Source organism: Cyphomyrmex costatus, unplaced genomic scaffold (assembly GCF_001594065.2).
Source record: "Cyphomyrmex costatus isolate MS0001 unplaced genomic scaffold, Ccosl1.0 scaffold106, whole genome shotgun sequence".
NCBI lineage: Eukaryota > Metazoa > Arthropoda > Insecta > Hymenoptera > Formicidae > Cyphomyrmex > Cyphomyrmex costatus.
This window is the reverse complement of record NW_017275019.1, coordinates 507,619-651,797: the sequence shown is the minus strand read 5'-3', so window position 1 is coordinate 651,797 and position 144,179 is coordinate 507,619. Positions and strand designations below refer to the sequence as shown.

At 33.7% G+C, this 144,179-nt stretch overlaps 11 protein-coding genes across 13 annotated transcripts in view; 6 read left to right on the top strand and 5 right to left on the bottom strand.

The window, feature by feature from the left end:
- The window catches only part of Kank (KN motif and ankyrin repeat domain-containing protein 2 kank), an 18,236-nt gene extending 3,774 nt beyond the window's left edge, over positions 1-14,462 (bottom strand). The window contains exons 1-7 of the mRNA XM_018541404.1: positions 14,417-14,462; positions 13,139-13,329; positions 12,293-12,530; positions 2,722-2,837; positions 2,229-2,309; positions 1,363-1,590; positions 1-165 (exon numbers count right to left, since the gene is read on the bottom strand). The exon at positions 1-165 is cut by the window's left edge and continues 1,073 nt beyond it. Of these exons, the coding sequence (XP_018396906.1) occupies positions 1-165; positions 1,363-1,590; positions 2,229-2,309; positions 2,722-2,837; positions 12,293-12,530; positions 13,139-13,329; positions 14,417-14,462 (1,065 nt within the window). The remainder of the gene's footprint in view (positions 166-1,362; positions 1,591-2,228; positions 2,310-2,721; positions 2,838-12,292; positions 12,531-13,138; positions 13,330-14,416) is intronic.
- A 27,871-nt stretch (positions 14,463-42,333) lies between these two features.
- LOC108775188 (ataxin-7-like protein 1) lies at positions 42,334-47,809 on the bottom strand. The gene is made up of 6 exons (XM_018541482.1): positions 47,194-47,809; positions 46,163-46,219; positions 45,929-46,033; positions 44,572-45,392; positions 43,331-43,381; positions 42,334-43,235 (listed from the first exon to the last, which is right to left on the bottom strand). Exons 1-6 carry the CDS (start codon positions 47,276-47,278, stop codon positions 42,426-42,428), a joined length of 1,929 nt encoding a protein of 642 aa, XP_018396984.1. The 5' UTR covers positions 47,279-47,809; the 3' UTR covers positions 42,334-42,425.
- A 1,221-nt stretch (positions 47,810-49,030) lies between these two features.
- Positions 49,031-50,740, bottom strand: LOC108775179 (collagen alpha-2(I) chain). The gene is made up of 2 exons (XM_018541469.1): positions 50,599-50,740; positions 49,031-50,191 (listed from the first exon to the last, which is right to left on the bottom strand). The coding sequence occupies exons 1-2, from the start codon at positions 50,599-50,601 to the stop codon at positions 49,379-49,381; spliced, it is 816 nt and encodes a 271-aa protein (XP_018396971.1). The 5' UTR covers positions 50,602-50,740; the 3' UTR covers positions 49,031-49,378.
- A 9,646-nt stretch (positions 50,741-60,386) lies between these two features.
- Positions 60,387-62,513, top strand: LOC108775134 (uncharacterized). The gene is made up of 3 exons (XM_018541421.1): positions 60,387-60,566; positions 60,964-61,637; positions 61,958-62,513. The coding sequence occupies exons 1-3, from the start codon at positions 60,536-60,538 to the stop codon at positions 62,195-62,197; spliced, it is 945 nt and encodes a 314-aa protein (XP_018396923.1). The 5' UTR covers positions 60,387-60,535; the 3' UTR covers positions 62,198-62,513.
- Positions 62,514-63,340: 827 nt separating this feature from the next.
- LOC108775229 (vitellogenin-3) lies at positions 63,341-67,450 on the top strand. The gene is made up of 3 exons (XM_018541538.1): positions 63,341-63,386; positions 63,606-64,318; positions 67,186-67,450. Exons 1-3 carry the CDS (start codon positions 63,356-63,358, stop codon positions 67,426-67,428), a joined length of 987 nt encoding a protein of 328 aa, XP_018397040.1. The 5' UTR covers positions 63,341-63,355; the 3' UTR covers positions 67,429-67,450.
- Positions 67,451-68,408: 958 nt separating this feature from the next.
- LOC108775153 (uncharacterized) lies at positions 68,409-73,426 on the top strand. Of its 2 annotated transcripts, none has more exons than XM_018541443.1 (3): positions 68,409-68,478; positions 71,605-72,224; positions 73,056-73,426. In XM_018541443.1, the coding sequence occupies exons 1-3, from the start codon at positions 68,448-68,450 to the stop codon at positions 73,290-73,292; spliced, it is 888 nt and encodes a 295-aa protein (XP_018396945.1). In that variant the 5' UTR covers positions 68,409-68,447; the 3' UTR covers positions 73,293-73,426. The 2 variants fall into 2 exon arrangements, with proteins under 2 accessions (XP_018396945.1, XP_018396952.1); XM_018541450.1 differs by having other exon boundaries at positions 68,465-68,482.
- A 1,443-nt stretch (positions 73,427-74,869) lies between these two features.
- Positions 74,870-77,177, top strand: LOC108775203 (uncharacterized). Its single transcript, XM_018541507.1, has 3 exons — positions 74,870-74,917; positions 76,074-76,735; positions 76,915-77,177. The coding sequence occupies exons 1-3, from the start codon at positions 74,884-74,886 to the stop codon at positions 77,137-77,139; spliced, it is 921 nt and encodes a 306-aa protein (XP_018397009.1). The 5' UTR covers positions 74,870-74,883; the 3' UTR covers positions 77,140-77,177.
- Positions 77,178-80,272: 3,095 nt separating this feature from the next.
- On the bottom strand, positions 80,273-110,116 carry Fim (plastin-2 fimbrin). The gene is made up of 4 exons (XM_018541413.1): positions 109,737-110,116; positions 83,048-83,478; positions 81,528-82,740; positions 80,273-80,717 (listed from the first exon to the last, which is right to left on the bottom strand). Exons 1-4 carry the CDS (start codon positions 109,785-109,787, stop codon positions 80,520-80,522), a joined length of 1,893 nt encoding a protein of 630 aa, XP_018396915.1. The 5' UTR covers positions 109,788-110,116; the 3' UTR covers positions 80,273-80,519.
- A 5,300-nt stretch (positions 110,117-115,416) lies between these two features.
- Kdm5 (Lysine demethylase 5) lies at positions 115,417-130,690 on the bottom strand. Its single transcript, XM_018541584.1, has 18 exons — positions 130,460-130,690; positions 125,305-125,521; positions 125,027-125,187; positions 124,479-124,847; positions 124,103-124,381; positions 123,524-124,016; positions 122,818-122,945; positions 122,203-122,397; positions 120,578-121,032; positions 120,110-120,368; positions 119,203-120,031; positions 118,919-119,127; positions 118,621-118,845; positions 118,431-118,512; positions 117,943-118,346; positions 117,532-117,658; positions 117,062-117,204; positions 115,417-116,761 (listed from the first exon to the last, which is right to left on the bottom strand). Exons 1-18 carry the CDS (start codon positions 130,682-130,684, stop codon positions 116,648-116,650), a joined length of 4,914 nt encoding a protein of 1,637 aa, XP_018397086.1. The 5' UTR covers positions 130,685-130,690; the 3' UTR covers positions 115,417-116,647.
- A 3,599-nt stretch (positions 130,691-134,289) lies between these two features.
- Positions 134,290-135,083, top strand: UQCR-Q (Ubiquinol-cytochrome c reductase ubiquinone-binding protein). Of its 2 annotated transcripts, none has more exons than XM_018541518.1 (3): positions 134,290-134,353; positions 134,539-134,704; positions 134,784-135,083. In XM_018541518.1, the coding sequence occupies exons 2-3, from the start codon at positions 134,551-134,553 to the stop codon at positions 134,876-134,878; spliced, it is 249 nt and encodes an 82-aa protein (XP_018397020.1). In that variant the 5' UTR covers positions 134,290-134,353; positions 134,539-134,550; the 3' UTR covers positions 134,879-135,083. The 2 variants fall into 2 exon arrangements, with proteins under 2 accessions (XP_018397020.1, XP_018397028.1); XM_018541526.1 differs by having other exon boundaries at positions 134,350-134,425.
- Positions 135,084-137,336: 2,253 nt separating this feature from the next.
- Positions 137,337-144,179, top strand: part of LOC108775265 (epidermal growth factor receptor kinase substrate 8) — a 24,206-nt gene continuing 17,363 nt past the window's right edge. The window contains exon 1 of the mRNA XM_018541576.1: positions 137,337-137,410. The gene's annotated coding sequence lies outside the window, so the exon portion shown is untranslated. The remainder of the gene's footprint in view (positions 137,411-144,179) is intronic.

The window sequence follows — 144,179 nt, the reverse complement described above, 5'->3', positions numbered from 1 at the left end:
ACGATGGTAGGAATCACAAAGGTTCGAGAGATTTGACGATTCGTCAGCCAATACTGCACTCTGATTCTGGATCTCGGGCACAATCTCTTCGATTCGCAAATGACTTTTCTGTAGCGATGGTTTGATTGGCGTACTTGTTATCATACCAACGTCTCTCGTTCGGACCTGTACGCGAATAATTGTTAATTCTCGATGCAAAGAATTTTAATAAATTCGAATATAATTTGGTAACACAAAATTCGTTGAAATCATTTCACATTTTAAAACATTTCAGTAAAATTGCTAAAAATTTTCTAAAATATCTGAAAATAAAAGTAAATTTTTCAGCTAACATACAGAAAAATCGTTAAGATTAATCTGAACTTCTCTAAAATTTCGTTGAAAATGAATTTTTCAGCTAAAAATCGCTGAAATTAAATTAAATTTTTTCTGAAACGCTTATTTCAAAATATAATTTCAAATAATTTTAACGAAATTGTTCCACATTATTAAAATATATTTTTGTTCGGAATTATATTTATCTCCTTTTAAACATTAATTAGCCTCAATGTAATTGCTACACAATTTTATATAAAATAACATAAATTGATTTTGAATATACATTGTTAATCGCCTTAAATATTACGAACCATTGCATACCGAGCAGATTATATTGCCGATGACATATCTGGGAAGTTTCAGAAAGAAACGCAACATAGTATTAAAAAGCGGATACATATTGTAACTAATATTTTTCTAATCTTTAATCACGACGTAGCTATTTATAAATACGTAATTATTTACGTAAAATATGTACACGCACGCAAAAGTCACTTAACTTCGACGTAAAAAAATGATACGGCAAAATAATATATCGCCATTTAAATTCCGATTTTCACTTCTAATTAAAGAAGCAATCGATGCTCATTTCAGAATATACACATAAACCGACGAGTAATTTAACGAAATATTTTAACTTAGGAAACTAGATATATGTACTTTTTGTATTTCAAATAGCATAGAAAAATTTATTTAAATTAAATCAATAATACCGATTTTCTTTAATCCTAATTTGATTAATTCCTTATTATTTATAGAATTTACATTAAAAATAAATTAATTGAGTTCATGAAATTATAATAGATAAATGAATGTTCTAAAAGTGTCTAGCGAAGTAAAGTTTAATGAAGTCGTTAATAAACTAATGTATCAATATAACAAAAAATATATTATAAATTATAACATACTTTAAAGTACAATATTTAATTAAATAATTTTAATAAAGAGAACATCTAGAATTTTAAGATCTTTTTAGATATTTTTTAGACAGAAATACTTAGATAATTAATATAAATACATATAGCTTGAAAATACAATTCTTACCGGTTGGTGCGATACCCCGACATCTCTTGTCATCACGCCACACATGGTTCCCATGTTCCTGGTAGATACGGTTTCAAAGTTCTTCAGGTTTCGTAGGGTAGTGCATTGTTCCGAAAACGACTGGCTGCGATGCCTGTGTAGGGTGTCGTTGTAGGAATTCGTTTTACTCAGCTCGTCCACTTGCCGTAGAAGATTACGCTTCTCCTCTTTCAATACCGAGACTTGCACCTGCAAGAGGAAAAGAAAGAGATTACGTGAACGGAGTTAGATAAGCCTGGCAATAGTGTAGATTTTTTTATAGAGACTGATAAAATTGCAATGCGTGAGAAAACATGACTTTTATAGTGCTGCCGAAGTAATAAAAATATTACATCAATTGAAGAAATATTAAATAAACTGTAGCAATAGAATAAATTAATATTTTACATGATTATAATTTTCTATCAGGTATCACAATAGAAAGAATAAAGAATAAAATATTCTGTGTTTTTCATATTAAACAAAATGAAATTAATATAAAATTAATTAAAAATAAAATACTAAAAATCTTTGTTTTCTTTAATCTTTTACATCAAGTTTATTATATTACAATTGGTAATAATTATTATATGAATATAAATAGAAATTTACGAAACATTTCTTTAAAAATGTGTGAAAATTTCATATTTTCGCATCGTTTGTGCTCTGAATGTGCAACGAAACGTCGTCATAATAAGAACAACGAGATCATGATAAAGCAGCGGGAATATCTTACACACTATAACGTTTCGCTAGAACGGAAGAGCTCGCCTGGGTGCAAATTACATGCCGGGCGATGAACGTTACGAAAACGTAGGTGGGAGAATAGGAAATTAGTGAGAACTCACCTGCAGCATGGGAATCGCCTTGACCTGTTCCTCCAGCTCTTTCATTCGTTCCAGAGATGCCGCCATTTGTTCTCTGATGTTCTGTAACGTAGAAAAAATATTATTATTATCTCTCTCCGTTTTTATATTTCACAAAGTTGAGCATCAACTTACTTATATTATATATATAAAATTAAAAGCTAAAGGAGAAAAGGAGTTCGATAAAGATTAATTCTTATCATAATTATTATCAAGTCTAAGATTAGTAATATGTAATTAATGATCAATTAAAACTAGAAGTGTAGTAGGAAATAATGTATAAAAATATATATATATTAAGAATCTTTTAAGACAATGGCGAGAATATTATAAAATTATCACCAAATTTTCGTCGTTCGAATTTTAATTATCCACGAAATCTTTTTATTGCAACAAATAAATCATTAGATAATGTATAATCTATCGTAATATGATGTAATAGTTACGAAAATATGATAAAATATAAATTTCATACCTGAAGCGCGCCAGTGCTAAGATTCGAATTGCCACTTCCAACGCTGGCGTTGTCGGAATCTGCCGGCTGGTCTGTCTGAGCCGCATTTTGCACCGGCGCCGTCTCATTTGTGCCATCTAGCGAAAAAAATCAGTCTTGGAAAACTATAAGTTCTCAATCATCCGCGATGCATTCTCTTGCAAAAAATATTTTATTAATTTCCGAGAAAACGTGACTGCGCTGAACGTTGAAACATCCACTTTAATCTCCCCCTTCGATCAACTCTGCCCTCCGGCTTTGTTAACCCTTTAACTAAGGAAGTTAATTTAAACTGATTTCTCCGCGAAGGGGAAAGATTTTCAAAAAAAAATATACTCGTGGAAAATAAAATCCGTCACTGATACTTAATATTCATTTAAGAATAACAAATAATAAAATGATTTTTATGCCTTTTCTTCTTTGTTAAAATTTATATATACAGTAGAATCGCACAAGAATATCTGTCAGAAATATTTAATGTAGCTATTATAATAATGACGTTAAAAGAATCATTTCTTTTAATGATCGTTGATTGTTCTTTCTGACGTATCATTACTCGACAATAGGCATGGAGAAGAACTAAATTCTTTTGCGTTACTATTCTATATCGTCATATTGTGTGTTATTATTGCATATACGTTTATTATTACGCAACATTCACAACAGGCTAAGTTCACCTGTTCTGACGAAATGTTTTTTAATCGGCACTTGAGCAATTGCGTTACAGAGCAGAACGTTATCTCGAAGAGAACAATGAAGAAACGCGACAGACGTTGTGGCAAATTCCTTTGACAATGTCGTGATATGTCTCGTGGGCTTGGTCGCCGCGGTGCAAAATTTTCAGCACGCAATCCGTGACGATGTGTCTGCACGAGATATCTACAATCTTAATTTTAATGATGTATTCTTCGGCAAAATGTCTCTTCAAACTTAATAGAGTGTTATTTTAAGATTTGAACAAAAATTGAAGATATTTGGCCGATTTATTTTTAGAAATGAAAAGTTATGGTAAACGGTAACTTCCTTCGTCTTTTGCCAAGGAAAAAATCGACTCTTAATTGAGGAGAAATTTATCATTAAAATTAAGGTCGCAAGGTTGCAGAATATCCTATATGTATATGCATCATCATTAACGTTGAAGCGTTCGAATCACGCATCACGCGCATTGCGCATGTGGATTAAGCGAAATAAAAAGGCTAAACGCCGATCTCCAGCATCGTGAAAGTTTCACAGCGGAGACGAGCATCACTGCCGCGTGCCTATCATGAGATCGCGATAAATTCGTCGCGAGGAGAAGCGAAAGAAATTAACAAGGCAAACCGTCCGGCTGTTGCGTGCCAAGAGTTACGTGTTCGCATGTCAGATGAAGTTAGCTTTTGTCATAATACCACACTGTTTTATTTAAAGACTTTCAGAAAATTAAATTTTCAACAAAACGATGGATTTATATACGACCGAATTTCTCGGGTAAAAATCCTTTATTCTGAGCGAGTAAAAGTCGCATATTTATATGACATGAATGCATTAATTATGAATTATTATGAGTTATTTATGGATACGTTAATTATGGATGCGATCGCTACGATGAAGTTTCTTCTCCAGCACTCCTAAACTATGTTTCGATCAATCGTTATGATAACCCGAGTAAGACTTTTGCGAACACTGACACTCCGATTTCGCGACGTCCCTGGCACTTCCATTCTTTGCTCGTCCGCGTTTCAGACAGATGCACTTGTCGAATACGGAAAAAGGCATTGCGCGCCGCTCGCGAATAGCGTAACATCGTGATCGGATGTCGGCATATAAAGAAAAAGAGGGAGAGAGCAACCGATCTTTGAGGTCGTTCGATTTCACGCGAGGCAAGATAACGTATTCAACTCTTTTGATAACAAATTCACCTTGTTTACTGTTAGATAAACTATCTGTTAATTGCTTGCGCCGCTGCTAGTGACGCTAATCAGTATGACGATAAACAATGGCAGTCCGGCAATTAGATTACAAAAAAAAAAGAACGTACGTAGCCAAAGTGAACTTTGATGCAATCGCTGATGTATGTACAGCGTCTTAATTCTCTATTAATCTATTCGATATTTTTCTATTTTGGTTTAATTCAAAAATTATTGCGGATATTAATCGACGAAAATCTCACAGGGAGAAATCAAAATCAAATTATAAACGAAAAATACTTTTGTCTCCAACACAAAAGATAGAGATCATTTCGAGACACCAAAGAATATTTATGATATGTATTACTATTTATTGTTTAAAATGTTATATAAATATTTTATATATATTTTATATAAAGAGTTTTATTCTTAATATTATTAAAATATAGGCTAAAAAAACATTTTATGTAATATTTATGATAAATATTTTTAATAAGTACTTTTTACTTGGATTATAATGTCTGATTAAATATTTATATATCTACAATAAATATTTCATAATATTTATAATAAATGTTTGTGATCTGTGCAATCTAAGATCGCAAAAATATTTACAAATTATTTAAGATAAATCTTTTATAAATATTTATGAGATTTCTTTTATATAATATTATATTTTTTAAATATTTTATAAATATTGTGTGCTGTCCGTTAAACTCACGATATTTTCTCTTTGCCTTCTTTATCTTCCAGAAGGGAATCTTCTTCATGATGAAATTCTTCACTCCCATTTTCGCCGTTTGTGGATTTCTTGTGGATCAATTGTACTTATCTGCGCGACTTTTTCAGAAGGAGATGCAATTGTTACAATGAAGCACTCGTTACTTCGTTAATATCCCGTCTAACTGAAGTTGCCGATTACTATTTACTGTTTACTTCACGCCGTCGCGATCGTAGACTTGGGTTCAGTTTTCAATGAAATTTCCTCTCTTCTTTATTTCGAATCCGATTAATAACATTTTTCGAGTAAATTAATTAAAATTAGCACAGCTTTTATTGTTTATAGTTGCCTTATTCTAACGTTTCAAATATATTATATTGTTGTTTTCGATATTTCAGGGACACGATTCGTTCTTCGATGTGCTCGGCGTGCATAAATAATCGTATTTTTCAATTGTAGAACAACTCGCTATCGCTTTGGGTTCAAATTATCAACATTATGTTTTCATTATCTTACAAGGTCACAGAACTATTTTAAAGAATTCGGCAATTCTTTTTTCGAAATGTGGAGTATTTTTCTCCAGCCAATCGCGAGTCAGCATTCAAACGCGCAAAAATTAGATTGGCGAGACGCGTTTTTTACGGCTAACTTCACAGCGTCGCGGATCCATTGTTCGAAAAAGGAAGTGCACTCGCGTCGAACCGCGCCACAAAATCATCGGGGGTCTGTCCGTCTTTCGCCGCACTGCCGCCGATCGCGAAATCGTTCTCGCAATCGTCGACTCGCTCACAATCTCAGCCGATTTCCTTCGATAACGGAGCCGTCGAGGAGTCCAGGAGGTTCGTCGTCGACACGACCGGTCAACTTACGAGGTTCGTATATTATTTTCGTTTATTCCCCATCTTTATCTCGGCGAATTGGGTCGCCCGGCGAACGTTAGCTCGGAGGGCGACTTGAAAGTCGTTCAGAATTTAGCGATATAATTGGCTCGACGAGGCAACGAGAGGCGATTCACATCGTGTTTCGCGGAGGTAGGCAAATTCGTTTCGTTCGTTCGCTCGTTCGTTCACATTCGGCGCCCCAATATATAACCCGGCGATAGCCCGTCGCGGCTGTTCGCCGCTTCGACGACAGTTTGCGTTTGACTACTGTGATGCCGTCGAGCCTCGGCGAGCGCACCAACTGTTCGCGTTAAAGGTGAATGGAGGAGGGGACGAAAGCCTCTCTTTCTTCGTTGGCCTCTTCTTCTTTCGATGCTCTGCCGATTTGCTAATCGCGGGAAAAAAGAGCACCAACGTCTCGCGGTATCCGGGTCTCTCTCTCTCTCTCTCTCTCTCTCTCTCTCTGCTCGTTGTCGTGAAATGTCTCGGTCGCGCAAAGATTCAATCTTCAGATTAAATATTCAATTAATCGATTTCTGTTAAATACATTTACACAATCGATCTTATGAACCCATTCGAAATATACATTACTCGCGTTCTTTTTTATAATTATTCGCGTGAGATATTTTGATACTCCCAAATTACACTTTATTTTTCATTGTTTTCTTTCATGATTTAAAAGTAATAAAAATTGATACACTATTTCACACATCCTTTAGACGGAGAGATGCAAAAAATTTTTTAAATTATAAAGTAGTTATATACTAAATATAATATAACGTATAAATGTTTATATATAATTTAGCGAATTTATAAGGCTGGGGTATTTTGAAGACCACACACAAAAAAAACGAAGGTTTAATTGCAGTAATTGGCAAATTACAGAAAAATGACGAATAAACTTTCGCGAATGAGAAATTCATTCTAATTAACAGAAAAATATGTTAAATATTAATTCAAATGTCAATGAAATATTTGAAAATATTAATAACCACTCTGTACATATTTGTATTATCAGTTGGAAACTTGATGGTTTTTATTTAAGGTGAAATTATTTTATACTAAATAAATTTTGCGCTCTTCCTCGAGAGAGCGAGAAATAATGATTTATATGTGCTCGTCGCGCTTGAAAGAAGACTTTGGGGGAAATAAGTCGAGCGATAGTTAATGGTATGTGGAAAATTGATGATCTATTCAAAAGGATTTGCATCCTACGAATCTTTACAATTTTCGTACACCCTCATGCGCATCATTAATTAATATCGCCTGCTATCATCTACTATGTATAATGTTGGAAATTAATGCTCTTTATCGTTTCTTTAATAAAGACGTACGTATTTGTATTAAAAGGGTATACGCGAAGAATTTTTACGTTTTACAAACGTAATCGTGTAATATTACAGTCGCACAATTAATCATAATTGTGCAATAACGACTAAGATTTATTGAACGTTAACTAACTGAGGTACGTAATTCCTCGAATTAAGCATACGCGTGTTGGTGACGATTAAACGACGATTGTATAACACAAAGTCACCAAACAGGCGGCGAGCAACGCCATTCACGGGCAATTAATTAGGCTATTTGTCGCAATTACTTCGACACACGTTAGATACACGCGAGATTGAATCTGAAACGATAAATGACAAACGATAAATATTGACGATTACGAAACGAAACACTTCGGGTAAGATTTGCTTATATTCGCTAATATTATTTATAACGCGCGACATTCTTTCCGATTACGCGCCGTCATCGAGTTTATGCCGGCGCGATGCTTTAGCGATTTCGCGATCTTATTTTCGTTCGTTCTCGACGCGTGCACGTGCTTCGAAAATAGTTGAACCAGTTGGGTGCGCGCGTGTTTAGCTCGGCAGGTGCAGGCGACCATATGTGACCACCTTGCCCGAGGAAGGTTGCACCGAAATGGCTAGGAACGGTGACGGTGAAGTCACGCTACTCGAAGCAAATCGGTCTGGACTACCAACCATTTTGCATGTTACACGTGAAATTCTGAAATTTAATCGCGTTAATACTCTGCCGTGGGCAGCCCGGTTATTTTAAGCACAGCGAGAGAAAATTTCGACGTCTCGTTTCTGTTTATGACACTCGCAAACACCTCGTTATTACCATTACACGCACCGTTTCGCTTTCTTAATCAGATACGACGGCGATTGGGATTTGCTCCGAAATTTACACGTTATGGAAATCACATTCCATTAATACGAGATGAAAATGCATAAGTACTCTTCTACTTCACTTTATACCAACATTCTCTTTTAATGATATTTTACAAACATATTAAAAATGTATAAATAATTATGTGGTACCCCCTTACAGAAATTCTAGAAATTATTTATTTTACATTGTTGTTATACTTTTAATATTCTGAATAAGTAATTAATAATATCAAATTTAAAAATTTATACAATGTCAATTTCGCTTTGTATGAACAGCAAATGAATTGAATGGAATAAATCCTAACACTGAGAAAAAATATCTTAATTTCAAAAAATATTTTTTAATCGTATTAAAAAGAATTATTTCTTCGAATCAATAAGAATTTCTTTGAAATTAAAAAATCTTTTTACTTCAAAATGTTACTTTCTTAAAGTAAAAAAACACATTTAAATTTTAAAGAAATTTTTATTGATCCAAGAAATAATTCTTTTGAATATACGAGCGAAGAAATTTCTGAAATTAGGATACTTTTTGCGTGATGTATTATATTTTCGTGCATCGCGCCGAATTCACGGTAATGCTTCCCGAAGGGTGTCGTACATCGCGGTCGGACAACGACGATGTAACGGCAATGTAACCGCGGGGTAATACGGTTGCACCTCGTGGAAAACGCGGTGGCGGCAACCGCCACCGGTACAACGACCGGAAGCAGGTGGTTCCAGCCACGCACCGTCGGCTTCGACGCCGCGTTCCGCAGCGCGAGCCTCGCGAACTCGTATGATACGGTATGTACCTCCTCTTTGCGTGCCCGCGCGAGGAGAAACGACCGGCAGCTATCTTCGAATCGTGATTTAATAGCACGTAAAGCCGCAAGAAACTGCCGCGACGCATTTTCACGTGGGATTTAATCGATGGGCGATGCCGGAGAGGCTTGTTTAGCGGTAGATCCGATCTCCGAGAGATGAATCGCGGCGTGGGGTGTTATTATACTTTAAGATCTGTTAATTGGTTTAGAACGCGCGTTTTTGCGGATATTAACCTTATAGCTAGCGATGTATCTCGAACGTATCTTTCCTTTCGTTGTCTAAAAGTGTAATTTATTATTCGTTTCTTTTTTTCACGGAAACAATGGACGTTATTAAAACTTTCTTTCACTTTGAAATATTTTCCGTTATCTGATCCGCGATCTTGATTGATACTTGACTAATTGTTTTTCTTTGTATATTTCATTAGAACATTTAGTTATTTAACGAGAGATAGTTAGAGAAATAATTTCATTTACCATCATACATGTATAAATATTCGCGAATCAACAATATATTTAATGGAAAGATATTTTTATATATCACTGAAATTATTGTTAAAATATTTTCATTACAAAAGTATTTATTTTTAAAGAAACAGGAAGTTTAGTTACATACATTTTACAAATGTCTTGCTAAAATTGATATAAATTTTATAGATTGGCTTTCAAATATTAAAACTAAACAGAGAAGTTTCTCCTGAATTTATTTAAATTTTTAGACATCCTCCTTTTTTGTATCTCTGATGATTGTATAATGCTAATTGCCAGAGTTGATTGGCGAAAGAAGGTACAAACCGTTTCCACTTTACAACACGTTTCCGTTGTCGGAGGGGTGCTGTCGGTCACACGATAAATCGCAAAACAAGCGTAAGAATGAGCCGACTCGTCTCGTCGGAAGAGACAAGAGAACTCTTTTCTCCAACACAGAGAGGCTCTTCTATCGTGAGAAACGGATGCGACCGTCGGCGAGCGAAACATAATCGCCCAGGTAGCAGCTTTGTTAACCGGAAAGAATGAAACGCGTGCGAAGTGGGCGAATGTTCTCGAGATTATCGGAATTTGATGATGGTAAAATAGAAAATTATAATGGTATCAACCGTCTCATTACTTAATCAATCGCGAAAACATCTGACTCAACTACAAGATAAACATTTTTCTCCCAGTGGCTTCCAAACTTTATTTTATTGCATTTATCTTGAAAGGAAAAATTTGTTCTTGTTTAACTATATATCGTATTTCGTATTTTAATATTTAGGACATCCGCGTTTTAACTATCTATACATTTGATAAAACTAGAGAGAGAGAGAGAGAGAGAGAGAGAATAAATCTTTATTATATAATATAATTATTAAATATAATTATATTTTGTTATCAATTATAGATAATTTTATTATATTATAGATTTATAATTTATTATTTATATGAATATTCGTAATATGTTCTTCGTATTACGTTTAATTAAACGAAATTTAATTAAATGTAACATAGATTTGTTGAGCATTCAATAATGTCAGTTATATCATGTTATGTATTTACGTCACTCGATTTAAATTTATTACGAGGGAATACTTTATTAATTACAAAACGAAAAAGAGTTTGGAAATCATTCCATGAACCGTTACGAGATAGTTGGCTTACCAAAACGAGATAAGACATCTTTTTAAGGCGTTTAAAAGAAATAACGGTGACCGGAGCAACACTTTTAAAACATCTGATAAAATTAAGAACCTGCGAAATAAAATGTTTGGCAGTATGACGTTTCTTCGTAATTAAAGACAAGCGGTACCTTTAAAGTAGTTATAAAATTCTCAGTTTATAATATTCTTATGAAAATTCTTTACCGCACACGATGATAAAAGTCACTCATTATAAATTTATATAATAATCTAAAAAAAAAAACTCTAGGTACGCGCGCATATCACTTTGCACACGTTTCTTCCTCAATTTAACTGATTTAACAAATTAACTGAAATTAATAAGGAATTTTAATTATTTCGCGAGAAGTCTCGATCTAAATTGCGCTTGAAACTTTTCTCAAAGGAAATATTAAAAGAGGACTGTTCTAAATTAATTCGAACATTTTAACATAAGATAAGGTAAAAGAACGTGTGTCTTTCATCTCTATTAAAAATTTCTACAAAATAATATTTCAGTGAAGAGAAAATATTCAGCAGCAAATGCATTCGCCACGTGAATTTGCATCGCAGAAGATAACGGAAGACGCTACGAACACATTGGAAAAAAAAAAGAACGTTGCACGTTCGTTACTTTGCTTTCTCGCAATTAATTATAGTCGCGTGCTTTCAATCGGCGAGGTGCTATTCAATTATCACCTCAGACGCAGAAAGCTTACGCACAAGTAATTTCTAACGCGTCGATGATTCCAAACAATACAATTTCCGCGACGATTTATTCCGTACGGGGCGTGAACTCGTGAAATCAACACTGGTGCCTATAATAAGAAGGCAATCGCATAACCAAATAATTAACGTGTTTCGATACCGTGGCGACTTCAAAGACACGGAAGAGGCCGTCCGTTTCTCTCCTCGCACCGCTTGCTCGCTATATAGCAGGTCATTGGGCCATGGAGAATCCTAAGATGGCCGCGAACGGATTTAGCGCGAAGAAATCCAATGTGCGTGAAAAATTATCAGATCTCTTTTATTTACTCCGCTCTTTCACCGCAGCCGTTAATTCATCGTGCGACTCATTGTGTTTCCTCCACGAGTGATCGCGAAAGCGCTTTTTTATTTTTATTTTTTTTTTTTCAAAGTGCGATGTTCCGACTTTTCGTTATAAATTCCGCTCGAGTAATTTTATACCGTTAATTTAAAGATCTATAACTCTTTGTCTTCCGACAGTCGGGAGACAAGGCACTTAACGCGAAATAGAACATAACGTGTTCAAGAATAGTTTCATTAGTAGTTTCTAACAACGGTTATTTCTAAAAGAACGACAAACTGCCAAATTCCTGACGCGATATTTTTTTATAGAGAGATCATAATTATAATTAGAAAATGTTTGCACAATTATTCTATAGTGATTGTTTAGTAATGTGATAAGAGAAGCAATATTTTACCGGTTTCTGTGAAAAATCGACAATCGGAGATTTTCGATGACCTGCAAGATCGCTTGAGGGTTGCTTCGAAGTCACCCACGACATCGCTGAGATCCACAACTGGCGAGGGATGCAAATCTCTCTGCTGTCTTGGCGGCGGATGATTTGATCTCGGCAGAGTAGTCAGCCCGTTCGCGGTCGTACATTCTTGCGGTATTTTCAGCAATTCAGCCTCTATGCCCGCCAGTGCCGGACTTACCTAGAATCAAAAATAAAGGAGACTATCTAACACGAGGACGCTTGTTCGCCACGTCCGATATGAATTACGTTAGTACACTTTGTCGAGTGATTTATCTTGTATCTTCACGATTTCGTCGCCTTGCGACGAGCATGTTTATCTCGTCAAAGTCGGTAAATTTTAGAGGAAACAGAGTACAAACTAGGCGCGATGGTGTAAGGTAATTTGATACAATGGTCTTAAAATTATTGTAATTTTTTTTACCGTAAACACATGAAATTAGAAATGGCGTTTAAATGCAAGTTCTATATCAAGCCATAATACGCGAAATTTTTCAATCACGATTATTATTTCCCATAAACGTATCTTACTAATATAATTACACCAAGAGAGAGTAAACTCTTTTTAATTAGACCTTACTATCGAGATATCATCAAAGCTAAATATTATATTATTCATTATAACAATAAATACCATAAATAATGTAGAAAACATCTAAAGCGTGACAAGTATTACTTATGCATTTAAAATTGAACTATACAGTAACCGCCACGGTTTTATTATACGTTAAGTGCCGTAGAATGGCGCTCTCAGTGCACGTATAATTAGAGATATTGCTAACTAATTACCAGGCCCAGAAGAACCTCCATTGACTGACACTGTCGACGACGTTCTCGCTTCTTACGTCGCTCCATGCAGGGCCTGTCCCCGGCGCTTCCGGCCGCGACGGCCTCGCAATAACGCACGAAGTCCAGATCGATATGATATCCGTAAGGGCAACAAAGGCATTTCGAACCGGAAACGTACGCCTGCGTCCCCGCTACAAGCAAAAACACTTCATCTCAGAAAACTTCGTTTGCCTTTATGTTTATCTGCGATAAGACGAGCATTTTTACTGTGGAGACAACTGGTCAAGGTTACGGCACCAAGATAACACAGATATAATTTCTGCAAGTGTTGTTTATTCGAAAAGTGCATCTTGCATTCTCAAATCTAAATTTGAAATTGAATTGATTATTTATATCTTGATTGATTTATGTACTGGACACATTGAATGAGTAGATATATGATTAATGATATTATTTTATCTAATAATCTCAAGGTTTTTTTTTTACTCAAAAGACATTTTAAATTACAATTGTAATTGGTTATTAATATTAGTCAAAAGTTTAAATTACTAATGGCGACTGATTAAATTAATTGTTACAATAATCGACAATTTGAAACTATATATTTTGTCTACACTTCGATCACAACGATTTAGGAAAGAAGTTTTCGATCTATTAGTTATCTTAATTAGAATTTAAATTTAAATCAATTAGGTGTTATTCATCTTCGTTGAATGACTCTTTAAGTATTCGAGGTTAATGACCGCAGTGCAATGTAAACCAAAATATGTTGTAACTATTGGCAACTATCCAGAGGAACACAGTAATAATAATCTCGCGAAGTTCGTTAGTCGGGTGAATATGGAGATTCTATTTAGTGTCATATATACCGCCCGCTCGTAGTACCACAACATACGTGGCAATGACTTAATGAATTCCGCCTCGACACATCTCGAAGTATTCCGCGTCACACTTTGAATTATGTGCAGTCAGGTGTCTTTGTTCTTATTTACATAATTACGGGAAATGAAAATAACTTTCGACGAAATAATAATAATAATGATAATTTTATAGTATATATGAAATAAAATTAAACGTTTTTTGTAATAAATAAAATTATATAAAAAATGATCAGCTGTAATAATGATTACTGTTATTTTTCTCATACTTTTACTCGAGCGTCATATTGCTTTCAAATGTGAAATAATACTGAGTGCATAGATCGTTGAGTCCACGCTTATGATTTCCGATTCAATTATGGCCAACGATCTCCATGCACTTTTATTAAAAGTGACTCACCGTTTCCATTGAAAACACGGGTCGAGGGAACGACAGTCAGGGCCATGATCCCGGCTGATCGTCAAACGCACTTGCAGATCCGCGTTTCCATAATCCTGAAAGTGCAAATAAAATCGTACGTTAGTCGCGTAAACGTCAGAAGAAGTGAAGAGATTCACACGTTGCAACGCGCGTTTTTTTGTGCTCGCGCATATAAGAAATGTGTAAGGAGGAAGGAATTCCGAGAACGATAGATTTTTTGAGCGAAAGTCGAAACGACTGTCTGCACGCCCTAATTGTAATTATTGCACAACCGCACGGCCGTTGTAGTTTCTCGGAATAATTACATAATTTTCTAATCGTTTCACATACCTTCGTCAAAAATCGCACAATCTAGTCAGCCGCTCCGTCTTTGTTTCTTAAGTCATTTCATTTGAAGGAAAGTTTGCAACAAGATCTTCGTTAACATAATTAGTAAGATGTAGCAATTAGCATTTAATAACGCCGGGCGCGATGCAAAAACATTCTCTTTTTGTACCGCAGGATTGCGAGTTATGAAGAGATTAATTAGTCGCGAATATCTTTTCTCTCTTTTTCGATACTTTCTATAACTCATACACGCGTAATCTCTGCAGTTAACTTGTTTAATCGTGTTACTTGTTTAACAATTTTTTTATTGAATCAGGGTTGGCATTATTTTACCCATCCCAAGAAAATCTCCTGGGGATTTTTTGGATTTTATTAGAATTGTATTAAAGACCATAATCAAACACCAAACTTTCTTTTAACCAAAATTTGTTGAAGCATTAATTTTAAACGTTAAATTATCCAAATAAAAATGTTAAAATAGTTTATAATACGTAGTATTTCTATCTTTTTCTTCACTATAGAAGTGTTTCTTATATTCGAAAAACTCATCATTAGATATAATACTTTTACAAAATTCTTTTAATTAATTTTATTTGGATAATTAAATAATGATAAATAATAATACAACGTAAACTAAATATTACGCGAAAAAATATCAAATAATCAGTTTTATTAAAAAAATGAAACCCCAATAAAACCCAGGGGACTGAGCTTCTTGGAAAAAGCTTTTTAAACAAGGGTTTTTTTCCAATCCTTTGGATTATTTAAGACTTTTGACATTCTATTATTATACGAAGTGTGAAATAAAATAGAGTTAGGCGGTACGCACTTTTTTTTTACTAATTGACAATTATTCGCGTGACTCAGAAATTTGCGACGACGCTGTCGCAATATATCATCCACGTGTTCGTACGTTGAAAGAATTATTATACGCGGATGGTGCAGAGTGCGCTTTTAGGCACCGAACGTTTGTCGCGCTTTAAACCGCAGAAAGGTATAAACCTCCTTAAACATGGTTTTCATGACGCGTCCGCGACGGGCGAGCTAATTCCGTATCCCGGATTTCTGGTCTGACGACAGTGAGTCTTCCCGCGGTTTCTCGTGCGGTCTGTCGTCCCCACGAACTTTTAATTGTTCTGTGGGCGGAAGATATTCGATGCAATATTTCCGGCGAACCGCCTGGATTTTTTTTAAACGCCGCTTTCTCGGTGTGTTACTTGCCGCTCGCTTAAAATTTCACCTTAGATTTTGCAGAATCTTCAATATGTGATTAAATATTAATATTTCTTCCGCTTTTATTGCGATCTAGGCTTTGTATTTATTTGCACATTCATTATCTTCACATCGATATCTTAAAGAGATATCTGTGTGTGAGAACATTATCTTTCGAACGATATAGAAGATGATAGACATATTTATAATAGATATATTTACCGATAAAATAAACGCATTTGCTAATTTTATCACGTATTGTATTTTATAATTAAATTGTTTCAAAATTCAGAAAAAAAAACTTTCGCTCGGCAATCTTCTTTGATTTCAAATAATGATATCACGTTGTATAAACATCATAAATTAATAATTTAACTATATGCCCATACAATAATTATGAAACATGATGTAATGTGAAATTATGCGTGGCTTTCGCTTTTTATTCAAATCATTCAAGTCTCTTACGTCGAACGGTTTTCAATTTATTATACTTGTTATAGTTTTCTCGAATCAAAGTATATTACCTCAAGTTATGAAACGTGCGATTGTACTTACTGATAAAGGAAATTCTTCGGAAATCTTTATTGAGGGTCACGTGAGCGAAACGACTACCAATCAAAACAGCTTTCCTTCGACAAACAGATTAGAGAAAGACAAAACAAATAAGTTCTCGAGTGAGTGAGAAAAATCTCCGCATCGCAGGCGAATCGAGATGAAAGCACGTTCCTCTTCGAGACAGAAAAGGCGAGCTCGAAGGGATCACTTAGAGGCGACTCACGTACAGTGTAGGGAGACCCGGCGGCGGTGTCGTCGTTGAATGGAAAGTAAAGTCAGCGACTTCGCGCGAGCTCAGAAACCATGGCCTAATTTCAGAAAAACGATGAACGCACGTACGTGTCGATAAATCGCGCGAAATTCCGCACCGGAAAGCGCGAACGCGACTTACATCGGAGTACGTCGATCCGACAGTGTTAAACTGGATCGATATACAGTGTTTCTGATAAGCCCGACCGTCTGATAACGAATTATAGTACGCCCATATGCTCGTATAGCAGGAATTGGGGCGACATATTATACGCGCGACGCCTCCGCGAGAATTAATTACTTGGTTGATTACATATATAAAGTGTCTCGAGCTTTCCTATATATTATCTGTTTCATTCAAAAATATATATTTTCTAAAATAATATAGTTTTGTCTCTGAACCGAAAAAGTGATCTTGCAGTTGTAGCGAAAATTATCTAAGTACAAAAAATTAAAATAAGTAGATAAATTTCTAGCAAGTACTATCATATTGAATATATTTTGTATCTAATCATTCAGATGATAGAGATAGAATTTAGATTTCTGCTATAAATTCTATACGCATGATACGTAATCTTTTACCAGAAAAACGACGATAATTCTGAAGCAGTAAACAATTTTTTTGCGCGTTAGAACATAACAAATAAAAGATAAATTATTTATCAAATAATCAAATCAATTTCTGGATCTTTTTATTATTTAATATGAGAAGCTATTGCGTTAATAAATATTATGTTAATAAATATTTTAATGTAGCTCAGATGTCACGTGAGATTTTCTAAAACATATGTTCAAATACATAAAGTTGGCAAGTAGCAAGAAGACGGTAGTGAATAATGATCGCGCTCGTCCTTGCAAGGCTAATGCCCTGGTACAACCACTTTCGTCTTCGATTATCTATTAATGTCTCCAGAAAATTATCTTACGACATCGACATATAAAAAACGCCCATGAATATTGTAATGATATTCAAAGCTCTTACACACGTGTCTCGTTATAATTTGCTTGCAAAATGGAAAATATGTATTTGTGCATTAAAGTGACTTTCAATTTCACCGATAATGCTGCAAGAAGCGGATATTACGTTGTATATCATGAGCTCGATCAAGTCGAGAATTTCAATTATAATATAATAATTATATATAGCTCAACTTTACATTCTTGTTAACTCTTTGTATGAATGAATGATGCAATTATATATAAAATTACGCATTTTATTGCGATGAATATAATCGTGTGTTTAAGTATCAGTTTATTATCTATTCTCACGGTGATCATATGTCTTTTACTTTAGGTAGTTGCCTTTTAAATTTATTTGTTTCTTCAAAACTTAACTTTGTCCTTTATTTTTCAATATTATCTTTTACCGTTCTTTATTATATACAATTTGTTTTTTAATTATATTTCTTATTTTTTTAAATTAAATTTATTCAAACTAGAGTTGTTTTTATTTTTTATTATTTCAAACCTCTTATTATTTTTGATCAAGAATTTGTTTCGGTTAAACCAGTTTCAAACTATCAGAAAACTACACATTATCTTAATTTGATTATAATGTACAATAAAATTTTATAATGCACAGATTTTTAAGAGTTAAAAACTGGTTTGAAAATACATGTTATAGGAACTATAATTTTCTGATTAGTCTTTTATTTTCTTTAAGAAAATATGGCCACCGTACCTCTATTCCATAAGATTTGAAAAATGCCATATTAAAAAGTCTGAAACTTTCGAGAAGTTGATTGAGAAATTTTGATTTCATTCAATTACAACGAAACTTCCATATAAGTAGACAAATGATAAGAACGAGATCGAAGCCTGATTCATCGCCAAGTAGATCTCATACCACCGTAAACGTCGTCATCACTTTCCGGCGAAAGCAAGCTCCGTTTACTTCTTTATAAGACCGTACCATAAAAATCCTCGTCACTTGTCACCTATCGGGAGACCGAAGAAGAACGCTCGCGAGCGCGCCCGAGAGTATCAAACGCGCGTACACTAACTTTCATTTTCACGGTATCTGCCAAAAGCGATTGAAGCGAACAATCGTTCGCCAAGTGAAACGCTGGATTCCATTAACGGAGCGCATAAATAGTCGCCGAGTACGCGCGGTGCAATAAAGCGGAACAATCCCGCGCGGGAAAATCCCGCTTATCTCGCCGACAAAGGGAAAGAGTTGTTTGCACGGCGACGAAACATTTCTCTCGTGTCGGATCAGATAAGACTGCAATGTCGCGCGCCGTGCGCGCACGATGCACACGGAAAGGAACACCGCGACGTGTCGTATTGTCGTCTCTTTGGCCTTTTGGCCCGCGATTATGGACACAATGGCTCGTAAACAATAGAGAAATCGTGCAGGAGACCGGCCATTCGCATATTGCGATCCACCCTTCCATCGTATACGAGCGCGATATTATGATACATTCAGCTGCATTATGAATTATTGTCTCGGCTACCGCGTGTAACGGATGCAATCGTTTGCATCTGTTTGATACAACGTGCTCGTCTCTCTCTGATCTTCATAGATAATATTGAACTTGGCGTGAATTATTATTAGATTTCTTGGAAAGTGTTTAGCCAAATATTTCCGTTGCAATCACGTTTAAAATGGTATCAATTATTCATTATTTTATATATTTTATTATTATTATGATACGATTGCTGTTCAAATATTAAAATAAATGATTAGATGAAATTTAATGAAATACAGTATATATCTTTATTAAAATAATTAATCATTTCGTTCTCTATCATAATAGATATACTAAAAATTTCCCTCATCTTTCAATTTAAATAATTATTTTGAGAATTTAATACATGTATGTGAATAAAGATTGTAATATAACGTTAGATGATAAAGTATATAAATACTCGAAAGTTTTTCCTAATTCAAAGGTATATTCTTATGAATCTTTCAAAGTATACAACTTTAGGAATCTTCGATGTGCGTTGAATAATCGATTACGTTCGCAACCCTTATATTATCAGTATGAGGATGTAATACGATTCAACAGGGACGCATAACAATTATGAGCAACCTGAAGGGTTAGCGGGATACATTAATATCAATTTCCTGTTTTTCCGTTAACTCCTGTCGCCAGTAATTTTTTTCAAAGCACGATATTAACCGTGCGATACTTTATAACGCGGCTCTTCACAGAGTATATAAATAGAGGGAAACTAAGAAAAGAGCGCGAGGAATGAAAGATAAAGAGTCATGTGCATCGTCAAAGTGCAGGCACACTGGGGGAGGGGGGGAGGGGAGGCGAACGAAAAGAATACACCCTGCGTGTTCGATGGAAAAATCAGATCTCGACGATCCGCAGGATCCTCCTCGAGTTACTCTGGGGCATTATCCTTCCGCGATTCGTAACTTATTCCGCGTTCTACGTGCTCGGGAGCTCGTAAAACTCCATCGTCATCTCCAAACGAGATTGTATCACGAAACAACAAGTTACAAAGCTTATGCGTCATGCTTTATGCCCGTCTATTTCACCTAACGCGGCTTTAGAGCCCGATAAAGCACGCATGTAAAGCCCAATATATCACGCGTGTTTCTCAAACACCCTTGAAACGCGCGCGTTTGTCGGCCCTTCTTAGAATCGCTCTGCTCTTTATGTTTTCGACCATTTGTCACTTTCAACGCGCGGAAACGGCAATGACAGCTGTACGACGAATTTTTCTACACTCGCGTATACCTTTTAAAGCAATTTATAATCGTCACTCTTTCCCAATTTCTTGGTACAGCAACGTCCAAACGCGTCGCGTTCTTATCTCGCTGTATATGTAAAATCATTCTAAAGCCCGCGAAGTGTACACGTATACGTTATTGAAAATGGATTAGAATTGAGCAACATTCATAAGCGTATTCATGACCGCGTCCTATAAAAATAACCCGGAAGCGCCACGCATTCGGAGAATTGATTTCTTTACTATATTCGAGCGAGTCTCGGGCGCACCAATGCTCAACTATTCATTTTCCGCTTTCTCGTGAATGGGAAATGACCGGCTTGAATGCCATTATATACGAGGGTCGAGATATTCCGTCTGTTCGACGTCTCTTGCGCACTAAAGAGACAAAGTACATATACTCGACAGATTATTATGACGGGTCTGTGTGCGCCGCGGACACACGCACCGCGTAACGCGTCCGTGAAATGCGCCCACACGCCGTTCGCCCATTAAGGCTTTTCTCAATGAATGTGTGCACGCCGAAAATATCACCGCACCGGATGACGACTAGAGCTATAACGCGTATTTTTGTCATCTTCTCGCCGCGAAGATGCGGCCTCTCTTTCATGACTCTTTTGCGGTGCAACAACAGGAAGTAACGACTCTCTACCACGACGACGCTCCATGGCGAAAATTCACGTGAAACCAAACGCGAATGTTTTGAAAACAAATAGTCGGAAGGGGGAAACATTTCCGAAGAAATTGAACAGCGGAAAACAGTATTGTGTTTAGTGTTGTGACTCTTGTAAATATATTTATACTTACAATCAGTAGACACAAATGCATACTTTATCGAAGAAAAAAAATTAAATTGATCAATTTGTGTCAGTATCGGTTTTTTTTTTCGATATGTAATATGATATTTTATGACATTAATTTCTTAGTAATTAAAATGAAATAAAAGTCGTGAACGTCGATGATTGTAAAAGCGGTGCTTTCGTGCTCGCGACTTTAAACTCCGACTAGCGTTAATTAAGTTCCTACGGCTCTTTGTGCGCTGGCATTTCATTTGTCGTCGTTTGAAACAACAAACGGGAGACATTTGCCTCAAGGATTTCCCAATACAACATGCCGATATCGCAGCACGCGATTTAGTTGAGCGTGAAATTGATCTCTATTCTGTGTTTGCCCGCGACAATGGGACATATAAATAGAAATTAAACTCGAATGTAGATCGCTATCGTCGACGGAATCAGATCGAAACAGTCGGAACACCTACGAGACGTGCCTCTCTTTATCCGCGTGTGCTTTGCAATCGATTTAGTCTTGTACGTTATAGATTATACCACATTTACCGAGGAGAATAAATGTAGACTATCTAACGAGCTCAGAATTGATTTTCCTTTAATGGAAATTTGCAGAACTTCATTAATATTTAAATAGACATATTCCGGAATATTATTACTTAATACTCCAATTGTAGATTACCGGTTAAATCACATCCGAGAATTCGGTGAGAACGGAGGGAAGAAAGTAGTTTGCTATCTAAACTTTGATCTATCTACGTAATAGGTAGATAAAAATTACAAGTCGTCTATTTACCATGAATCTAAAGATAGCGCGAGTCAATCGAAGGACAATCATGCTGCTCTTTGCGTATTGTGTTTAATTTATGATTATCACTGCCCATTATGTTGAATGAAGTGTGAATACCGTTAACTGTGAAGGCCACTAATCATTTAAAAAAGTCGGTAATTGATATTTTATGATAAATATTAATTACTGTTGCACACATAAATTGATTGAATTTTACACAAATTTTAAAAATTAGAGAGAGAGAGAGAGAAATAGAAATACATTAAAACTTCTTATGATTCAAAATAGTATTTTCTTTAGCTTCAGAAATTTCTACAGTTGTAACTGAATTGTTAGTTTAGAAATTAGCAGTTAACTGCGAAGCCGCAGAAAATGATGATATCAGAGGAATTTCAAACACTGAGAAGCGCAGTAGGAATGCGTGAAATCGCTCGTAAAATCATTTTACTGCATTGCTATTTTACAGTAGCGATTTTTAGCAGATATCGGGAAAATGCATGATTAATGTAGAATTGTAGACTATACAATGTTATCGCTGCTCGTCGTTGGGAAAATGTCTTGCATAATAAACTGCATAATGATGCAGTATTGCGTCGCTAACATCCCGCGTTATTAGATTACCGTTACTGGAAAATCCGTTGTTCGACAACTTCGACGATTGTCAACTGACAATTTTATACAGAGAAAACACCGCTTGCGGCAAATTAAAAAAATAATACATAGGCTTTTTTTCTGTCTGTCAGATACTTTTCGGTTTTGTAAAAATAAGAGTGTCTTGTAGGATTTATAGGATTAGAGGCTAAGCTGCATAAATAACTCTTTCACATAACACAATATAGTATAAGTTTTTCGAAATTGTTGTTACATATAGAGAGATTGCCTCTTTTTATTTAACATTTCTCTATTGTGAAAAGGCACACGCATGATAACAGGGTCGCACATTACGTGAGTTAATGAGATTGTTCATACATATAAGCGTTGAAGATAAATTAGATACGCCCGTTTCTAGACATAAAAGGTAAAGGCGCTTATGGTATTGTATACCGCACGCTATAGCCATAATCACAGCTATTAGATCAAAGTTAATAAAGCTACATTCACGCCATTAATTCCAATTTTTACGTATTTTATTAAAAAAAAAAAAAAGAGCTATATTAGGAAAAAAATAATGTTGAAATGATAAAATTGTTAAAATCTTTAGAAGTTCGTTTCATTTCATCGTGTTTCGTCAGATCTTTTTCCAACAAGTGCATCGTGTAGTAATATTGGAGGCGGAATAATAATCGGAAAGAGAGAGAATGTAGAATAATGAGAAGAATATACACTGAATGAAATGTTCGTTCGGAGTGGCAACATGATTGTCAAAGATATTATTTAGATTAATTCAGCCGCATCCTACTTTTGTTTTCTCTGCCATAACGACTTCTATCCCGGATTCTACGACAGTGTGAGTGTTCCTTTATTGGGCCTGCGGTACACGGGGGCCTGTTGCAACGAGGCCTCGCGCGGAGGCGTGCGATGCGTGGGCGTGCACGCAAAGACTTCTCTCGTACACACTACGTGCCGGCGTTATAAGCACATACGAACACGCACGTGTACATAGATGGACAAATGTAAAGGGTGCTTAAAACATTCCGGCACCTGTGCTGCTACAGGACTCCGCGCGGAAGAAGCTATTCATTGATTCGTCATGTCGCGTTAAAGGGAAGCACCGATGCATATCTGCATGCATTATGCAGCCGATGTCGCGCCGCTTCTTTTCATTACTGGAAATCACGTAGACTTCATGTTGATTTTTCTTTTCTCTCGTTTAGAAGTCACTATAAAATGCTGACTTCTAATGTATACAGCTTAGAAAAGAATTTTAGAAAAACTGAGATTAAAGAGGTACAATTTAAATATTCATATTATACCACACCGAAGATAATTTAGCAAAAATGACGAGTTTGGGGTGCTCTTTTCCGAAAAACTGAATTTTATTTTTAAATAAATTAATTTCTAATTGTTTTGACAAATATTAATGGTCTCTCAACGTAACTTACTTTTTTTTCATGCGGTGCATACAGTTTTCATATAAGAATTTCAGTCCTGTGAGTGGGAGAGAGAAAAGAAATATTGACATATGGCACACAGACGCACGACTCTCCAAGTTCAGCTCTCCAAGCTACCTGAAAAATTCTCACGGCCAACACTTAGCTTCACCCGGTACATGGTAACGAACATAAGCGCACCCGTGAGCCCACCTATCAGCCTCTCGTTCGCCCATGCACATTACGCACACGCGTGCGACGTGCGGTGCGACTTGAATAATACGACTCGTGCGGCGTGAGCGTACAGACCTCACTCCTTTAAGAGCGGTTAAAGCTCGAGAGCTGAGAACACACTTTGCGCCAATAATCGCCGCCATGGAAAGCGTCGTTCTTGAATTCCGTTGAATAACTCGTCAATTTTCAGCGATAACGACATCGCTTCGCATAAATCTTTCGGTCGCAATCGCATTTTTCAACTGCAATGCTGCGCTTTTCGATGGTTCGTAAAAAAAATCGTATTTCAGTGAAAGTCGATTTTTGCAAACATTTCTTCATGCTCGATTTCTCGAATTACTCTCGATAGTATTCGAGTACTTATACCGTAATATTTTCATTGAGTATTTCAGTAAAAGGAGTTAAATTTTTGCAAGTGGAAACAGAAAGTCCTTGCGAATTAAAATAATCGTGATATTATCTTTCGTTGTTATAAATTCAAATTTATTGTTGACTATATTGGCAGTATTATCTATTTTTTTAGCCGTTATATTTAGCTGTTAATCGAATATATTTGTTGAAATCGTACTCAGAAACAAATGCGTCTTTTTTTAACGCGAAGCGTAAATAAAATGAGATTCGTGTGAAATCGACTTTTAGATGTGACTGCGATGAATGTTGAACGCATCGTACTTCGCATCGAAAATACTAATGACTTGTTTCAGCGAAGGTCTTACATAGTCAACATCTTGTTTGTGATTTTACCAAATTCATCAGATTATCTTATTTGAATTTGACATGTATTCGAAAGCGATTAGGAAACTATTGCTCAACGATGACATATTTTTTTATAACATTGTGATCGGCAAATAACTCGTGTTGCATTATTCATAACACTTTTTTCTGCTAGGATGAAAATAACGATGATATGTTCATACATATCATGGTCATACCATGATATAGAGATTCTGTATATTAATCTGTTCTCATAACGCATGTATGTTAACTATAAATGAAGCTACTCTTTCTTTTTCCCCCTCCCTGTCTTTGATTGAGGTCTTTGATTACCTTTCCAGTCATTCAATTAGCGCTCCTTTTCATCAAAGCCAGATCGCGTCAATCACAGACATGTTTGGTATGTTTACCAAATATGACGGATTGAGAATTTATTATACTATTTCTACTCGTATATATTTAAATACGATTAAAAATTAATATAATATTAATAGGAAATCATCTTCGCAAAAATTATTCGTATATATGTATAAAAATTATCGTAAATTTTGGTCGCTTTGTCTAAAAGTGAAAACCTAAAAGTTACTTATAATGATTTCAGCAACAAATGTTAGCCTTAAGAATTTGTATATTTTACTTTTAGACTCATAATTATGTACTCAAAAAATTTCAACAGTACGGTAAAATAAATAGAATACGAATCTGAACCTTTTATTGAAACACGATAGAACTTACTCGTGACAGGATAAAAATACTATTCGAATATAACGAAATTTTAAAAAACTGATATCACGATTTTAGTCTCACATTCGAAGTCCCCTATAATTATGCAAATTTAATGCAAATGTATACGAGTTTATGATAAGACCCGATATGTTGAGACGATATTGACAATTCTCAGTGACCCTATTTACATCTAATGTAAATGTCCGGTATCTGTCAGTCGCGCGTGCAATATCCGCTTGGACGATAGTTTATTAACTTGATAAACAGAGCTCATCAATGTGCAAAAAGTCATTCGCCGCAATTTTAAATAAACGTGTAATTTTTAATAAATCACGCGACATTCTCTGTAAGAGAAGTATCTTTTATATATATATATTTTATAGCAGGAGACTTTATTAATTGGACGATTAAATAAAAAAGATGTGATAAAGTAAACGGATCAATGTTAGAAAATTGATTATAACGTATAAATATTTGTTGCAAAGATTTTTAGAAAAATCTTTATTCATTATTTTCAAATTTTAATATCGATATTTATCATGCAATTTTTATAACTCATTAATTATGTAATAATATTTATTTTGAGAATTTTGTTCGAATAACTTTCATTTAATAAGTAGGTGCTGTTATTGTATATTCCTTTCTTTCTTTTTCTCTTTCTCAATCGGAGGCATAAAATAAAAAAAAAATAACATACGTACCTACACACATATACGGTAAAGGATTCATTAACTCGACGACGTGGACGCCGTCGTCGTTTCGCCGCGCGTGATTATCGTCATATGGATAATTACGGGGGCAAGTGCAACGGGAACAAAAACTCGGCCAAGAAAGGTAACTAAGCGAGGAGAGATTTATTTCGTGCTGACCGACTCGCCGAGTGTATTCTACTTGAGCCTCTCATTATTGTATGTACATGTACGGTCGTGTTGCTCGTGGTCGATTTTTCATTTTTCATACGGTGAAGCGATCACACGTCAACGGTATTTGTTTATAGCGCCATTCATGTGCGGGTGAATAGTAGCTCGCGTAAAATAAATTATGACCAAACGCTACATTTCAACAGCGTGTCAAGAATATCAACCACTTCTTTGTCAAAAGAACAGATTGCGTAAAAAAAGGGTACGAGGAATTTGAAATGATCTCGTCGTAATACATAATCCTCGGAATCCGATTATTCCTATAAATACGTGAACGCGAAGATCGAGAGAGAATAAATGATACTATATTATACATATATTAATTCGCTAGGCGATCCATTTTTTAATTTAATCCAATTGAATTAAATGTAAAGACTCTTTTTATGTTTGCATTAGTTACAGTGGATGTAATTGATTAAAATCATATTAATTACATACACATACGAACTGCCGTTCCATATTAATAAACTTAATTAAAGATTCGCACAATTGATTTAATTAAAGTTTAAACATAATATAAAGGATCGCGCATTTTCCTTTTATATTGATTAGCATATTCGCTTCATCAACGACTAATGAAAAATGAATACTCGCAAATAAGAACGTCCGCGAAAGGATTACGTATCCGAGACGCGTAAGCCAACGTGTGATTATGTTTTGCGCGATGACGTCGTCCGCGGTGCCTCAAAGAGATATTTCCATAGTTGTCAAAAGCGTAGCTTGCGATTATTTACGCGACTTAATCGAGCCCAGAAATAATGTCAAGGTCCTGGCATTGCGAATAACGTGTTACTCACTTTTACATTCATAAATGCCTATCACGTACGTTAAAGCAAACGCGAATGTAACATGCAATTCATAAATATATGAGAAACAAGAATATAAGTGTTATTTTCAGGAGAGATTCGGGAGAATTTAAATACTCGAGTAAAATAAAATGCACGGTAAAGTAAATATTACATACATTAATTTACTGCATCTGCGCATAAAAATAAAAATAATATTTACAAAATAAAAGAACTGACACGTCTACGTTTCTATATTTCTATGAATTTTATGTGGATGTATTTTAGAGATTGCTACAGTCTAGGCAGATGGAAGAAATAGCTACTTAATGGTTCGATGAGAAATCTGTTACTTATGTCGACAGCTGCATCCACACGTGAGGTATCATGGGAGTGCACGCGTTTCATCTTAGAAAACTATTAAGAAGAAAATGAAATCGAACCCACGCTTGCATGTCTTAAACGTGCAAATATTATTATAGCATCGATGTTTTCAATTTTTAAATATTTATTATATTGTTTAATAAAATTATCATTTTTCTAATATATCTCTCGGAAAGAAACAAGGGATTTTTTAAATTTTTAGATGCATTGAATATAAATCTATTTTCTACATTTTTTCATCACATTACAGTTTTGAGTATTTACAATTGAAATTGTAAAAAAGAACAAATAAGGGAATTTATCAATTTTAATATTCTTTAAGAGAGTTCAAATAAACATAATTGACAGCTATTTTTTTTCATCAACTTTTTGCAGCTTTAATTATAAATTTCTCAAAATTATGATGTAATAAAACAATTTCGATTCGTTATTGGTCCAAAAAGCTATGAGAAAAAACTAGTCTTGCTTTCTTTTTGTCAAACGGTGTTATTAATATTTTGACAATGAATTCTATATGTATAGTTAAAAAATACTCTGATTGTTTAATCAGAGCGCAACTCGAATAATTTAACGAACAGAATGAATTGAATTTTCTTAAAGGAAGGGAATTTATAATTTCGAAGTATCATTGTATCTGGTTTTTTAAGAACACGGAGCTTCGATGAATGATATTGCAATTTGTGCCGCACATTAACATAGGAATGGCATACGAGTGATTGTGTGCTAAATACTCTCTTTTGTTACAAACCAAATAGACTGGATGTTGCAAGCTGTTATGTAACAGTGCACATGTGCATTGACGCACATGTGGTCACAGATCGACTTCATCAGGCAGGAAAAAAGACGGAGATGAGTTTGTTTGCACCTGCTACTGCATTCTCGAAGCGCTTGCGAGAGTTCGTTATATGGTAATATCTTATTAATGGCCGATAGAGAAAATGACGAGTTGCGACGATGTCATCGACAGTAAAAGCCCACGCAAATTAGACATACGTATTACGTTCGAATTATCGGTTTGGCGTGTAACAGCTCGAAAGTGTATCCGATTACCTATACGCATTATCAGGTTGATATAATTACACGTTTCTATAGTCTTTATTATTAGCAGTTGTACTAGCTCTTCCCACCCACGTGTTGCAAAATAAAACAGTCGCTTTTGATGTTCGTGCTAAACGGATTACGCCGCGTGTTTTGCACGATGTTTCAGCTATTACACATTTATGGCATGAATGTAACATTATGTTAAACTTTCCGACAATTGCGCAAGCCTCGCCGAGTGCAAGAATATTCGTTTCTGCCGTGCCACGAGTGCTAATCGAAATGTAAATGATGATGGCAGGCGAACTATCTTCTCGAATATTCTCACTATCGCTTCGAGGCGCAGCGCGCGTTATCACGGCGAGTAGGTGTATCGCGTCGTAAAGCGTAGTTAAATCACGCTTATTCGTTCCACACGGAAACGGCGTTTACGCTGTCTTCGCTTTAATGGCGAACTAATCCCCGGGCAATTACCGCGGCCTGTGTAATCCAGCCTGCGAGACCATTAATTATGTGAAACAGAAAGAATCGCACACACGCCGGAGGCTGCTGCGCGCCTTCGTTCCTGAAAAAAGATATGAACAAACGGGCGTGGAACACTACAAGATATACGTAGATATACGTATGTTTATTACTATTTTGTTGTAGCGTATTTGGAAGAAGTTGCTAGTGTTTATTACAATCGATGATCTCATCGGCATTACTTTGTTACTTCGATGTTGCAGTTTTTTCTTTGCAAGGAACAGGTAAATTTTCTAGATTTTTCTGAATCTATCTTTTGCTCCATGTTATTAATTCCGATTTTCTTATTTATTAATTCAATTTTCAGAATTATAAATTTCATTTTATATAAGTATTTAATAAATAATCTCTATACAAAAATGTTAAAATTATTAAAATTTTTCTTTCTGCATATATTTAAAATTTCTTTTAATCAATAAGACTAATGCAAATAATTTTCATTGCTGCCTTTACTTCAAATTAAGTTGAATAAAAATAAAAAATCAAAACTTTTGACTTTTTGACATTTCAGGTTTTTATTCTTAGTGGTATTATTACAGTTTACAAAGATTGTTTTTTTTAAGATAAGTTTTTTTTAAAAATAACACATATTTCTTTTTAAGCGTATTATGAATGCTTCAAACATGCTTTAAACACAGTATTATAAAAACATAAACTTAAAACGTGTTAAAAACATCGATAAAGCATGTTTAAAACATGTTTTTTCTACCAATCCTAAAAGTCTTATCAACAGGAGATAACATTTGGTAAATGCCAATCACTTATGCATCGCTCTAATCATTACTAACGTTTCCTATCATTACGCTTGCAGACTTAATCACGTTGCAGTCAATCGTATAATGATCGTGACTCGATGTTTAGCATGCGCGTGCTCTTAAATGAGACGGCGCACGTCCTGAAGCGTCATAGGTTTATAAAAGAAGAGAGAGAAGATTATTAGTATAGTTAACCAACACACAAAAACATGCTCGACGCAATATCTCTTTTAACATATGTATGTTTGTTAAAAATACGCTCGTTTTTTTTTTTTACGATAAAAATATCCGTATACCGTTTGGCATCGAATTAATATAATAAAGCGACTGCGTGCAGAAACGCCTTATCAAGAGATTTACGTTCAAAAATAACATTCGTAATAAAGTAGATATATGATATATAGGCCTATCGTAAGGGTGTCCGATAACATACGTTTGATATACATATAAAGAGATAAGTTGCCATCGAGCATACCTAGAATATAAATAACGATGCAAGCGTTCATAAATAGACGTTCTAACGCTGTAGTGCCAATATGTAAATTAGAAATTGTCGTGGGTGTCCCTGTCTGAGATTGAAATACGATAATCATATATATATCGTGCAAAGTTGATCACATATTGATATCAGTCCCTTTAGGCTAATGCGATCGTCAGATAATAATCGTATTACTGGGAAAGAATTATATTGAACAAATACTTCAAATTCCATAAATAAGAAAAAGGAGAAATCGATAAAAATTACATTTTTTTTATTAAAAAAAAGAAATGTACGTAACGATAATATCTTGAGAACGTTCTCTTGTCTCTATAAGAATATTATACAATATAAATGTATCACATATTACTGCGACATTAATACGTCATTTCTAACAATAAGAGTTTATCGTAAAACAATAACATAATCGACCTCGTATAGCACGGGTTATTGACTCTTTAGACGACGTTCCAGCGATTAACTGATGTGTGCAATAAAGCGCATAGCATGCGTGAAATAATTATTCAATTAAATCAGTAAATGCATTTAATAAGATTCGTGACTCAGGTTATGAAATAATAACGCAGCGCGGCCAAATCGCCGCAATCTATCCCGGATGGCTTATTATAACGTGCTGCAGCGAATAATTTAATTTACAATTATTACTGTCAGGTAGTTAGCTCGTTGCAAGAAGAGGGAGCGCTGAAGATTGGCTCTGGATCTAATTTAAGATTCTAATCGTTTTAGTAGGTTAATCCAAGCCTTCGTAATATAATTATCATTTAGCAAACATTATGCTTGTAACTGAAATATCTCAGTTGAAATATATTAATCTCTCTTTATGTCAACTGTATTTATCTTTACGGAGATGTCAACTATAATATTAATCGATTCAAATTAATCTAACCCACGTTTTAGCTGTGGCTTGAAAATAACTTTTTTCTAATTATACACGCATTATACAATAATTATGACATCTTGTCTTTTCTTTATCGCCTTCACATTAATTATTAAATGAATAATAATTAAATTATTCTTTTTTTGTTATTCATTATATAATTAATCATTTTTATTGCAAACAATTTCATTATCTTTGTTGGAGTACATATACATACTTTCAGAGTATAAACTAAAAGGGGATTATATAAATCCCTGATTAAATAAACATAAACAGCATCTCTCTGTGACCGCAAACCGTCTCGTTTTCCACAATGACTTTTTTTCACCTGAGTTTTCCTCAAATAAATCATTTACAATCCAACCTATTATCTTACTCACACAGGCATGGAAATGATTTACTAACCTGTTAATCCTTTTCATCTTCACTCGCCACCACCCGCATCATCGCGATCGACTTGCGCGCGATCGTACGCTACAACAACGATGACGAGGACGGCGGCGACTTTACGCCGATCGATCGGTCCTGTACGGTCACCGGCGAGATCGCGCGCGACAATTTCCACACACACTGGTCCCCGCACAGTCTCGGAGAGGTGACTGGGAGATTCTGTGGACCGACGGTTCTGGTTCACGACTGGTTCTTCTCCTTCTCCTTCGGCCTCTGGCCCCTTCCATCGGTGCGGCATACACCGTTCGCAGCAAGAGACGCGGAAAAAGAGACGCGGGTAAATGGGCGGCTTATGCGTACCAGAAGGAATCGAAGAGAGAAGGAAGAGGTGGATGAGGATGCTGGGGCTCTCGACAGGTTGCCCCCCGTGTACCGCGCGGAAAAGGGACAAGACGGGGTGGAAATTCTCGGACCCACTACTTGCCGTAGGGATCGGTAGGGTCAGGGACGGATTCGCGCTTTTGATTTCGTTCTTCGCGTTCCTTCCTACTCGCTAGAATATGTATTTCATCTGTATAAATATATCGTTCACTTTTAATTTTCAAGTAATATTTCGCCAATTGAAATTCGATGAGATTTTCAGTATTTTTGAATTTATATTTAATAACTATTTATTTAATATTTATTTAATATATTTAATAATCCAATCTAATAATTGGAATTATATTTCAATTCATTCAATTTTTTGCTTTCACTGTAATTCTAGCGAAATAATAGAAACGCTTTGTTTTTATATGACTGAAAAAATAATGCCAATAAATAAAAAAATATAGAACAATTATGATTTAAAATCAAGAGCAAATACTTGAACGAAATAAAATAGTTTAAAGCCATAAATATGATGTAATTAATTTAAAAAAATGATTTAAAGAGTGTCAAGAACATATCAAGGATGAAATAGGTGACGCTGAAAAAAGAAGCATTTCTCTGGCGAATCTTCGGCCCTGAATAGGGCCGTTCGGAACTTTACACCCCACTACCTGGCACCGACATGACCCGACGAAGTCGGAGAAGGTTCTTAGCTTTGTCCCAGGTAGAAAACCGATAGCGCCGGAGACCGTATTTTAAAATAAAAATCTTTTCTGTAAAGATCCGTCGCTGAAATCTTGCGATAAAACTCTTCACAATTTTTTTCATTAGTTACTACCAACTTTATCTCATCAGGAAAAAGTTTCTTGTCATCACGATGAAAAAGTTATATGGACCAATGTCGATAATTATTATAGTACTATGATTATAATGCGCGGCTATAATAACTTTTTTTTTATAATTAATATATACATTACGTATGTAAATTACGCGTCTCTTAATTAAACGGTAGCCTGAAATGTTTGCGATATGACATAAAACCAATCAGCAACAGGCGGTCTAATGATAATTTGTTTCTCGTCAAGTGCCAAAGTCAACAAAGTCTAATAAAGCAACTGCACGCAGTGGCAATGACCTGGCCGTGTAAGCGTAAATTCAGCAACTCGATTGGCTCCAACTGGTGCACTTAGTAAATGCAAGACACTTATAAATTGATTAACAGACTATCAAATCTAACTAGCATTGATATATGCATAAGAGATAAGAGATTTTAATACAATGTCACAATATCAAATCTATTCTATTTTATTAATAATTTAACGCTTTCTTTTGACGGACTGTTTAGATAATTAAATTTTCTATGCGTAGAACATATTTTTTCGTTTTCCCCTCATTTGCGTGCGGCAAGTCGATTAGGTCCAGCTGGAGCACTCCACCAGCCATACAAATAGATCTTGCTCTCGTACCTCATGGTGATGCTATCTTTGTCCGTTGCATCGCCGCGCCGTTCCGTATTTAAAGAGCGCGGGTCAAGTACCCATGCTAAACATTCAGACATCATATCCGCGTACGATGATGACATCAAGTAATTATACACACGTAACTGTCGCTTCCTTAAATCTGAAAAATCGATTTTGCTGAAGTATCTAAAAATTTGGCTAGATACAGATCGGAAAATAATTTTGTTGGTCTATCAATTATAATGTAGAATACTTAAACATAATAAGCAATGCTGCGAAGTGCTTTGATATTTAAGCAACCAGCTTAAGCATCTTACATAATTATGTATATATTTGATGGTTTAACAAAATTTACTTTTAGATCAGTAAACTAAATTTTTTAATATTTCAGCAAAACGGTTCTTGCAATGTAATCTTTCGCTAGATATTCGCAAAAGACTTTATAAATAAAACAAAAATTGTGATTTTCGTACATTCATATTATTATTTTTATAGTAAAACATTAGTATTTTAATTCGTACACACGCTGTTGTATCAAATAACCGTCTTCAATGAGACGACGCATAGTATAGTTATAAGTTACTTTTAATAAATGCAGTCAGCGCTTTTGGCTTCGATGTATACGCTTCAGTCCGCGATCACTGAATGAAAAAAATCTGGAATTCCTAGTGGGTGGACCAGTTCCCCGTCCCCTAAGATCTGCATGATCGCTGTGTCCTTTCACGATGAACGCATATCACTTCTTCTTACGAGTTTTACGAAGAGCGGCGCGCGTTGCATCGTCATCCTTTTTTTTTTTTTCGTCAAACTCCCTTTTCGGCCGTTACTTTCACTTTAACACGTTTCTTTGAAACTATTCCTTAAATAGACATCCACAACTTCACATTTCCAAAACATTAAAAGCTATTGTGACTTGGAAACAATACGTATTCTTATAAACGCAAGTAGTTCTTATAAACAAACTCATTATATTAACTTTTGTTATACAATTTTTATTAATGTGTACTTTTATGTGTATAAAAAAAACTAAAATAGTGTGGTAAATAGAGGAATTAATAACAAAATGTACGGTCAGATACGATTCAAATCATTTTATTTCCAAAGCTTTTTATGCACATGTAACGATCAACTGCGTAACAATACTGTTCCTGGTGATCATAAAGGAGATTTCTTTTTCTCTTTTAATGCACACCGCAATACATTCGACTCTTCCACGATCGTAATTTCTCTCTCTCCGTCTTTTATTTGTTGCAATAATAAAGTAGTCAAGAATTAAATGATTATTTGTCGTACATTATATAGAGAATATACCTATAGTTCGTTACACACGTAGTTTCTTCTTGTAATCAAACGGCAAGCCGCGCGCGTGAAAATCGCTCGTACAATAAATCGTCGTAATACTGCTCGAATTATCTCGAGTAAAACGTACCGAGAGTATGCGATTGTACTCTGGATATAGAAACGCATGTTATTAACACCCACGAACATTCTCGACGAAAGAAGCCTAACGTCGCAGTGACATTTATATAAGATTAAGTTCGAGTTGCATTAGCAATAAAGATCACTGCATATATCTCGTTTTCTAGCTTAAATTACTACGCTCGACTATGTTGGCAATATAGAATTACTTCAAGAATCACCGAAATCGGATATCAGGAATTGTCTTTCTAACTTCAATATCCTTCCCGCCTCTTAAATATTACAATTTTACATTAAGACTTTTGAATAGTGAACGAGACCGCGCGTAGTGTTACGGGACACGTGAATCTTCTTACGCAATAACGCAAATAGAGAATTCCCATCCTTGTAGGAGTATATATATTTGAAAAGCACTTCCTCCTTTTTTTCCTTGCATCCGTATATCTATGTATTTCTTCTAAGCGCACGACATTCGCTTTAGCTTTTGTGAAGAACATTACGTTCATTCTCTCTATTATATATACTCTATGAAAATCGAAACTACATTCACCTTACGATTTACATATAGAAATAAACGTCATTGAGACAAAAATATTACTCTTTGAAATATGAAGAAGAGATCGTATTTTCTCAAATTTGATGAGACTTGGCCATTTTATTTTGAGTCTGAGAAAATTTGAATTCGCAAAAACTTCTGTGCCCGCAAATCGAGAAATTCTGAAAAGACGTATCGTTTCTTGAATTTGGTGAAATAATAAAAATCGATCGTCTAGACTCTAGAAAATTTATATAATATAAAAATGTAATACAATAAATACTGAAATATGTATACTCATCAATGAGTGGCATGGACTTCTTGACTGCTCGTGAGAGAAATTGATTATCGACGATGGTCGAGGAGACACGGAAAGATGTTTATTGTACAAGCTTTTTCATTGGGGTCCGACTATCTTCGTTAGTAGTGATTACGGGAAGGAGTTACATGATTTACAAACATGTTAAATACCTGAGAAGAACGTGATCACGAGCGCTGGCGAATCAAATCGCGCGCTACCCTATTATATCGTTCGTATATTTCTTTTTCTTAAAATGACACGACTGCCACTACGTTGTTTAATCGAGATATCTATATAAAAATCGAAGACCTATGAAAAGCTATACGATGACAAAAACGTACACGTATGAAAAAGTAAAGCTTCAATGGACACATCGAACACTTTCTCTCGCTACAAATTACATAATATATTCAAATCGATATTCCACATAGTCGCTTAGCATCTTCGAAACATCGCACAAGTATATTACAGAAATCCCTCGAGAATCGTATACGCGATTGTTCCGTTTATTATGCGCGTATAATTAGCAAATAGTCATTCGAATAACAAAAAGATTTTGTTAACATTTCTATACGGCTGTAGATTTAAAGTTACAATTTTTGTATCAACAGTATGTCTATTTGCTAAATATTTGGCCGAAAATTTACATAAGCTCAGCAAGGAAATTTCTTTTACTAATTTTATTTATTTAATAAATTATTTAGTTCAATAGGAATTTCAATTGTACATAATTCTAAAAGTAGAGAACAATTTTTATAGATCTTATAATTTTCTTAAGTATAGTTTTTCGGACAATATCTAATAGAACCGCCGTTTGGAATAAATATTATTTGGTTTTAAAACGAATAACTTGTTTCTGCTATACGTAGAAAATCGTATTTATTACAATAACAAAATATCTCGATGATTAAGATGAAGGTTATAAATAACAAAGAATGTAAAAAGTTTAGTTTCTTGCCGGTGAATGTATTACATAGAATGTAATCTTTCATTTCCTAAAACACATTTTTTATAACTATAGTTGACATTCAATTTTCAAGAACCTTTAAAATATTGCATTTTCTTGGTCAGTCAACTGGTCTTTCCGTCCATTTACGTAACTTTGACGATGAGTAAATGGAGCAATAAAAGTATGCATGTTTCAGTTGGAGGCAACGACCTAGAGTATCCCGAAAATAATGTATGCCGGTAACAGCATTCCAGTCTCGAAAAAATTTTTAGCTAATTATTTAATACGTTGATTTTTATTAAATGAAAATTTTATTCAAGATTCTTATCGTTTATCACTTTCATAAATTTAATTATTATATTTAATGTAAAAATTACATTAAATTTGAGATAAATTTTTATTATAAAAAAGAATGAAGTGCTATACTTATAATAACGAGAAAAATATTGCTGAAATACTTGGTTTTTAGAATTCTTATAGAGCATTCATGAAGTAATTTATTTATAATATTTATATGATGTTAGAATTTTAATGAAAAGATTTTTTTGATGACACGTTATAATAAACGTTACGATATTATATAAATACCACTGATACCTTCAATATAATGAACAATGTCAATAAAATGTACACATCAATAATAGATAGTGAAATTACGAAATGACATGCAATTTCAAATATTTGTTAATTATATATGCCGCGTTAATTATCGAATAATTGTTACAACACATAGATAATACGATATAATAGGAATATACCGCATAATATTTACAATGATATGTGATGATAAGTGATAATACGCAGATAATGTATGCAGATTTTGGATGAGCCTTCTTCGCCATATCTCTACTTCTTAAATGAAAATTTCTCTATCTAGCATATGCGTATGAATAGAAAAAAAAAATATAATAAATCTGCGAATGTGGGTATATAAGGTAAACAAATAAAAAATCAATTTACAAATAAATATAAAACATATATTTAAATTAAATGCCACAAAATATCTTGCTTTGCGATAAACCTAACGTCAGAGTGTCCCTTTTTTTTTAGTTCCTCCACGTGAAATTACAGTGCTAAATAGAAATAAATCAACCGTCCATTATTTTTTTATAACGGTAACGTGCACATGTTTTAACAATATGCTAAAGAAATATATAATACCGATACGTCGGAAATTAAGTGAACGTTATATGCGCTCTACTTGAAGAATCTATAAAAAAAAAATTCACTAAAAGTCACGGCAATCTAATTCGCCGAGTAAGTCCTTCCGATCTCATCGATATATATTCAGTCTTCATCAATTTATCATTCTACCGTGTATCAATCCACCGCACCACAGTTTCACGCGGATTCGTTAGAATTAATTAAAATACTAGTCGTTTCGTTTCGTGCCGCGTGCGCGCTGACGAAGCAAGGGGGAGTCGAGTCGAAGAAAAATACAATTGTCGCTTCTCTCGTTTCTCTCTCTCCTCTTTGTTCCCTTCCCTTTTTTTTTAGGATTAAACCAAATTTTCTTATCCAAATGCGTTTCGTCTCTATAAAAAATAAGTAAATTAAAAGAAACTCACAGAAATCTATTTCGAATTCAAATTAAAATTTGATTTTCTTTCGTTCGTATTTTAACTTTAACTACAGCAGTTAGAATAAACGTATGGAAAAAAGATTTAATTTTTGCTAAATCCAAAATAATTTTAAATTAGAATTTTGTAAAATAAATTTCTATGAATCTCTTTCAATCTCTCCTTTTTTTACATAGTTCAGGAAGATGTAGCAACAGTCATTTTCTATACTTTACCGGTTGTAGGAGCGTAAAAGCTTTTGAAAACGCTTTCTTAATGAATACGTCTCTTATAGTTAACGAAATTATTATTGCTGCTAAATCGATCATGGATCGTATTATTGCTCTACGAGAGCTTGGACAATAACGTGAAAGATCCGTGACTCCTCCAATCGTTTGAGCCACTATTAGCCAAAAAGCAAATTCTTTAATGTTTATTATCGGAATCGTTTCTTCAAACCGCTCGTAATCTATTGATACGACCGTGACGCGCCGAGCAATGAACACTAACTGTGGTACATACAAGTGGCTTTCAGGAAAACAGGAAACCGTATCGTTTCGCGTATGGACGTAGCATTTCGCGACATTTCGTTGATTCGTATTATTTCGCATATATTTGGGCTAATTGTAGCTGTCCGTTTCTCATCTGACGTTAATATCGCGCGACTGAAGATCAGAATTAAAGAATCGCATTCAGTGCTGAACGTCGCCGCGCAATTTTCACGACTCTTGTGTCAAGTAAATGACGCTAGAAGGATCAGGAGGATCACGAACTAAAATTAAATGCGGCATTACGCGCGCGAAATTACGTAGGTGAGACGCCCGTGAAGCGATTAGAGTTTCAATACTTGCGAATTCCAGTGGGTGTCTCTTCCCCCCTTTGCAATGTTTGCACAGATGCATATACACCATATGTAATACGTTCTTATGCAGCTATGCGGCTAATTGATATCCGTAGGTATACGCGAGTAATTATCTGCTTACACGATTTATGTACAAGTTATCACGTTTTCAGGTAGCCGAGAGGATCAGTAACGACGATGTGAGAGGCATCGCTTTATACTGCGCGGTAACGATATTCAGCGCCTGTTTACATTCAAGTAATATAACACACGCGTACACACAAACACACACATACATACATTTCATATTCCTCTGCCCCTTGACGTTTTCCAAACAATTATCGCAAATTGGCCTAATCTTTATCGTTTCTCAATTTTTTTTTTCCGTTTTACTATATTCACCAATAAAGAAATTCGTTTATTAATGCGAGCAACAACTAAGCGGAACAACGCAGATTGTCTCCGCAGGATTAGTAATTTTTCTTCTCTTGACAAGGCGAAACGATGGGAAACGGCACATAAAGCGTCTCTTACGCACAAGATCATTACACCATCAGGAAAAGAATAGAACGCGCTACGTCCTTACCGCCGAACACATAGAGACACATCTACAATTATCTTACTAATCATTAATAGTTAAATATCACAATCTATGATAAGAAATCCGCGTATATGCGTCTTGCCGCATCGCTAGCTACCCGCGCATTCTTCACCCGTCGCCGGAAAATTACAGTGCGCAGAGATGCAAATCAACGAGTACGTACAAAAATAAATAATTGTCTTGGGTGAATACAGCGGGATCGTGTAGCTCACTAATCTGTCTGCTCGGGTCCGCGTGCAAATCTACGTATGGTATACGCCTATACGATTTATTCGGAGCGATCGATCAATCGTCCTAAGAACGAAGCGCTAAAAATAAAGCAGGCCTGAATCCTAAAAAAGAAATTTATCGTTCGATTTTTGAAAATTTCATCTATATACAATATATATCAATTCATTTATGTCATACATTTGACACATGCGTCATAATCCAATAATTATATAGTAATCAAACAGTAACACACCTACACTACTAATATTTAGCATTTAGCTATATACAAGTAATAACAAATTTTGTTCGTTTCGTGTCCTATAACGAAGAATAAAGACCTGACATTTCATCAGCGCCTTAATCAGTGCGATAATCGATCGTGCCAACAATCGTTTGCGTAGATTTATACGGACTTTTACTGAGATGAGCGGAAATGAATATAAATTCACTATTGAAAAGGCAAATCGACGAAATAAATTTATGATTCATAAAAACATTCCATTTAAAGATAAATCATTATTTCCTATATTTATTATATATGAGAGTACGCAAATCTGAAATTTTTTTATTTAAATTTTCATCCATCTGACCTTTTCAATTTATATAAACGAAACGTAATTTACTCGGAAGAGATTATATTCTATTTGTTCCTTTTATATATTGTTTGTATTTACATTATAAATCTCTCGTTTCGCGTGAAATTCAAAGTGATGTAGAATGAAATCAACTTGAAAAATAAATCACTCGGAGCTACAATTTCTCTTGTTCATGGCAAAAACGGTAAAAAAGAAAGAAGCGGAAATATTGTTAAATAATGACGCTTCGTATTTTCAGAGTACATATGTATGTGTATATATATATATATATATATATATATATATATATATGCAAAAGGGATAAGAGATCGTGATCAATAAAAAATATATATATGTACAATTGAGATTGTACAACTACATATATATATACAATCTGTTTATACCATGGAGAAATAAGTCAATGTTTTTTCTATGCAAAAACTATGTTTTTATAGAGGATACTAATATACGTCTTTCTATGTACAACATGGGACAGATAATCTGCGATCTATTTACAAAATTTATGCACAATTCAGTAAAAAATGCACTGTGAAAACAATTGCGTACTTATAATTTTACCGTTCGTAAAATTCTACATGCAATTATTAATTTTTCATTCAATTAAGTTCAATCTAGTTCAAAATGTAAAAATTATAAAGAATATTGCATAAATCATGATATTTTTCTTATCAAAAAAGAAAACATTTTGAATCTTTCAAGAACCCAGCAGATAAACTTTGTATTAAAAATAATTTGTAATATCGTGGCTTAAATTTCAATCCTGATTACGATTATGAAATTGAGATGTACATTAAACAACTTTATAATTATGTTTCTAGTAGAAAGAGATCTAATGAAAGATTTCTCCACAATTAAAGGTTGTTCGATTTATAACAGATATATATCCCTGATACAAAACATAAAGTCTTACCTTGAAAAGCACTTCGAAATCATCTAATTAAAAATTCGTTTCCGCAATCACTGTAAGAGAGTCGTGACACGTGTTGTTAAGAAAACAGGACTGAAGGAATGTTCTGCGACGTGATGAGTCGTATAATAAATCTCTCAATGGTTTGCCGTGAGGATTCTGTGTAAAAATTATATATCGCAATGTGTTGTTATGCATTCATTCATTCACTGTTATCGAGACATGCTCTCAATTATTCTCTCTAACTGTTTATCTCTCTTGATCTCTTTGTATCTATTTTACATTACAAATTCAGCGAATAAACAGAAATAGAGCATCAACCCGTTTCTTCTTTTTATGTAGTTCCGTGAGTTCAGGTACACGTCCACATACGCGATTATCCGTAGGCCATTAATCGAGATTTCTTCCTCGATGCTTCACGGCAATCAGCGCATTCGTGATCTGAGTCTGACAGATTCTATGCTGCACGATATTAGTGAAAGATCACATCGCGCATTTCAGGTTCGACAGGAGTGTCGCCCAAAGTGATACATCGCAATTGATCTCATTGCGCAAAGTAATGATACATCGTGATAACGAAAATAAGAGTCTTCCCCCCTCGACGGGCTGTGGACGTAACATCGACTGTGTAGCGACGATGACTAGGATGATGACGTGGGCGACGGTGAAGAAAAAGGGGGTCGCATGAAGATAAAGAGGTAGACGAACGACGCCCGCGGCACACGGTCCTCAGCCCGGAGTGGGTGGGGTCTTATGTCAGTGAATATTGAAGTTGTATTGTTTGCGGCTGGAAGAGATACGGAGCCACCGACTAACCGCCAATGGTTCCGGATGGCAATTCGACCAGGAGATGTCGCCAAAGTGAGGATATGGCGACGACGTGGTCGTCGCTTCGACCTGGATCGACGCAGACGTTGAAAAATCTTGCGACGATTGGCACAATTGCTCATGTTGTGACTTGTGCCTTTTTTGTTGCCGCGATACCGAGCTCGCATGATTCAGTCTCTTGCCGTTGATTTGACTGATATGCTGTTGCTCCAGCTGCTCCACCGGCTCGAACAAATTCAGACTCGGCAAGGAAACTTGCATTTGCTGATAGTTCCTGACTGACATTGGCGACTGTGACGAATGACTATTTGGCCGTGACTGTATCTGCATTAGTAGCTGAGATTTAGTGTCTTTGGTGGTGTAAATGGGCGAGTACATGGATATGGTCTCGGCATCGATGTCCACAGGAGTCTCGCCTTCGAGCACAGTGGCGACTACAGTGGGTGGTTGTATGCAAGTGGTTGGCAGTGGTGCCGGTACGACTGGCATTGTGGGCGTCGTGGTAGTACTTGGTATCAGGGTAGCTATTCCTGATGACTCTTCACTGTTGGTACACGGTAATGGGGATAGTGATGGTAGCAGTACGGATATCGGTGCCATCATCGAACTTGGTTGTTGTTGTGACGAACCGCTGCTGCTGTTACTACTACTGCTGCCAGCGATGGTAGAATTGACCACCAGCGTAGACTCCAGATTTCGCAGCTCCTCCGAATTGACAAAGTCCTCTTCGAGTTTGGTCTAAAAAAGAAAAACATTGACAATACGTAGAGTAAGAATCACAGGCCCCATAAGAAAAGGTGGCATTTAAGTGTCTAAAAGAAACCATGCCTTACAGGTTTAGTGGAGCCATGCGGGGCCAGACACCGATAAAGCAAATCAACAGCCTGCAATAACAAAAACAGAAAACAAGTATCAACCGACACCCTCTGCGTTTATCTTCATACGCGCTAGCTTGTGGTTGTATCCCGACGCTGACTTGACTGGGTCGATCGATCCACGTTTGTCAGCAGAATCGCATATAATTCTATATTTTTTTTATTTCTACTTTGATTACAAAATATTTCTTACATCAAAGAAAATTACGAAAATTAATAACATTTTTTTTTATCAAACAAAATTTTAAAAAAATGTGCATATGGTAAATTGAAAATGAAAAATATTGTTATATATGTTTACATATTTTTAAAACAGTTTTGTTCTTTTATTTGTTAAAAATAAATTTTATAATAAAGAGAAACACATTTCTAATACAAAAACGTATATATTCAGATAAACTTTGTTCTTCATAAATATTAAAATTATCAATAAAACATAATATTATCCCATTAAATTAAATTTAAAAACATAGTGATAGGAAATATTGGATTTGGTATTTATTTCTGTAAAAGATATGTAAAAATTGCCAAGTTTTTTTTTGATATTATTCGACTCGGATACTCGTCCGGATTCCAATTTTCTGAGAACTATTAAAATTTTTAGAATACACAGCCATTTAAGCTTAACTTGATCAAATTTGAAAAACAGCTGGAAACAAATTTATATTTTGGAAACAAAGTATATTTCTGCATTACCTTCTTCGAGCCAACTTTTCAATATTACTAACACTTATAACAGTATACAGAGAGAAATGAAAGTTCTTTTTAAAACATAATAAAAAAATAAGAACATCATGCACATAATATTTCAAACTTATCGAGACGTACACAATAATTTCGACAAAAGGTACGAAAGCCATATATATTTATCTCCCGTATTTTTCTCAAATGCAAAGTTATAAAAATAATATGTATACACAAAAGAACAATACTTGTACAATTTTATTTCAACTACACACAACCAAACTGAAACTTTCATTTCACCATTGCGCCAGCAATCTTGTTTTCTTTTTTAATACCAGATTGTTCGCGCAAAAGTCTAATCATAATAGTAACAATAGCGTGGCAAATGAAGAAGATTCACACCGAGGATTGTACAGAAATAGGAAAATCGGGGAGAAGGAGACAAAGGAGACGTATACCTATATGAGTATCTTAGATAGAAAATTACGAATACAAAAAAGCAGTGGCTTGCTTACCTTTGGCAGTGGATATGTGTCCGGTAACGATAGTACAGGCGGTGAGCTCGGCGTTTCTGAGTCGGCAATAGGTACTGGAGTGTTAGGAGCAAGAGGATTATTCAGGTTGGATACGGCGGTGGCGGCAGCGGCGGCGGCGGCGGCGGCGGTAACGGCTGAGGATACAGTGACGGTTCCAGAGACCGTCACCTTCGTTGTCTGCCGGCTACCGCCGCTATTCGGCTGCTCCTTCGCGGCACGATGTTCCGCGAGGAGTTTGTCGAAGGTTTTGCTGCGACCGACGACCGTTCGGCGCAGCGAGACAGTGTGCGCTTTGCATGTGAGCGACCTGGTGCAGGGCTTGCCAGTCTCCTCGTTCAACACACCACAGTGCCGATCGGGATCATACTCGCGGTCTTTAAGCAACGACCGATCTGTCTTAAGCCTCTTTCGACGAGGCTGATTGCTACTACTGTTACTGCTGGGACCAGGGCTTTTGCTCGGACTTCCTCCGCTGCTTGTAGATACACTGATAATATTCGAAGAACCAGCTATGTTAGAAGAGGTAGTTTGTACCGTGATCGATTCAAGAGGCGATCGTGGTGACGAGGAGATCGGCAGAGAGCTACCTGCAGACAAGTTCGCCTGATCCGCAGTACGCTTGACGGTCGTGTGGTTCAGCTTCGCGCTACCGATAATGGGAATTGAAGAAGGAACTGAAGGAACTGATGGTTGAGTGCTTCTCTTCAGTTTGGAGACCTTGCAGAAGGGAGTTTTTATGGACGGTTTTGTGACTGGGGTCGTGGGTGGCGGAAAATTTGCCATGCCGGAATGGCGACACTCTGTGATAAAATAGAAGATGTGTTTACATGTTTAATACCTGCAATGCACGTATACACAAGATGCTAATGAGTTGCAAATATTTTGACAATTTAACTAAATCTTAACTGCGAATGGAATTACTGTGTATACACATTTTTTATAATAAATATATAATATATATAATAAACGTATTTTTTTTTTTTTAAGTTAAAATTCAATAACTTTGACTTAAATATATTAAATAAAACTTTAAAGTATATAAATTAATGAGTAGTTCACTCTTTAAAAATACAAAAATTTTGCGTTTTGAATTATATGCTATTGAATCCTCCAAATATAATTTTGAATTAACTAAATAATAAAACCAGAAATCAACTTGCTTTATGTTTATTTCTGCATTTAATAATTAATTAAAATTTCTAATTATATCGTGCCCTATAGTTATTATTAGTAAATCCACATTTCTGTTTATATCAATAGATTGTTTTAACACAAGGCAATTTGATTACATTTCATTACACTACGATATAATAATCAATAAAACATGAATATATACCTATATGTTGAATGAGAGCTTGCGGTTTCACTATGGAATTGCATATTTCACATACTACTCCATAGAAATCATCCCTCTCTGGACAAAAGCCATACAAATCAATATCTGAAAAATGTTTCACCAAATTAATGCTATGGTAAACATGTAAGAGAGAAAGAAAGAAAGAAGTAGAACAATTTATATAACTATATACATGCATTATTATTTTTATATACTGAAAAAATTAGTAATTACCATCTGAAGAAAGACGTGTGACTGAGCTTGATCGCTGGACTTCTGTTTCTTCATCGCCTGAAACATGGAACGTAATTCATACAGTATCATGTACATATCAACCAATGAGATATTTATCTCAGTAAGAAACAATAATTTTTATTCTATATATTATTTAATAAAGCATGAAATATTTTAACTGTATATGTCCATACATATAGTACATTTATTAATAAATCATTAATATATCTATAAAAGATTTATGCTTAGCAATACTACATGTGTTCAAAATATTATTTATATTAAAAAATTAATGCTACATCTACACTCAAAAACATATTAAAATATTATTCATATAAAAAAATTCATTATACATTTAAACTCATATGTGAAGAAAGTAAAAAAAAGAGATTCTACTCCATATTCTCTAATAGAAATATTAAAAATTTCCTCAGCAAGAGTATAATTGAGCCTTTAAATATAAACATGAAATAAAGAACACAGAACTTTATGGATAAGTCAACTTTATTCTTTTTATTTACATCTAGCATACATGCATAATAACAGCTGTTGTACAAAATCCAAGATAGGATGAAATCTAGAGAAGGAAAATATATATGTGATTGACACTCTCTTACTTTCGAAATAACAATGTTTCTCAGAAATATACCATCGATCGATTTAAATCTGCCGATCGTTTAATTGTCGGCGTACAGTCGACAGTGTATATCGATCGAATTACATAATTGTCAGTCCTGAAAATCATTCGCAAAGAGCTTTTTATGGCGACGGGGGCGCACGGGGAGTACACGAGAATTTCGCAGCGTGTTATCGTACCCCCGTGCCGTGTTGATAGATGATACACAACACCCCCTTCGACATTGCCCCCTGCGATGAGGCGCGCGCGCGTGTCGCGCTACCGTCAGCGCTACCGGAGCGGACAAAGGAGCGTTGAAGTGAGGTTAGGTACGCGCGCCTCCGACGCCCGTCGCCGTCGCGGCTGCGGGCGTGCGGCTGCGGCGTCGCGATGGACAGAGATTGAGCGCACTTACTCAGCGGCTTGTCCCGTCCGATTCTTTCGATCCAGCTGGACCAGGGCTGGCCGTGAAAGAATGTTGGGCTGTCACTTCCCGACATTGCCAATGGCGCTCGCGTTCCGAGTGAAACACGGCGCGGTCCTCGCGTGTATATAGCGTGGCGAGATTGTTTTTCGGGGGCCGGGCCGCCGCGTGGACTGTCAGGTGCGGCGCGACACTATACTCCACGCTATATCTACTCTCCCTCACCCCCGCGATCTCCGTCGCTCCCGTCGCGGCGCGTGTGTGTCGCGCCACGGCCAGACGCATTTGCGTCTCCCCCTCCTCCACCACTCTCGGTCTCTCTTTTCCACAGTTCCCCCCTCTGCCCTCTCCCAACCCTGATCCACCGAATCCACTTAATTGTAAGTACGCGTATCGCGCGCGCGGCCAAGTGCCCCTCTCAAACGTGTATCTCGACTAACATATCGCGCCTGACGCGACGCGCGACCAAGATGCTCGCGATGCCTCTCGCTCCGCTCCGTCTGGCTCGTCCAGGTCGTCCTCGCGTTTCCACCGCGTTCCGCGTGGCTTCTCGTCAGCCCACATCGAGTGCACGCACACACTCTCGGGGTACCGCACGCGTACTCGCCGCACGACCGCCACAAATACTGACGAACGTCGCGAATCTGCGAGACGGCATTGGCCGAGGGTACCCTGACGTCACGAGTCTTCGTGAGCACGACAACGTGCGCAGAACGACCAGCCAATCGTGACGAGTCCGAGTCGCGTACGACGTAAACGACGTTGCGCCGACTGTTCTCCGCGGCAGGTGGATCGTGTCGCGCGTTGCCCCGGTGTCATTCACATACATGACTTCATTGATAAATCTGTATTGAATGCAAACCACGCGATACTGAAAACTTTCTTTGTAAAATGATTAATAAGACTGTAAATAGTGCAAATCATATATAGGTACATGTATGTGTTAATGTTTTTCGAAATTGTAATGAAATAGTATATTTTATTGTTTTCCATATACACGAGAACATAACAACAATGAGATGCCCTTTTTACATTCGTACAGTATTCTATAAAGCATTAATTAATGAATTAACAATTAAATAATTGTAATTTATACACAATTATCTACTTTTTGCAATTGCTTCATTGAATTGTTTTCAACAATTACGAATGTAATCACTAATTGAATTAAAAGAATTACATTGTAATTGTAATTGTTATACGACTTTTTGTACAACTCTGAATGTAAACTCTGGAAACAGAAATTTCACTCTTTTTTTGTATAGAAATTCCAAAAAAAAATTTTAAATCGGATTAATGAAGATATCGAAAATTCTATAAAATTAAAAGTCCTATACTTATGAAAAGTTATAGTAATTTATATTGCACTGTATAGAGAGAGATTATACATAGAAAACGTTTATGATTCAGCAGAAATTTTGACTATAAAAAACCACAGCATATAACGTAAAGATATCGCAATGACGCATCCTTGAATTGTTAAGTATATTTATTAGCTAATAAAGTTTTTATTCAAAATGTTAATATTTTATGTAATATTTATGATAAATATTTTTAATAAGTATTTTTTACTTGGATCATTAAAAGTATTTTCATAATATTTATTAGAACATTTCAATAAATATTTCATAGTATTTGTAATAAATGTTTATGATCTGTGTGATCTATGATAAAATATTTACAAAATATTTAAAATAAGTTTTATAAATATTTACAAATACTTTATAAATATTTTATAAATATTGTGTGCTGTCTGAGGCAGTAACGTTTTTTGAAATAAAAGCTTACAATTATTTTTTCGGAAGTATTACAGTTTATTTTGCAGTTGTATTTTTATATAATATCGTCATTTCTGTCTTTTCGTATAAAAATTTGATCCTTAATTCTATTACAAAAGCAAGTCATGCACATTCGCACAGTCACATGACATTTGTTTCGACCGCCTTCGATTCCTCTATCTTCGAGAAACCGGATCGAGATGTAACAATCCTGATTGACGACTCTTCGAGATGTGAAATCAGTATATTTTACCAAAGAGACGGGTTTGACTAGGAATAACCGCTGTCGTCAACGGTATATATAAATATCTACGAATGAGTCCTTATCCTATTGTTAGAAGCAAATGCTTAAATTTACAGTCTTGTTGATTGTTCGATTTACAAATTCATTCGATATCTTAACCCGCGAAAAACGATCTTGAATTCGGTTGCGTCTGGGCTGGTTGGGCGGTATTGTTCACGTCACCACGATGGGCTTGAATCGCCTGCCAATTAATGTACCAAAAGGGTTGCTTGTCTCTCGGCCAGGTCTTGATCCTATTTATCAAATCAATGTCACCATGAGCATCAACTGGTAAATCAGCTGGATTTATCGTCGTGCTCAGGGACGGTGAAGCTGTAAAGCCACCGTCTCCACCACCTATTCGATTTCCAAGCGTGTTATCGATATCAATTTGAGTCCCTTGAGCTCCTTGAGCTCCTTGATACGTTGGAATTCCTTGAGATCCTTGACGCACTGGAATTTCTTGAACTCCTGGGCCTGCTGGAATTCCTTGAGCTCCTTGACCTATTGAGATTCCCTGAGCCCCTTGGCCCAATGGGATTCCCTGAGTTCCTTGGCCCAATGGGATTCCCTGAGTCCCTTGGCCTACTGGAATTCCCTGAGTCCCTTGGCCTACTGGAATTCCCTGAGTCCCTTGACCCACTGGAATTCCCTGAGTCCCTTGACCCGCTGGAATTCCCTGAGCTCCTTGGCCCGCTGGTATTCCCTGAGCCCCTTGGCCCACTGGAATTCCCTGAGTCCCTTGACCCACTGGGATTGTTTGGCCTCCTTGAGCTGCTTGAGCTACTTGAACTGCTTGCTCCGCCGCTATTCGCTCGTCAATATATTGAGGTAGAACCTGGGGCAGACGATTACCGGTACCAGCATGCCATGGTCGTTGTGACTGTACCATGTAGAACACAGTAGTGAAGAGTATAATATATTTCAACTGTAATGGAGAATAATTTCAATTTAAGTGAATGAAGAATAGTGCATTATCAAAAATGTTAAGAATTTCGTTTCTCTATCATTTAACAAATTTGAGTTATTTGGGAAGATTATATATTATCATTAGCTAACATTGATACTGAAATAAAACTCATCGTAAAGTAAAGATATGTATAAACTAATTATTATAAATATTACAGACTGAAGTAAATATAAATTGTCAAACGTTCTCTCTTCTAAATTAGCTTTAATATTAGTAATAAGTATAGCTTATATAACTTTTGAACGAGAAACAATAAGTCCCCATTTTTCTCTCCTTTTATAAACATTTATGAAAATATTTATCTCAAAATGTCAAAATTGGTAGAATAATCACTATACAATAAATGACATGTAAGATCTATTTACCATGATTATAGAATATCTCGAGGCGTTTACTGAATTGAATAAATACACGAGGATTTTTCACCAACGGTATCCAACGGGACCAGGAGATTTAGCGATTCACCGTTCGGAACTGAAGTGCTAGTACAGCAAGCATCCTTCTATATAAATCGCTCGGCTTTACTGTGATCCCCACTACGAAGTCGACGAGTCATGCGTCTGTGGGAAACTTGACTGCAACTTCCCCCGGTTGTCGGATTTGCGATAGTGGACGCAAAAGTCTTCCCGAAGTGATGTATAACAAATCGCTGCTAGATAAGAAAGTATTCCCCGAAAGCGCGTCTACGAGTCAAGTTTTGCAAAGAAAATGCAATTTATCACGACGATAAAGTTATGTTGTCAGTCGCCTTTTTAATTTCGGTTCATTCATGTGCGTAAATTCCAGTGAATCCCCTGTATAAATATAAATTTGTACAAGACTTAAATATTATTTGAATGCAGAAAAAATATGTAGAACTTCTACATTATATTAATTGATACGTAAATTCATATAATTAAGTAAAAGCATTAATTAATATTTTTCAATTATATTCTTATTAATAAAAATTATATTATTGGTAATTAAATCTAATTTTTAATTTATGGTAAATAAAGATAAATTAGATTTATATATAGATAATAAAAGAAATACATTATATGTATACATATTAGCAAAGTTATATATATTTAGTTGTTGATAGTGACAAACATTCGTACAGAAAATGATAAACGTACGTATTTGACAATTCAAAAGTTCAACGACGATATTACGATTTTATTCTTGTAATATCAAGTTAATTGATCAATAATAACTGAGGACGAATAACGGATAGACTCATTTCTTAGGTATGCATTTGAAAGATTATGACAATCTTGGAGAATGACTATATCTAATTTTCTGAATAGCAAACCGTGAAATTGCAATGTCATCAGCAACGCCAATGAATTTCATGCTTTTACAGCTTCGCCAGCACATTACATTTACGCCCATATTTATCGTGGTTTTTGCGGTTTTAACAAGATGTTGAGGCATTTAATCAAGCTGATAAATCCACACTATCGTCATCACGAATCCGTAAATATTGTTCGTGAGAAAAGAGACAGGAGTTGTTTATCCGTATATGAATTCCCTGTGGAAGCAGCAATATATAGGAAAATGATGTCGATGCGATTATTCACGAAAAGTATTCATTAAAAAATTATATCTCAAACGGTGCCGTAATCTTACGAAGACCTTTAGAAATTATTGATTTTTGTAGCACGCGTTTTTAGTATTTCTGGAGCGCGCCATCATTTCTCGTTAATGTTTGAAAGATAACATATGAAAGCAAAAGCAGATTGCAAAAATCATTGCATCGGTCGAACAGTTCATGGCAATCTTTATCATGCGCGTAATGAAAAAAAGTAGGAAGATAAAAATTATCTTCTTATTTATGGCGCGTCTCTGCTAAATTTTCATACGTTACTTTTAACTGAGATTCTCAATTATTACGAGAAAATAAAAGTAATATCAAGAAATGCTGCAAAAATTTCAAGAATGATATATTAATGACGTTTTTCATTATAAATCATACGTTATAAAATGTTCAATATATAGACTTGTAGTTTGACAAATGTATTATTTTTCCAAGTTTATCTGCAACGTTTATCTGTATATCTTAAATGATGTAATTAAGTTCATTTGTAATTTCTATCGATACTTCGCGTGAGCGACAGTAATTACGACGTGTAAATAATGTACGACCCTCAGCGACTGAAACGATGGAAAATTAGTACATTTTCCTCTGAAGATTTTCTTAGAATTCATTTTTCTGTGGTATTTCTCTTATCTTTTAATTTTTATCTCCGCTTGGTTTTCATGGTCAAGATGTGATTTCTTTATCTGCGGTAGTCGGGGGAAACGAGGAACTTTTGTTTTTTTCTTTCTGTGGCGGTGGAATGTACTTTCTTATTGGTGAAAGAGTCATCATTTACACCAAATAATTGGTTCAGATGGAATTCCGGTTTTGCCATTGGCGTGCCGACGGAATTACCAGATCAGTAATCTTCCCTACTCTGCACAGGATGTGTCTTGATAAATATCTTAAGTAGAGTAGACACGAGAAATTTTCGATTGTAATAATCGGCAGGCAGATTACAGAAAATTAAATAAAACTTTTAATTTGTCGAGACATGTGATAGTATCTCGTAATATCAAAAATACATGTTAGTATTATACAATGGAAATATTTATACATATACAATAGAAAATTGACGTTGAAATTGAGTCGGAAGAATATGTATCGTCAGTCATACTTTGAATTATTCTAAATGCCAAATGAGATTTTCTCCGAAGTGATTAGATGAGGTATACGGTGCCTCTTTATGAATTACACTGCCTTCGTGCTTGTGCATTTAATCGAAAGCTCTTTTACGATTTTCTGTTCTCGCAAATCGCGGTCACGCGAAACAGAAATACAACCGAAGCAAAATATTTACGGCCGTTCTTTCTCGCCTGGCCGTGACGGAATCAGATTGTGGGGATTAAAGGCCGCTGCTGCTGCGGGCTTATGGAAACGGTGCAGAACCGGGTTTTTCCCACAACTTTGAACCATCAAGCGTGATAAATTTCACCGTGGATTGCTAACGAAAAGTCATAGTTCCCGTTAAAAATGATAAAGCAAAATCCAATTTGCAGCGCAATTTTCATAAACATTGTCGTTGGATCGAATTGTGCAAATGGTAGAACTGCCCGACGAAAGAATTGGCGTCAATTTTTGAAATCATAAGAATATTTAAATGTATTTACGTTATAAAACATTATTAATAATATAATAAATACATATCGATATGGAGGTAAATTAATCGATCTCGGCTCATCTAAAAACTTGCCATGTATGTTTATAACATAAGCAGTCGCCGCATTAAGTTCGGAACCGCCTACGTCATTAGAATAACTACGCGTCAGATACAGAATTACTTGTCCGCGTGATGAAAAACGATGATCTTTGATATGCAAATAAATATAAAATAAGCGAGAATAACGTTATATTCTCGTTAAAACTATTCTCGCGTTTATTCACGAACTGGATGGACACTCGAATTTTGATATATTTATAGAATAAAAACATTAACTGTGAATTTTATATAATATATAGATACATATATAATATATTATAAATAATGTATATACATGTACATATCAACTCTTTATATACAATATAAATATATGTATTTATATATTTATGAAATTCGCCAATATATTATATCATTTATGAAATTTGATCATTAATATTGTTATCATTTGACTTTATTTCTATATATACGTATATATAAATTATAATATTTAAATATTCAATCTTATAGGATCGTACATATATGTGAGAAACACAACGAAAAGGAAAATACCGGTCGAGCTTGGATCTTATAAATTATAAGTATAGATATAATTATAGAGATTATATATAATTATAGATCTTTGTTACAGTCGAATTAGTGACATAGGAAACAATGATTATATTTAAAAATCTTAGATAATAAATTATACATTATCGTATTATCGTGATGATATAAAATTTGAATTACGAAGATTTTATTATAAAAATACAGTAATTGTTCATGTGATATGTATTTTCCTTTGTTACTGAACAAAAATACGGCGCAGAATCATCGATAAGGAGATGTGTTGGAAACCAGTTTAAGCGTAATGTCTTTATAGCTAAGTATGCTAATCTATTACCTGATATAATAAAAATTCATTCATTTTTACATTAAGATTGAATTTATTTATAAGAATATATCCAGAGCTGGATATATTTAAAATACTTTTGTTTAAAGCATAGTTTTTGCAATAAAAGTAGATTTTATGTTTTATATTTCAGCGGTGTACATAAAAGTATTACGTATTTTGTAAAATTGAAAGGTTGAAAGCTTTATGCATTTCATAATTTAAATAATAACATTAATCGTCAATTTTAGTATTTAAAAAATACAAAATACTTTAAATCTTTTATTATTAATACTGAAAAACAAAATATAAAATTTTATATTGTATATTTCCATAAAATATAAAATGCAGAATATTTTCATGGACTCCTGAAATACAGAATACATGATATAATTGTTTTACAAATACCGTTTTCAAATAAAAGAATTTTAAGTACATGCCAGCCCTGCAGAATATATGTGAAGCATTCATGTAAACGATATGTAATTATAATTTCTATAATTTTAGGTAAATATATTTCCTAATATTATAACAAATTTTGTGTGCGTGCGTGCGTGTATGTGTGTACACGTGAATATAAAGTATTGTTTTTGTTCAATTGAACATCTTTCTGTTTCAAAAAGATTTATTAAATGATTATATTTTAAATATATCTCAAGATTCTTGTAATGTACAACCGTTTTTTAAAAGATTAGAAGATAACTATTTTGAGAGACTTGATAGAATAAACATACGCCATTCTTAAATCGATAAATATACAGAAATAGGAAGGAAAGTATGTTATAATGCAACAATTCGATTTCCTGGTGTGCCAGGATGGTACGAAACTAATCGTGATAATGTTACATAAGAGTCATTATTTCAGAGTTATTTGTTTATCCTAATCTCTAATCAAGTTTCTTTAAACCTTTAATAATCTTTTACATTCGGAATCTACATATATAATGAATAATTTATATCTATCGTATTGATTTAAATAATTATTATATTTAACTTATAACAATGTAGTCATTAATTTATGATGTATATTATTATACACAATACATATTTAAATCATTAAATCAACTAAAGTAATTAAAGTAATTAAAGATGTATTATATATATTTAAAAATGACAAGAAAATTATGAAAGCATTTTACAGATTATTTCAGATTGCATTTAAACATACAATAAAAAAATTTCATTAAAAAGCAGGATTTTTTATTTGTCATAGAAATGTATCGATTGAAATTATAAAATAATAACAAAAAACTTAATTTTTTAAAATAAATACTTTAAGAATTTAAAATGATTTGTGTATTTGTGTAAAGTTTACATTGCGATGTAAAAATTAGATATCCTATAAATAAACAAAATATTTATTTGTTTTGTATCTTTATAATTAATCCGAATCTTGTAATATGAAACTTAAATCATTTTAAATACTTCATGCATTTATTATATACAAACATTTAAATTTTGTTATTATCTTTTATACTTTAGTTTACAGTGTAATAAAAATAGTAAGTGAAATATATGAACTATAAAAATGTGTAGTCCAATAAAAATAGAATGTTAGAAACACAACTTTTATATGTATTATACATAGTTCGTTTAAAAATACTAATATACACATAGATATATGTGTGTGTTATTTATGTACATCCATCATACTTAGACCGGTATTCATAGTCGGTTCTTATTTCAAGACTGTCTTAAGTATTGTCTTAAGATGCTAAAGCAGCCCTCTAATTGGTTCGTAACTCTTCAAAACTGAACTTAAGACGGTCTTGAATATTAAGAACTGATTATGAATACCGGCCTTAATCATTCTTAATCTCATTAATTGAGTATTTTATATGCATGTGTATACTATTTTGCATATGATTATACATATATGTATATATACCATATATGATGCGTATATATATATATACATACATGTATGTATATATATATATATATATACATGATTATACATATATACATACCATACATATTCATACAGAATAGGGTAACATAATTACCGACTGAGGAAAAATATATCCTTCTATAATTGCAGAGTTAACTAGTAGATGGCCATATTAGTTCTATTTGTTGTAATATTTGTTATTAATACAAAAAAATTATTACAATTGTTACAAACTTGAACCACATTTTGCTATTTAGAAGTAATACTTACATAAATTAATTATACGTATATACTTATATAATAATACAAATAATTAAAAAAATTAAGTTATATTTTAAATTTATCTCAATTTAATTTAAATTGCGTTTGATTTATAATATATAATAATAATTATATATAAAATGAGTAAAGAGAGTATATAAAATGAATCGCAAATTTACTAAAATATAAGAAAATCTATTTTGGAGGACATTAAACTAAAAAGTTTAATTTAAACTTAACATGTATATCAGCTAACTAATATACCTATAAACATATATATATCACATTTTATCAGTCATCTTACCTACTGTAATCGCAAATTGTCTTATCCACGTGTTAATGGCAGAATTATGTCACTTGATCTGCCTCCATGTTTGAGTATTAGCCATAAGATTGTTCCACAAAATACATTTTTGTTTAAATTTTCTAATAGCGAAAATTTTTTCTTAAATTTACGCTCGTATCTTTCCGCTCGATTTATTATAACGTTTTTGCAAATAATTTGTTGAGATACACTTTTAATTCAAGAACTTGCGAAGAAAGAGATGCGTTGCATTCAGAACTATGTTAGCGCACAGGATTGCTATATCAACGTTTGCTTTTGCTAAATCGCCCATAGACCGCGCATGTCGAGCGTACTTCGTCGCTTATGAAATCATTACAATGACCTTGGGTCAATAAACGCACTCCGTTGTATCGGCCGTTCAAATATTTTATGCCTCAATTATGACGCGGCCACACGGATCGAGTCTTACGACATACGCTATGGGGCACGCGTACTTCATTTCGACAATAAGAGTTTACGATCTCAATTTTGTTGATGTATTACTTATTCACACACGCATTCTAAATGATTTTATTCTTTATACCATTTTTAGCACATAAATAAAACACGTTTATTAAGCTTTAATTCTATTGATGATACGGTAACCAAATCGTTCAACAAAACGACGAAAGAAATTTATAGCTGCAAACAAAATGCTATTCCATTTATATCCGTTTCTACCAATGTAACTTTAATCTCGGTTCAACTATTCTTCATTTTTTTTTAATTTTTAGAATTCCAAAAAAAATAAAGAACTAGTTGAACCGAGATCAAAATTAAACTACCTTGGTAGAAACGGTCATTAATTATCGCTTCTTGTTATCTGATAACGATAATGATGCACGATGCATCACAATGCGTTATATAGACGTATATTTTAACACTTGCTTCTATTATATAATAATATTTATACTTGACACTGTATATATAATATAAATGAGATTTCTTCGGGGGAGAAAAAACCAGTTTTGTTCACCGACAGTAGAGATTGCCGCGATAAATTTCGTTCATAATGCCGTTTCTCCTAGGTCAGTTAAGTCTACTCGATTATTTGATTAAGACTCATCACTGCCTATTGTCAGTGTCAGCGATCATTCACGAAGGGCAGATTAAAATCTAACTCGGGAAATCTTAGCGCACCATCTTTTCCTCTAACGTATACTTGTAGTATTTATTATAAGCGTACTTTTGTCGAAGCTATACATGAAGATTGTTTCTTAATTCATAATATAGTAAAACACTCAATTTGTGGTAAGAAGTTTTTTCTAACGTTTCACTTTCTCTTTATTAGATATTAGCTAAGAAAAATTAATTTAAATAGTTAATAGTAAAAAATTAATTTGTAGTCTAATTGGTTAGGACACTTGCGCGTAAAGCAAGCGATCCGGGTTTGATTCCCGGTCGAGGTAATATTTTTCGCAATATATTTAAATTATTTACAGATAATGTCATTCAACGTATTATTAAGATTCAAGATGCAACGAGCATTAAAAATTGTTAATTTAATTTGCGACAGTACTGCGGTAGTTCATTAGTTTGCGTTGAAGTCTGAAAAAATTTTGGCGCGCATTTAGGATCTACATACGTAGTATATAAATTCACACGAAAATTATAAAAGAAGCATTCAATATCCAGCTTGACCTTAAATGGCTTATTCTCATCAATATAAGAAATTAATTTTCTTGTTTTTTTTTTTGTTGAGACACATTACCGTTTTATCTGCGATGCTATTCGCAAATCCTTCAAGCAATGCGAGTGCGGATAGGTCGCTGCAGTAGATGAAGATCGCGTACTTCAAGCGGAGATGCATGCGTGCGCTGAGCAGTCAAAGCGACTTTTTTGAAGCAATCACTTCAGCAGGATTTGCTCTGTACGGTTCTGGAATAAACAATTTATAGTGCGTGTAAAACTTCCAGTGTGTGTACAACTGTTCTCGTAGTGCAAAGTGAACCTTTGAATCCGTTTTTTTTTCGAAACGAATGCTGTGGTTTTTAAAACGCGTGACTGTATCTTGAAAATGGCTCGACTAATCGACTTGCAATTTTATACACTTTTTCTAGACACTAAAAACTATTTTTTAACATAAAATTTTTACGTTACAATATTTTATTTTTTTCTAGTCAGAACGAAATAAAAAATAAGTAAGAGTTTTTTTTATGAAAAAATTATTATCTTGATATTAATTAGATTCTATTTTGTTTAAACGCAATATTTCGAAAAACAATCTCAACAATTCTGTTGAAATGTCCTAAAATATGAAAAAATTTTGCTGAAATTATTTCGTATTTTAGGATATTTTAACGGAATTGTTGAAAATTTGCTGAAATTTCATTGAAAGTGAATTTTTCAACTAACATACATAAATTTAATTAAAATTTCTTTGAAATTTCTCTGCAATTTTTACTGAAATTTCTTTAAAATTTTGCTGAAAATGAATTTTTCAACTAAAAATCGCTGAAATTAAAATAAAATTTTACTGAAAAGTGTCCCAAAATATGGATTAATTATATAAATAGCGAAATTTTCCCAGATGTAATTACATTAAAAGTAGATTTATGTTTTTACTTTATGAAGTTTATGTCATTCCGCTTTATAATTATATTTCATAAAATATTTAATATGTATTTTAATAATATTTCAAATAAAGTTTTATATAAAACACGTATAAAACATTTATATAACATTTAAAAGATAAATAGTAATACATATTTATCATAAATATTCTGTGGTGTCTGAGTAAATGTGTCCCCAGCTTATACAAATTAAAGTAGTATACATACAATATGTATATAATTATATATATAAAGACTTTTCTTATGTCTACATATATCGGATATTTCAGACCATACGTGTACTTTATTTAAAAATGAGGGAAGTGGTTATTTTGAAAAATGTTTCAGAGAAAAGTTGTTAGAGATCAAGAAATGCATTACAAGGACATATGCGATTGACCTTAGGTGGCATCGTTAAAGTCATGTCAAGGTCGAGTTGACTTTTTTAAATGGGAACTCATTTACACTTCTTTGGGGTGCTTGATTAAAGTGAGGCGTAAATCCAATTGTGCAACCTTCACGTAGCACATTTTAAGTAATACTAACGCCGACGGTACTGAAGCTTTGAAGTCTCATAATTTATGAATATCTCAATTAAAAAAGGTTTTTATGAACAGTATTTCGAAAATATCTTGACCTTCAGCTATAAGAATATACAATAAAAATATATATAATTATATAAAAAATTTATATATAAAAAAATATATATATAAGTTTTTATTTAAAAAATTCGAGTCGATTAACATGACTTTAACGACGTCACCCAAGGTTAATCGCGTCCTTGTAATGCATTCTTAATCGTCAACAACTTTTGTCTGAAACATTTTTTAAAATAATCACTTTCCTCATTTTTAAATAGGAAGTACATGTGGTTTGAAACACCCGGTAGATGTATGAGCTCGAAAATAGTGTTTATTCAATTACGTTGATAAATAGCTAAATCTGCAAAACGCAATCTTTTCATTATATATTTCTTATTTGAATTGCTATTGAGTCATTGTTCGATCTTTAATTTGTTATTCTAACGCAGACGCTTTATTTTCCCGTGACAAACAGAGAACGGGTTTGGATAAATTGGAGCTCGCTAATCGTAAGAAGAGGTCAGTAGTGCAGTTTAGCCGCTCGTATAAGAGCAGCTCGAACATCAGTAACTCCATTAAAGTAGATCAACGTAGCACGGTGTCACCATGAACGTGGTAGTGATACCGTTCTTTTTAGGTGAGAATTCGGAATAATTATCGTGACACGTAGCGAGTCAAAATTGATTCAACTTGAATCGCATCTATTGTTTTCAATACTATGTGATTAAATTTTATTTTGCCGAAGGGCGTCGTATTTGTAAATACTGATAGCTAGAATGATATGTGTCCAAGTCGGCGTGTCGCAAATCGAACGACGAATCGCGTTACCGAACTATTCGGAAATACGAAAAACGCTAGGTAATCGAGATATTTAACCATAGACATCGGTCTGCTTGACGTCATCACTGCCTTAATCTAGGTTCATTCAAGCTTAACCGGCCCATTCAATCTGGCGGTCGAATAATACGTCGCCTATTATCAGCTGCCATAACTTGTCTAGTGTGCGCAATAATGTAATGACCTTTTTTCCTCAGCCGCGCATCTCACTGTGGATGAGCCATGGGAACATGGGCCGGAATACACGTTCCAGGTCCAGGTGAATTGCACGGCGATTCCAGAGGAAGGTATATATGGCAGCGTACGGCTGAACTTGGTATCAAAGCTGATCTGCCAACCAAAAGGCAATCACTTGTTGAGCTGTCACTTCGAAGACTCCAAGGCAAATAGCTTCGTTGTGGATAGTCTGGACCCATCGGAATCAGTAGTACCAGCCGGCTTGGTGAACCGGCAGCCGGCTTACGAGATCAATGAGGATCAGTTCGAGATCAAGTTCAACAAGAGGGGGCTGGATAGTCTGATGGTGAATGAAAACATCCAACCACGCGAGCTTGACATGATCCGCATGATTGTGGGCCAACTAAGCGTAGGTGCCGCCCTTGATGGCGTTGGAAACGACATTATCTTCGACGCGATGGAGAATTTCACCCAAGGCGAGTGTTACACGACATTCAAGATCGATAAGAAGCTCGTGGGACGTCCGTTGTACACGAAACCCAGCTACGCGCTCAAGCCAGTCTTTGGCCTAAAAGATGGCAAACTGGCGCAGATACGGAAGATCCGGAATCTGCATATGTGCTCGCATAAGGTGCCATATTTCTTCGGCAACGCTGAAAGCTTTAGAGAAGAGAGCGACATTATGTCTGACATTGTAAGCACACTTCTGTCACTTATAAGTATATTTATTTTTACATTGATCTTTGCAAATTCCTTCATGTTAATTTACATGAATATTACTGTACGATTGTTAATTCTGACAGATATATTAACATGATAAATATAAAATAAACATTAATAAATTATTTAGTACTTTTTAAATTGATTCCAGCTTAATAGAAAATTTTAATTCAATTTTAGTTTAATTAAAACAATATATGTATATATACATACACACAAAGTAATATTTAACATAATATTACTCTCTTAAATGCTGCGTTAATTAAATTCATCTTCTTTTCTTCTTATTACTAGAGCTTATCGGATGGTCATATCATTATAACATCAACAGAATTCATATCAGGTACTTCAAACGTGATAACAACGAGCAAAATAACTGAGACCGTGATAACAACCCTTTACGAAAACGTAAGGGTCAGGCTCGAGACGATTCAAGCTGCGAAAAGCGAACCACCAGCTGTAAAAGAAGCTGAACCCGCTAGTGTCTTCATAGGCAGGTGGATAATCAACGATTCGTCTGAGGAAGATAATTAAATGGTTTTAGTGCTATGTTTGGTGGTGTACAAACAGACGTTTGATATATATAAGATATGAAAGGCAAAAGAGAAATTCACTTGTCGCAAAGTGACTTATACCAATTTGATTGATTCTTCCTTCTATTATATAAATTTCAAGCGTAGTTACGGAATCGTGCAACATTGCCTACGTTGTGAGTGTGAATGACATTTGGGAAAATTATAAATTAAATGATATAATCATAATAATTAATAACACAACAATCGTAGCAGAAGCATTGAATTTTCACATATGAGAATGAAGCTTTATTTACTTGTATGATATTGTAAGAACGGCAAGAAATAAAAGTTAAATTTACGTTGATTATTTTTGTATATTTTTTATCAAAATTTGCTCTTAATCAATATCCAATTCATCAGACTTTTAATTATAAAAATTACAATTTATATTGTTGAATGTTATTTATATATATACAAATCAAATTGTTTAATGTCTAAAACAATTCCTTGTAAAATATATAAAGCAATCACATTGTCTTTTGCCGTTTTATTCGCTATCATTATTGGCTTATTCTATTTTCTATGTTATTTTTAATTTTTTATTTAGAAGTTAATTGAATAAAATTTCGTATATCGTATCATATATTTTTTCTTATATATAAAGAATAATTATATTTATTTATATTTAATAGAGAATTAAAAATACTTTTTATAACGCAAATTATAATTGTAATTGTTATTGTATTATATATATATATAATATATATCAGTAGATATTAATAAATTATACTTACTTAATTTTACAATAATTATAAATTAATTGTAACATAATTTTGGACGTTTTTTATTAAAACAAAATCACAAAAAGATATATTTTCTGTAATAAGTTATGCATATATAAAGATATATACGAACAGTGATTAACAAACGCAGATAAATTTAGCAATTACATTTAAATCTCGAACTTACAATGCGTGCCATTACTAAAGCAATTCTAAGTACGAAGGCAATGTTCTAATCGCATCCAATACGGAAGATATCTGCAGAATTTAAGCGGAAATGATACTCCACGAAATTATTTTCAAGGCGATGACTATAAATTAAGACATTAAGATCTTTCCTATAAAGAGGAGACAGATGACAAGCAGAAGCATCAGTCAAAGTGAGGATATCAGCAATGTTAGTGACGATTCTGCCATTTTTCCTAGGTACGTTCTAAAAATTTGTTTTGTCGGAATTATTAATACAAACTTTATATTTCCACTTAATTCGTATCTCACAATCACATTTTTACAACATTATTTTTATTTATATCGATTTCGCTTAGTTGTCAAAATATTTTCATCTGATAAATAACAATTATTTTCAATTTTTTCTTTAACATTTGCGTAATGTTACATCTCTAGCTATCTTTTCGTATTATATAGTTGCAAATGTTACTGTCAATCGGCAATATGAACAAACCGATTGGGCGAGCTACATTTCGGAATGCACGTACGACGTTCTCGTGAACACATCTCTGGCTAACATTGTTCAGGAGAATGACAATTTCTGCGCTATGATTGCCACCGAACTCAAGTGCCGACCTAAGGGAGACGACAGTCTTAGCTGCCACTTCCAGAACTCTTCCATCAAACGTCCCGACCCGAAAGACAATAGATGCTCGAACGCGAAGGATTTTGTGCCTACGAGATATAAATTCGTAGGCGATGAACCCTTCGAAATCAGATTCAATTCGAAGGGTATTGAAAATCTGGTGGTTCACAGATCGATTCCTAGATGGAAGCTTGACATGATCAAGAGTATAGTCAGCCAATTGAATGTTGGTTTCGAGATGCAGGAACGTCGCGACAGATTTACAATTATGGAAAATTCAACAGTGGGTCACTGCGAAGTTGATGTTAAGATCATTCGTAAAAATCTGGATTCCCAGGAAAATGACGATGATTCTATTGAGGAGAGTGAGAAATTCGAGATCGGATTTATGCCGTCGAGCGTAGAACTCGCGCGTCCTTTAGTCATAAAAAGGCTCCAGGTAGAAAAAAACAGACAACCGAAAAGATGCCCACGAAGAATAATATACTTCTTTGGAAATGATGAGGATTATAGTCGCGGTGACAAGCAACTTTACATGGACATGGTACGATAAAGAAACTGTTTAAAAATATTCACTTTGATAAACAAAAAAGATAACAAACTCTTAATAATTTTCTAATGAAAACAAGTATTAATATATTTAAAACTTGATATAAAGGTATTGAAACTATATATGTATATATATAAATTTCTTATCTTGGAACATAAAAATTTTTTTACAGTAAATTAAATTAATATAACGATCAATAATCCAGCAATTTTTGGATTTAAAATAATACAATAGTTTCTATATTTAATAAGACATAAGTAATAAAAAGTTTCTGCTTACAGAGCCTTATATTCAGTTTGATTAACATAAATTATAAATATCTTTATCGTTATTCTATGATATTGGATTTCAAACAATTATCCAGATATTCATCCTTTTTCAGATTGTAAGACAATTTCTTGATACACCAATAATAAAATTTCATACGTCAAATTTCTAAATTTTATGTAATAAACTCTTCGTTTAACGGCGATATTCTCGTTAAATCATTAATGTTCCAATGCGGTCAGAAAAGTGAATTATCAATGTAATTAAACTCTCTTTAATCAGTAAAACTATACGTAATAAAAGAAGTAAATAAAATTGTGACATTTCTTATATGAAAGAAACTTATATAAGAAACCATGGTGTAAAACACGTTCTTTACATTTTAACATTAGAACAAAACAACAAAACTCACCAGTAACCAAGTTAAATCGTACTAAACTTCAGAATTAAAACTCTAATAATATAACACACGCAATTTCCAAGGATAACTGACAATGAGATGACATTGATATTTATACTTATTATATAAAAAAAGCTATAGTATATGCTGCAAAGCGTTTGCTATTGCTTATGTTGTGCAATTTCATGTATTAGGTTGACGCAAAAATAATGTCTATTTATTACTTTTCTGATTCCATTATTATGACAAACAGTTATTGATTGATCATAAATTGTTAATTGATTAATTCCTGTGCAATCTCTTGAGTGATTTTTAATAGATTCGCTTCAATAATTATCTTCAAAGTCATCGTCAATGACTGCAGACCATCTCTAACCCTTTTCATCTTCAAGACTGTCATCTCTGTTACGAAATTTTTGAAGCCATCAGTATACTGTCCGTTCGTTCGTAGTTTCCTAGCCGAATGTTTCATTAATTCTTCGACCCATTTTTGGTATTTTAAAACTTAGTTTGAGTTTATATTCAAAATATTCGGAATCGCTTCTCTTTTATACTTAATGATAATGATAATTGGTTGAAACGAAGTTAACATTATATTAAAAACAAAATTATACTAGCACATTTAACAAAGCGGAATCTGCGCTTTAAAATGATACAACATGACCCGATCGAATTCTTATTATAGAATAAAGCCTCCAAAGTTTAAAGTATTAAAAATTGACATTATTTTTACATCAACATAATAATATATCAAAATAAGATCCATCTAAAAATTCTATATCTTTTTTACAAGTTAGCCTCATTTTCTTATATAAATCATCACTTTAATTAATCTTTTATTGTAATTATTATATATTCAATGTCTAATATTTTCACCCTTTCCTAATTAAAAGTGTGATTTGTCTCCAGAATATGTTGTGTAATGACAGAATGGTTTGATGGATCTAATATAAATGGATCAAAATTAAAAAACATTTCAGAAAAAGAGTAAGTTTTTACACAATAAATTTTATATGATAAAAAATTCGATATCTTTATGAAAAATTATCGTACACATTTTTTTTGAAAAATGTTTAAAGCTTAGGATGCCTATTTTCAAATATTTTCGTATTAAATTTTGTTTGTTGATGTTTCATTAAACTGTAAGGCCATAATTCTACATTGTGCTTTTTAATTGTTTCCTGTTTCTTGCTGTTTGTCTCTGTTTGTCTCTTGTCTTCTTGATCAAAAAGGCAAGAGACAAATAGAGACAAACAGCAAGAAACAGGAAACAAAAAGCACATTGTAGAATTAGCCTAATGCCTTAAATTAAAACAAAAATATTGCAAAGATATCATTTTTTATTTTTATATATTATAACTTAGCTCAGAAACAGAATATCGTATACAAAAGATTCAAATGTACATTTAAAGCACTATCTTTACGCTTTAAAGTTTAAAATGCGTGGTCGAAAATCCGTGAGATTTTAATTTTTCGTAAAATGTAAGAAAATTATGAGTGCCTAATACTTTTGCACATGGCTGTATTATATCAAATTTCGTAATATAACCAGTAGCGGACACTTTGTATATACTGTAACTTTCCTTATATAAGTGTCCTTATATAAGAGGAATATCAGTGTCATCTCAGTTATCCTTGGGAATCGTCTGTTATTAGAGCTCTGTGCTCTGTTTCATTATCAAAATATGTTAAAATATAAAAAACGGGTTATACCATGGATTTAAGATTCTTTCATAAAAATGTTCCAATTTATTAATATTTTTATATAATTTTACTGATTAGTTTGATTACATTGATATATAATTCATTTTTTTAACCATATTGGAACACTAATTATTTAATCTCGCCGTTAAACAAAAAGTTTGTTATATATAAAAAAATTTAGAAATGTAACGTATAAAATTTCACTATTATATATATAATATAAACATGGTGTATCAAAAAACTCACAATATGAAAGAGGATGAATATCAATTGAACGCTAATATTGTGGAATAACAATAAAGGTTTATAATTTATTCTCAAACTGAGGAATGTCTTAAATATCGAAACAATTGTATTACTATATATCCAAAAGATGCTCGATTATTATTGTCATATTAATTTGATTTGCTGTGCAAACAATTGTTTTACACACAATTGCTGGCTTAAACAATATTTTTAAATCAAAATCTGTCTTTTTCTTTTCTTTCAGACTACTTCTATCAGTCATATCACGATCTCAAAAAATCAATTTGTATCCTACACAATATCGGAGGGTATAATGAAAACAGCAAATAAATCACGAATTATGTATCCTTATCAAAAAATAAGCTTAAAGTTGAAGCGAATAGATCTCATTGAAAGTTCGAAAATTTCATTGCCAGAGATCCAAAATCCAGCCTCGACAAGTCTATTTGCTTTTTTAAATTTGCAAACTGTTTCGAAAGACGAATAATTTGAAATATTGTTGTGTTGACGAAAAGCTAAGAAACTGTTTCACAGATTTATGTACAAAAATCAATTATAAAAATAATATTCTATAATCTATTATTAAATATTTCATTTCGTAGAACTTTTGTTTGTAAAATTTAACATTATTTAATTAAAAATACCAAAAAAAAACACACACATATACATATATATATATAATCTAAAATAAAATAATATAATTTTATTTATAGTACATAAGTTGTTAAACGCAATTGTAATAAAAAATTAGAATTGTTTAAGGTGAGAATAATGCAGCTACTAAAATTGACATTAATTCTTTGAATATCTTCTTGCTAAGTGTTCGCGCTGTATTGTCAGTGATTGTTCTCGCTACAATTCACATTCAAAGTGGACTAATTTGACTTCGTTTAAAGCTCGTGTGTAAAGATACTTCTGCAGCTTTTAACACAAATCTGTTTAAGAAATATTTACTGCTATAAAATATAATGCACTTTCAATGGATATGGTTATACTTACTTTTTGCCTAACAAAATATATTTGTCGTTACAATAAAAAATGATATAATATTACCTTACAATTATAATTACAAGATTAAAGTAAGAAAAACGCCTAATTTAATTTAAAGAATAAAATAAACATCTTCGAAATTAGTTTAAAATCTATTTGACACAATGTCATAAATAAACGCATTAGAATGAAATAAAAATTTTTCATTTCCACAGAATTAATTACAGTAATAATATTAACTTTATGTATAAAAAGTTTGGAGTTAATACGGTCTGTATGTTATATTATTTATATTATTATCTCATTATTTATGATCATATATGTATATGAACGTGCATACGTCATATGCGGTCATAATATACGGCATCCTGGGGTTCACTATGGACGCAAGCGCTGTTGAATATTATGCTGTTAAATTGTGAGTACGTTCTGATATAAAGGAGCGTACGAGTGTAAGAGGAGTAGTATCAACGTACGTGTAGAGTTGTAGGGTGTAGCAAGGCGCATTGTCGCGAGATGTACACCAGCGTGATCCCGTACTTCCTAGGTCGGTAAGCCATTAACAAGTATAACTACTTGAATCCACGTGCCTACCATTCAATGTTGCATTTGTGTTTATCTAAAGTTCTAAAAAAAAAAATAAAACTAAATAAAAATAACTTATCAAGGAAATTAAAATATAATTACATATCTAGATATTTATCGGCCACTAATTTGCTTTAAAGCTGTATGTTTTTTTAATATATGTATACAAACTTAATTTAAGCCTATACATCAATTTTTGAATAGTTTTGTTGAGAGAAGTTTAAAAAAAAATTCTTAAAATTTGGTTCAAATTCTGGATGCAAAAAGATTAGAAAAAAAAGAAAAAGAGTATATTATATATACATAATAATTAATGCAATAATATTGTATTATTAATATTAAGAAGTCCATATTTTATTATTATTGCTTAATTATTCATTATTAACATAATTAATGATTTCCCTCAGATAGCACAGAATATTTATATAATAAATATTTATAAATATTTATTATTATTCATTTTTTGAAATATTATATAAATATTTTAACAATTTTCTTGATCTTGATTAAAGATTTTAATAAGGCTTGTATAAATATTTTATACATATTTTATATATGCTTTATTCGAAAAAAGAAAACGTTATTAAAATATAAACTAAATGTTTTATATAATTATTTATGATAATCATAGATAAAGATATTTTTAGTAAATATTTTTTACTTAGATTATATGTCTTATTAAGCATTTTCATAGCATTTACTGTAATATATTAGATAGTAAACTTAGTTTCCGTGGATTTTTGCTTAAAAAAACACATTTATCTCGATATCAAAAGTAAAATATACATGAATCAAAGTATTTGCCCTCGCTATAAGTTATATATTTTTCCCATCTTTCGGGCAATAAGTGGATTCCGCAACGATAGAACAATTGATCTTTTGAAATAATCCATTTGTTGATCCATTTTCGCACATCCTCGTAATTTCTGAAGAGTGTATCCACCGAGCCGTGCTGCATCGATCGGAACAAGTAATAATAGTCTGAAGGAGCTAAGTCTGGTGAATACGCTGGGTGCGGGAGAACTTCCCACTCGAGCTGCATCAGTGTTTCCTTGTCAGCTTTTGCAACGTGTGGTCGAGCGTTGTCGTGCAAAAGCATAATTTAGCGTCGATTGCTGGCTACTGCCGCTGGCCTTTCTTCAAACAATGCTTCATTCAGACAGTTCAATTGTAATTGATATCAATCTTCCGTTTCTGATACTTTCGTTCGGTTTGAGTAGTTCATAGTCAGTGTTCGATCTTATCTGGATAAAATTATCTAGATGATCATCTAGATGAAATTTTGATGCCATCTCATCTTTATCTAGATAATAAAAATATTAATTATCTTTATCTGCATTTTAGATGAAAAAAAGTATCATCTTTATCTAGAATAATGTTTAGATACTTTGGTTCATATTTTACATTGCTAAAAATGTGAAAATATTATAATTTTTTCTTCTATGCAGTTAATGTTTACAGAAAAATTTTCAGCCTCAGGAAGAGAGTGAGTGCATCTAATATAGCATATATAATCATTCACATTGCTCTCAAATGATCTTTATTTATTCCTGCACTAGGACACTTAATTCTGATTGATTAACCCAGAGCTGCCCAAAGTCGGTGTTTTTTTTGCTCGTCTTCATTTTATATTTTAGTTTCAATTAACTAATTGCTATTTGTTACATATATATTTAATTCGAAGAAAATATATACAATAATTACATTTCGTTCAGTACTTAATTACCTTCCACATGTACGCTTGAAATGATTATATTGAAACTATGGATTAAAACTTAAAAACTCGATTTAAAAAAAAGTGCTCACTCTTCGATTTTAATATTTATTGCAAAATGGTCCTGAAATGTTCCAAAACCAATTCCAGAAGGAAAATCAGAGGTGCAGGAAAGTCAGGGTTGAATTCAATCGAGGACCACCGTGATTTTTTAATTATTTTGAGAAAAAACTGATTCTTAATTTATAAATAGTCTTAAAAATAAAAAATTATCTGGAATTTTTTAGATGAATTGTCAGATAAATTTATCTATATTATCTAGATTAATTTAAATGTAATCATCTTTATCTTATCTAAGATAAATTTCCAAATTTTCATCTTATCTTTATCTAGCTAATTTTAAAATCATCTATGCACAACACTGTTCATAGTAAACGACGCCTTGCATGTCCCACAAATGCAGAGCATTGATTTGTGACCATGGATATTTCGCTTTGGTGTAGATGTTGATGGTTGGCCGGGATCCACCCATGACTTTTGCGTTTGGGATTGTTAAAATGTATCCACTTTTCATCGCCAGTCACAATGCGCCACAAAAAACTTTCTTTCTTTTCTGTCTGGCGAGCAGAGAAATAGAGATGTTTAAAGCAATTCGCAATGGCAATTCGGTTAAGTCGTGTGGTACCCATTTTTCTTCCTTTTGAATCTTTCCCATTGTATGTAGACGTTTGGAAACAGCCATCGGAGTAACGTTTGATGTTGCAGACAATTGTTTGAGCTAAGTTTTCGTCTTCAAACTTTTTCGGTTAATCTGAGCATTGTTTATCATTTACATTATAACCATCACTTTTAAATCGCTGAAATCATTTTTGGCATATTCTTTACGATGGAGCATAATTACCATAAGCTTTGACAATAAGCGATTTATGAACTGCAGCTGCAGTTTTTTTTCAAATCAAAGCAATGAAGCGACACATGTCGAAAAAACAACTAGTCACGTTCCATGTTTAATAAAACAAAAAGCACTGTTCGAATGTCTAACCTTTAAAATGCAGCCAGTTTCAGATGTCAAAGTAAATTACACCTACAACTAGCATCAGCTAAATTTGAATCGGAAACTACCATAAGTTTAGCATTTAATATATAATAAATGTTTTATAATTCTTACAATAAATATTTATGATCTGTGTAATCTAAGACCACAAAATATTTACAAAGTAAATTAAAAATAAATCTTACAAATATTTTATAAATATTCTATAAATATTGTGTGCTGTCTTGATTAAAAAGTTGCATGTACAAAAATATATTTTTTTAGTAATAAACGACAGTTATTAATATTTAATTCAATTAAATTTTTCATCGTTTACTCAGCGGCCTACATAATCGTCAACGATACGTCGGAATGGACGTTCGGGCCGGAATACTCGTATGATTTCAACATGACTTATATAATAAGACCAGATCGCCACGACCCTCATGTCCATCAGATACAATTAATATCTACAGTAAAATGTCGTCCTAAACTAGCAATAGACACTTTATTCTGTCATTTGTATAATATTACGGAATCGGAAGTATTCGAGAATGAACACATGACGCGGGAAGCAAAAACGGAAGAAATATTTGAGATTAAATTTAACGAACACGGCGTGGAAGGCCTGTTGATCGAGCCACCATCTCGTATGGAAATCGTGAACGTTCTTCGAAAGATTGCCACTCAGTTTAACGTGATTATCGATCGGCAAAAAATTGGCATGCCGCAATATATGGCCAGAGAGAACTCGACAATGGGCGATTGCGCGGCCACGTACAAGATCATGCGTGAAGAATCTGATATTGACACGTTCAAGAAAACAGGTACCAATTTTGAGCTCAAGATATTACCATTGGACGATGCGAAACCTGGGACAACTCTCTTGATCGAGAAATCTCGAATGGGATGTATTAATCCACCGCGATATGTCGATTTTTCAAGAGGACTATTAGAAATGGTATGTATCTATATGTATACATATTATTAATATATAAAATATGCAGCGATACGAACCACTCTCAGATAATCTTGACATATGTTGTGAAGATCATCACTCTGATTACTCTGAGTAATCCTTGAACAAATGTTAGCTGTCATTCGATTGTCATCATTCGTTAAAAATTATTGACCAAATATTATATAATTTTTTGACACCCTATATAAAAAGTTAGAGGGAAGATGGGGTGGATCTGGCTTTGCGTGAAAAGTTTACCATACAAAAAATATGTTGTTGAAATGATAAAATTTGTTTGTCAATGTATGACCAACATTTTATTTTGTTGAGAATTTCAAATAATTTTGTTAACTTGAATTTTGTTATTGTACATTTTGTTGTCGTAATAAACTTGCGATAATAAACCTGCTTCGCGCGTGCATATAATTTAAATTTTGTTGCCATAATAAAATTCATTTGTCAGGATTATACAATAAAATCCAAAAAGTATTTTATACTGTGAACAAAACAAAAGTAACGAATTTTGTTATGATAACGATAGTTTATATTAAAAGAATATAATTTATTAAATATATTAATAAAACGTTTTTGTTTAAAGTTATTAGGACACCTTGTGTGTGTGGGTGTGTGTGTGTGTGTGTGTATAACAGAAATGAGACATTATTTCTTAAACTTTTTAATTAATAACTTTTTAATGAATAACAAGCGATGGCTAAAATCTATTAAAGATTAGTCAAGGTGATGACTTTGACAAAATATGTCAAGATCACCGTCATCGTAGGGTGATCCGTATCCCTGCATAATTAATAATTTTTGGCTTATACTTCTTTGCAGAGGAAATTTATCAGCAAAATACAGGTTAATTCAAACAAATTCGAAACTTCCACTGAATTCGATGGAATAGTAAGATTTCCGACTGAAAGCGAAATTGAAGCGTTATCGTTTACAGAAATAATGCAGATTAATCTAAATAGTATTGAACCTGCGCAAAATGAACTTCCGTCTCTGTCCTACGCCGAACTGATCGATTTAAATTTTAACAATGATATACCAAGCAATTATATAAATTAAAGCGACAATATATATTTAGATATTATCTCTGAAATATATATCTATATGTTACACATTGAAGGCAAGCTATACAATTTTCTGGTATTAAATATCTAATCAAATTAAATCTATCAAACTGTAAACAGAATCAAATAAACAGCATCTTGTATATAAAATAAAATTTTTCTTTTCGTCTCTGTCGATCCCTTATTAACTCTTATTGTCCACACGCGTTATCTTGTTTTCAATTCAAAAGACAAAAATTCGTATTTTTGGAAAATGTCCGCGGTTAAATAATTAAATCCCGGGACATTATTCAAACCCTAATAATAGATATTTCGCTGGATTACGGCAAGTGTACCTTACTAACAGTTTTAGCAAAGTCGTGAGTTATCATCGAACGCCCTGCAGGATTGGATGTAATCCAAAAGTGCGGCCTTTTTCAATGGATCGTAGACAATGCAATCGAGAGATTGAAACTAATACGAGTAGTGCGGTGGAAGAGACAAAACAATTATATCGTTGGATTTGCAAAAATCTAGTCCCTTGATTGATAAGTGGAATTCGTGATTGTCTAACACAAACACAATAGGGTATAGGCGACGGAGGTATGAACGTGGGATTAGAAAAACACACCAAAAATTCGAAAATATGTTCCACGTGATAGAGGATTTTTCGACTCAGTTTAGTCCGCTCTATCTACACAAAAGCGATTGGAAGAAACTCTCGATACACCCTGTATATATAATAGGTTTGAGATAACAAAAATCGCATAACTTTTCCTCTAATCCAATAAAATTCGTCCATTACTTTTTTCAATAGCAAGAAAACATTGTTGATATTGGTTCGATTGAAATTAGTGGTACGCGCTAAACTAGTTTTGCTTCCGGTTTTCGTATAGCCAAGTTCTAATGCCGTTTCAGAAAGCCACTAAACACCGATTAACCTAATCGATCGATTATTGCATTGAAACCAATCGCATTTGCATCAGCAGTCTTGACCAATTATGATTGACACTTGATCGACTGATTTGGTTAATCAGAGTTGGTGATCGGCCCTTAACCAATATTCACTAGCCATACGTTGGTAAAACAATATAGTATACATGAGATGCCATTTACAATATAAATTGGGAACTCATAAAATGTCTTTTTGTCAATCAAAATTTAAATGCCAGCTTAGCCTCGGTCTTCCCTATATTTTCTGAAAAAATCAAGCTTTCAATATTTTCAGAGACAGATTACTGAATAATTCATCCGAGAAAGTATAAACTATCATGTAATTTCGTTATGGATATGTCATGAAAAGATAATACTTCCTGCAACGAATTTTGGATACACTTTCGTATAAAAATTAGAACTTAAGTAATACACAAAATTTTAATTGTAACGCTCAAAAGTTTAGACTAGGAAATATGCAATTAGCAAATCTGTTAGAGGTCAAAAGCAAGTGGATTACATTTCCACGAAGTGTTCTAATATAATTGGCGCTGATGCGCCGGGTGAATTAAAATGAATTACATAATAAGAATGTCCTTAACGATATAAAGACAGTATAAAAGCGCTTTCAAGATTAAGAGTGGTGTCAAACCACGATTTACATATACGGCGATATGATCGTTGCAACATTTATACCATTCTTTTTAGGTAAGTCAACTGTTCATAAATTGGCATATCACATTTTAACTTATACATTTATTTATAAATTATATTCTTTCCCTTTCATGAAATTTAATTTTTAGTACAAGATGATTTTCTGAACCTTTGCTACACATGATGAATCGTTTGTGTCCCGAATTAATTTTCATTCATTTTATACAATGTAAAAATTATCAAGCTCACAAAGAACTCAAAAAATCTAGTAACTTTTCGAAAGTAGAGAGATTTCAAATTCTAAAACCCTTTGTTTAAATTTAAATTTCGTTCATTTTTTACGAAAATGTATATACAATTTTTAACTAGAAAATTGAAACGAGTTTTCCGAAAACACACACAAAACCTAATATATTATTACAAAAGACAATATGAAATTTATTGTATTTGTATTCCTGTGTTGTGCAAATTTGTGAAAAATTCTTTTTTTTAGTCGTTAATTCGTTATTGTGGGAGATTGGTGTTTCAGAGACTTAGCAATTCTTGGTTGGGGCATGAAAGCAAATTTTAGCGTAAAGTGCAAAAGGCATTCCATTCGTAATGTTTCCATATATGTGGCAATTCCTTGTTAGACAAGAAATGTATATAATCAGCGCATGTATATAATCATCGTGTGTTATATTTTAATTTTAAAATTTTTGACTGCGATTCAATCATCAATTAGATATATGTAGATAAATTATTGTACACTAATAAGGACTCTAATCGAGAGTTGAAACGTTTGTCGTTACTGTCTTTATAATAAAAAATTTACTCACACATCAACTTGTAGTAACTTTTATAGGCTATATTTATTTCTATTTAATACAAAAAAATTATTAAGTGTTTCTCACATACAACATACTCCAGAAAACATATTTACAAAGTTGTATATTTAAAAAAAATAGGATAAAAAGATAGAGACCATCATTTAGTTAATGTTTTTAGTTAAAAAAAAAATGCGCAGGACACAAATGATCTAATCGTGTGTATAAAAGGTTAAAAAAGAATTTTTTAATAGTATATTTTTTTTTAAAATCGATAATAAATATGTTATAAATATGTAATGAAATATAAAACCGCGATAAATAATAAGTAAGATTAATAGCCTAGCAATAAGAATGATATTGTTTTACAAAAATTGCTTCATAAAAATTTTAATATTCTTTAGCCGTGCAACTTCCTATCGAGGATGGTGCGTGGCCGTATGGACCCGAGTACATCTTCACTGTTCACATGAATGTGACGGGGATACCACAGTGTCCTCGTCCAGCATGCGGTAATCCGTCCGGTTATCGTATCACCTCTCGGTTGCATTGCATCCCGAAGACGAATGATACTCTGAGCTGCAGCTTTAGGTATGTCGACGGCTTTGATTTTGGTATGATCGGTGAGGAAGACAATGTCGTGAACCGACGCAGAAATATCACTGATGCGCCTATCGAGCTATTTTTCGACGAGAAAGGCATCGAGAATATCATCACAAGCCAGCTGACGCGTATCTATGACCTCAACATCTTAAAGATGGTGGCCGAGCAGCTGCATCCTGGCAACAATTTTAATAATATCGGGGATGGCACATTTGAGGATGAAACTACATCCACCATAGGCAGATGCAACGTCACCTTCGATGTGTATCATCATTCTGGGGCTGAAAATGCGAATAAGACACGATTTCGATTAAAACTATTACCGCCGAAATTGCGTATGACCTCCACAGAGACTCTTGTCATCGATAAACAGACGAATCTTAATAATTGTAGCTGCTACGCAGACAGTTACTTTCGCAGATATGGTGATACGGTTGTTTATCAACGCTTGCAAGCGGATTTAGTAAGTTATCTACTCGACGATAATATACATAATTGTGAATAGTTTGCTTATGTTTTTAATGATCGCTTTTAACAAATTCAATTTGTTTTCAACATTTTGTATCAATTTTTGGCTTCGTGTTCGAAAAGAAGCGTAAGATCAGAAATTATTCTTAATTTATTATATTTGTCATTTTTTAGGACGTTATGATTAGTCATATGGAAATCAGTGAAACGAGTTTTAGTTCGTCTACAACAAGGAAGGGTACATCGGTTTCAAACCACAAGACATACAATATAATTGAAATTACAAAAATAATCTTGGAAGACATTCAGCCTGCCACGAGAGACCCGCCCGCGATCGTGAAACCGGGCGAGACCAAGATTCTTGCTAATCATGACATAAGTAGTATTTCTACTTTTTAATAATAATGATTAAAAATGCTAATGTTATGAAAACAATTATACAAAATAATACATAAAATTTACTACACGCGTATATATTATATGCATAATAAAAAAGTAAAAGCTTATTATGGAAATGTATATATATGTACATAGTGATAAAATAAACAGAAAATAATTTAATTTAATCAACCGTATTTTTTAAATTATTTCTTCAAAAGTTCAATTACATATTATTATTATTAATATTAACAGCAATGTAATAAAACTACTAAATAGTAAATGCACATAGTAAATTTTTTTATTTATATTACGCATACATTAAATTATAACTAGAATGATGGACGCATGTTCACGTACACACACAATATGGAATGTGCGTGTATGTGTGTGTATACGCGCATATGTGTTATGTATGAAAAATGTATACGTATACAATAATCATCATAAATTGAGAATTATTCAATGATTGCGATACTTAATTCTAATTAGTCAAATTGCAAATGGCCCTTGAGAATTTTTGAATCGCATGATCGCACAGAGCTAATGCAAACGTAATTTTGTTTTAATTTAAGTTACATTATAAGTTTTACTTTGGAGCTTTAACTCAATTTTTTTCCATATTTATATGAATGTGTAGTAATAATCCATACGTCCACATGTATTTACTTCGCTCTTGAAATGATAATGCACCTTGACATTAATAAATTTTAATACTTTCAGATAATGAATTTAATAGTCACAAAAATACCAATTTGGAGAATAGAAATAATTTATGCAAATCACGATAACATGCATTGCACTTAATTCATTGTAAATAATTTTTCACATCTTCTAACGTAATTATACACTTGATATCCGTTATAATTAATAGTTGATTCGTCATAATCTAAGTCAACTACACAATTGTAAATGCAAGAAGAATACTAAATTTTTAATAAACCTCATTTAATATCCATCCCTTTAAAATTTAGCGCACAAAAATTAATTACACAATACAAATGAGGGAAGGAGTTCATCCAAAAATATTTCTAAAACATCTTATCAATCTGAGCTGAATTATAATGCTTAAATAATATTTCGATATAAATTTATATACATATTCAGTTTTATATGAATTCATACCAAAATATTATTTATAAAAATGTATTTTCATGTTATTTTCAACGTTGAATTGAATGGTGTAAAAATAAATTATTAATATTTTTCCAGCTCTCAATCCAGTTCGAATCTATAAGGCCTTTTCGTTACTTATTGTGTATTCATATTACGGTCTTATTTTACATTGTTTGTTTCTAAAAGAACTTTAATCCATAACGAATCTTGCAATTGAATCTTCATTTGATTAGAAAAGAAGCGCTAATTTTTTTAAAACAATTATTTTCTCAATCTATACATACATATACTTACGCTATGTGTAACAATAACACATTGTAAAGTTACACAAAACCAAAAGAAATTTGTAATTTTAATTGTTTCATTCGCAGATGACAATATATTGTTTTATTATTGTTTTAGATTCATAAGTATGTTACGATTCAAATCGAATTATATTATGAATCTATTGTAAATATTAAATCATCAAAATCAATTTTAGACTTCAATACTTACAATGGCACAATTACAATTACTTTTGTGCGTTAACATGATAACATAATTATTATTCACTGTCGTCCATTCACGAAATACACAATCAGTCATTAACTATACCTTTCGAATATGCATTATGTCGAATATATGAATAGAAGTTATTGCCACGCTAGTGAGAGAGCAGATTTCATGAGAAAAGTATCGAAAGGCCTTCTTCTTCCTATTACAGGAATTAATTCTTGTTTAAAGCTGGACAAGGTGTATAAAAAGTCATTCTCGATGTTCTCGTATAATACGCATAGAAAGAAATATAAAGTGTATAGTTTGTACAGTCATTGTAAATTACGTTGGATACAAAATTCGTTCATATAATATTAATGTGCAAGAAAAACAGTCAATCAAAAAGTTTTAGACCGTTATGACATATAACCCTCTGATTGAATACTGTGTGTCACCGAGAGTGTATAAAACAATCATTTAAATAGATCACAAATCTCTTACAACTAGATTATCAGATACGTATCTGTGTATTTCGTGTTAAGTATATATTCTATGACTGTACTGTGTAAACTGAGTGTTAAATTATAATATGTAGCACGTATTTTCAAAATAAAATGATTTATCTACATAAAGTGTATACACAGGATGGTACAAAACTTCAATTTCTTTGAAGAGAAAATTCCCGCAAAAATTATTATTTTGCAAAAAATAATAATTTTAAGGGGATCAATGATCTTGTTAACCGAAAAAAATGACCGAAAATTAAAATTTTTCTAAAGAAATCTATTAGGATCTTAAGTTGTGACCAATGTTTGCTTCGACTAGGATAAGAGAATTTCAACATATCAATATTACGATTATTCATAGTTTCTGATAACAGTTCTTATTCTCTGTTGAAATTTTTATTCTCTGTTCCAGTTCTTATTCTTTGTTCCTATTTCTTGATTGTGCGCAATGCGCAGCCCCTTATTTTAAAATGGCCATATTGGTCACAACTTTTAAAATTGATATCGGAATACCCTGTACATTCTGAATCTTTGAGCATGCGCTTTGAATATTTTTCAATGGTTTCTAGCATATTTTCTATACTTGTTTCACTTGAGTACTCGATGTAAATTCGATTTTTACAAACCTGATGTATATGTATAATGTGAAATGATATGATTGCATAAACAATGAAGAAGGAGAATTCCACTTTGCACAGTAAGATACGATAAGCCGCACGTAGTAGAAAAGTGTATAAAATAAATAGTGCCGATTCAAGCGACTTACTCATAATCTATACTCTTCTTATTTTATAAGTAAATACATTTTCTGGCACGAAAAGTATCAGTACTCGATACCGTAAATCTTGAATACTTAGATCAAAATTATTATCGCCGTTTTATAGCCTACTTAAAAATTATTTTAAATTTCGAAATCTTATATCGCATTTAATTGACTATTAATGGACATATTCGTATGCTTTAATCAAAAAATATCCAGACTTTATAGTAATAATATAATTTCTTATACCAAACATGATCTTAACAGTTCTTGTTATGTACTTCGTTCTTTTAACAAACAAACAGAGATCAAATAATACCTCGTCAGGATTCCGAAGGAGTTCTCCTTCTCATTTCATGATTTTTTCCTAGCTGTAGTAATCCCTAATATTCTCTTCAAAAACAAGTTAACTTAATCTACGTATGTACAAATATTACGCTCATGGAAAAAGCGTGATGTGGCGCGATCCGATCAAAAGTTCTTGTATACAAAAGGTAAACGGCACGTGTTAGGCGGAACAACGCGATGATGGACTGATGCCGACATTATTGGCCGTTATTTATGTTGTTCTGTTGATTTTTCACAGAATCCATATTCGGCATGTAGTCCATCGCCATCAGACAGGCAAATACCGTCATCACCATCTTCGGTTTCACCTCGGTAATGTCTTCCGGTAACGCGTAGACACGTGCACCGCACTTTCGCGCCAAAGATATCGCATACTTCGCATTGTCCAGATTCTCCTGCACAATGAAAAAAAACAACAATTGTTGATTAGTCACACTAACAATGAGGCGTCAAGAAGGATTGATTCATCTAGAACGTTCCACATTTTCGCGTAATCGATTGGCTTTCAGCTTTGAACTATCGTGAGTAATATAAGCGGAAAATTTCTAATTTATTGAACATAAATTATGGATATAACTAATATCTATGAGCATAAAAACAAATTTTTGAAGACTAAAGGAAACGATTTGTAAGTATAAATGATTTGAATTGATTGCTGGATAATTGATAGAAATAAGTGTTTTTCTACTAATATATATTGTATGTAATGAGCGTTTGACTTGCTGAGAACTTTATATAATTAAAAATTATTTTTATCGATCAAAACGAAAATCTAAGATCTTGGATTTATTAGATTTCACCAATATTGTATGTTATAAAAGATTAAAAATCTGCCAATGTTTTTAATAGCTTCTAGATGCTTTATGAAGTTTTTGAAATTTTATTTCCTCCTTTCATACTATGAGCAGTACCTCCTTTAAAATTACAAAAAAATCGACAATGTTCAATTCAAATTTATCAAAATTATTTTTGTGCAATTCAAAGTCTTGCAAGATTTAATTAGCTTGCATTATGAATTGAGGCCGGTAAAGTTCAATATTAATAATATACGCTGACGTAAGACAAAGGTAAGCTTAACATAAGCGTGGTAGGATCAATCACTTCTATAGAAATAATTATTATTACGATACAAATCAAATTAACCTTGACATTAACTCAGAATACGAGCTCTAAAAATATGAAGAAGGAAAAAGCGGAATTCTTACATGTTCAGTACCACCCTCCTTAATGAGATTGTAGTTAACCGAGCCCGGCTTGATGGCTTCGATGAGATCGAGAACGACTTTGCCATCCGCTATTGAGTAATCCTGAAATCCCTTGATACTGCTTTTTCCAGCCGCTTGGAGTTTAGAATTCACCCATTTAATAATTTCTTTCTCTACAGCATTTCCTTGGGTTCCAGCCAAAGATGTCAGAATTGACAATGTGTACGATCTCATCAATTGCCATATCAGGGCCAACGTCAAGGTCGCATTTCCATCGTTGATATCCTGTCCGGCGATGCCCACAAGCGAGAAGTTCATCTGCTTACCTAACTCGACAGCGTAATTGCAGTTTTCTAATGTTTCCATAAACTTCCGAAGTTTTGTGAATTTCTTGTGCACTTTATTCCAATTCACAGTGCCTGGCTTGATGATATCATACAACTGAAAAATTACCAGACCATCAGCGAGATCTGAGTAGAGCCAGTTGACATGTGGCGATACGCCCATTGAGTTCATCCAGTTTCTATAGGTTTTTTCTTCTCGCGTCTCCTCTAAAGATTCTAAACCTTCGATGTTGCTTTTTGGCTTATCTAATCCAGGGTAATTGTTAAACATATTGGCGACGAAAGCTAAATTGAGCTTATAAATACCATTCACAACATCGCTAGGCGTCACAAAACTACGACAACCCAATTTTGCAGCTTGTTGAAGCATAATCTCCGCCCTAGACATGTGATTCGGTTCCATCAAGGCTTCTAAGGTAACTCCAGCCGAGTTGGGTGCAATTTGTTTGATGAGATAAGTATAAATCTCAGAATCCGTAATGTCAGATTGGAAGTTGTTGCATCGCCTGGCGATGCCAGCATTCTCCAAGTGATGGTTCACCCATCTGAGAAGAATGGCCTCTGGAGATAACTTCAACAAATCTTCAATTCGTTCACCTTCCTGCAGGAGAGTAGCTAAACCAGGGCAGTTCTCGAGAGTAATCTGGTTAAATAAGCCGATCCGGATGATCTGCCAAAGCAAACCTAACACCAAATGGGGCGAACCTTTGGTGAGATCATGGGCATCGATGTTTATAATGTTGCAGCCAATAGCTTGTGCTGAAGACAGTGCTAGCGTCAAGTTTTCATGTTTCTTGTATAATGTCAGATTTTTCTTGTTGATTGTGCGCTCGTCAATGGTATCCGGGCAAGAATGATTAATTATTTTACTGAAAAATAGATGCAAAATTAATTTTTAATAAGTTAATCAATTTTAGAGTCACTTATCAATCGTAAAATAAATTGATAGAATTTCAATATTATTATATTTAAAAATTAATATCGAAATTTATGGATGCTTGTTAGTTCCAGATATACTTTTTATTGCTTAATAACATTATTTATCAATTTAAATATTAAAAAAAAATACATATATTCCAATAAAATTTTAAAATAAAAAATAAATTTAAAATAAAAATAAACAAAAAGAGATAACAGAAGACTGGATAAGACTGGATAATAATACATTGTACACACCAGAGTAATATGCCATCCTTGACCTTGTCATAGAGTGTTTTTCCTTCGGGATCGATAGGCAGCAGGTGCTTTAAGTCGGGATCGTGCGACAGATTAGTGTTTATCCAATCGCTGAATGCCAGTTGTTCCTCAAGTCTGACAGAATGCGTGGTTCCTTCGCTGGACGCCTCGGAAATTCCACCCAAAGTTTCAAGATTCTCCTTTTTCGACACGACTTGCTTGAACGTGGAGCCAAGTTCGTTGGCTTTGAGCTCTTTGCAGAGCTTTTCGAACTCCTCGAAGGAGAGCCGACCTTTATGCTCTAACCGCTGCTTATCATCGTATTCCTCGATCATCTGACGTACTTTGTAGCCCGGCATTTTGAAGCCGCAAACATCCAAAGCATTTCGCAACTCGGTAACGTTAATGAAACCATCTCCATTCGCATCAATCTATCCGAAAAAGGAAATCATTAGTCTTTTCATCGTACTTTTTTTTGTACAGTCAATAAAAGTTTTTTTATTTAAAATTCGATAAAATTATATTATGAAAGAGATTTAAAAACCATACAAAATATTTATCCTTCTTTTTTAATTTAATTAAAATTTCTTAAAATTTAATTAAGAAGTTTTCTTTGCGTTGAAATCCATTGCATTGATATCAGTGTGATTTACAAGAGAAACAAAACTTTTTCTTTTATCTTCATTTATAATAATTTTTCGTAAAGCTACTGCTAAATGATAATAATGTTAGATAATGTCTGATAAAATCAAACTTACAGTAATATCACTCTTGATAACATTGTGCAATATATGACAGTAGTTTTTCTATAATGCGATTTCCGTCACGCAGAAAGATATATATTTATTACAAAAGAGAAAAGAGAGGATAATTGTGTACATAATAAAATATAATTAATTTAATAATTAAGATTGAACGTAACAAATATCAACAAATTTCATAAAACATCGCGAATAAGAGATAATTATAATAAAATGGATGTGAACATTTACCGATTTCAGAGAGTTTTTTAATGTATTGTAGTAGATATACACATCACACTCATTAATTTTCTTTTACAAGAAGTAACAAAGGAAATGTAAATTTTATATAATTTGTGTAATAATTTAGCAATTATACTCAAGTAATTAACAAGCGAGCACATTTATTCTTTTTTGATGTTTTGTTGTTTAAATTAATTTAAATGTAATTATGATGAATAATACAAAATAAACAATTTGCAAGATTATTTTAATTACTTTTCGCATAATTATACGTCTGCCGTTAAAATCCCATAAGAAATGGATTACACAAGAAATGCATCTACGCAATTCTCGCAAAGTCACAAGGCTTATCGCAAAAGTAATTCAGGTCATGAAAAATTCTGCTAGAAAATCCGCAAACATATCTATGCATCATTCCTAGACATCATTTTCACGCGAGAACAATGAGCATACGGTAAAGACATAAATGTAAGCGGTGTATTTCTGAGAAGATGATGGACTTGCATTGGAATTAGTCGACAGTTCTTTATGGGAAATGCCCCCGAAAAGTATATGTACCGTTAACTAATTTATATTTCATATTCTTCGTAAAATATATAGAAACTCTAAGTCTTTGATGTCGCTTTTTTTCAATTACAAGAGCTTAATCTAACAAAAAAAATGTATATTGAATTGGAGAAAAAGTCTTTTTACATATATACGTAAAAGGACCTTTATTTTACAATATCTTCGTTAAAAATAAACGTAATTTAAATTTAAAGAAAGGGTTTTAAAGATAAAAATCTCTATTTTCAAAAAATTACTGTATTTTTTGAGTTTCTGTGAATTTGGTAATTTTTACATATAAAAAACTACGAGATAAAAAAGATAAAAATTTTTTTTCACTTTGTGAGTCTTTTATGTGCCTAAAAAAAATTTGCGAAAATTTTCGACTATCTATTGTAAAAGCTTGAAACTTTCCCTACAAAATCATTTTTTAAAATGTTTCTACGGTTTTTTGTTCCTTCGAGTTATTCGCGAATTAAGTAAAGAAAGAAACACGCACACATTCTAATGTTGATTGCTCATAACTCCATTAAAAATCATCATACCGCAATTAAAAAAACAGATTCTGAAACTTTGCTCTATCAAACGATACAATTGCAACAAAAATCTCGTAATAAATGATGAATTGGGGACGCAATAAATGGAGAAGGATCCTTTTATATATATATATATATGTATATGTAAAAGAACTTTTTCCCAATCCAAATTTAGAAGAAAAAATTATCATTTTTTCTACCCATTTCTATTCAAACGTTTATCACACGAAATTTATTGGAGATGTGTTGAATCTTAGCTACAGAAATTGAAGAAAATAGAGGCTGAGTGCACTCACTAACTTAAATAGCTCCCGAAAATCCTTAAAGTATTCCAGCACGACGTCCAATCTTTTCATGTCACAAATTTCCATGTTGAGAAAAAAAAGGTTTTGTTCCGTAGAAAAAGGATCAAACTGTTACGACAGACTAGAACATACTGAAACTGTCATCGAGGACTTATCAGTTTTATCGATCGCGTAACGAAGTGGAACATAAGTGAAATATCGAATAGAATATCCACAGAAGCATCACTCGGTTATGATAACACAATAACATTAAAAAATGTTATCATGACTTTATCATAATCACAATCAAGCAATTAGAAATAAAATATATCTCATATATCTCAAAATTAAAAACTTTGATTTATTTAATTAAAAAAAAAACGCGAGAGAGTATTGTGTAAATCATTTTATTTTATACAATCATATTTAACTCTCACATTAGTTCTCCTAATTATATTATTTTTAAATCTGTAAGTTCTATTAATTTTTTATTATTTTGTAACAAAATGTGTATCAAAGTGTATTATAATATTTTCTAATAATTAATTTTAATTATTACATAATAAGACAAAATATATATATTATATATATATAAAACAAATATATATATACATATATAAACAAAATTCTCATTTCGTTTAAAATTAAACGTCATTCGCAGTGTTATCTAGATAAAATTATTTAGATAATCATCTAGATGAAGAAATGGCTTTATTTTATCTATATCTACATCATTAAGAATATAGATTATCTTTGTCTTATCTTAGATAAAAAAAAATGTTATCTTTTTCAATTTATCTAGCAGAAGAGTACTATAAGAAATTTCTATGTAAACAATCAACCTCCAGTAGTAGTAGTTATAAGGACTTTCTTTGTGATATAGACAAAAAAATTGGGATTAGTTCGACACCAGTCATTCAAAGCAACATTGAAGTATTTTCATATTTAGAAAATAAATCAAAAGAATTAGATATTCTGATTTATATCCACACATTAAACACATTTTTTTTTAATAATATAACACGTCATTGCTATCATCAGCGCCAGTAGAACGTCTTTTTAGTTGCGGACAACAAATATTAATTCCACGTAGAAACCGTTTATATATCAGATGATATATTTTGTGTCATTTATCTTATCTATATCTAGATAATTTTATAAACATGGAAATGGCATTGTTTATAATGTTTTTAAAGAAAGAGTCCTTTATTTGTTCTATTTTTGTTTTAGATAATTTTAATTATCTAAGCTCAACACTGGGGTCATTTGTTACAACAGATGGCAGGCAAGTTTCTAGAGGCGAGTTTCACGGCTTTTTGATTAAGCATCTGGTAAATTCATCAGCGCATAACTAATACGTTAGTAACATAATCAAATAACCAAATTTTATCGTGTTTCAACATTAATAGTAGAATAAATACCGAGAAATATTTATAATACATACAGTTGCAGCGTTCAAAAAACATTCAACTTCATACGTAATATATTTGATTTAAATTTGTAGAAATTTTGCAGTACTAAATATACTGCAAAAAGTACGAAAAAATATTTAAACATTTTTTTATGGAATAGCGATAATAATTCTAGTGATATTTTATTTTTATAGCAAAAAGCAGATATGTTATCTTATACTTTCATACTTATCAAAGTACGCAAAACTAGGATAAAAAATGGATTAATCATCTATAATATGTAAGGTATATATGTAAATTTTTTATATTTGATACTGTTTTATGTATATATTATATTATATTAATATTTATTCTGTATGGTTTAACAAAGATTCGAATAACAAAGTTAAGAAACGTGACACATTCCTTCTTATGTCGATACAATAGCCATGTTTTTCATTTTCTCATAAAATTATCTTTCACTTCGTCACGGGAGTATGCAGAATGTAAAACGCAAGAAAGGTACTTCTTCAAAGTTTTTCCGTATACATAACGGACGTGCCATCAACCCGCGAGCGAGAACTCGGCGACGGAAAAGGGAGTAAAAGTCCGCTAACTGAACATTTACTCTGTCGTAACATTTCCTCGTGAAAATACATGCTTCCTGCCGTTCTTTTATTTTCCCGACGAGCTACGATCGCATTGTCACGATGCAACAAAATCGTGCAATTTATGGACGCATCGATCGAGAACGCGGGTCTTTCGCGCGTATCATCGTACATACAGTACTTATAGAATACAAAAAACGAATAGCAAATGAAAATCAATTGACCGTGAATGCGCATTTCGTTTGGAGTAATCTTCTTTTTATTTCTCCTCAACTGTATATCAAATCACAATGACGAGAAAAACGATCAAATAAAAAAACGTGCTATTATCAAATCGTTACTATCACAGCGCGATGAGAAAAACGATCAAGTTAAATATACGCTATTATCGAGATAAATTGAGCAAGCAAGAACAAACAATCTCGAACAAACATTTACGGATAAACATAAATGAGCGAGTTAATAGCGAAGAGAACCAATTTGATAAAATGTAATTTGTGTGTGTGTGTGTATGTGTAGAATAATTCAATATGGATTTAAATCATTTTACTAAAATGTTTGACGTGCGATATTTCGTGATAGCACTTCTTTACTTTTTCCGGCAATCCACGCATACTGCTTTCAGGCAAACATGTGTATACATAGTTTCAAGCAGCTGGCACATATACTTAATGTACACCATATCAAAATGCACACCTGCCATCAATGAAGTACCAAAGTGAACAAGTTTTTACTATGTTCATATAACGACGTTATCTCATAATGTATGAGATGACACTTTTCATTTTTCCCAATGAATTAATATACATAATAATCCTATTGGTTGTTTCGAAAAAAATTTATATTATATTTTAATATAAAAGATTAACAGTGCGAAAACATTTGATAATTCGAAAGAAATATTTTATTTATTTGTTAAATATTTTATTTATATATTATAAACGTGTGTTGTGTGTGAGAAAATCCCCTTCTGATAATAATTCTTTCTTTCGTAAAACGTGAGCACCGTGAACCAATTTACATTGAAAAATAACAAAATGTCAATGCACACTTTTTTTCTTTTGCGTGACGGTTTCTGCAACCATTGGTTGCGTTCAGCAGAGAAAATTAATTCGGATAAAGCACGAAAAAATGTCGTTTACTCCATTATTATCGGACGATAGATTACGAGACGTCCTGTAGAACCGAGAGCACACTCCCCCGGGATCGGACTTCTCTCTCTTCTTTCGCTTTTATTCTAGGAACTGGTTTCGCCCAGGGACATAATGTGCATCGCGTTGCACATTATGTCCCTGTCCCGCGTTTATCCGCGGAAATCACGATTAAATTACCGCATGGAAAGAGAAGAAGAATCAGTATAGCGGCGTGTCGGTACGCGCGATACGTTAATAGACAATCACGAGATTAGGGCGAGTGCCTACGTTCATTATGCGAAAACGAGTTATTGGCCTTAATGTGCTGTAATAACAACAATGTATCCTCCTCGACACGTTACTCATATGATGGCTTTATAGCGCGAGATAAGTGATAAAGACGAAATTCTTTAAATATAATATGTATAATGAAGGCCGGTGAAAAGCGGACGTTAATTATTTAATTAGCTGATGCAATTTTCAACGGTTGTTACTTTTTGCCAACATCGTAAAATTTAAGCAATTATAACTTCGTTAAAATTACAGATAGTTCTGATATTTTCTCGAATAGCTTTGATCGGAAATGATGATCTTTATCTTATCTTCCTTATTTTTGTTACACTTAGTGATGATTATCAACAAAATGATTTGAACGTGCAAAGTGTTATTTATTGATAATCGATTTTTTGTAAGAGAGACAGACAACGTCTTATAAAAAATAATATTATTCGTAAGGTGATAACATAATTAGATACGGTAAAATCCATAAATTTGCATGCGTTACTTCCACCTGGACGTGTCTAAAAATGAACTAAACGACCGTGACAAGTAAATGCAATTCTGCGAACGTCTCACAACTGACTATTCGATTTTCTCGCTTCCAAGGCAATCCTATCGCTACGTCATCTCATGATTCCTCCTACGTGTGCACATTGAATTCGAGAGAAAGATTACTACATTATTCAAGATTAATAGATATAGACAATAAGATTGAACCTCCCAAGACTTCCGTTCAAAAATTCAAACTCTATTATAATATTAAATTAATTTTGCATATAAAAGAATAAATTTTTTCCATTTTTTATAACAAAAATAAAAAATTGATATACATTTATTTCGTAATTAAAATAAGAAATACAATGTGTAAAAAATTATTTTTATCAGGCAATCAATATTAACATGCAGTTATTATCATATATTAATATCAATAACAAAATAAAAAAAATACTGGAGGTGACCTAGACACGCCTTGTTGGAATTTGCATGACCATTGCTGACGGAATTCCAAATCATTGTGGTTAGTCATCGGAAGAATATATGACTAAACGATACCTATTGATCAATAACAATACTAATTTGCCTCTTAAGTGGAATACCATGCGACCACTAAAGCCGTTGAAGTAACAGTTATATACTAAATAACGTGTTATCTCGCACACATAAAAGATAACGATTAAATGTCATTCAAATACATACGCTTAAAGGTTGGCTATTAAATTCTTTTTTTTTAACTGTAAGTCGTGAACTCTGATGATTAAAATTAACGAACAATATAAGTTTCTTGATATTACATTTTCCTCAATTTTTATATTTAAATGAAAAGAAAAGTAAAAGAAAGTGTAAAATAAGGTACTTAAATATTGCGTTTATTAATTATAAATTATTCTGTTTTCCGCGTTTGTTAATTAATAACTTCTCTACTACCTCAAATGTCTCTCTTGCATAATTATATTCCTCTTGAGATTATCTGGTTCTGAGAGGCAAGAGATTGTCTCGCTATATAAGTTCGTGACATTGACCATGATCTCAATACCTTTTCGATAACGTCATCGTTGTCGCAAAGGCTACTCACACGGTCGTCATTGTTATAATAAACTTACACTCTAAAAAATGTCGGCGTGTATTTAACATCCATGAGGCATTTATATAATTTTATAAACTGCATGAGTATTAAATTCACACCAGGGGTGTTAAATCCACGCCAACATTTCTTAGTGTCCATGTTGATGTTAAATTAACATGAGTTGGTGTGGATTTAACACCATGGGTGTGTAGGTTTAAAAATCTATGGTGTTAAATCCATACTATATAGGTGTTAATTTAACACCAATACAAGTGAGAATTATATAAACACCGCATGATGTTAGGTTCATCTTTTTAGAGTGTATGAACACTACTCTTATTATAAAATAAAAGTAATAATAAGGCTCAATATGTATAAAACAGTATAAATATAAAGAGGGCAAAGAGCCAAGTAAAATAACGAACAATTTAATTTAAACAATTATACAAACATATAGAAAACAATTCTTATTGTTTCTTCTGACTAAAAACTATTCTTATGTTTATGTATTGTACATATAATTATCATACCTTATTGATAATAAGTTGCCAATGTATCGTGTAAGTATATGTGACGTAATTATATGCTGAAGGTAACGTAAAAAGATATCGATAAAGAAGCTTTAAAGAAACAATGTATAAAATTACTATTGAATCCTGATATATCCTTGCAGCAAAAAAATATATAAAAAGCACATCGGTGACAATTGTTATGTTGGAATAAGTTATCCTCTTTTAAGGACTTTATAATTTTAATTCATGTATGTTATCAAGATATGTTTGTGATCGTCGGGTCGCGAATAATATCTCACTGGATAAATAACTGAATAGGTAATTACACGACGTTGAAGCTTTATCCGCTTGATGGGCGCCATCAGGGAGTAGTAAAAAGTTTATGCAAGGCGCTTTGATGTTAGTTCAAGTGGCGATAATTGAACGGCTGGGAGGGAAACAGTTCAAAGGATATGTTCTCATAGCTTTTGATAGTCTCTCGCATCGATTTACGTAATATGCATTTACCAAGATATTTACGTACGAAACATTTTAAGAGCGATCTCGCACCGCCATAGTACTATATATGTATAACGAGTTTTACGCGCGATTTAGAATTGTTTTGTTCTATTGTCACGCGCGCGCGCGAATAGGCACTTCAATCAAAATACTTGACGTTCTGACTGAAGACAAATTTATTATAATAATAAAAATATCAAGAAAAAATTTAACGTCAATACGGAAAAGTTCCGTAAAACTGGATGCAATAAAAAATTTGATGACACTGACGTACTTTATATTTAAAAATTTAATCTATGACTGACCATTTTATGTTACAGTAAATGTGTATTGACAGTATAAATATAAAAGGAGAATACATAGGTCAAACCAGAACTAAAAATAAAAATAAATATCTTTATCAAGAGAGTCGAGTGAAAGCAGTTGATTAAAATAAAAAACATTAAGATACATTATACAATTCACGATATAGTATGCGACTTCCGCTGCAGCTTGATTTCTGTTCTGTCGGCGAAAATTCGTGGTGCTTGTATGAAAAAGCAAAGGTCATTAATAAACTCTCAGATTATAAACACAACTCAGCCATGCATAAAGATGTTTTCAAAGCTGTAAAGCTTATTTATGAGGGTATGTTAAGTTAGCACCCTAACTATAGTACTCAGGAGTTCTGATTAGAGTTCCCACTTCCTTTTGACGAGACGAAGAGTTCCCTATTTAATAACAAGAGTTCCGCTCAATAAACATTTCTTTTACATTTTTTAAAAATGGAGTGCTAACTTTTTATCAAATTTCGAGGTGGAATAGTTCTGAACGGCTTAATAGCTTCAATTTGCGATTGCCTAGAGTTCCTGATATGTAAAAAAAATTTTCGAATAATAAAAAAAAAAGTAAAAATCTTTGAAAAATTAATTTTTAGATACAATAGTTCTGATAATAATTCCTGCTTCTTTTTGACAATACGAAGAGTTCTCTATGATTTTTAATGACATATGCGCTTAATAATCATTTTTAAAAAATTTTTAACTTTTTAACGAAATTCAAGGTCGCATAATTCTGATCAGCTTAACAGAACTATTTTGTGAATACCCAGAGTTCTTGATACATAAAAAACATTTTTGAAATATAATAATGTTTAAAAAAAATAATGGAAATCTTTGAAAAATTTTGAAAAAGATTTTTTGAGAGTAGTAGTTCCGAGTAGTTCTGAGTAGCGTTTCTTATAGTACTCGACGAGTTCTATCGAAAACTGTAAGGTGAAAAAGCGATTGGACCAACGGTTTGCAAGATACAGCGACATTTGTCGGAAGATCAACAATTTTTAGAGTGAATATATCTCGGAAACTGTTGGTCCAATCGCTTTGAGCCCTGATACTTTTCGACAGAACTCGCCGAGAACTGTCCAGAACTCCGATCAGAACTACTCGGTACTCCCAAAAAATTTTGTCTTCAAATTTTTTTTTAAGTCCTACGTCGGAAAATTTTTTGATAGTACCGAGTAGTTCTGAGTAGCGTTTCCTATAGTTCTCGACGAGTTCTATCGAAAACTGTAAGGTGAAAAAGCGATTGGACCAACGGTTTGCAAGATACAGCGACATTTGTCGGAAGATCAACAATTTTTAGAGTGAGTATATCTCGGAAACCGTTGGTCCAATCGCTTTGAGCCCTGATACTTTTCGACAGAACTCGTCTAGAACTGTCCAGAACTCCGAACAGAACTACTCGGTACTCCCAAAAAATTTTTGACCAAAAAATTTTTTCTAAGTCTCATGTCAGAAAATTTTTTGGGAGTACCGAGTAGTTCTGTTTGGAGTTCTGGACAGTTCTCGGCGAGTTCTGTCGAAAAGTATCAGGGCTCAAAGCGATTGGACCAACGGTTTCCGAGATATACTCACTCTAAAAATTGTTGATCTTCCGACAAATGTCGCTGTATCTTGCAAACCGTTGGTCCAATCGCTTTTTCACCTTACAGTTTTCGATAGAACTCGTCGAGTACTATAAGAAACGCTACTCAGAACTACTCGGTACTCTTAAAAAAATTTTCAAAGATTTCTACTATTTTTTTTAAACTTTATTATTCTTCAAAAATGTTTTTTATATATCAAGAACTCTAGGTATACACAAAATACTTCTAATAAGCTGATCAGAACTATGCGATCTTGAATTTCGTTAAAAAGTTAGCACCCGATTTTAAAAAAATTATTAAAAAATGATTATTAAGCGCATATGTCATTAAAAATCATAGAGAACTCTTCGTATCGTCAAAAAGAAGCAGAAATTATCATCAGAACTATTGTATCTAAAAATTAATTTTTCAAAAATTTTTAATTTTTTTTTTAATATTCAAAAATGTTTTTTACATATCAGGAACTCTAGGCAATCGCAAATTGAAGCTATTAAGCCGTTCAGAACTATTCCACCTCGAAATTTGATAAAAAGTTAGCACTCCATTTTTAAAAAATGTAAAAAAAATGTTTATTGAGCAGAACTCTTGTTATTAAATAGGGAACTCTTCGTCTCGTCAAAAGGAAGTGGGAATTCTAATCAGAACTCCTGAGTACTATAGTTGGGGTGCTAACTTAACATACCCTATTTATGAAGAACTGAATAGCGATAAATTACCAACAAAATGTATAGGGGCTTTACTCAAAATACTAACAAAAGTTTGGACACAACTGTATGGTCGATGGCTTCAAAATCCGATAAGAGTGGTAAAACAATTTTAGATATAGTAACAGATTTGGTCATTTGCTATTATAATGATGGTTACAGCAGTATAAAGCAAATTATGAAAGTTCTAAACCTTATGGTGGGCCCTACAAGCTATAACGTTTTATCATAAATTTTGACAGAAATACTTCAAATAACGTCAAATGAATGCCCTTAAATGAATTTTCATCGACGAGAAAGTTTAATGCCAAAAATGTTTGAATGAAGTTATGGAAGTTTGTATATATTTTTTGTATAATTTCTGCTTTAAAATATATTTTTTGTTTCACAAACGACTTTCCACATAAAGCGATTCTCATTCCTATCTCTTTCTTGTAAAGGGGCGCACAATTTCCACGCGAAGCGATTTTCATCCCTCCCCTCTGCAAAGGGGCGTACAACTTCCACGTGAAGCGACTCTCACGCCTCCCCTCCCCCTGCAAAGGGGCGAACGATTTCCACGCGAGGCGACTCTCACCCTTGCTCCCCTCATCTCTCCTCCCCCTTGCAAAGAGCCACCCCAAAAAATGGATTAGGTTGGATTAGTTTTTACGATAGTAGAGCCTCCCTGTCTTGTATATGTATATTTTTCTCTGAACTACGTAGACTTTTTGTGAAATGTTGAAAACTCTTTTTGCAATCGGCATTTTTTAAAACAAATTTTTGGGTTAAAAAATGTACTTTTTCTATAAATGGCTATCATTTTGAAAAAATTAATATTTCTAAAATTTCCTACGTACTTCAGAAGCTTATTATAGATAATGGACATTATTGTTGCTTTGTTCATAGGATAAATCATCTCACAGAAAACGTGCACGCAAATGTTCGTGTTTTAAAAAAAAAGCAATTTCACAATAAGGCCATTTTGTGCATAACAAAATTAAATTAAATTGTTAAAAAATGTTGACGCTTTATTAGTCATTTCGAGTAAATTGTATAAAAAGTACACACTAATAAATTGTGTTGGCTCATATTGGGATTTCGTTTATCTCTTTAAATTAAATTGGTTTTAAAAAACTCAATTCCAATTTTTTAAAATTTCAGGTAAAAAAATATAATGTATAAATTTACAACATATTTTATCTATTATATTCCTCTAAAATCTCTTCAAATTAAAAATAAACATTAAAAAAAGATAAAGTGCCAATAAAACAAATTATAGACTTTTATGAACAAACATTTCCATTCATATAATCTGTCAAAATTGATTCCAATGAGTTCTTACGTATAGTATTCTCGTGACGAAATCTTACTTTAAAACGGAAACCAGATATACTGCAGGATGCGATATCGTCAGTCAGTCGCAGTGCTGACACAAGACAACCGCAATGAACAGCTTTGGGAGCAAATGTTCGCCATCGGTGGTGCCATCGCGGTTGGGTGTGCACTTTTGATGTCAATGCACACACACACACACACAAATGTATATAATATATGTATAACTGCAGACTTATCGACGCGTACACCTGCCATTGCATCTCGCAAGTTAACAGGTATCGACTCGGGCGATTCTGTTTTACAACGACATCACATTTTACTCCGGCGCTCTCATGTTACACTGCTTGATCCACAACATGATTCGATTCGCGATTCGCATTTGCAAAAGTGAGACCTGACGCGATATCAAGATTAATGACAGGTGCAAATTATACGAATGGTCTATTCACTTACAAGTAAATTGATTGACATGTGTCGCAGCGTTTACAAACCTCGCACCTATGATCCTTCTCTCCGTATACCATATGTATACTTATATGCGCAAATTAGAAATCACGTTACAAAGATGCATAAGTGTAATCATAAAAAAATATCATAAAGATCATAGATTAACAGATCAATCAATTCTAAACAGAAATCGTAAGACTCATAGCTTATTGTTCTCGTAAAACTTATATAAAAACTTTTAACTGATATTGCAATTCTGTACGTATGTACTATAAGATGTACATCATTCATAAATATTCACGATTTCTCGTAAATCTTTTAGCTAGCAAGAAGTTATCTGTAAAGTTATAGCAAAAAGTTATAAGCACTTTAAGTTCTTACTTTACACTTTAAGTCTTACAAGTATATATTACGAGTCTTACGATTCCGCTTAAAACTGATCCATTAATATAACTCAATAGACATTTAGATTATATTGGTATTATATAGATATATTTATTTTAGATTATAATAGAATAAAATAATTCATAAGGAGTTCAATATATGTAAGCGCTCTATTTAATAATATATCTGTTATTATTATTATTGAATTTTAAATCTCAAAATTTTACATGTTATTATGTAATATTATTTTCACGAATCATGAATCATTGAAATATTCCTTTACATGATTTCATTTTCTAGAATTGATTATCAACGGGAACGATGACCACAATAATCTTCTCAATGACTCAGGATCATACGAGCGAATGTCACTGATTTTCTTTTTCGCGAAACATTACGGATCATTATGGAAACATATACATGTATATCGACGCGACAATTTGTGAATGATGACTCATGAATCTTGGACGAGCAATTTGTTTCTTTGCATGTTTATTCATCCGTATTTAAAGAATTTTTATTGTCACATCCTGACATAATTTTTACTCATGTTGATAAAGGCAATGCGACTGTTGCTCTGGATAGAGATTTTTCCATATGATATTGTATATTTTCGGCGTTTTTCATTAGTGGTTATGTTTTATCTTACACAGCGTATTTTCTTATTGTATATAATTTTTTTTCGTTTTACATCTGAGAAGGGCTCGAATTTGTAGCCGAAACATATAATGTGATTTTATTAAATACTGTCTTAGTCTATTAATAGTTACTTTTATTATTTGATACACACTTCTTAGTTTTATAACGTTTACGTAACCTTTATCTCCTATTTGCCTTGATGTCACACAATTTTATTATTTTCATATATTTAAAAGCGAACAATTACTTATCAGTGGCAGATACAAGAGGAGGCAGAGGGGAAGACCATCTTCCCCACTGAATTTTCCAAACAAATTTTGTATTGAAAAAAGTCGGTTTTAAATAAATTGAGAAAAAAATTATTGAAGATTATTCGAGAAAATCGATTTACAGTATAGCTATATATAAGATCGTGCATGAACGAGAAAAGGACATTAATGATCAAAATTATAAATTTTTTGTACACACATTTCGATATCCACGTGGATATCAAGGATGTTATTGAACGAAAGAAAGAAAGAGAATTTATATTATGTAAATAATAAGTATATATATTTCATCATATCCCCTCCCGAATAATTCTTTGGATCCGCTACTATACTTATCTGATAAAAATAATTCTGCATTTAATTACTCATCGATGCGTTTTGTTTAATCAAGGAAATGTTAACGACACGATCAAAGAAAAGGGAAAGATGACTATCAAAATAAAATAAATATTTTGCACTATCGTGAACATCAGTTATCATTAGAAATAGATTTTAATAATGATCTTCGGCTTCTACGAAAAAAAAGGTGATGAAAAAAAAAATGAAAATGACTTTTAAATTATTTGTTATAAATTTCTTTTTTATAAAATCGAACAGCGCATTAAAGCGATTATTGCGCATACACGGATGCATTATACATATATTGCATAATGGAGAAAACGGATGAAAATAATCAAAGAAGCAACATCAAACGTGATCTTAGGTAAAGCACGTACGTTACGAAAGTCAGGGAAGTGAAATCGGCACGATCGCTTAATGAGTCATCGAATCCAAATGTAATGAGCCAGTGACGTCAAATCAAACATTCGTGAGTACCGTGCAATGACTCATGTCATTCATGAACTCTTAAACAAAATCGACAGCTGAATGTTTTTTCCATAATCGTAAACGGTTTCCGACGCTATCAATTTCAACTTCCCGAATAGTCATCACCCCGACGTGACGGCGCCACGAATACATCGCAAGCATAAAATATTCTATCAATATTACACTAACTGTATATATTTGCTCAGAATCTACCATATAAGGTGTCATTTTGCCATTACTACGTTAAGATAACGATTTATCATTTTTGATTAGTCGAAATATCGATACCTATATGATTCATCGCAGAGCAGATCGCGATGTATTATATATGAATAAAATATTTCAGTAACGTGTATAACTAATTGAACACAATAATTTTATATAACAATGCTAAAAATAATAAATAATTTATCACAATTAATTAAAACCCTACATTTATAATAATGAAAAATTAAAACCATACTTTTATAATAATTGCATAACTAACTATACATATATCGCCTTTAGAGAATGAACATCGTATATTTACATGAAAAAGCAAACATCAATCGCACAGAATTCGAACTCATTAGAAAAGCATCGTCTTTGCGATATAAAGCTGCGACGACATTTTATCAATTTAATATTTTCGCCATATAATACATAACTCTTTCCTTCCTTGCGAGTTGAGCTCTGCACAAAAAGAAAAGCTGGAAAATATGGTCTACGCTGTTCCTTGCGGCATTTGAAGAATTTCCGTACCGCGGTTAGACCGCGACTTCCACTTCTGCGTTAGTTATACTAATAATTGCGCGAGAAAATGACAAAACGACGAACACGATGACGATAACGACAATGACGATGTAGGATAACGGACGGATGGCTGAATGCGTGCAGATAAATTCTCATGTCAGGAGTCTGGCCTATCAAGTCGAATCTAATCTACCTAATAAGTCTAAATGCTAAGAGGATCCGAAATTACGTGCGGGATTCATTCTTTAGTATTCTCTAGTTATCTACTACTGTGAAATTAATTAAATATCAAGTCGCTCGGCTCGAACAATTAGCATACCGCCGCGTACGTTTCGCGTGATTAAATTAAGTAACGGTATTGCACGGAACGGTGAGTGCGCAATTAGAAAAGTAACGTGGGAATTTTATTATTTTCTATCTGCTTTTTGTTTTTTCTTTCTGTAGATATGTAGGAGTGCTTATTCTATGTATATTTGTAATTCGCAGCATTGTTTCATGACAAACAGGTTAATAATGTTTTATTTAAAAAAAAAAAGGGTGTTACAGGCGCGCGACACACGATATTTATGCGGTATTCGTGAATGTTATTTTCACTCCAATGCATGACCCGTTTATCTCTTTTGATGACGCAGAAATAGTGATTGAATTTCAATGAGATGACAAAAGAATAAGCGAGTGAAACGGAGCTGTGCACGATTAAAATATGACGATATAAAATTGACGATGCTCAACATTGTCACGCAGTTAGATCGTTAGCTCGAGCGAACTTATTAGCTACTATGACCCAAGTCCCGCAAGAAGATATATCCGTTGCCTGACTCATCAATTTGTGATATCTCATTTACTCATAAGGGATAATCACCCTGATAATCCGGTCTTTTAGTATCACGAGAGAGAGCAACTATTATATCTACGATTATGTATATATATTTGTTAATCTATTACCTAAAGTTTCTCTGTATAAATAAATAAATTTAAATATATCGTTGACCTGACATATATTAAAGAATAAATTTTATCTTACAATAATAATTTCTGAGAGTCGTAATTTAAATAAAAAGACCAATTACTGCAATTATTCTCTAATGTTATAATTCTTTGGGAAATAATAAGACGGTTTCTTTTAACATAATTAATCGTAATTAATCTTTTTATAAATTTCGAATGGAAATATATAAGTCTACTCGAATGTACAGTGTTCGAGTGAATAATCTAGCTTATGTTCTTACAAAGTTCGGCATGTAAAATAATGATGTTCTCGATGTTCGTTAAAATACATCCGGCATTATAATATATCAAAAGTGAAATCGATGTCAAAGCTGTCACAGTTAAATTCTACGTTAAATTGTAGAAAACGTTGTTGCTCAGAATTCGTGTGTTTAAATAACGTCTCAGTCTCGGTTCTTGAAATCTCGGTTTCAAAGAGGATTTCGTGTACAACTGTAAAAATGCGGCTTGTTCCATCGAATTTCATCTTATCTGAAATACGGAACTTCACCGTGTGCCGAGAAAGGATTAATTATAACTACATGGCGTAATTAAGGATCTAAGCGTGAGAGCCAAACCGACAAAGAATACACGTACTGCGCTCAACAATATAAATACTGTATACGTAGCCGGGTGTTCTTTACGTGAGAATTAGCTCCAAGGCGTGCATTGTACAAAGCTGAGAAAGGAATCAACCACGTTTTTGACATTTTTATACCTTCTTCAGAAGCGATCTTACCGCGAATAAATCGGTGTTTTATTTTGCTCCGCGATACCTTGTAAAGGAAATGACCAACACTGCTACTATTTAGTATTTAATGCCATGTTAAGGCGAAACAATGGCAAAAGCATTTACCATGTAGACATAATTGTTGCCTGGTTAAACTGTATTTGTTTAGTTAAGTATATACAGCGACAAAAAATAAAAGTATAATTACAACAAAATTCTAATTACTCTTATTTTACGTATAAATACGTTATACCTCATAGAAAATGATCTAGTTTCTTCTAATACAAAATGTAATTTATTAATAATTATTCACCAAAATTTTATTTAATCTTTATAGATCTATTTTTTATTTACTAATAATTTTTTAACATTATGTACAAAGTAAATAAAATATATTATTTTTTCATATAACAAATAAAATTTTTTTAAAATAATAATATTATATTATATAATAAATTATACTAATTATATTACTTTTTCAAAGAATAACAACGTTAGAAATATTTTTTAGCCTCGCTGGATATTTGCATAAACATCTGTAACTTCTAATTGGGATTGAAATCTTAAGTTTAAAGTAACACTGCAGTCCGCACGTTCATTTTATTGATAGACTTTATATTGGAACGCGAGCCATTCGCAATATATGATGGAGCATAGATGACGGTCGCCGACAAGGATCGCAGACAGAATTTAAAGATTAATTTTCTCTGACTGGCAAGAAGAGGTTCTCGAGTTATAAGTTTTCCCATCATAACGACCGCATTCATGGTACAGCGTTCTCGTTAGTCGAATCTATCGTGGAATTCTTTGTGGATTCCGACGTGGAGCCAACCCGAACAAGGAAAACATTATGCATTTGCATATGTGATGGTAAGAAAATTAATGGTTAAAAAAATTGAGTACGATTGCATGAAATAGATTAAACATAAATGAAAAACAATACTGCACAAAATCTGATTCGTCAAATATCAAATAGAAAAGCAACAGCGAAAACAATGTTTCTATCGTTTTATCTTTATTATATTTTTTAAATTTCTATTTTTAATTTATACACTTGATTCCTACAGATTTCATAAAATTTTTATGACAATATTACTTTAATAATTATAACAATTTTTATATTATAAATAATTTTTCTGGAGTATCAATAAGTGTTTTACGTACCAAATATATGAAATATTTGCACACAAGTTAACATCAAGATGATAGGAAAACAATAGTCTTTTTTCATTAGATAAATCAAAAATAAACTTTTAATTGCACAATCAAATAAAAGAAACTTTCATAAATAAAAGTGCACATAAAATGGATCAATATCATCTTTAAAATAATTAATCATTGAGAACCACTGACTAGGAAATTACGTGCAACGCGGGCATTATGCGACCTAGGCACAGTTGCGCAACGATCTTACTTTTAAGCAGTCGATCGCAGCCCATTTACTATTCCAGCAGCATGCAATTGCATAACAATCGTAGCACATTGCTATACGTAGTACCTGCAATGTAGTTGAGTAATAACCGAGGTAGAAGGCATTGTCAGCCGTAAATGATAAGAGAGCAGTCTAGTCTTTATGGCAGCCGCGCCTATTTACACGACTCGAACTCACGCAAAAATTCGAAAACGTTTTAGAATAGGCCTACGTATGTAAATATCGTGAGATAATTATTACATTGTTTTTGCATAAATAAATTAATACTTGTTTTAATTTCAAAGTTACGTTAAATAATATATATAGATAATGTCATTATCATTTCGCATTTATAGACATCACAATAATTTATGACCTATATAACATTATTAATATTATTATTTGAAAGAATGCAAAATTTTTAATATAATACTATTATTTCTAAATACAAAATGTACTTTTAATAATAACTTTAAAATAAATTTGTACTTGAAAAAATGTGTGACAAATTTTAAAAATATACAAGTACTATTTTCAATGTAATTTCTCGTCTTGCTTGTCATCCTAATTTAATCAACAATGTGTAAAATATTTCTCATTTACCAATGTCATGCGCACAATTATGCATTAATTTCATGCTCACGAAGCTATGAAATAATTTTGGCTCGAGTACACGGTCTAATCTAACGATATCTCGAGAATTTCTGACGCGTGAAATGTACCTGTTAATAAACTGCACTCTCTTCTATGCAGTTATACAATTATCAATGAACTTACTTTTAATTACTGTTTCAATTAACTTTTATAAAGAGCAATATATCACTGAGTGGAATACAGAAATATTATACAAATACGTATTTAAAAATATATAAAGTAATGTGATTGGCAAATTTAATTTTACTTCATCACACATATAATATCTACATATATTTAGTTTAATAATTTTATCAAAAAACAACTAAATTGAATGAATATATAAGCAGTCATAGAAATTAACTAATAAATTATATTATTTATATCATACTCTTGAAACTAGATTTACGTAAGCAAAGTTAAATTGCCGCGTCAATATTTTTATTCTTATTGTAATCACACGCATATAGAATGAACCAGGTGCTATTTATTCACTGCGGTCGGTCTCCCGCTGTTTTTATGAAAGACCAACGGCGTGGTTTCTGGATAAGAAAAGAACGGCACGTGCCAACGCGGTGACATGCCTTCGGGTGGCCGCTCGAACACGTGTTCCAGAATTCAGTCTGGAATAACCTTTCTGCTTGTATGCACCGCTTATTATAAATCTGACGTAAGTAATATGTATGAAATCACAATACTATGCACGTGTAATATATACACAACTGTGTATATATTTCATAATATACTTCAAAGTGACTCTTTATATTTGATACAATATATGAATATGCAAATAGTCTAAAGTGATTCTTTATATATATATATATATATATATATACACATGTGAGAAATGACAATAGAATCGATATCGAATTGATGTCGATTCGACATCGAAATCATCAAATCGACGTCAGATTGACATCGATTCGATTGACGTCGATTCCATTGTCATTTCTCACTGAATACCATATACACAAACACACACACACAAAATTTCAATTCTCTGTATGCTTTGTATCTTCATATCGATAAAATAATTAAATTTTTGGAATTAATAATTTATTCTTTTGTGTAATATTGGTTTAATTTTCACGAGATGTCATCTCATCAAAATAACTGAATTTTATTTACCTCCCTTTTTGTAATGAATAAAAAGAAATGAAATAAATAAACGATTTTAATTTCGGAGACTCCCTCGGAACATAAAGCTAAAGCAACGTTGATTCTGCTCATATTACTACGTCAAATATAAAATAGTGCAATATGAAAAAATTCGTTATGTCGACATAGTGAACTGCCTTCGGTTGCAAATAAAGCGCAAAATTCCGGAATCAAATAACAGATAGGAAATACGAGCGAAACGCGAGGTCCAAGAGCTCGATTTCGCATTTCGACACGCTTTTGCTTATTCTACGACTCTTTTATTGCGTTGTTATTTTCAATCTACAAAAGTGCTATTTGATATTATAGAAAATCCAAACCTCAGGTGACAATAACAGATTCTTTTATAGTTAATTTTAATACAAATTTAATTACAAAAATATTGAAAACTGAGCTATGCGAAGTAAAACTTCAAAAATGTATGACAGTACAATTTCTGTTAATTTTTTCAATGTTAAATAAATTTTCAATAACAAAATTTCATTTAAAATTTAATTATAAAAAAAATGTGGAAACATTAAACTATATAGGCATTTCCATTTAATCGATGAATCTAATATCAACACAGTAAAAACTGAACATTCCATAAATTTCCTATATTCATGAGAATATTTTGCTGTCAGTATACATATACCTGTCTGATTTCATTAATTTAAGCATCATCAATATATGCTCTTTTATTCATTTACAAAACAATCTAATGTTTGACAAAACAGTATAATGTATGCTAATATATTTTAAAGTCCCTGTTCTAATATGCGAATGCACATTTCACGATTGTGCACTCGCTGACGGAGATTATGCGTAAGGGTTGGGGTCACCCCATCAGGAGAGCGACGATGTTGCAAGAGGGTGATGGACAATCCTTTAGAAAATCACCGACGCGCGTCGTGCATAGAAATGTCTCCCATTTATCTTTTCAATGTTTTGTAAGTTAGCGGAACAAAGTGGGAAGATCAGTTCTAACATTTTTATTTGTTGTTCATTTATTGTTAAAGAGTTATTAAAAAAGTTTGTTGCTCTATCAGTTTTTAAAAAATGATGTTCGGTTAAAGCAAGATTAAATTAGCGGAACAATATATATGTAACAACGAAATTATACTTAAAACTAACGTAGGAACTCATTGCTAATTTGTTACTATTAAAGTATTCAAATTTTGAATGAGTTACTTACAAAACAAATTTAAATATATCGAGAAAACTTCTCAGCGAGTAGGCAGTATAAAGACAAAGTACCAACATAAAATTTGTTGCTCGCATAGCACACCATATAATTTCAAATTGGATCTGTGAAGTTTGTACGACGTTCCGTTAATATAAAAAAATAATGACAGTTCCGCAGCATCGATTTTCATAGTTCTACAATTCCTTATAAAAATAAAAGAGTACTTAAAAAAAAAAAAGAAGACCGTATCAGATACAAAGAATAATAACAGCAAGTGTAAAGTGAAACTAACAGGTATTAATTGTATTAAATAACAAGCGTAACAAGCGCGCGTGTAAGAAACAGTAAAAATAATATAATATTACGATCCATTTGATATTATAGAGTGTTTCCCGCGCAAAAAGAATTATATCTACATCATCCCGCAAACGCAAGCGGTGAGTATTTTATATCAGGACTTTAAAGTGTAGAGTGTGCGATGATTCAGCGTCATGCCATAGCCATAGGGGTTGCCCTTGATGTGCTCTTACTCACAGTTTCGCGACGCGGGATGTAGGAAGGGGTTGCGTCTCTCGTACACCGGTAACGCGATCAATAAGATAATTGAAGACTTTCTCGACGATGTAACTTCTCCGGCGGAAGGGAGTAATTTCGCTATCTCGCTAGTACTAGCGCAAGCCTTTGTTTTCAAGACAATCTTTATTTTACACTTTCGAAATTTTATTGTCCGAGTGGCATGCAAACAGAGAAAAAAGATAAACACACATTATCACATCATCAAAACTAGTCTTTGTCTATATGGACTTTCATTATTATCGTCACGAACTATGTAGTGCAAACGGAAAATAAATACGAACTTTGCAAAAATTGATCGTAAATGATTTGATTTAAAAAACAGTAATTGAACTGTTTCGTGCCTTACTGAATTATTGCTAAAAATGTTGTAAATTGTTAATTAAAATCGGAACTAAATTTTATAGAATTATTTCAAAAAACTAAAATAACTGTGCTTTTGTAGAAATTTGTGCAATTTTATGCGAACGACAAACAAATGTGGAAAATTATTTTAAACTTTGCATATTTTTGCAAGCAAACAAAACTACCGGGGGAAAATACGGGAAAACATTCTGCAAAAGTATTTTCCGCGGCGGAAATACACGTTAAAAAATAATGTATAAAATTTGTAATGCCGCTGCAATATAATGATTTAAAATGTTTCATCATCAATACTTTAATCCTCTCAACAGATAAACAGAAATGTATATTTAAAACATCATTTTATTTAAAATAAATTTATCCCAAAAATAATATATTAATTGTAAATGAATTTAGATCGATAAAATTCGACATAAAATAAGAATCAGTTGTTGCGTGCAAAAACGTATCGAAGTAAAAAGAACAGAATATCTGATATCGGTTTCATTTCCCGATATTGTATTAAACCGCAAAAGATTAACGTGTTATATCGAAAGTCAGGTCACCTTTCGAATGATCGGAGTTACGGAGGCGAGAGAAAAAACGATCTCGGAAACGAGCTGCCGCGCATTCACAGCCGATCGACCAACCGTGAAAAGCCTGTCGCGGAGAGCAAAGTGCAATCGTGCGGCAACGAAGCTGATTCCACTTCCAAAAGCCACGGCAAACAGATCTGTGGTTTATCTAATTTGTCTACGCGTGAGATGAAGCGTAATCAAAACAATCAGAGATTTCAAACCGACGAAGAATAAACACGTGTGAACTGCGATTGAAAAACGTGCGATCTTAATGGATTGCTCCAATTTCACTCTCTAATAAAATAACGAATTTGTTTGAACACATTAATGCGCACTGGACGTTAAAACCGTTATACACTGATCAACACCGATTTAATCTCAATGTAAAAGTGAAATGCAAATATTTTGAAATACAATACATTGTACCTACTCTGTTAAATCTATAGTGTCAATCTGTAATGCGAGTCGCCACTGCCCCTAGTAAATATATCGTTATGTTAGACTAAATCGATAATTGAATTTCACACTATACGGTGTCAAATTGACACTGTTCAATGTCAAATACAACCATTGTTTTAATGTGAAATAACGATATAATGGAGTAGCAGCTGCGGCGACTCACATTAGTTTAAATTTGACATTATAGATTTAACAGTATTATAGTGTAACAGTATAATAAAATGTTGAATAGTTTACGATTTAATCGGTTTTTATGCTTATAATAATTATGTATCTTTACATCAATTTATGTGCAATAGTTTTAATGTGCACTGAGTGCGTCCAATCGAATTCACTATAAGTGTGAACGGATTTAGATTTAGATAAAGTAAGATTATTACACAGTAAATTACAATTCTCGCATATTGTACAGATTAATTCGCAAAGTTACAAAACAAAATGCTGCTTGATTTGTTTGTGAAAGAGATTATTGCTAATTATATATGTACAATATATTCGTGAAATTATTAATCATTGTATGATAATCTTATTATCTCAATATCGATAAAGCAACATTGTTGTTTCGTGTTGTACCAGCATCTCGCATACGCAATCGCTAATAGCGCTCAAAGAATAATATTATTGAATAAGCAAGTAGCGCGTAGGCTGTTATCAATGTTTGGAAATATTTCATCTGTACTATGTATAATTTAGCTTAACTGCATCGTGCCCATTGCAAAGATGCGTGGGTGAGAGAAGTGATGCATCGATCAAACTTCCTCTACAAATCGTTGCGCCAAACTGCTCCAAATGTAAATCAACTCGTAAAGGTACGCGTGACATGTCTGCTTGTAATCGCAATCAACAGTTAATGCCTAATATTCCAAGTAGAATCGTAAGATGACATATATTCTCATGACATATTCTCGTAAGACTTATAAGAACTTTTAAGTGCTTATACCTTTTTTTTTATACAATATCTTTATAGACGCAGCTTCTTACTAGCCATAAAATTTACAAGAAATCGTAGATATTTACTAACAATCGTACGTCTTACGATATATACGCATAAAATTAGAATATTACACTGAAAGGAAAGATTGGTCGCTGCAGTAAATTAAAAATGCTACGCCATATTTTACCATCTAATTTGCTGCAGCAGCAATCTTTTCTTTCAGTATATCACGGGAAAAAAGGATTAGCAATACCAGCTAATGTATAGCTGTGACAGCTAAATTGCGTCTTTAAAATAAGGACAGCTAATGCTGTTGATGCTAAATTTATTAGCTATTTGCACTTATTAGCTATTTGTACTGTAGTAACAAATTTTTTGCTGCTATACTGAAAAAAAAAAAAAGATTGATTGAATATAGCATAGCGTTTTTGATTGGCTGCAACAGTCAATTTTTAGTTGTAGCAGCCATTGCGGATGGTTAACATGACCAAAAATTAGATACTACGGCCAATTAAAAACGCTGTGCCGCATATTTCACCATCTAAATTACTACAGCAGTCAATCTTTTTTTTCAGTGTAGAGATATATATGTATGAAGAAACATTTTCCCGTAATATACGTGCATGGAAGAAATTTAGATTTATGTACACCTAGCATCTTTTAACTACTTGTACTAATAATATTTTTAATTTTAGCTAAGTTTCATGTCACACAGTTTATGTTTTTTCAATCTCTGATAGCTAAAGCTTAGTAATCACACTAAGTAGCTCTTACAGCTACGTTTGATTCAGCTATTAAAATATAGTTGCTGTTATCAAATCATTCTTTTCTGTATCATAAGTTCTTGTAAGTTTTATACGAGAACAAGTTACGAGTCTTACCGATTCTACTTAGAATTGATCCATAAATTTTAATTTTAACTGTTCAATGACACTGTCAAAGTAAATTTGGTGGAAAAATGGAAATTTATATTATATAAATATAATACATCAAGCTTTGAATCGCACGCAGTTGAAGCGCGTATAGAATTGAAGTAATTTATATATTTAACATCAAACAGCCGTTTCTTGCTACACAAACATCCACGATAACGAATGTCGTCAACTTTGGGTTTCCACAGGCATGGCGATCGACGGTAAATACGTAGATACGAGGAAAACACGAGGAGCGTAGCGATATAATGAGTGATGTATGACGTGCTTAATCCGCCGCTCATGTGCACGTGTCCAAGCACACACGGTTACGTTCGGCTACAAAACCGAGAACGACCAGGTCGCACCGCGGCGTGCTCCTGGCGGTCGCGATTACGCACCCGACCGGTTCGCTTAACATTAACTTCCCATTGAACGGTTCTCACATACCACAACAATCGGAGCGATCGGAGGGAGGGCGTTTACCTGTTTCTCGTTTTTGCTCTCCGACTTAAAAGATTACGGTAAAAACTAAAAATAGTAACGGGGCCAATCAAAAATATATCTCCTGGGATATCTGGAGTATCGAACGATATTAAAATTTGTACAACGCACTGCCTAATATAGCGCTTCGTCACATACATATACATTTCAATGATAAATCAAATATCGTATAATCTCGCATAAATTGTGCGTAATTATTGGATATCACTTATCATATATCAATCATTTAATAATACAATTATAATGACCTGAATTGATTACGCGAACATAGTAAAAAGTAAAATGTTAAGAGACACACAAAAATGTTAAAATCAACATTTTACTTTTAACAGGGTGTGAATGTTTTTTCAGTGCTCCAAGGATCTCAAATTATCTGTAATACATATGCTTGTATCAAGAGGAAAAATTCGAGATCTGCGAGCTTCGTTTTGCCTGGAGCGAATATACGATCGAATGACTTTTAAAGGGAATTGAACGATGATCGACGGGGGCAGAATTCAGGCCGCAAGGCAATATTTCCGAGCGCAAGGGGTCTGGCTGCGCAGGAGGTGACAGGGCGGCAACACCCGGCGCGGTGTGCAACGTCGGCTGAAGTCGGCCTTGGCGGCTCCGGCACGAGGGTGGGTTTCCACGATGGATAAAACCGGCGATCGATAAGGAAAACCGTGCGGCATCCCGCCGAATCGCGGAGAACAGGGAGAACATCGTGTCCGCCACCCTCTCGGCGAGAGCCGAATTATGTTAATCGCAACGATCGCGAACACTCACCGCTTGGAATTGCTCCAACAGCTCCTGCCGGTCGTCGATCGCGGTGGCCATGTTGCCCGAATATATAATCCTTCCGCCTTTCCTTTCTCCTCTACGGCACCCAGTCACCGCTTCTCCGTCACTCTTTCTCTCTCTCTCACGCCCTTCGGTTCACTCCTTCTCGCACTCTCTCTCTCTCTCTCTCTTTTCCTCTTTCGATGCGTCCGTCCTTCTCGGACCGATGACGCCGTATACGTCGTGACACGATACGGCGCGCAACGTGCAACGATCACTCTCGACGGAGGCGATTTTCTCACTCGATGTCGTCGCGCCGACACGAGCGCGCGAATACTCGATACCGTTCGGAAACCACGATCCACCTCAGCCGTTCGGCGAAAGCGTTTCTGGAAGTCTGCGGTTAGCCTACCGGTGTCAAGCTCCACGACACTCGTCACGATCGGAGTCGCAGCTAGGACTGCTAAGGACGTGAGGAACTGAGGACTGCGCGCGAGCGATACACCGAACTCCGCGCGGCGCGGGCGGTGCGGGCGGTGCGCGCCAGCGGGCCGACCGTTGCCGGGGACGCGCGAGCGTACCCGAAGCGCTTGCCGATTTCGCTCGGCTCGGCGACCTCGCTCGCGACAGTTCGCGATTTTGAATAATGGACACGTGTTATTCCATAAGGTGGTTTTTTTTGAACGTGTTCGCCGAATTGTTTGTTTGATAAGTATTTGATATTTAACTCTGTGAGTAATTCAATTATTGAATCACTTGCGCCATTTTTCGCTTGTATATTTATTCGATTACTGTAGCGCGAGCTGAATCGAACTCGCTTCAGTTGCGACATGTTTTTGCAGCTTACTTCAGTTTAACTTATATATATATTACAATTTTCGGAAAGACGGAATTTGAATTTGGACTGCGTTATTTCTTATATGCATTTTTCTAATAATTCTAAAAAATCTTTATTATTGAATTATTGCTTATTCTATATAATTGTGATTTTTTTAAATAATTTCTTATCTATAATAATCATCTTAGAAATAAAAATATAAAATCACGTAACGACGAATAATAATGATTAATTTTAATACATTATATATGTACACAATTATATTTTGCTTTAAAACATCCAATATACATATATATATGTTGAAGATTAACATAAATAAGAGTTTTATTATTCGATGTAAATTATATTATATAATTGACAATTAAAGAGCAGACTTTTAAAATGAGTTTTGTCCAAAATTTATAATTTTCAGCTAAGAATTTTCAGAAAACGAGAAAGAAATCCATACAGAGAAACCACACGCGCCTTACAAAAAATAACAATTTAACAATCAGTAAGATGTTAATAAGATTGCTACAATATTTCTAATAATATCAAACAAATGCCTTTTGTTTTTAGTTAAATGACATAAAATGCACTTCGAATATCTAGACTTTTTTCAGCATATAAATTGATAGTAAAAAAATATATACTTTCAGAATATCGTAGAGTAGCTTAAAATATGAGTCTTTCAACACTGAACACCATACAATCTCTAACTCAAAAAATGAAATTTTAGACAAAACGCATTTTGGAAATCTATTCCTCAATTATCAAATTATTATAATACCAAATAATCTTGAATAATTCATATAATTAATTTATTATCTTCGTGTGTATAATACAATTAATTTACTACTTTAATAATTCATGATTTATCTTACAAAAACTTTTACATCTTCGATTAAATTACTAAAATTATGGACAATTCACAATAGTAAAATATAGTTCGTAAGAGTTCGCAAAACGAAACCATGTAGTGATGATCCATTTTTTACCAATAAAGTGGTAATATACATTGCGTCGAAAACAAATTTAAGTTGATTCATTAACGTTGATGAGGCCAACCTGTCTACTTATTATGACATGGAAACGCATTGCGATGCTCATGTGAAACAGTTTGACACGTTTACGTTCTCATCATTTCGCTTTGTTTTGCAGTTCTCATGCATTATAGGTAACAAAGGAATACTTGTTATTGCGGTTACCTAAATCGAATACGCAAAAAAGTTAATCGTAGTCAAAAAAACGAAAAATATTTTCAATATTTTTTTTTTATTTGGAAATTATATCTGGAAATTGGGCAAACAAAAATCATAAAATAATTAATTATCTAATTGTAAGTTATAACATACAACTAGCGATGTTAAAGTATAAAGAAAGAAAAGCGCAAATATGAATATAATACGGTAATTGATGCGCGAATAAAATAATAAAAAAATAATTAAAATAAAAATATAATATAATCTTTTACAAATACATTTTGGAATTATCTCTTATTGGAATTATCTTCAGCTTATAATTGACGATTGTGAAATTAAGATTCTATTAACATCCTATTAACGTCAATACAAACTTTCCAGAAGTCTAGAAAATCCTTGTTAGAGGAGTATCATCAAAAACATATGAATAAAGCTTGGAATGTTAGCAAGTTAATTAATGATGTTAATTTGAGTTAGCAATTAGAATTATCTAAATTATCCAAATTGTTGAATTCGACTTACGTAAAAAGCATGCTAGATATCGTGCGAGCGCCATTTCGAAACGTTTCGTTATATTAAATCAGAAATTCATGTTTTCCCTGACTTTTCATATTCCTCAGTTTCTTTATTGACATTCTAGCTCTCTTACCACGATGAATATACTCCACGGACATCGACCTTTTCAAAAAATGTTACCTTGCGGGGGACAGAGAGATAAACCGTCCTGCATACCTCAGAGATTTTATCTCTTGGTTTTCATGTTTTTCCAAGAATGATAGTGTATTAAAATAATAGATAATATAAAAATGTAAATTTTATCACTTCTGCGATAAAAGTATTCTAGCTCAAAAATACTACATAAAAATATTTCTTTTAAATAAATAAACTTACCCAAAGAACAAAAATCGAGATCTTTAAGATATAAAGAACACTGAAAAATATTTTAATATTGTCTTAAATATATGTCAATTTTACTTTATTACTATCTTTAGAAATTAATATTTCGTTAACTATTGCCTATTGCAAAATGGCTCAGGACTTTTCAATTCAGTTTTTTTTTAATCAGAAAAAGCACTACATGATTAGAGCGCTTTTTAAGAAACACCCTGTACACTTTAAAAAATGTTTTACGAAATTTTAAAACGCTTCTTTATTTTACGACAATTAAAAGTATTGCAAAATAGTGAGATAATACATAACAAGGACGTTAGCGAATATTAAAAGCAAATATAAAAAAATACCGCAAGAATCTAATCTAATAATATCAATACTATCATATATCATCATATGAACTCAAAATATGAAATTCTATCGAGAATTAGATAACGGCTTCTTTGACGACAAGTGATTTATTTATAGATACATCTACGATAGTATATGCAACAAGAAGTAAATCGCTTTCTTATCGAAAGAAGCGGGGCTCCGCCTCAAATAAGATCCTATTGCGAATAATACATCTTTATCTCTACACATATTAAGTTAGCCTTCGGTTGGAAATTACAGAAATAATTTCACTTTATATATAGTTTTTCGACGGCGCATTAATTACGCACTAGTCGAGAAATTTCAAGATAAATTACAGTAAATTACGGTAAAGTTTCGAGAACGTAAATTCACAACAAAATATCAGAATCATTCGTAATATTTATTCGACGGAGAAGATCGAAGCTTTAATGATAATAATTTGTACATACGAAAAAAATAATACACTAAGTATGAAAAATCATATCCTATATAGTAATAAACACTCTAATTCGTGAAAATGTTTCCTTTCTTCAAACTGCTCGCGAGTATTTTCCAAAAATATAATATCCATTAAAAAAACTTTCGTTGTGTATGTGCATGGATACGTGCGTATATCAAAGGAGAGTATAATTACAAAACTAGTTGCGTAAAAATGTAATATTCACATTGTCATGATTCAGTGGACTAAATAATCACGAGCAATTTACGCTAATTTAATACATTTACACATTTATCTTATATTACAGCGAGAATGATACACCGAGAGATGTTTGCGCACAATGAGAAGGTCGATGCACGTAATAGAATGTTAGAAACACATATAGGCACTTGCCTTAGGTATCTAACAAGTGATTAGTAATTCGAAACGATACAAATATCTCACGATAATGTACTGTGGTCTAACTAGAACACGAAGACGATACCGATTTTTTGTTCTCCTTACAATAATACATTTTTAATACACGCTGAACAAAGCCAAGTAACTAAGTTGTCGGAGAGACACAAAATATTTTACTTCAAATATATATATATTTCGTGTCTGTTTTTTTTTTTTATATTAAAACGAAATTAATTCATTGTTATATCAAGGAAAAGGGAAATAATAAGGCAATATCGAAATACCGTCAACGATTAATGTTCGCGTTCTTGTAAATGCTATCATTAGAAATCCGTTATTTGCGTCACGTCCAACAATCAAAATTATCGATTATCATCTTATTAATATATACAAAAATATATATATACGCATCTCGTCAATTCTTCGTTTCACAGCCTGTTTTAAATAAAACGTAGCATACTCATTGCCGACGATGTACAAGTGGCTAAAATTTTTCAGTAGAATCAGTATTTGTGTTACATTAAATTCTATTTTATCGAATTCTTCGAAGTCTCTCTTATGCTATAATTAACGATAGAATAACAATCTTATGTGTTCATTAGAAAGCTCGTTTATCAAACGTCAAAGTTTGTCCGACAAGTATACAACTATTTAAAACACACTGTGCTATCGTTGATTCAATTTTTTCGGGCTTTTGTTACAACTTAAAAATTCCTTACTTGAAAGGTTCAAACTCATTTTTAGTTTTGTTTGTCAGTAATTATGCAAAGTTAATTCCTATAGACTCTCATCCACGATTTAGCTTAAAATAAAAATTCTATACATTCTGCATTTCGCACACAGTTCGCATTAAATGGACTTCTACGTAATATAAATTTTCCAAACAAGTTAAAAAAAAATTAGAATTTTAAATTCGTTCTATAATAGAATCAACTTTTATTCAAATATCCAATATTAATTTAGATAAGATGTTCTACTGTAATAACATTCTTATTGGAAAGTGTTTAAGTTATCGTTGTTAAAAATCAATATTCTTCATAAGATTGCTTCTCTAATAAATCTTGCAATCTAATAACATGTTTCCTTAATATTATTTGATTACATACTCTTAAATATAAGCATAATTTCCACATTGTGTGTGAAATAATACATAAAATTGTTATATTTAACAACAGTACAAAGCTACAACTTAATTTTGACAATTACAGAGAGATTTAAGAAAAGTCAAAATTAGTATTATTTATCTTTATGTAATAAATGAAAATAAAAAATAAAATAAGAACTACATATTATTATACCAACTATAATAAAGTCCATGTAATTATGCAAGCAATATTTACATGGAAATTAATAATCATTTGTGTCGATTGAAATTAAAAGGAGCATTATAAAATATAGTTATTATAATTATAGATTATTAGGAGTACGGGAAAAACACGTTCCCTTCTAAAAAATAACAAAGATGGAAAAATATAAAGTGAAGAGAATCATAAAATTATAAAGAGAAGTATAATAAACGCTAAACGCAAGAGTTGTATAGCCTCTGGTGCTAAAACAGCGAATATTTACAAATTATTATGTCGGGAAGGCAGAGTAGATATGCTAATTTATCTGCTTGTCTTAATCGTTTCCTTTTATTTTATACAAACTATAGCTTATGCTTATTCTATATTCTGATATATTCTAATACCCTATATATATATAATCTAATTGTAATACACACATCTCTCAGTCTATTCTGTACATACGATTGGCGCAAAGAAAATCCTCGCTTGTCGCCTTGTGCACTCAGTAGATGTTTTAAAAGCCGATACAAAAGATCGACAGACATCTGGCCTCGTGGTACGCAATAGTACGCAACAATATATTCCGAAAACGATTCATCGCGTTCATTGCTATACTGAGAATATTTCGTAGCGCATCAACACGTTGTTTGGGTCACTTTGTAACCTACCCTTATTTCAAGGTATATCAATCTTAATAGTTAAGGTAACACGTATTATAGACCGTGTATTTAAGATTGCTGCAAATGATGCAATCTTGTGATCATAAATAATTAATCATCTCGCGTAGAAACTACTTCGTATGATCCACAAAGAAAGGCGCGATATAAGATTTAAAAAACGAAATATTAATAATATTCTTTTTTAGATAAATCGATTACAAAATTATAAAGGCGTACATCACGGTTCATCCGTGATTCGTCCGCTATCGGTATGAAATGAAATTGACAATTTTTTGTAAAATGATAATCTAACGAAATAATACAGACGAGTACTTTCATCATTGTATTAAGGTAAAACAGGCATGATATTGTATCTTAACATAATTGAATTCTGAGATGCGCACGCGCGCGTGTGTATGTGTGTGTGTATACGTGTGTGGAAGCACAAAAACAATTTTTTTATGTGCATCGTGCAGTGTTGTATCTATTTGTGAACAGAAATTTCATAGCTATAGGTAAATGCAGATGATTGACTAGCGATGCTTCTAGCATCTAAAAATATTTTGGCAAATACATATGAAAGATACAATTGATAAAGAAATGTTCACTATGTATGATCGCTGTATCATGTCGCGCGATTACGCTATAATACTTCACATTTTAAGTTCGCTTATTCGCTTGTAAATAATGCTCGAATAATGCACGAATTGCAGTAGTTTGGTCAAAAATAATTAATATTAACTTTGCATCGCGAGTTAATAGATCGAGTTAATAGAGTCATTATTATCGCAAACACCCCGGAGTCTCGTGCGGAGCTAGCAGACAACACAAAGTGGGCTAATGAGTCCTAGGACGAGGAATGTCGTTTTCCTAGACTCCAGCTTCTTCCGTGTCAGTGGTACTGCTGTGGTACTCCTGGGGCTGAGAAAGGGAAAGAAGTGCATCCAGGCCTAATGATTCAGCTGAATCTAGCGCGGATCTCGACTATAATGTTTAACACAAAAAAATCTGCCTCTAAAACTATAATTGAATATATAACAAAACAATGCAACAAAGGTGGAAGTGAAATTTTTCTCGAATTAATTAAATTTCACGATGTGGGATGTCACATATATTCGCATGCATATTTATTATACCTATAAAACAAAATGTAAAATGCGGCCGATATACACGATGATAATATACACAATCTCTGGTAATGTACAGAACCTTATGGATTTTACAAAATTAAAAAAGGAGAAAACACGGTATACATTATGTTTTTCCGAACACTTTTTTCCTTACCGATGCACTTTGATCGGCTTCTTTACAGTTGCTACAAATATAATCATCTTCCTCCGCAATTTCTGTACGATCCAATCCGACACAATGCATATGGAACCAACCTTCGCAGCCACCATCACACTGAACCCAATCAACTTCCTTACCTAAATAACAAATAAAATAAATACGTGCTGAAATTTAGACAAAATAAAATATAATTTAAAAAATAAATAAGGGTATAATCAAAATACTCAAATCAAATTATATACAAAAATAATTCATGCAACATACTACGTGATCAAAAAATTTATGTACACGATTGTTGGAAACATGTTTATTAATGACATTATCCATTGTATATAGCACGATATATAATTATTATATATATGTATATATATTATATATAGAGAGGAGAGAGAAAGAGAGAGAGAGGATATTTATAACACTTAGAAGATATCATTAGAACTGTGTTGCGAATATATTATCCTTACCACTAGGCCGTAAGCAGTTAACCGCCGCGCAATCATCCTCCTCATCCGAACTTTCTTGCTTAGTCTTCTTTGTACGATTACCACCTCGCTTTCTAGGGCCTTCCTCACCCTCGCTCTTGCGTTTCATCTGCAATTCATAATTAACTGAAATTGAGCTGTTCAATGTTCGCGAAGCTATGAATTATCGATTGTCAAAGTCGTTAAAAAATGTCTCGAATTCAAACTTTTTACAAATAATCGATTTATTGTGTTCACAAAATAGATCTAGAATTAAATAATCTTATTATGACTATATTTTATGTGAAAAATAAATTTATTATATAAAAAATTGTTTTTTTCTAACAAAATGAATATTTTTCTTAATACGAAAGATTTAATTCGAGACATGATTGTTATCGATAAGTTAAGTACCTTTCGAGGTCCACGTTTTAAAGGAACCGGTGAACTACTCTGCCTCTTTTCCTTAGTGGTAGGACCGCTGCTTTTGCTACGTTTAATTATGTTCTTCTCTTCAACTTTTGGTCGTCCAGTTTTCTTAAGTGATTCAAATTCTTCCGATTTCCTCTTTCTACCCCGTTTCTTCACATCTTTCATCTCCTGATTCGCTTGAACTTCCTCGAGCGATTTGTATTTTCGCATGGTGTTGTGGGTATTCATGTAACTCAATATACGCCAAATGTGTTGTGTTTCGTCCAAGGCAACTTCTAATAGATCACCTTCCATCATAAGTTCCTCCAAACGTAATCTCGTGCTTGAAGATAATGTGCCGAATGATTCACTATCACTCGATTGAGTTTTCCGCCGAATTTTCGAGACTGAAATAAAAATACAAAATGCAATTATTTACTGATAAAATATTTTAAATATCGCTTATATTTATCGCAATTCGAGAAACTTACTGTACGAGTATGCATGTTCGTTACTATTGAAAGTACTACATGTTGGTTCGTCATCTAGGGGAACAACATCATCATCGTCATCCTAAAATATTTAAAATATTCATGTATATGTATATTTTGTTTTATTTATAAATAATAATAGTTTACAATTGATAAATTTATCATAACCCATATCAGAATCGATACTCACAGCAGTACTAGGCGAGCTATCGTCCGAATGTACTCCGCTAAGGGGCGCGATAGCTTGCACTCTTTGATGCAGCTCAGGATTATTTGCTGCCTTTTTCAACTCGCTGCTGATAATTTTTTCTGTTTTCTCCCTTGCCGCAGCTTCTACTAACTTTTGCGACATTACGGAAAGTTTTGACAGTATCGATGAGACCTCGTCGGTAGATAATGCTTTCCTCGCTCGATCCTAATTAACACGTTAGTTAAAGATATGGTTTGTTTAGACGATGAAAAATACCATATTTGATGAGAATACCTACCTGCCAATTCATCGCACGTTCCGTTAAACACTGCAACGCTTCTCCTTCTGGTAATCGGATTGGAATTTTTTGAAGACTCACTAAGAGAGCCAGTATAGTTTCCAGACGAGGTCGTCGAGAACGTTGACAGCATGGACACAAAAATTTCATATCCTTTGGACCTGGCGTTTTACTTTTGTACAGTGCCTTGGACAAAGGTACACAATTTGCTGTAAAATAAAAATTTATATACAATTAGTTAACCATATTTAGCTTGTTTCTGTTATTTAAACTGCTGTACTTACTGTGGAACCAATCCTTGCAAAGTTCGCACTGGAGCATAATGCCAAATCTCGGTCGCCGGCAAACACAATACTTGGAATCTTCTGCTTCCGCTTTCATCTTCATTAAATTTCTCTCTCTCAAGCTTCTCATCGCCTCCATTTCGCGCTGTTCTGCAAGTTTGAAGGCAGCTACCACGTTCGCTGAATTGCTGGAATCGTCCAATTTTGTATCACAGACACAAACGGCACCTATGGATTCGTCACCCTTGTTCTTCTTAGTTTTCATCGCTTGTACACCGACGCCTATTCGCGGCGACAGAGCTTCCATCAACGTATAGTGCGAATTCTTTCTCAAAAAAGTTCTCGCGGTCCTTTCTTTCCATGTTTTTGCTTGCAAGAGAGTAGATTCCAATGTTGGAAGATCATTTAGATGCAAAGGAATATTTTTTCCCTTTCTTAACAAATCGTCTAATGTATCATAATAAGGGAAGTTTTCTCTCGCTCGTATTTCATCAATCATTTTCGTCCAATTCTTTGCTTTGTTCAGTATATCTTGAAGAGTATCTAAACTCGGTAAATATGCTTCAACTTCATCTGCTTCGCGAATAAACTCCTCTACAGCCACGATGGTTCGTCTATTTTTGGTGTTAAGAAACATCTTAGCCTTTTCTTCCCATTTATCGATTGCTTTTGTTAACATGTGTAATTCTGACAATGTATTTTCAATACTGTCATGAGGCGGTATCGTCATGCCTTTTTCGATTAACTTAACCACCTCTTCACGACTAACAGATTTTGGATCATCTTGGAAAGATTTCACTTCATCTAGCCACTGTGTTTGTGTCAATTTCTATAAAATAAAACAGGTCTTGTGAAAACAAAATATCTAATTTGAAAAATAAATGTACATCTATGTACAATTACATACTTGTTTCAATCGTACTAGTTGAGGTAATTCGATACTGATAGAGTCACCAAAGTCGATGCATTTCTCTAACTTTTCCATATCGCAATCTTCTTTAGATTCCAATTCTTCTGCATCCTTTTGAAACTGTGATACTTGATCGAGTATAAATTTTATACCATCTGATTCCTTAAGTTCACAGTTTAGATTTGTTATTTCTTTATAGAAAAGCGTCAATTCTTCTACAGTAAGTTTATACTTGGTATCAACTGTCTGCCTAGTCCTATGTAAATGAGAATTTTGTGAAAGTAAATAAATAGTAAGATGCCATTACATACAAACGTCTGACATCAAGCATCCAGCATTGAGTTTACTATTTGCCAAAAACAGGTCACGTAATCAAAACTGATAAATAGCAAGCTCACAATGCTCGACGTTCGATATTTCCGTGAGAAGGTACCTATAAAATACCGCAATAAAATTTTTACTAACCTTGTACGTTGTTTATTGTTTAGTACCTGTTGTGCAACGCTCGCGCATTTCTCAGCATCTTGCACAGCAGTTTTTAAAGCTGTCAATAACTCGCTATCGGGGAATTTTTTGTTCTCAGCTTCAGTCAAAAGTTCTTTCAACTCGTTTAATTCAATTTTATCGATGTTAGGATCCATCGCTTCTCTTACTTTAGCCACCCACGAGTCAAACGACTCGGCTTTTAACTTTAATTTTTGCAACATGATGGGTAACTCGTCTAATGTATATCGATAACGCAACGTATGCTTCTCTGGTGGACACTCACACAAGTCAGCAAAGTGTCTCAGACAAACTAACTGCGAGCTGTGGCATGAACATGTAACCGCACTCAAAAAACAGGTAGTCTTGCATGCTTCGCACTGTCTCTCGTCATCTGGGAGAAGCTCGAAAGCTTCACGTTCTGCCTCCGTCACACCCTGAACAGAACAAATTATCCAGATTCACACACACCGATACAATAAATCTATCCCATTACGTCCGGTCCTAGCAACTTTCCAACGAAACAATTGAGACGCGCAGAAACACGTTGGAATATCGATTTGAAAGTCGTATTTCATCGATGCACACGTAACCACATGTATCCCCGCCCGGAGGGCAAACGTAACGTCCCGCAAAGTCCTGCTTCAAGGATTTGGCGCACAAACACGTGCTTCTAGCAAGTTCCACGGAACAGCCGCGAGAAAACAAGTTGCGCGTTTAGCATCATGGCACACAAAACTTCGAAAACATAACCTTTTTTTACTCACCTACATATATGTAAGTTACATAACTAGAATAAAGGCGCAGCAACTAAAACATCAGACAGTCAAGGCCGACCGCCACGACTACGACTCTCGACAATGCAACGATAACAGCAGGTTCGACGGAATCAGCAATAGCGAAAATACGTGGCGACATTAATTACGTATATAACGTGGACAGACGGTCCAATGCCAGCACCGAATGGTTGGCGCGAGCGACCACGGATGCGTATGTATACGAATTTTGCCGCGCGGGTCCGACGAGTCGCGTGTGTGTGTACGTGTGTTTATGTATTGGCGCGTGCGCGCGCTCTTGGCATATAACGTACTACCTAGCCTAAATATATCGACCTTCCAGGGCAAAAGAGTATTATCAGTGTTCACATGTTAGACCACTCTCACCCCCTCCCTATCTCTGTTTTTCGTTGGAAACAAGATCGTATTCATATCCCAGAGTTTTTAGAGCATTTATCGATTCGCGGCGCAGAAAATTAACTTTTATATATACTCATGTCATAGAATTAACATTATATTTACATTAAAAATATAGATATAAATTCCATCCTTATTAAATATGAATATGAATATTCATTAAATTGTGTAAAATAAATGTAAAATACAACATTTTACGTTTTAAACATCAAATAAATAATATTGTTACATTTACACACAACAACAATAATATCAGTTAAAGAATAAAAATACAAAATTAAGTTCATTGTAAAACAATTTGAATATTTAAAGGTAACAAATATATTAAATTTTCACCAAAAACTTGTATCATAAAATACTACAAGTTTTCACATTAAAAATTGTAATATATTGAATATTGTTATATAAACTTACCCATTCTAACAAGTTTTTCCGTAACTTTTTCTCATCCTCCACCATTTGCAACATATCATGATACGTGGCGGTTGCGATTCCAATATCTAACGAATCTGGATCCAATGACATTTTACAAACTAGTTCATCGTGGGAAAACACACAGAATCTTCTTAAGTTTGAGTAATGCGTGATGCAATCTCGCCCGATCTTAAGCTAATGAAAAAGAAATACAATTAATTTACAACGTACAACTTGTATAATTTGTATGCATTCGTGATATATATGTAAAGTATAATTTAAATTTATGTCTAAATTCTAAACAGAATCGTAAAGTTCATAACGTATTCTTGTAAGACTTATAAAAACTTTTAACTGCTTATATCTTTATATAATATCTTTGCAGACAGTTTCTTACTAGCCATAAAATTTACAAGAGAAAGAAATCGTAGATATTTATTAACAATCGTACGTCTTACGATACATACGCATAAAATTAAAATATTAGCTACAAGTTTTTACAAGTTTTATGAGAACAAGTTACGAATCTTACAAAATTGCTAAATGTTCTAATACTGGAATTATCTTTATTTTATTTGTATTTAAACGAGCTTGAATATATCATAATTTACATACCCAATCTGCAGGTGCAAAATTGACAGCTTCTGCAAAATTGTAACCCTGATTAAAGCCAGCGTGGTATGCTCTTGGAAATGTGACGACAAATTCACCTGCATGTTGATCTGTTCTAAATACTGGTACTCCTGTTAAACAATTATAAAATTATATAAATTATAAACTTATGGCGAATTCGATTGGATGCACTAGTGCGCACTGAGTGCACCTGAGTTCATCTTTCTTCCTTTTCTTTCCAGGAGAAGGGAAAAAGAAAAAAGATGAACTGGTGCAATCACACTGCACTGGTGCAATCCAATCGAATTCGCCATTAGAAAATGCAGTTGCGAATACTAGGTAAATATCAAAGTCTGGATTAAAAATAAATCTTAAATATCTTAGTATTTATTTCAAGACCATCTTAAGTAATGCCTTAAGTTCTCTGGCCGGTATTCATAGTCAGTTCATATATTCAAGATCGTTTTAAGTTCAGTCTTGAGATGTCACGAACCGATTAGAGGGCCGTATTAGTGTCTTAAAAGTCTAAAATAAGAGCGAACTATTAATAATCAGCCTCTAACTGATTCGTGACACCTCAAGACTGAACTTAAGACGATCTTGAATATAAAAATTGACTATAAATACCGACTTCAATTATCTCTTTTTTTACAAAACACATTTTAATTTTATTTTATTACAATTTTAATTACACGTAGAAATCTTATACCTCCATTTATCAATATGTTTGGGTTCATGATAGTAACAAGTTGATGCAACAGATCGGGCTGGCTATGAAACAATTCCGGAGCGGCGGACTTCATGGATTGTTCGAAGCGTTCTGCTTGAGAACCCGGTACTCCATACCATGTCTTTGGTTCTCCCCAATGCAGATAATTAATGGAATAGCTCCAATGATCTTCATTGTGCCAACAGAATGTCGCGAAGCACATGCCGACATACATCCAAGGAACTTTCATGCCACTAATGTCAGCATTAATGTGACCCAGAATGCTTCCACGTAAAACCGGCAAATTATTTAAATTCCATGAAGATTCAGCATACTCTTGATCACAAGTGAATAAATTAACGCTGGTCTTGGTTGGAAATCCGGATCCATGATCCATCGTATGCAAATCGGCACCGTATTCTACAGTCACGTCTTCATCAATGGACGAGACTATTCGCCAAAACTCCTTTTCCACCAGTGATGTTGGAACCATCTACAGAGAAAAAAAATTATTAAGCATATAATGAAAAGAAAAAATATATACATATATTTCTTTTATAACGACCAGCAATGACTTACATGCACAGGCATATTGAAATAGTCGCTTTTGAATTGATCGGCCATTTCTCCGAATTGCTGCAGGGTGTATTCTCTCTGCGCTTGCTCGAAACCAAATGCCTCCATTGGCTTCGAAACTTCTTCGGCAACGCATTTGGGACATCGCCAGTCTCCCTTTGGTATTTCCGTTAATGGTGGCATAAGACAAAACGTATGATAGCTGTCATCACAGCCGTCACATAACAACATATTTTCTTCATTGTCGCCTCTCCCACAATTGTGACAAATATATTTTGCCAACTAAATGAGAATAAAAGAAAAGATAATAAATTAGTTATTGAATTATATATATTTTTTATAAAATATTGTAATATAAAGAATGTAAAATTCTACTTACAGGATCAAACTCATAAACGAGTTTCAAGCCACGCGTTTTATTAGATTTCTTTCCCTCTTTGGTATTAAAGCCGGCCATTTTCGGGCCTGGTCCATAAAATTGTAACTTCTTGAGTTCTTTGCTTTTATCCATATCGCAATTGAAATATCTGCTCTTAATTTTATCCTTACACTCGTTGTCTGAGTCGCATTCTTCCTTGCAATCGTCCTGTTTAATCGATACATCTTGCTTCTCTTCTTGCCCGGAATATCGCTTAGATCGTCGTGAGAATTTTTCATTCGGTGGTTTAATTTGCTGTCGAGATATTATTCCATGTGGTTTATAATCGCGATCTTTCTTCTCATTTGCGTCCGAATCCGGCTCAATTTTCTATAACAAAAGGTTAGTTTGTAATTAACTAGAAAAAATAATTACATAATTTTTATATATATATATATATATTACTAGTTTAAATAAATTACAATTAAATTACAAATAAATTAATTTTATCAAAATTTCGAAATTAGCATTGTAATGAATAATTTCCTGCGAAATAGAACTTGACTTACAATATCTGACAATGTCTTTCCTTGCTTGAAAACGTCAAAGGGATATAAAATTCTCTCATAGTGATTCTTCAATATGCTGCCTACACTTCGCCCAGATGGATAACCCAATTTATTAGCAATTTTTGCCCATCTTCTTTCCTTAGTCACAGTTTCTATACCGCCTATAAATAATTCATAAAAATTAAATATATAAAGTGTGCAAAAATAAAATACATAAAACTATAACTAATAACTATAACTAATAATTAATAACTATATACTGTATATATAAAATTTACCTTCGTCAGTGACTATTTTATGTAAAGAATACAAGTCCAGAGCTTTACGTTCCACAAGCGGAATTTTTAAGGAGGAACCTTGAAGCTCCCAAAACTTTGCAATTTGATCTAAAAAATTAAGCTTTATCCTGGTCTTGGCTTCTAATTCATTTAACCTTTGTATTCTCGGAACAAATTTGAACTTGTCCACGTCCACGGCAAATGGTGGCTGCCAATTCTGTAACACAAGCCGTATAATACTTTATAGATATCTACAAAAAAGTTTGATTTAACAATTTTATCTTGATAAGTATAGAGAAAGAAAATTCGCGTTTCTGTCCTTCCTTCGCGCGTTCCTCTCTTTGATAATTCTATATATAAAGTTCAAGTTCTGAAAAGTATTCTCGATTTCAGTCGAATAGTGGTCGCATGTTCCTCACATCGACAATGCATATTACTTATTCAAGGAGTTGAAGATCCGGTACTACTTCGGGTCATAACTAGAGGCGCAGCTATAGTATACGTGGCCCTTACTTTGCTGTAGCGTAACTAACGTTCGATAGCAACGATAAGGAGATAATTGAGTTTTCAACAAACTTCGCTTCCTTCGAAACGTATAGCATACACATTGGATTAAATTTGGAATGAAAATATCAGCGTGTAGATTTCATCTTTCATTGGAATCTGACAAATTACGGTATTTTACCGGCCTGAATATTTAATACTGTATTATTACACATATACTGTTATAAAAGATATTCGTAGATCTTTAATTAAATAAATATGTAGATAATATTTTATCTGTAAGATGGCAATCGCATTGTTATTGTATTTTATCTATAGTGAACTTGAAAGTCTTCACACAGTTCAGTTAGTGCAGCAAAATCTAGATTCTTTCTATTGAGATATTTATATGTATGATTAATCAATATCTCATAATCTACCCTGCATAACAATCGTGTCTCTAAATATACATCTATACATTCTATATATATATATACTCTCCTATGTGTAAATTATGTGCTAAAACAATTAAACGAAATAATCAATAAACTCTGAAAGCTTGTTTATGTGATGAGTATGAAGATTATTTGTGAAAACGGAAAAAATGTGAGGTACATACAAATCTCGTGCATGCGATATGTTATAGTGCTAATTAATGAATATATTTTCATAATTCTTTTTTTATTCTATCGCAAATTACTTATACTGCATTGTTTATAAAAAAATTAGGTCCAACAAATGATATCGTATATATTAATTGAACCAATTATATTCAAGTGTTACAAGGACTCAAATACCTGATCAGCATCGTAAAGAAAAAAGTTGATTCAAATCCGAAAAGAATTTACATGTAGTTGCGTAGAGTATTTTTTTAATGTTTTCAGTACAAGTTGGTGTTTGAATTTAAATAATTATTATTAATTTTTTCTTGTATAAATATTTTATCTTTTTCTCTCATTCGTTATTCGTTTAGATAACATATTATTTATTTTTTCGATAACAAAACTCAACGTTTTAAACGTTCCTCAATCCATTAATTACGTTATGCAATTAAATATTAATATAAAATTCCTTGCAACGAATATTGCACGCGCGGCGATATTCCGATACGCAACAAAGTATAGTCCAAATAGTTAATCTCATTCAGCGTCACGTTGAAATGCTATAGTAATTGTAAAGTTCATCAATCAAGCTATCGTTTTACGAGCGTCCAACGGCCGTGTGTAACGTCGCGCATTTCCTACGACACAACTTCCGTAATGGCGGCATGCTCTCGGGAAAATATCAGGCTCTGTAGAAAGTATACTAGTGGTCTTCTCACGAGTGTATCATTGTGTTCTTCAACCGTGCACAATACTGACACAAGCTGATTTTAATAACAATTCAGTAGGGAGCAGAGATCTTTGGAAAGCAGAATTTTGACGCGCTTATTCATCGCGATACCAATAGAGTAGACCAATTTATATATTATGAATCTTCTTCAAAGAGATGGTGATGATTTGACGAATTATAATAACCCGGAAGCAAGCGAAATATGGGCAAATATCTTGAATTGTATAGATACATTTTTGTACGTTCAAACATTTATATATTCAAACATTTATATATACATATCTTTCTCATTTCCCTTCCCCCTCACCTCCCCCTCTCGCTCTCTTTCAATGGAAAAAAATGATTTTATATTTTTTATATCACGAGACACGGAGGTATTTCGAGTATCAAGTGCACATTATATATATATACATACATATATACATACTACATATACATGTATATGTAATTTAGGTACGACGTGGCCACCCCGAGCGCCTAACTCTGACGTGACGCCGCAATATAATTCTTTTATTGATTCTCTTTGGAAGAATCCGCGAATGACAAGATTTTTGATGAATCTATACGATCGAAAGCTTCACTACACACTTATCGCATTATCAACGATCGCACTTTGAAGATTTCGAAGCAAATCGAAGATAAACTTGCAGTTCACCTCGTTATTTCCGGCTCGTTTTCGCAAAATGTAGAGAGAATATCGATTCCATGTACTTTTCTCAGCCGACGAAAGCGACAGTTGTGATCAGAATATTTGAAAACTCGATAAAAGAATTAAGAACTCAGTCTTATTACGGGACGAAATTCGAGAAACTATTTTTGCAAACACACGATTTTTAAATACACGATTAATGAATTCGATTATATTATATGCTCGTTCGGTTTTTATCAATACGAACGCTGTTACTGATAAAGATTGCTGCTCGAAAACTAGCCGACATTGCGCATGGTCTTTGACGAATTTCCACATTCACGTTACACTTTTCCACACAAATTTCAGAAGTCGGTAAGTACTAGAAAACCAGTAAACAAATCCGAGCTTTTCTTGGATGTCACGTTGAAAATGATTAGATAAAAATGAGTATTGTATCGTAATTATGCACTATCACTCGTAAATCGCATCTAGGAACGAAGGAACAAAACGTCATAGAGACGACAGCTTATAGAATAAATTTCTTGCAGCAAACAGCTTGTAGAATAAATTTTTTTTCAGTAGATGAGAGAGAGAGAGAGAGAGAGAGAGAGAGAACAAACAATTAGCTACAGCCGGAACAATTATTAGGTATCGATTAGCCGGTGTAGGTAAAAATCAATAATTTCTTGAGTGCCGGCGCCTTGATGCTTTTGACGGGCAGACTTATACCTGTCCGAAGAAAATGACGCAACACAATCGCGAACGCGTTATCGTTTCACCTTCGGGTAATGTTTTCTCTGAGAATTGGTCGCGATCTCGACGGTTATTAAAGATTACCATTATCTCGATGAGCTGAAAATTTCTGGCGCGGAGCAGTGCGATCGGAAGAAGAAATCTCCCGGATGAATAGAAACGGCTTCTTCCCAAAAGTGGAAAAAAACACGGAAACATGATATTTTAGCTTTTAAGTCGGACAGATACGATCGTTACGCTCAAAGTGGTTCAATAATTATCGTTAAATAAACGTCCATGCATTTTTTTCTAGAAGACGTTCTCGAATCCCTGGAGGAAAGATGTCGCTGAAATTAATCCGCAGGTTTCATCTTCAGGTGTTAGCGAGTTCAACATTTTTCAGTACGTTAGCTGAAATTTCTGCAACTTTCAGCAATCTCGCTATGAAGTCTCAAAACCTAGAATAATTACAGTGAAATTTTTCACCAAAGCACAATCGCGTCGACGGACGGCATTCCCACATTTTGCACGCATCGACTTAGGGTCGGATCACGTGAGCCAAAAACGATCCATTCGTGAATCCGACCCAACGCTCGCTTCACCCACGCATTCAGGAAGGAAAGCCGAGATTTCCGACATCCAAGTTTTTCCTCTTTATATGCGGAAACAAGATGGTGGCGCAAATCGTTTCTAATGGTGGCATAAACTATAACGACGTGCGACGAACGAATGACAAAGAGTCGAGAAACGATGCTCAGGTAGGAGGATCGCGACAGGTTTCGCGTGTATCAAGTAAATAGATCCGAATTGCAACGGGAGAGCCCTGGCTACGGTCGAGAGCTCGCCGAGTGAAAGGTGACGATATAGCGCGGAAAAAAATTATGTCATGCGGCGAACTGCAACGCGCCCAGTGATGAGATTTCCTCGGAACCGGAACACGCCCTCGACGAAGCCTCGTAGTCCGGTCTAAACGCACCTCGTGCACCCGAACGAGGCCCGAGGGGGTGAAAACGAGGAGAAAGACGAGAGTCCACATTTGAGAAGCGCCTTCCTGACAATTGCGCGAGAATAACGGGATCGCGTCGGCGTCGCGAAATTCTCTGTCCCCGACAAGAATCGAAGGAAATCTCGCGATATCCTTTACCCACGACTTTCCGCGGTGCCCGATGAGCCACCTCGAAGAGCTTCCTCGACAAGGTGACCGTCGTGTCCCTCATTGTCTCGGCCATTTTACATGGCGGTCGCCGTTGTACCGTCCGCGGTTATCATAATTTAACGTGAACCGATCGCGACTGATCTTTATTTAAATTCGTATCGATATTTCCAGCATCGTTTTTTTTTTTTTTTATTAATATCGATGTCGTTAGTAATTTTCGAAAAAGAGCATCCATTGACATCGTCCTGGCGTTGCGAACGAAGAAAAGAGCGAGGTTCTTCTTCATCTCTCGCTTCGTTTTAATCGCCATAGCGTCTATACGCTTTTTCCTAGGTTTCCTCTTTCCTTCACGCAATTTTGTCGACGTAACGATACGTAAGGTTGTTACATTTCGCAAACGCAGGAAACATGGAGAACACTCCGTGGAAAATACGGCGTGCGAATGGGACGCGCATGTAGTGCACGAGGAAGCTTCGTAACCGCTGGACCTTCTTTCCCATTCTCGTCGCCGTCGTCAACGTACCGTAATCGTCGCCCAGAGAGACAGAGAAAGAGAGCGAGAGAGAGAGAGAGAACTAGAACTTTAAAAAACGCATCGCAGTGCATAAAAACGAGGTCGCGCACTCCTCGTCCGCGAGGATCCGCGTGCCTTCTCTTTCGAGCCGCACGAGAAAGGAAAGCGGAAGGACCCCGTCGACGTCGACGATGACGATGACGACGTCGACGACGATGACACACGGGTAGGGCAACGCTTCGCTCGAGATGACGCGCCTTAAGAGCCATGTGTCCGCCTCTCGTCGATCTGTGTGGGTGCTACTCACGGGCGGCGGTTTAATCTTGCAGATGCCGGAGCGCTCGGCGATCGGTCGTATCTTGGCGATGTAGGCGAGCGGGTCGTGGAACTCCTCGTTGGTCGGCTCGAACACCGGTGCTTCCGGCGGCACCGTGAACTCGAAATCGGTCTCGGTGCGTTCGCAGGCCGCGACGTCTTGGACGCAACGTAGTTGATTCCCCGAGGGACGATTCTCAGTGCTTCTCGAACCCATGATGCGCGGAGCGAGGCACACACGCACGCACGCACGCACACGCTACTTCCGACGCTGGTCAGCACGCACGCACTTCAAATTCGAGCGAAAGCCTCGCCGCCAGGCACCACGAGTGGAACGACGACGACGTCGCGCTACTCGACCCGGATTACTCGCGCGACCACATTGCCACGAGTTCCCGAATCGATCATGTTCCCGGACGTCGTTACTTCGACGGTTGTCGTTGCCGCTGCTGTTCACCTCCGCTGCCGCGACTGCTGCTTGACAATAAACGACGCGCGAATCACGCGGATGCAGCATCGACGTCGTTACGTGAAGTCCCGCACACGACCCACCGCGACTGCTGATTACCTCCTCTCCTCTCCGTGTTACGCTCACGTCGCTCTCGCTCGTCCCTTCCCTGCTGCCGCACCTGACCTGTGTCGTACTTGAGCAACGGCTCGACGACTGCGCCATCGGTGGACGAGTGGTGGACGACGAGCCCCGTGAGCCGTGAGATATCCGTTTCGTCGTCGATTTTCGCAGATTTGTCCGTTTTGTGGGCTGAGATGCCACATTGCAGACGTGCCACGCGAATAATCGAAGAGAGGGAATGCGCGCGCGGGAGAGAAGCCAGCTACTTATATCCCCTCTCCACGCGCAATTCATCCTGCCACGTTCTTTGTCCCTGCACTGGATTCTACTCGCCTTGTTCGCTAAATTTTTTTTATTATACACTTGTCTCATTTTTAATTATGTAACAAGTATATAATAACAAGTACGCTAGTTAAGCTAGACAGATGAGATCCTGTTAAAGATGCTCGGCGCTTATAGAAGTTCACGTGACTGTTAACATTTAAGTATTAAGGCTCGATTGCACCGACGTGATTTCGGTTTTATGCGAGACTTTTAAATACTGTCTCTGTTTCTCTTTTGACTTTAATACGAGATAGAGTTTTAAAAGTGTCGCTTAAAATCAAGTAATGTTGATGCAATCGGGTCTTAGATTAGGAAATTTTTGGTATACCGTTTATCCTGATACGGTGAACGCTAAAGTCACGTTATCTTTTTCTTCATACCTATTATAATTAAGAAAAGGATAACGTGACTTTAACGTTCACCGTATCTGCGAGATAACGGTATTGCAAAAACTCCCTATTAATAAACTGATAATACACGGTACTAATTTCATAATTTATTAGCTTCATATCATACATATACAAAAGTTTAAAACTACTTGATTTTTATTAAAAACTGTGATTTTAATGTTATCATCCGAGGTTGATTATCAATAGAGATGATAACTGCAAAGAAAGAATTGTAATTCTTCGGTAATACATAAGATATTATAATATACGTATTTCTTTATACAGCATTTATATAATAAAAATATCACAAATTTAATAATGTATTACCAAAATATTTATGTTATAATAATAATAATCGCAATTTTTTATTGTCAATAATGGCATCGTTCTTCAATTATCCCCAGATTCTCGAGACCTTATTAATATAGTCACAAAAATTTGTCCAAGACCGAGTATTTTTAATAATATTTCCTCGGTAACAAAATAGATTTGTAATCTCGCTCCAGCGTCACGTGAGTCCAGGATCTTGCGCAGATGGTGTAGATTGCAAAGCCCATTCTACAATAGGCAGTAGCAGTAGCGGATCAAGGAATAGGCATAGAAATCGACCAATGATAGTTAATTATTCTCCTGACATTCGATTATAATTTGTTGATTTCTACACCTACACCTTAATCCACTACTGCTACTACCCATTGTAGAATGGGCTTAAGAAGGCTCGTGATACGTTATTTTTTTACTTTGCGATAGTGATTGGGTGTGTTCTTTAAAGTCGTAATCACACTAGCGATTGAGCGATTGTGATTGACGATTGAGGATTATTTTTCAATCAATTAGAACAAAGCAGTCACCGATTGCTTTTCTCTGATTGGTTGAGAAGTAATCCTCAATCGTCAACCACAATCGCACAATCGCTGGTGTGATTACGGCTTTAGGCATCGTATTTGCCGGTCGCGTGTTTTTTATACGATCACACAGATACGTAGCCGGTTGCGCAGCTAAAGTGGGGAGCACAGACTTTTGCATAACGCATAAAGCATGTGCATAAGGAATTTCATTGGCCCATTTCCTTATGCATGATTCAATGAACCAATCAAATTCTTTATGTATGTATACGGTTTATGCGTTATGCAAAAGTCTGTACTCCCCGCTTAATTCTAATCGTCTACATATCTTCTGTGTATCCATTGCCAAAAGAACGAAAATCTGCGCTGCAATCGACTGTGCAGTTATATTAAAAGAACAAATTATTGCAAGAACTGCTGTGTATCCGATGTCTAAAAAGACGCACCTATTATGTAATATAACGAAGGCTGCGCACGAGACTGAATGAAGTCTCCTTATATCTTCCTTCATGGATTAAGGGTAGGTGTAGAAATCAATCATAGTCGAATGTGAGGAGGATAATTAACTATCATTGGTTTTAGGAGGATAATTAACTACCATTGTAGTAGAATGTGGGCTTAAGAATATACTTAACATTCTCAAATATAAACCCTGATCCACAATTGTGTAAACGATGTTGTAAGAATTGACCAATTACGGTTAAATACAAGGAAAATATCCAACTGTGATTGGACAATTCTTACAACGTGATCATTTACAACTACGTTTACACAGTTGTAAATCAAGCTTAAAAATCAACTATAAATACTTTCAAATGTTGCAAAATTTTTTAGTATGATATGATTGGTTTATACATTTACAGCGTTTTTCACTGATAAAACTGATGCAATTGAATGCAAATCATTTTACATATTTTCAGTATTAAAAAATAATTTAACCATTTTAGTTAGATATTCTTTGTCGCGATAACCTTATAATGTTAAAGTTTTAAATTATTTATTAACACTGAAAATATATAAATTGATTTGCATTCAATTGCATTTAGTGTGCACCATTGTTACACTATTTTTCCTAATGAAAAACGCTATTAGATCCATAAAGAATTAAAAGCAAGAACTAATTGTACTGAAGAATTTTACAAAGCTGCTTTTTCCGTTAAACGCAGCCTTTGTATCGATCAGTGTGTAGCAGAAAGAAACTTGAGAGAGGATATATTTTAACTTTTTTTTGTGCACCAAACCTCTAGGATAAAATGCCCACGTTTTTATGATTTTCTTCCACACTATTACATGGATTAAAGAAGAACGAAACATCAAAGTTGATTATTCATTTTTGTCTAATCCACGTAATAAGCTGATTTTTCATGTGCAGCAAGCTGCGGCAGCAAAATGTTATTATTGGTTAAAAATCTTTTGTGAGGTGACGCACTGTGATGCACTTCCAATCAGTTCTCGAAAATTTGTATCACGTGACATTTTGCTGCCGCAGCGTACTGCACATGAAAAATCAGCTATAGTATGGGAGTGAACCACCAAGAACATGAATATTACCCTACGAGATTTGGTACAAAAGAAGGTCGAGAGTCCACTCTCAGATTTCTCTCTGCTGGTAATAAAATGTAATACCCTATTTAACCATCAGGTGGCATTATCTTCAAAAGTATGAAAAATTGCCATCTTGATATGTCTTGATATTTAGGTATCTTCATGATCAAGGATCAAGACGTATCTCTTGTCTTCTTCTCTTGCGTACTGCTGTGAGTACAGAAAATTACGTAATTATTTTACGTTCTTGACATTGTCTTGTGTTTTACTAAAACTTGCGAAATGTAAATTTGGAGTATTGAAAGACATTTTAAAGAATATTTGATATGATTATACGAAATTGGTTATGTTCATTAAATATTATATGTTAAGGTTGTAATAACTACATATTTTTCAGACTTTAGTCAATATGGGGAAGGAATTTGGAAACCTTTATAAAATTAATGGCATTGTCTATTTTCGCTTAAGTCCGTACGAACAAAAAACCTTCAAAGGAATATTTTCTGAAGGTGTACCAAACCTAATTCGTCGTTTCCGAGGCAGTGTATTTAGGGTTGCACCTTGTAAGTATATTTAACATTTGCATATATAATAAGTCATTTATTTCATAATTTAATATCTTTATCATTCTCTTCGTTACAGTTTTCATGTTTTCCTATTTGCTTATAAATTGGGCGGATGAGAAGAATCGCGCTCTTTCTCGCAAAAATCCGAAGGACTATGAAAATGATACGTAAATATAGGTGAATTTCAAGTTAATGATACTTAGTTTGTATTGTAAAATATCAGTTAATCTTATCTTCAATGGTGAAGTAAGAGAACTAATATTGTATTGGAAATAATATATGTGTACAAAAATACTTTAGATTTTTCGTAGTTGCTTTCCTCTTTTGTGAGATATAAAAGATAATCGATGCAAGTCAATTATATTTGTATATCTATTTTTGTTCAATGAATTTAATTGTCTATACACATATGTTTTTATCTTTTCAATTATAATTTTTACAAAAATAAAAATATGATTTCTGTACCAATGTCAGTTAAATTGTAATTGGTAATTATGGATATTAAGAGCCCAGACACAAGCTTTTGCATAACGCATAGTGCATAAGAGAATCAACCAATCAAAGTTCTTCCTTTCCATGAAGTGGAAGGAAAGGAGGGATTCAGATTGATTGTTTCTCTTGTGCATTATGTATTATGCGTTATGCAAAAGTCTGTGCTCCCTGCTTAATGGACACCATGCTGAAGACCTTGACCTATGTTGTCAACGTCATGATTCTGAATAATTTTGCTTTAACTGGGTGGAGGCCTCTCATAGTTTTCCTGAGATATTTAGACTTAAAAGTCTAATTTATGTAGTATACCTTTCTGTATACAGAATAAATTCTGATGACCCCGACTTTGAATTGTTGACAGTATGTACTTCTGTTTATCTCTATTGGCATTCAAATTTTCACTGATATTCAGAAACCACCATTACATCAGTTATTTTGCTGATTCTTATTTAAATGTAAATATTTATTTTCCAAACGTATCAATGCGTGTTTTACAATTATAACTGAACTGTATCCACCAATACTGGAAAAATAAATATGTATAATGTAATTCATACAGCTTATATGTAATATATAAGTAAAAATATATTAAACTATAATATATATATAAATAATCAAATATCAATATATAATTAGATATTATAATAAAATCTTGTTACAATTCATTTGGATTTTCAAACTTATATTGGGTTAATATTTCTTCATTTTTTAATCTTTATAAGTTTTCAATTGAGACAATTTTGTTTAGATTGATGCTGATCACTACTCTCCTTTGATCCAGAATATAAATGCGATTTTCCTCAAAGTGATAATGACTTGATAAATAAGTAAAAAATAGGCAGTTGAGAGCTCTGATACACAATTATTCCTGCATTATATTTAGAACGTCATATATTTCTCAAATCTTATATAACGATTGAATGTTTTGGTTCCATTCATATCATCAGTAGTGTTACAGTAATACATTGAACAATCTTGACCAAATCACTGGGTAGTCGTAATTTATTTAGCAATAGAGTGCAATAAAGAGAATCTCTCGGTTTACCTTATCTAGGAGATGTAATCATCAGTTAATTGCAATTTATTTAGCTAAGTGAGTGCTAAAATAAAAAAAAAAGCGAATTAGTTAAAAAGACTAAAAGTTATTTAAAAAAAAAACAAGTTATTATGAAGACTTATCCACTGCACTCCATGACCGTGTATTAAGTTAAATGTAATAAATGATCGATAACATAATAAAGAATAAAAGATGTAATTGCCAAACTGACTGTGTCAAACGAAGTCAAATAGAAAATAACAAAAGAATGAGCAGTATGAAATAAATATTAAGAATGGGAAACAATATAAAAAACAATGTCTAAGGAAATGAAAGTAATATAGGTTGTCAAATCACTTATAATGACTTGGTCTCTCACTTGTGTTATAATTTGTTTTGCTATTGATTAAACAAATAATTAGGAAGATTTGCCACATCCGTTATATACGCGCGACGTTATTAAATTGACTGCCATTTAGCCAATCCGGTCAAATTAAACTGCATTCTCAACAGGTGTTTCCCTTTCCTCAAATTACACATTCTTTGTAATCTCTCGTTATAACAGGTAGTTCTATTGGTTCCAGATACCGGTCTTCGGATTTCTTCGTCTTTCATTGCGGTGCAATTTAATTGTAGTGCCTCGTTCTATAGGGCTACGCCATGATTAACGTGCAAATCGGAAGACCTGTTACACGATTTAATATAACTGTAATTGTTCGTGTTATTCCATTTTCATTAAAAGAAATAAGAAAAAGGAAAGTAAAAGTTGAAGATATGAAAACACAGCAGGTTTATCGATAAAACGAGAAAATCGTCGCGGAGCATTCGACGTACGAATCGTATACGATCCTGAAGGCATCGCGGCGGAGATTGCCGATTCGAACGAATCCGAGGAGCGCCATGTCGGTCTCGCGGACGTTCAACCAATGGCACGTCGCGTTACCTGCGGCGCACCGAACAGGTAACACCGACGGTGCGTCGATCGTGGATTACGATCGGATTAGTCGCCGGAGTATTCGCGGTCGAGCATGTTCGGGACGTAGCTCCGCTGCTAGTTTTCTGTCGCCTCGGGATCGAGTGCCTCCCTCTTCCCTCGGCTCTCTGCCTGTTTCCGTCTCTCTCTCTTGGTGTGCGTGCGCGGTGCAGTGCGTTTTGTGAACGAATTTGTAAATAAGGTAAGCGATCCCGTTTGTCGCGCGCTCGCTTCAAGGCGCCCTGCGATCTTCTCTATTCTGTTAGAATTCGAAGCGAATCGAGCGATATTCGGGAAATTAATACGAGACCGTCGCCGTCGTAACGCTTCGAAACAGCACCGTTGTAAACTTGGAAGGCGTGCAACGCCGCAATCCGTCCGGTGTCGCGCACACCTGTTGCCGTCTTCCGCGGCGTAGGTACATGGCCGCGTTGCGTGCCATGCCTGTTCTCTAACTTTCAACGACATTTCGTTACGTCGCGTTGTTGCGCAGCTGTTTCACCGTGTAAAATACCTGCGCAACGGCAACCCCAGCTAGTAAAAAACAAGCTAGTTAAAAAGTTACGGAATAGGTCTGCTGGTCTGCGTCGCTTTTCACGTCGCCTGCAACCGACGAGAGGACGACGGCATTTGCAGGATAAAAATCGTGCAAATTATCGGACGGTTGTATCAACGCCATCAACTTGAACGTGCCACACTTGTTCTTTATAACGTCGCGTATTCTACTCGAATCCAAATCATGTGATCACATCATCGACGTGAAATTCGTAGCACTCGAATACCACGCAATTGTGGGAGGGGGGGGGGGTTTTTTTGGGGGGGGGGGGGGGGGGGATACCAACAAAATCCAAGGGTCACATGTCCGAATTGTGTCATCGCCACAAAGTATCACAATAGTAATGTACGAGTGAAGGAAAGATATAAAATAATGTTTTGACTTGTCGACCTTGCGTTTTCATTTTGAATTCACTGATGCGAGATTTGTAGCACAACCGGAAGATGTAATTATTGAAAAAAAGGAATAGAAACTTCTCGATATTTGCTCGTTAGTGTGGCATGTTCAAACTCGCTAATCTGATGTCCAATTGTAATTGTATAAACAAAACTAAAAATAATTGATAAAAATCAAACCCCAAGATTTGCAATATAAATATAAAGGCGGTAGAAAGGTCAATTTATGAGCAAAACTATTAGGTGAAAATTTAAAATAAGTTTAATAAATTATTATTGTTAATCACAAGTTAAAATAAATGACACGTAAAAGGTGATACGTTTCGACTTATCAGCCAATTAAAACTAAGTAATAAATAAAAAAAATAGAATATACTATTTAAATCATAATAAACAATAAGTTTGTATTATTTTGTAACACAAATTAAATTTAAATGAAGGTTTAACGAACAATTAAAGACTAATCTAAATCTAATTTATATGAACACTCTAATTAATATATTATCTGTTATTTATTAATTTGATCATCCTTAATTGTTTGTTAAATCTTTATTTGAATTTAAATAATAATACTCTTAAACAAACAAACGTTAGAATGATTCTTAAATTGATTCTACAAAAGTCACATTCCAATATAAGAACAATAAATAATAATGATTATTTTATAACGAAACACGTTTTTTTGTTAATAATATATAACAATAGTTCAAATTAAAAACTGAAAATGTCGAGAAGATTCGCTAACTTTAAATTGCGTCTTTAAATGGCCAATTTATTCATTTCTACTTTATCGATTAGATATCTCTCATATATTTCATGGTTGAATAAAATATCTCGGAGATATCTAGAAAATATCTCACGGATAAATTTACCAACAACTTATCTAGAAGTGAAGACATTAGGCATTAATTCGAAATTATTAATTAAAATCTTAGTTTTAAAGAGAAGACTTGTATTGGTGTGGAATGTAGGGTTATTTATAAATAAAGCTAAAGATGACGACGAAACTAACTCGATTTGCCTCGATACTATTGTATGAATCATAAATATGAATCATACGACTTGTTCTACGTATTTAAACGTATCTAATACCTCTCTTCAGTTTCATAACATTTCGAAAAAATAATTTATAAAGTTCATCTGTAATAATAGGTAATTCTATCTGAATAGTAAAACTACACGAGGATGTAATCGATACGTTTCCTCGGTGACATTAAAACGAACGAAAGGACCGCCTGTGAGGCGAAATTAACTAATTGAAGATTAAAGAATGCTGTTAAGATTGAACTTCCTAATTGGACGATACGGGATCTTGATTGCCGGATAATTCATTGTATCTAGATCACGTCTTGATTTCTCCCAAGTCTATCTCCGCTAAAATATTGAAAAAAAAACATGTATATTGCTTGCATTTGTATAACAGTCAAAGTTATATTGTATAATTTTTATTGTTTGTATTATCGCTAGAAGTTTATCTTTAAAATCACAACAGCTGATATAACTATTATTATAATTGTGAAACTTTCAAAGATTATAATGTTTATTAATGCAAACGAAATTTCTGTGCAAAAATGATTCTTTTAATGAGAAAATACCTTTTAATCTCGAGAAACAATAGTAAAGATCATTCTTTTGTAAATGGCAAGAATGTAACAGGAACAATAATGGCATACGCTATTTATATCAGACGCGCGCAATCACTATAACAATTGTAATGTCGATACGCTAATTCTTATCGGGCTATCATTATATATAATCTGATGATTCATCGATTGCCGACTTTTAATCATCCTTATTTTAGTATATCTCGCGATTGTAAAACACGCAATTTCTATTCCCCTTATCCGCGACATACGTAGCTTTTAATCGAATTCAAGTATCGCAGTTTTAGAGCTCTATGTATCTATTATCTATAAATACTACAGTTATATACGAGTAATAACTAACTACGTGTGTAGAATATAACTTGATTATACAGTTTTAATTTAATTCTATCTAATTAAAATTAAACTTAGATATAAAAATAAATCATGATAATCACATACAGTATGAATGTCCATTCCGTAAAGATAAGTTACATATAATTACACATTCAAACATCTCTCCTGTTTTTTGTATATATAGCCTTTTTTTTGTTGTAGCCAGGGTTGGCATGTAATTGAAATATTTTTATTTAAAATTAGTTTTTACAATAAGTATATTTTATATTTTAACGGTGCACATGAAAGTATTATGTATGTTATATTTAAAATTGAAAGATTAAAAGTTTCATATATTTTGTAATTTAATAAGATTAATTGTTAATTTTAGTTACGCTTTTGAGGCTTTCACGGGTATTTTCTTCAATTATACCAGAAGGTTTGCGAGTTTATTATCACCGTGTCTTTCTTCATTATTAATGCCAACGTTTCGTGAACCATACTGTTCACTTCATCAGGGCGAGGGTTGCGCTGATACAATTTTAGTATTTGAATTACAAAATATTTTTAATTAATACTGAAATACGAAACACAAAATACTTTTATATATTCTTATTCAGATATAATATTTATTTAGACATAACATTTTAAAAAATGAATAGTAATAAATATTTATCACAAATATTTTATGCTGTCTGAATGTAAAATATAAAACATTTCCATGTGCTTTGCTGAAATACAAAATACAAGATACAATTGTCTTACAAATACCGTTTTTCAAATAAAAGTATTTCCAATATACATGAAAGAAAAGATTGACTACTGCAGTAATTTAGATGGTAAATATAGCATAGCGTTTTTAATTGACTTGTGCAACCAAAATCGGGCTGTTGCAGCCAAGTAAAAATGTTATGCCATATTCAATCAATCTTTTTTTTTCAGTGCAGACCTGGTCAGTCTTCTAGTCTTTACATTTTTTTTTTTTTCAAATACAGCATAAATTGTGCAGAGTATACTCTTCTTGAAAGATGGTCATTGCGTTTGTCAAGACGCGCAATCACATAGCATCTCGTAAAGAGAGATCTCGTAGTATCAATAGCTCGGAGCCACACGAGAATCGTACGTAATGTCGGCGCCTTTTCATTGAGCAGGTTTAAGTCCACGACGGGGACGTGTCTCGTAAGGCGAGAAGAGCAATAAACATCTCCAAGTTCTCCGTTAGGTCTCGGCTCCCCGCCCGTGACATTTACGAGCTACATTCCTATCGCGGCACGACTGTATTGTTCGTCTTTAATCGGTAATGGTGCGCATAATCGTCGTCGAGTCTTCTCTCGCGCGAAACTCTTATCTCGAAGTCGCGAAAACGTATGTCATATTGCGGAGATCGCGTACACGCGTTATATGCGTTTAGTTCAACACGCGCACCGTCGTCGTTATCGTCATCGTCGACGAGATCAGAGACAAAAACCTCTCAACAAACAAGGAAGGTAAATTTCAACCTCTGTACCGTGCTGCAGAAAATACGCCGGCCGGTGTGCAGCGACTCGATCGAACTTACATCCAAGTTGTCTGTACTGCCTATAGCACATCCCACTGTCGAACGACACCTGTAATTCACGCCTACGAAATGCCTACGTAATCTCCCACGTGAGACTAATGATGTCGTGACACGGATCACGAATGCTTATTATTGACTGTGCATGGATAAATTTTCGTTCTTTCGAATACTGCCAATGCAGGATTTATGGAATTTGAATTGTTATTGCCTTTTAAATTGATATCGCTGATAAATGAACAGCTAATGCAATATTTAAATATCTCTTTCGACAAAAAAAAAAGAGATTTAGTAATTTTATTTATGTTTTAAGAGAGTGGCTTACTTTTTTCAATATTCTAACCGAAAATTAGACTGACCATAGCATTCTTTTAATTAAATGTGTAAAAAAATGTAATGTAAAGTAGTTTCCAAACATTCCTGGTCTTCATTTCGCGTGTATTCGCCTTTAATGTCGCCCTGGTTTCTCACACTGGCGTACGTATGGAAAATGTAGTTTCACGCAGTAGTTTGTTGACCTCCTAGTACATCTGTGATTCCGTGACACACATTACGAATATTTATCAACTTCCATTGATGTAATTTCTGATACATTATCTGTCTGGATATCGAGAAATCTTAACATTTTTTAGGTTCTCTATAGGCATTGTTATTATATATCTACAATTAGTATAATGAATATAATAAATATATACAGTACATGTACTATATACATATAAATATGTATCTTTTTCTCTTTGCAAATATCGATAATTTCAATACGTTTTATATTATATAAGTCACTTAGAACATTATATAAATATCATAAACCACTTAGCAAACGTTCGTTCACTGAGCAGTTTTGGCGAATTACCGCGGCAATTGATATCGATACTTCCACTTTTATTACATTTGTCAGAACAGCGAAAAATATGAATATAATTATTTATCTTCTGAACTAACGTCTAGGTGAGTTAAATCAATGTTTAGACAACGCTAAAACCTCCAAATGCAGTACTTGATATAATCAAAGCATTTCTCATAAAATTGGCTGCGTTTAGTAGAAGAAACACTTTGCAAAAGTAATGAAATTCTTGAATATTCGTTTATACATTTAGATCTAGCGAAGAAATGAGGCCAATCATATTAATGAATTTTACAACAAGTTGCAAAGCTGCTTTTTCTGCAGTCACTGTTTGCCAAATTGTAAAGATTTTATATTTCTTGGGACATAATTGCGAAAGAGAGAGGGAGGAGGGGGGGGGAGAGAGAGAGAGAGAGAAAGAAGTATCGCAAGTACGAGTTATGCTTGCCATTGTGAAAACCGCTTCAAATGCATTTTTATAATCTTGTTCTTTTCTTCGCATTTTCTTTTCCGCCTGCGGGCTCCGCTATGTCGAAAACGTCGAATTACATGCATTCGTCATATAATACGGGTGCATACCACATGAGCGTTATTTCCGAAAGATTACGCTCGTGAACGAGTCTTTTTCACTTGAACGTGATGATGGCTCTCCTATCACAACACGTATTCTTTATTTTTTAGGTAGAATTACTTTTTTATTTTCTATAAATAAATTTATTAGAGAGGCATACAGAACTGCCAGAGAGATCTCTACTACAAGTTCATTAAACTCCAGTTCGCACCTGCGATTAAGCGCGATGAAAATTAACTAAAACGTACAATTAAAATTAATATTTTGATCTTGGGATATACATATATTGCAATTATCTCGAGTAATCTCAAATCGATGGGATTAAACGTACCATGCCGTACAAATTAGATTCGTTCAACAAACGCAGATGATCGTGCGGAAGAATGGGATTGATATCCTTAGTGATTAATCAGCGAACCGAGCAATCGAGTGAAAAGTTTAGCTACGCTGCGATTCGATCCATTCACTGCAGAACTCGTTCGCAACAAGACGCAAACAGCTTAGATCACCATAAGTATGCGAGGGTATATATTGCTAACTTTCTTTCTACTTTTTCAACGCTCGTATGGGCGCTCGTGTCCGCGATGTATTTACTTTCAACGTGTCTTACCGGCACTGCCGGCGTACTAATCTTACGGATGTATGAGAGTGGAACGGCTAAAGTTTCATTTAGTTCCGTGTGAAAATATCCTTACACAAGGTCCTTCCACCAAGTCGACATGACTTTATCAAAAGAGAGATATATATATATTTTTTTTTTCCAAGGAAAACAGGCTTAAACTTCTAGAACGTTAAACACATGTCTAATGAAATGTAAATTTACGATAATCGATCATATACTTTATCAAAAGAGAGATATATATATATATATATATTTTTTTTTTCCAAGGAAAACAGGCTTATGACAGGGTTAAACTTCTAGAACGTTAAACACATGTCTAATGAAATGTAAATTTACGATAATCGATCATGATGAATATTGGCATAATATCATCTCGTTTTTTCTCGCAAGTGGTTGTAATTGATTGTGTATGAGTTGTTACCACTGAAAATTTTCCACGCTTTCTATATAATAATTTGCATGTGCATCCCACATGTGTCCTATATGTAAAATTAACATATCTTGATGAA

Bases quoted from the DNA above. Each gene is read 5' to 3' on its own strand.
- LOC108775188 (XM_018541482.1), bottom strand. From the start codon at position 47,278: ATGTCGGGAAGTGACAGCCCAACATTCTTTCACGGCCAGCCCTGGTCC. The intron at 43,382-44,571 runs GTAAGCAAGCCA...TTGTTATTGCAG, and splicing joins ACACATATCCACTGCCAAAG to GCTGTTGATTTGCTTTATCG. The intron at 43,236-43,330 runs GTAAGGCATGGT...TTTCTTTTTTAG, and splicing joins CGCATGGCTCCACTAAACCT to ACCAAACTCGAAGAGGACTT.
- LOC108775134 (XM_018541421.1), top strand. From the start codon at position 60,536: ATGAACGTGGTAGTGATACCGTTCTTTTTAG. The intron at 60,567-60,963 runs GTGAGAATTCGG...TTTTTTCCTCAG, and splicing joins AGTGATACCGTTCTTTTTAG to CCGCGCATCTCACTGTGGAT. The intron at 61,638-61,957 runs GTAAGCACACTT...TCTTATTACTAG, and splicing joins GCGACATTATGTCTGACATT to AGCTTATCGGATGGTCATAT.
- LOC108775229 (XM_018541538.1), top strand. From the start codon at position 63,356: ATGTTAGTGACGATTCTGCCATTTTTCCTAG. The intron at 63,387-63,605 runs GTACGTTCTAAA...CGTATTATATAG, and splicing joins GATTCTGCCATTTTTCCTAG to TTGCAAATGTTACTGTCAAT. The intron at 64,319-67,185 runs GTACGATAAAGA...CTTTTCTTTCAG, and splicing joins AGCAACTTTACATGGACATG to ACTACTTCTATCAGTCATAT.
- LOC108775153 (XM_018541443.1), top strand. From the start codon at position 68,448: ATGTACACCAGCGTGATCCCGTACTTCCTAG. The intron at 68,479-71,604 runs GTCGGTAAGCCA...TCGTTTACTCAG, and splicing joins CGTGATCCCGTACTTCCTAG to CGGCCTACATAATCGTCAAC. The intron at 72,225-73,055 runs GTATGTATCTAT...ACTTCTTTGCAG, and splicing joins CAAGAGGACTATTAGAAATG to AGGAAATTTATCAGCAAAAT.
- LOC108775203 (XM_018541507.1), top strand. From the start codon at position 74,884: ATGATCGTTGCAACATTTATACCATTCTTTTTAG. The intron at 74,918-76,073 runs GTAAGTCAACTG...AATATTCTTTAG, and splicing joins ATTTATACCATTCTTTTTAG to CCGTGCAACTTCCTATCGAG. The intron at 76,736-76,914 runs GTAAGTTATCTA...GTCATTTTTTAG, and splicing joins AACGCTTGCAAGCGGATTTA to GACGTTATGATTAGTCATAT.
- Fim (XM_018541413.1), bottom strand. From the start codon at position 109,787: ATGGCCACCGCGATCGACGACCGGCAGGAGCTGTTGGAGCAATTCCAA. The intron at 82,741-83,047 runs GTGTGTACAATG...TCTATTTTTCAG, and splicing joins AAGGATGGCATATTACTCTG to TAAAATAATTAATCATTCTT. The intron at 80,718-81,527 runs GTAAGAATTCCG...TTCATTGTGCAG, and splicing joins AGGAGGGTGGTACTGAACAT to GAGAATCTGGACAATGCGAA.
- Kdm5 (XM_018541584.1), bottom strand. From the start codon at position 130,684: ATGGGTTCGAGAAGCACTGAGAATCGTCCCTCGGGGAATCAACTACGT. The intron at 125,522-130,459 runs GTGAGTAGCACC...CTTGTGTTACAG, and splicing joins GCAAGATTAAACCGCCGCCC to AATTGGCAGCCACCATTTGC. The intron at 124,017-124,102 runs GTAAGTCATTGC...TTTTCTCTGTAG, and splicing joins ATTTCAATATGCCTGTGCAT to ATGGTTCCAACATCACTGGT.
- UQCR-Q (XM_018541518.1), top strand. From the start codon at position 134,551: ATGGGGAAGGAATTTGGAAACCTTTATAAAATTAATGGCATTGTCTAT. The intron at 134,705-134,783 runs GTAAGTATATTT...TCTTCGTTACAG, and splicing joins TGTATTTAGGGTTGCACCTT to TTTTCATGTTTTCCTATTTG.